General features: G+C 46.7%; 7 protein-coding genes and 1 non-coding gene across 18 annotated transcripts; 5 read left to right on the top strand and 3 right to left on the bottom strand.

Annotated features, from left to right (window-relative positions):
* The first annotated feature begins 4,911 nt into the window (after positions 1-4,911).
* FAM136A (family with sequence similarity 136 member A) lies at positions 4,912-7,024 on the top strand. Its single transcript, XM_032230025.1, has 4 exons — positions 4,912-5,056; positions 5,276-5,416; positions 5,944-6,156; positions 6,683-7,024. Exons 1-3 carry the CDS (start codon positions 4,970-4,972, stop codon positions 6,130-6,132), a joined length of 417 nt encoding a protein of 138 aa, XP_032085916.1. The 5' UTR covers positions 4,912-4,969; the 3' UTR covers positions 6,133-6,156; positions 6,683-7,024.
* A 3,097-nt stretch (positions 7,025-10,121) lies between these two features.
* SNRPG (small nuclear ribonucleoprotein polypeptide G) lies at positions 10,122-16,595 on the top strand. The gene is made up of 4 exons (XM_032229224.1): positions 10,122-10,246; positions 13,661-13,683; positions 13,947-14,071; positions 14,993-16,595. Exons 1-4 carry the CDS (start codon positions 10,215-10,217, stop codon positions 15,041-15,043), a joined length of 231 nt encoding a protein of 76 aa, XP_032085115.1. The 5' UTR covers positions 10,122-10,214; the 3' UTR covers positions 15,044-16,595.
* On the bottom strand, positions 16,315-23,319 carry PCYOX1 (prenylcysteine oxidase 1). The gene is made up of 6 exons (XM_032229223.1): positions 23,187-23,319; positions 22,693-22,899; positions 21,591-21,765; positions 19,527-19,738; positions 18,690-18,845; positions 16,315-17,912 (listed from the first exon to the last, which is right to left on the bottom strand). The coding sequence occupies exons 1-6, from the start codon at positions 23,290-23,292 to the stop codon at positions 17,272-17,274; spliced, it is 1,497 nt and encodes a 498-aa protein (XP_032085114.1). The 5' UTR covers positions 23,293-23,319; the 3' UTR covers positions 16,315-17,271.
* Positions 23,320-24,353: 1,034 nt separating this feature from the next.
* Positions 24,354-24,424, top strand: TRNAG-CCC. Its single transcript has one exon. It is a non-coding gene; the product is annotated as a tRNA-Gly (tRNA).
* Positions 24,425-24,717: 293 nt separating this feature from the next.
* TIA1 (TIA1 cytotoxic granule associated RNA binding protein) lies at positions 24,718-51,739 on the top strand. 9 transcript variants are annotated; one of them, XM_032229527.1, is made up of 13 exons: positions 24,729-24,941; positions 27,884-27,980; positions 29,372-29,473; positions 30,660-30,714; positions 30,888-30,920; positions 32,072-32,159; positions 37,480-37,555; positions 40,046-40,154; positions 40,796-40,891; positions 40,978-41,062; positions 47,348-47,471; positions 48,534-48,673; positions 49,258-51,739. In XM_032229527.1, the coding sequence occupies exons 1-13, from the start codon at positions 24,916-24,918 to the stop codon at positions 49,403-49,405; spliced, it is 1,179 nt and encodes a 392-aa protein (XP_032085418.1). In that variant the 5' UTR covers positions 24,729-24,915; the 3' UTR covers positions 49,406-51,739. The 9 variants fall into 9 exon arrangements, with proteins under 9 accessions (XP_032085426.1, XP_032085418.1, XP_032085419.1 ...); XM_032229528.1 differs by having other exon boundaries at positions 24,730-24,941; positions 29,375-29,473; XM_032229526.1 differs by having other exon boundaries at positions 24,730-24,941; positions 29,375-29,473; positions 48,531-48,673.
* A 149-nt stretch (positions 51,740-51,888) lies between these two features.
* On the top strand, positions 51,889-61,622 carry C13H2orf42 (chromosome 13 C2orf42 homolog). Its single transcript, XM_032229524.1, has 9 exons — positions 51,889-52,129; positions 56,113-56,947; positions 57,184-57,300; positions 57,420-57,521; positions 58,084-58,188; positions 58,752-58,859; positions 59,882-59,982; positions 60,280-60,442; positions 60,514-61,622. The coding sequence occupies exons 2-9, from the start codon at positions 56,125-56,127 to the stop codon at positions 60,705-60,707; spliced, it is 1,713 nt and encodes a 570-aa protein (XP_032085415.1). The 5' UTR covers positions 51,889-52,129; positions 56,113-56,124; the 3' UTR covers positions 60,708-61,622.
* Positions 61,623-98,515: 36,893 nt separating this feature from the next.
* On the bottom strand, positions 98,516-110,332 carry MXD1 (MAX dimerization protein 1). Its single transcript, XM_032229161.1, has 6 exons — positions 110,149-110,332; positions 109,777-109,876; positions 106,482-106,511; positions 103,225-103,339; positions 102,723-102,882; positions 98,516-102,538 (listed from the first exon to the last, which is right to left on the bottom strand). Exons 1-6 carry the CDS (start codon positions 110,225-110,227, stop codon positions 102,342-102,344), a joined length of 681 nt encoding a protein of 226 aa, XP_032085052.1. The 5' UTR covers positions 110,228-110,332; the 3' UTR covers positions 98,516-102,341.
* A 1,347-nt stretch (positions 110,333-111,679) lies between these two features.
* SNRNP27 (small nuclear ribonucleoprotein U4/U6.U5 subunit 27) lies at positions 111,680-121,451 on the bottom strand. Of its 3 annotated transcripts, XR_004256403.1 has the most exons (7): positions 121,345-121,451; positions 120,372-120,492; positions 119,018-119,121; positions 117,927-118,006; positions 116,445-116,509; positions 114,857-115,224; positions 111,680-112,895 (listed from the first exon to the last, which is right to left on the bottom strand). XR_004256403.1 is itself a non-coding variant. In XM_032229620.1 (6 exons), exons 1-6 carry the CDS (start codon positions 121,379-121,381, stop codon positions 112,841-112,843), a joined length of 462 nt encoding a protein of 153 aa, XP_032085511.1. In that variant the 5' UTR covers positions 121,382-121,451; the 3' UTR covers positions 111,680-112,840. The 3 variants fall into 3 exon arrangements, 2 of the variants coding, with proteins under 2 accessions (XP_032085511.1, XP_032085510.1); XM_032229620.1 differs by lacking the exon at positions 114,857-115,224; XM_032229619.1 differs by lacking the exon at positions 111,680-112,895 and having other exon boundaries at positions 114,304-115,224.
* Positions 121,452-124,332: the final 2,881 nt, after the last annotated feature.

The raw sequence follows: 124,332 nt of genomic DNA, 5'->3' as shown, positions 1-124,332 counted from the left end.
AAGTTTTGGACACACAGTGATCACCGATTAATATAAATAGCCCTTGGCTTACAAGCAGAATCGAGAATGAAACTTCCATTGCTAAGCGATGCAGTTCTTAAGTCAGTTGTACCTGCTTTTACAACCTTTTTGCCACAATGGTCAAGTGAACCCTGTGGTTGTTAGGCAAATCTGGCTTCCCTCGTGGATACAGCTTGTGAGAATCCAGAAGTCACAAATGCTGATCACATTTCCCAGAATGCTGCAGCCAATGTAACTGCCAGTTGCCAAGCGCCTGATTTTGATCATATGACCGCAGGGATGGTCATTAAAGAAATGGACGTAAATCAGTGATACAGCTACTGAATATGCAATGCATCCACAGGTATTATAAGTGGCAGTGGTCCCAGAGGCCCATTTCCGAGAGCCCCAGAGGCCCTCCCAGCCCACTCCCTCCAGGCTGAGTCCCAATACCCGGCCATATAAGGACTAGCAGCTAGCCAAAGTCTCCCAGCAGGAGCCCTGAAAGCACAGGGAATCTGCAGGATGCTCTTGCAATGACTTCATGGCCCTTAATTTTAGAGCATTGTCTAAAGACTCACGGAGGCCCACAGAGAAGACTGCGGGTAACCAGAACTGGGCCTCCGAGGGTCGGGCCTCCTCCTTTGGGTGAGGGGCTATTCGGCCGTTATTCTGGTAGCCTCTTCTCCCTTGCGTTTCAAAGCTATTTTCTTCCTCCATTCACTGCTGTCATTTATTATTGCACACATTCCTCACATGGGTGGTGGTGGTGGTCTTCCTACCCTAGTGGGGTGGGAGCGGGGGTGAAATTCAACAGGTTCTGACAGGTTCTGGAGAGCTGGTAGCGGAAATTTTGAGTAGCTTGGAGAACCGGCAAATGCCACCTCTGGCTGGCCCCAGAGTGGGAAGGGAATGGGGATTTTGCAATATCCTTCCCCTGCCATGCCCACCAAGCCATGCCCACAGAATCGGTAGTAAAAAAATTGAATTTCACCACTGGGTGGGAGAGAAAAATTATGCAGCAGCAGAAGAAATCCAAAAATCCAGAAGTGTACAATAAAGCACTCAAGAGGCAGAGACGTTTTAGTCTCCTTGGAACAGAGATTGAGGCCTGCTCGGATGATGGAACACGTAGTGGCTTTTTGCTGAGCCTTGAGTGGCTCCAGTCCTGCAGTCCTCTGCCCTCTGCCTTCCTTGGGAAGCCCCCGGGTGGCCCTGTGCCTGCCATCCTCCTGAAATGATTGTGACAAGATTATTTCAGTCAAGGCAAAACATTGGCCCTTGCTTTCCCAGAGGCTTGGATTTTATGGAGGCTCCCAACGGGGCAGCCTTCAGACTTAACAGAGCTTTGAAACCGCCTTCAGCTCTAGTCTTTGTATAGTGCATGTAAAAAGGGGAGGGGGCTCCGATAGTGTAGTTGCACCCACCATCTTGTCTTTTTTTGACCCTCCCTGTTCATTTCAGACATGGCAGCCAACAATGATTTTCTATCTAATCTGAACTTCCAAGGAGCATCACAGTTGGCCTTCCTGAGTTTCAAGCAGAACCTCTCACAGCCACGTCCACCTGCTATGTTCAGAAGAATCAAAATAGCAGATGGATGGTGTGATTGAAATTGCACATTACGACATAAAAAAATGAGCAGAGCTTCAGTTTCCATCTTGGCCTTCGTGACTGTGCTTTGGAGACCTCTTTGCCGTCTCCTTCCGGGTTCCTCCTTTGGGACAGACCACGGGGGAAGTCAGTGGGCTTCATGACTTCAGGGCCCCCTGGAGGCCTTTCAGTGGCCCCGGAGGTAACTGGTTGGAGACAAGAGACGGGCTCACAGCTGGCAGGCTTTTTCTGTGTTTTGGAAGAAAAGAGCCCAGGTGTTTTGGCTCCCATCATTCATTCCATGGGAAATAAAACCCTGAAGCTCTGGTCAAGCGCTGGTCAAGGACCTCAGAAGAAGTCGGACATCCAGAGCCACAGAAGGACTTGCTGGCAAAGAAACCAAGGAAGCTTCCAAAGTAAAACCAAAACATTGCAGCATACTTGAAGGGACAGATCCAAAATCCTTATTTCCGGGACAAAACCTTGTATGTGGCTCCCCCTGCTGAAACCCCTTGGTGATGGTTGGCCCCAATTCCTTCCCAGGAGAAAGGATCCTGTTCTCAGCCCCTGTGGAGCATCTTAGGTAAGTGGGTGAAGGCGACCTCAGAGGCCTTCCAGTTGTTTGCCACCCCCAGCAGAGCAGGTTGAGGTGGAGAGAAATCTGCAGAAATGCTTTTGGCTTCATGGTGGGAGGCTGGAGCTGAGAAAAGCAGCCGTCATCCTCCGTTTGTGCCAAGGGCAGAGCAGAAGGGCTCCCCCGCTCCGCCACTGCCGGCCCCACTCAGTCCCCTTTTCTTCGCTCCCCAAAGGAGGGAGCTTTTGCTGCTCAGGCATGCACGGCCATGAGGGCTCATGAGGCACCTGTGGAACAGTTGAAGCAGCTTTCTTCCTTCAGTTTAAGCTGAGGGAGGGGAGCCTGGCATCTGCTTCCAGTTGGGATTCCTGGTTGGAAATCTTTCCTCCCATTCCCATTGCAAGTAGGCAGCCTCCCTCCTGGAGACCCAGGGTCCATCACCCAGGACAGCTGCTTGCAGGGGACCCTGGGGAGAAGACCCTGATTTCCTTTCCAACCAGAGCTCTCTAGGAACCAATCAGAGACTGGCGTGTTTGCCCTGTCTTAATGTTACAGAAGTTAGAGATATACGTGATGTCTATGCGGTAGATATAATGCTCCCTCCTCCTGCTTTTCCCAACAACAACCCTGTAAGGTAGATTAGGGAGAGTGACTGTCTAGAGTCCTCTCGGGAGCTTCCATGGGTGAGGGGAGAATCTGGTCTTGGATCCCAGATCTGGTCTCCCCCAGCCCTAGTCCAACAGCTTCACAGCATCATGAACGAGCCCTTCACCATCTCAGCTGGAAACAACAGCAGTGTGCATCTACTTTTCAGAATTTCTCTCTCCAGCCTTTGGGGAGATCACCCATGGAGACAGATAAAACAAAGAAACACAATTATTTTCTTGACATGGTTCCATCAAGCTGGAGCTCACCTTGATCTATTTTCAGAAACTTGGAGATGATTGTCATTATTTTTCAGGAGCTGCGCTTCTTATTTAGGCTGCGAAAAGGCTACAAAGAGCCCTGATTCTATTTAGATTCTATTTAGAAGAAGGAAACACAGCAGTGAGTTTCAGATTTTCAGCAGGTAGCAGCTCCAGAAAGGCTTCACCTGGGCACTTTCCATAAGCCCGGTGCCCCACTGAGGACTGGCGTGGAGAGAGGCGCATTGGCTGTCACCCCAGGGATGCGGACTTCAGCGCTGGCCCTCTTGCCTGGACTGGAGCCCAACCTCCGGCCCTGAGTGGGGCCATTGTTCATTCAGGAGAAGTAAATGTGGCTGGGCAACCAGGCCAAGATCTTCAAAGAAAGTCCATCAATGGCTCTCTCAAACCAGAGCGAGATGTGGCCTCAGCTTCCTTCCAGGGTGTCATGTGCTCCGTCTATCTGGGCTTTCCTGAACCTCTTGACCCCTCGTTGCACATACTGGCTCAGTTGTGGGGACACTACCATCTATTCTGAACTCTTGGCTGCTGCAAATTGTATTTGGCCAGGATGGCAATTTTGCAAGAATTATAAATGAGTTAATGTCTGCAAGAGGCACTTTGAAGACATAATGTGTCTTTTCAGCAGCAACCATCCCTTAGTCTTGCAAGAAAGAGACTTCTCTTCCAGTTTAGGTTCCATCCTGTTAATTTAAGTTCTTTGACATAATACTTAGCATGTACTTCAGGTTTATAAAGTACTCCTGCTTGATTTAGGCAATCCTCACAACAGACCGGTTGGGTAGGCCAACTGTTGCAGATTTCAGCCTGAGGTTAAGGAAGGGGACAAACTTACAGGAAACCTCCCAAAGAGAGGCCTTTCCAGATTGTGCTTGCTTTACAATTGCCATTCCTTCCAAACAGCCTTCCCTTCAAGCACCAAATTGTTTGCTGAGCAGGATTTACTTGTAAGCAAATGGTACACAGGGGCTATGCATTGTGTAGCTCTTTATTTATTACACACACTCTGACTCAATGAAGAAAACTAGACATTTCAAAACAATCACTTAGGCAATCATCAACCAGCTAGTGCAATCTGAAACTCCATTGGAGGCCAAAGGAGAAATAAAACCAAGGTGGAAAACAGGCTACAAAGGGAAGGACAAAAAAGTCAAACTGTAGCTAAACTTCTGCACAAATAAAAGAGGGAACTCTTTGTTGGTGTGATTTGACTAATGACTGTTTCATGATTACATCCCATGAGATAATCATGAAATAATTGTGATGTAATCATGATATGATTACATTACAATACAAATCAGCATTAATTCATGATTATATTGCAATGCAAAAAAGACCCTCAAATCCTAAGAGTGCCAGAAAAGCAGCAAAGATGATTAGGGAGCTGTTGTGGGCTAAAACCTACTGAAGGACAGTTGCAGGAACTGGAAAAGTCTACTTTAATGAGAAGAACTGAGGGAGACATGATAGCAGCGCCAGCCCCACCCTCCCCTTGTGGTTTTTCTCCTGCCCTCCCCCACAGGTCAACGTCCGCTAATCGGAATGAGAAAGAGCTGGAGGGGACCTTAGAGGTCTTCTAGTCCAAACCCCCCTCAAACAGGCGACTCTATACCAGTCCAGACAAAAGGCGGAACAGCCCCCGTGACTGCTGGAGGGGGGCCGCCCACGGGACCTTCCCCCCCCCCCGCAAGCATCACCTGGCTCCTGCGGAAGGGGCGGGGCTTCCATTTGGGGCGGGGCCGACTCCCCCTTCCTCCCCCCAGCCGGGGCGGGGCTGGCGCGGGGGCCCCTCCCGTCCTCTGCAGCGGCGGCTCGGAGGGGGGGGGGAGGAGGGGGGGAGGAGGGCGGGGGGTCTCGGCTGCGCTCCCCGTCCGGCATGGCGGAGGCTCAGCAGCTGCGGGTGCAGGAGGCCATCGACGGCATGGTGCAGGGCCTGGAGCGGGAGCACATCCGAAAGATGCAGGTTGGCGGCGGGCGGGCGCGGCTCTTCCGGGGGGAGCGGGCGCCGGCCGAACCACGCGGCCGCCCCTCCGGCGCTGGAGCCGGGCGGGAGGCCTGGCCGGGGCCCCGCAGCGCTACCCTCCTTCGGTCTTGGCGGGGGTGGTGGTGGCGGCGGCTGCCCGTCCTTGCGAGGCCTGACAGGGGCGCCGCTGCCTCTCCTTCCCTCCTTCCCTGCCTGCAGGGCCTGATGTTCCGCTGCAGCGCCACGTGCTGCGAGAACCCGCGGGCCTCCATGCAGCAGGTGCACCAGTGCATCGAGCGCTGCCACGCGCCGCTGGCCCAGGCCCAGGCCCTGGTCACGCAGGAGCTGGAGCGCTTCCAGGTGAGCCCCTCTGGCCGCCACAGACCCCCCCCCCCCAGGCCTCGGGAAGGGATGGCCGCTCCCCCAAGGACCCCGGCTGGGCCTCGCCTCGGCTCTCCCCCGCCCCTGGGTCTCTGCGGGCCTCTTTGGCCGGAGCGCCCAAAGGCTGGTGGGCCCCTGGTGGTCAGTGGGGTCAAAGTTCGGGCGGGGGTGTTTGTGGGTGTCTGTCAGGCATAAAAAGAGGCAGAGGCTGGACTGGGCTGTCCCGGCCGCCCTCCTGCCTTGCTCTGCTTTCCCTGGGCGTCCTTCGGGGCCTTAGGAGCAGCCCTGCTGAATAAAGGGCTGGCAGCAGAGTCCTTGCATCATTGCCCCTTGGGGGGGGCTTGGGCCGCACCCCAAAGTTCCCCCAACCCTGAATTCCAAGGGAGCCTCTCCTTTCAGGGATCCGGAATCAGTCTATCTTCCTGTTGCGTGAGGACGAGAGACCCTTTGCAGGGAGCCTTCTGGCTGGGCTCCCCTGTGCCCACTTCTCTGTTTTCCACCCACAGAGCCGCCTCTCTCGCTGCACAATGCACTGCAACGACAAAGCCAAGGATGCCTTGGACTCGGGGAGCAAAGAATCACAGGTGAAGCTGCAGCTGGAGACCTGTGTGATGAAGTGTGTGGATGACCACGTTCACCTCATCCCCAGCATGACCAAGAAGATGAAGGAGAGCTTGGCTGGCATCGCTCAGTAATCCCACCCCTGTGCACAAACCCAGGTCTGGCTAGGAAGGGGGCCGTGAACTCAGTGAAACTAGGAAACAAGAGTGGGAATAGGTCGGGCGCTTTCTCCAGGGTCAGGTGGCCTAGGATGCGCCTGACCTCGTGGGAGAAAGGCCCCGAGCAAAGTTGTCAGTATGGGAAATGGGTGGTTGGGTTTTCCTTGGCTCAGAAGCCCAGGAAATTACCCTGACTTGTTTTGACCCACTCTCCCGACCCTTGTGCTGATCATGGAGAAGGAGAGGTGAGGAGGTGCTTTGTTATCAACCCTAAAGTTTATTCGCTTGTTGTCTTAGCAGGGCAGATTCATTTAGGCCGGTTCAAATTAATACCACAGGTGCTCTATAAAGACACAAAATGGCTATTCCTAAAATCCTGCTCAAAGAGAGAGGTTTGCTCTGGGTCTTGTGATGTAATTGAGTGACAGAAGATACAATATTAAACCTTTTGAATTCCCCAAAGCTGCTGGGAGCTTCTATTTGTGCTTTCATCCAAATCAGACAGGGTTTTTTTTTCTTTGTCTAGGCAGCAGATATGGATTTGTGCGTCTTAATACGTCCTGAGTAGGGGAACATGCACTTGTGTGCGTATCCAAGTCTGGGCGAGATCTAAGCAGGGTTTTGTCACTGGCGGCTGGCATGTTTTGCCACCCACTCAAGACGAGAGATTCAAGCAGGAAAGGAGCCATCGGAATCTGGAAAGCTGTACTGCTTAAGTTTGTCGAGTGAGTCAGAAATGAAGATTGTAAGGCGGTTTAAAAATGCCACATCAAAATGTGAACTTTGCTGTCAAAATCTGTGAGGCCTTTTTAGTCACTCCCAAACAAATGTTTATTAAATTTTTAAAATCTAGTGGAGTTTCACATTATTTGCCTTTGGTCTGTGTTCATTTCGATATGGAGAATTTGTATTTGTATTTTTGTATTTATTAGACATTTATAGGCCGCCCTTTTCTCTGAGGGGACTCAGGGCGGCTTACAGTCAAAAGGAAAGGGAGTGTAGGACAATACAAAAAGAAATGTGCACAAAAGTAATTTAAATAGTAAAACTCAACATTCACTCAACATTCGGGAGGGGCAAAAGTAAACTTATCCCCAGGCCTGACGGGCTAGCCAGTTCTTGAGGGCTGTGCGGAAGGCCTGGACGGTGGTGAGGGTACGAATCTCCACGGGGAGATTGTTCCATAGTGTCGGAGCCGCAACAGAAAAGGCTCTCCTCCGAGTAGTTGCCAGTCGGCACTGACTGGCGGATGGAATACGGAGGCCAACTCTATGCGATCTGATGGGACGCAGGGAGGTAATTGGCAGAAGGCGGTCTCTCAAATAGCCAGATCCACTACCATGGAGCGCTTTATAGGTGGTGAGTAGAACCTTGAAGTAGTGGAATTTCTGTATTTGGCCGAGTAACCTTATTGGCTATTCTCAGGGCACCGTTAGGGTTTCTTGCTTGGAAAAGTGAGCTGGAAAGAATGGTCCCCTCTCTTCATTGCTGGATGTGAGGGCAGAATAAATAGGGATAGTGCATATATGAGAGGAAAGGAAACGCTGGTGAGTGATTGACAAAAGTGATTATTCCACAGTTTAATGGAGCGAATTGTCATGGTGCTTAAGGCTTTGTGACCTAGAATAGTCCCACTGATTGTGAAGGGGCAGAAAAGTTAGGTGTGGAAATAGAGCTGCAATATTAACACAGGGAGCGGCATTTTCTGATCGGTTTCTCTCACCTAAGTCAATTTTCTGACACAGGGATGGTCATGGCACACACCTTAAGGCTCCAGCATTCCATTACTTGAGCTCTGCCTGTTACTACTCTGCGTTTAGTTCTTTGCTCCTGGCTGTAGAGTCAAGTGGTAGCTCAGCTCTGGCTGAATGGAAAAGAAACTTGGCTGGATTTGGGGAAGAAATTGAATTTCCTCCCCAGAGACTTCAAAAACCAGGGAATGCTGGTGACTCCACTAAACTTATAGTGATCTGTATTTCAGAAAGATAAAAATATGCCTAAATGCTTCACAGTCACAAAAGGTAAATGTTCTGTTTGTGCAGAACATGTTTATTTAATGCACATCCTATTTCTCTGGCCCCATTTATCTGCAGTGATCTCTGGAAAGTCAAGAGAATTCCCTGAGTCAGGGTTGCATTGCTTCTAAGTGTCTTAAGTACTGTGCAGATTGCCTAGACTTGGACAATTGTGCACTGCTCCAATCCACAGTGGATCCATAATCCACAGAACCTTTGGATATTGGGGTTGCTGCTTAGGAATCTTGTATCTTGTTAGTAAAATAGAAAATATTACATACGTTGGAAAAATATTGATCAGCAGCCAGCTTAAGATCCCAATGTTGATTTCAAGAAAAAATGGCCATCCCTGTTTTTTCCATCTCTTTGAATATTATTTTCTAAAGATGTGATTAAATACACTTTAAATGATTAAACCCTTGTTGCCTGAATTTTCTATGGGCTGCATTCTGATTTCAGCAATTTCTAGATTAATATAAAATGAATTCAATTGCCATGATGTTGGAAGACCTCACAGTGTCCAGTGAATTCCAAGTCATTCCCTTGCACAGCTGTTAGGGCAGGAAGTGACTTGCCACGGCTTCCAGGATATTTTTCAACCAGGGCTCTGCAGCCGCCTCCATTGAGGTACTAGCCTGGTCTGATCCTTTCTGGGGATCAGCCAGGATTGCCTAGATTGCCACCTCTTTTTAGTGGATCGTAACCTAGTGCTGAAGAAACTTCTTGAATATGTCTGAGATACATTTTTTTTTGTTAAAGCACTAATTATTTACTATGGTATTGGAGGTAGCCGAGGCTAGCCTAAAGAAGGGCTATTTATATACCGATAGGCTAATCACAACAGGCTTAGTACAGCAAACAGTTGAATGAATACATCATAATCTGATTGGGTATGTACATACATGTAAAATAAAAATATGAAACATTGAAAAATAAAAATACATCATTATTATAAAAAAGATGGATGGGTGAAGAACAAAGCAAGGGGATGGGAGTGGAATCTACCATCAATTCAGCAGCAACCTCCGTCCAACATGCAACTCCCCCATTGGGTCCTAAGTGTTTCAGTCCATTTCTTTTGCCACAATGTTGTTGTTTTTTGTCTGTCATTGTGTAGAGAAATAATTTATTTTGGATTTGTGGAAGGGGCAAGTGACCTGCCTGAATTGATGCCATTTTAGCTTAGTTCAGCAGCCTGAGTGAAGCCAGCCAATGTTTGTTCTTTCCTCCTAATGGGAGACCAGTCCTGTTTGGTTTTCCCATCCTGAATACCCTAGTGGAGGAGAGTCGCGGGCCTTTGCTTCTCAAAAGGGTAACTGGAGGTCCTTTCTGGCCCCTTCAAGAGGAGGGAAAGGTAGTCCTGCTTGGAAAAGGTCTCCAGGAAAGCCGCCTGGCTCTGCCTGCTCCCCTCTCCCCCAGAGGAGTCCAAGAGACATCAGGAGGGGAAACTGCCAGGGGAGCCTCTAGTGCTTGGAACTACACCAAGGATGTCCAAACTTGGGAACTTTAGGACTTGTGGATTTCAATTCCCAGAATTCCCCAGCCAGCTGGCTGAGGAATTCTGGGAATTGAAGCCCACAAGTCTTAAAAGTTTTCAAGTTGGGGGTGGGGGGGAGAAGGTCCAACATGCCGGGAGGGGCGTTGCAACCGGCCTCCCTCGCTGGCAGCGGCCCTTTTTCTCCCGGCAGCCTAGCAGAGAAACGGCAATCACCCAGCATCTGCCGAGGGCTGAGAGCGCCGCTGCGGAAGAATACGGGCGAGCAAAGAGGAATTCGCGGAGGCACGTGGCGCGGGAAACGCGAGCGCCAGTGTGCGACTTAAAAAGAAAGCGGAGAGCTTGGGGATTGGTGGCTAGGGCCGAATGGCCCCGCCTTTCGCGAGCCTTTGGGCGGACTCCGAGTTAGTCGGTTCGGCCGTCCTTTGCTGTTGCGCCTGCGCTCGAGGCGCCTGGTGATTGGGCAGTTAAGTGCGCGCCGTGGTGACGTCCCAGCGCAGCGGAGACCTGTAGACGCTTCGACAGGCGGTCGTCTTGGAAGAGGCAGGATGAGCAAAGCGCACCCGCCGGAGCTGAAGAAGTGAGTGCGCGCCGCGGGGTAGCGCCGGGCCGCGCCGTTCGGAGGCGCCGCGGGTCGGGGGCGCGGCGGCCAGAGAAGCGAGCGGAAGGACCTAACCGGCGGCGGGAGCACCCCCTCAGGCCCCTCTTCGGCCCGTCATGCATTGCGCGGCGTGTGGCCATAGAGCCACTTCGCTAGAAGTGCCTTCCTCGACCCACGTGCCCCTTCCCTTCTGGGCCTGCGGGAGGTCTGGCTCACCAACAGCCAAGCCCCACCCACCACAGTCCCCTCCCCATTCGCCTCAGTCCCACAAGCGCTGGAGCCTCTCGGCCTGGGAGGGGTAGGAAAGTGGGCATTCCCTCCCCCCTTCCTGGTGCAGAAAGGCCTCGCGGGGGGGTCTCCTGCTCTAGAGGGCGGTCTTGGCTGGGGCTGGGCGGCTTTCCTTGTCGGCCTTTTTAAACCTCTGTTCGTCAAGAGACGCTCCTTCCCCCAGTTGATGGATTCTTCAGAACAGCCGAGTTGGAAGAGTCCTTAGAGGTCTTCTAGTCCAGCCCCAATGCTCAAGCAGGAGACCCCATTCCGTTTCAGACAAGTGGCTGCCCAGTCTCTTAAAAGCCTTCAGTGATGGAACGCCCACAACTCCTGGTGGCAAGCAGTTCCCTGGTTCAGGAAGTTTTTTCTTAAGTCCAGGTTGCTTCTCTCCTTGATTGTTTTCCATCCGTTGCTTCTTATTCAGCCTTCAGGTGCTTTGGGGGATAGTTTGCTCCCTCTTCACTTTGACTGTCACACAATCATCTTCGTTGCTGTTCTCTGCACTCTTTCTAGAGAGATGCAACATCTTTTGTGCGTGGTAACCAGAAGTGGTCTCAGGGTCCCAAGTGTGGCCTCACTAAGAACTCACTCATAAAGCAATAGGATCACTTCATGTGATCTTGATTCAGCCCTGAACTGCACTCACGTTTTTGGCAGTTGCAGCACATGGCTGGCTCATATACAGTGGTTGCCCACTAGGACAGCAAGATCCTTCCACAGTTACTGCTCATTTTGAGCTCATTTTGTACCTGTGCATTAGGGTTTTCTTGCCTTAGTGTAGGACCTTGCTTTTCTCACCTCTGGATTGTATTTTGTTGGATAGGGTTCAGTGTTCAAATCTGGTTCTTGAGCCTATCTTCTAAGTGTCATTTGCAAATTTGATGAATTCCCCTAATATCCCCTCATCTAAATTGCTTATGAAGAGGTTGAAGAGTCCTGAGCCTAAGAAAGAACCTTGGGGTGCCTCACTGCATGTTTCCTTCTATGTCAATGTAGTTATGTTGAGAAATATGCATTGAGTGCAGTCAGTAAGCCATTTATGAATCCATCTGGTGGTGATGCTGTCTATCCCAAATTGTTGTCTCTTGCCATTTGTCAAATGCCTTACTGAAGTCCAGGTATTCTATGTTCACAGCTTATCCCTGATGCACTAATTTAATTACTTTGTCAACGAATGCAATGAGGTTTGTCTGGCATGATTTGTGCTTGATAAACCCATGTTGGCTTCCAATAATAGATTAGTATGTTTCTAGGTATTTGCAGATCCCTTACTTTATCTTTTTCAGGATCTTTGAAGATATTGATGGCAGGTTGATTGGTCTGTAATTTTCTGGGTCCCTTTTTCTCATTTTTAACCACATCTGCTCTTCTGCTATCCTCTTAGTTCCCTAGTGCTCCAGGATTTTTGAAAAATGTGGTTCAGAGGTTCTGAGATCACATCTGCCAATCCTTTGGAATCCTGGAATGAAATTCATCTGGTCCTCTTGATTTGATTTAATCTAATCTACCATAGATAGATGTTGTCTTACCATTATTTTCTTGTCTATTTTGACTTGTATTCTTAATCTGTCTTTTACAATATTGCTTTTGTTAGGTTGGATTAATTTTCCCTTTTATGTAAAAACAGATGCAAAGAATGAATTAAGCCATTCTGATTTCTCCCTCCTACCCATCGCTTGCATGCCATCTTCTCTCATTAGTGGAACAGTCATTTCCTTGACTTCTTGTTTTTTACATTTGGAAAAAACTTTTTTTGTTACTTTTGACATTTGTTGCAAGTTTTAGTTCATCCTGAGCCTCAGCTTTTCTGACTTCGTCTTTGCAGATTCAGGCTATTTGCTATTATTCTGCCTTAGTTTAGGTGTCCCTCTTTCTATTTTTTATACTGGTCCATAAACTATCCATCTTTTGTTCCTGATTGATTATGTGCCATCAAATAGTTTTTGAATGCTTGGGACCACATATATTTTTTCCACAACTGGACAACTTACAAACTTTATTAAACCAAATATAAATACAACAAAAAAGAACGATGTAATATAAAAATGAGGGAAAAACAATAGAAAACAATTGTTAAAAGCTCAAGGAAGTGGTGAATTAGTGAGATGGCTGTATTGCCTACAAAAACTAACTCTACTACTAGTAGTAATAATGTTCTTAACTGCTGATTATTTGTGATTTCTTTTTATTCACTGGTCAATCACACCCTGTATAAATAAATATGATTGATAGATAAGACTACAATTCAGTCCAACATAAAATATATAAATCTCCCAGCCAAATCCCACAAAACAACTCGTCTATATATCCATTGGTAAAACTCTTCTTCGGGGCCTTGAGTCTAAAAGAAGCTGCACATTTGTTCCTGTTCTTGGAAAGGGACAATCTTTCCTGAGAGGAACTTCCTGGTGTGTCTGTGCATTTACTTTTCTTGCACCTCCGTGCGCTCAAAACTTTGGAATTTCCCATTCCTCAGTCAGGAAATAGACATATACAAGGCCAGGTTGCGAAGAGAAATGACAGAAGCTTTGTAAAATTGTTTAATATGGTGTTTCATAAAGAGCGGTCCTAGGACAGCTTGGTGCCCTTCAAGACACTCTGAGGGGTACTAAGAAATCAAAATTATTTGCCAGTCTATTTTAAAATGTAATACAATATTAAAATTCCATCAAATAATTGTGAGAAGTGGTGGATCCATCAATTTTAATTTTTAATACAATAAATATTGATAAATATAATTCATGCAAACTTTTCAAAGTGGGATGGGGTCCTGTGAGAGAAGATGTTTAAGAAACACTGGTTTAAGAAAATGTGGTATGAGTGGACATGCAACCTTTCCCCGTTGACAATGAACCTCTTGATTTGTGTCTCATTGCTGCCCAACATGGAGAGAGGCTTTCAACTACATAATTAAAGCAGTGTGAAGTTGAAAGAGAAAAGTCATAGCCTTACCCCAAACAGCAGGTCAAAACAGCAGCCCTAAAACAGCCTTGTGAGGCTAGCAGGTGCATTATCTTTTTTAAAGGCTGTGAACCTGCCTTTATTGAGATAAAACCAGTTAATTTTTCTTTATTATGAACTTGACTTGCATGAGGCTTATTTCTTCTCTTTTGAATTTTTCAGGTTTATGGACAAGAAGCTATCATGTAAGTGAACTGATTATGTTAAAGATTCTGTTTTGCAAGGAAAAAACTGCAATTTATTTCTTGCCTGGTTACCTTGTGCAAATGAATTTCCTACAATGGGATCACTTTCCCTTATTTCCTCTGTTGAATCTGTTTCATCACTTGTCCAAATATTGGTCTTTTATGCTCTAAATGTTTCATTAATTTTGTATTGCTTTACATAATTCATTAATGGTTTAGTCTCCCTATATCCATTTTCCTGTATCTCTGTCTGTTCTTTGCAGTAAAACTAAATGGAGGTCGACATGTTCAAGGAATATTACGAGGTTTTGACCCATTCATGAATTTGGTGATAGATGAGTGTGTGGAAATGGCACCTGGTGGACAACAGAACAACATAGGGATGGTGGTAAGCAAAAATGAATTAAGTTATAAGAATTGTTGAAGCTGCTTTGCCAGGGAAGGGAATGTTAAGGCACTTCTGCATTCTGTTATGGCACAGCACAATATATATACTCTTCCATGTTCAAGAACTGAATAGAATTGCCATATAAATCAACTTGTGCTGATTCTAGTAGCAAGGAAGCAATTATTTATTATTAATCATTTGCATTTTGTGATTTAGGTCAAAACTTTCAAATTCTCCTTCAGGCACTTTTGACACTTAAGAACTAGTACCTTTGTCAATACTCTTAGATTGGGGACACCAGAAACAGTCAACAAATTGTCAGCACCTCTTCATTGGGTAATTAGGAAAGAAGACCACGAGACTCCATAGGTAGAAATCAAGTGTACTTTTACTAATTATAAATGATTAAAGGCATAGCGAAGCGAAGACTGATTATTTAGGCGCGAAAGTGATTGATATATAGAATAACCCATTCCCCACCCCTTGGCATCACAGTTACAGTCCAATCATAATTCTCCTAAGTGTCAGATGTGAGATAACTTCAAAAGGCATCATGAAGATGGAATGTCGGTGCCGTTAGTCTTGGCGGGAACCTCCTACGCATGCGTAGTCCGACAGGCAGCAGAGCTCCAGAATCTTCCTCCAGCACAATTAGTAAACCCCTCCCAAATACCATGCCCTCCCTCCCCGTTTCATGGCAGTCGAAGCAACAGCAAAGCAGAGGCTGACACAAATGCTATCCCAGTGGAGTAAAAATACTCCTATGAAAGACTAAACAATCTGTCATGGATCTTTCTGGATTGTAGTTGTAAAACAGTTCTCCATATCACCTGTCTTTAGCCATCTTGAAACTAGTTTGATTTTTTTTCTTGAAATTCATTCTTAGGTATGCTAATGATAATTATTTGTTCTGATTTCTAGGTAATACGAGGAAACAGCATCATTATGCTAGAAGCCCTGGAACGAGTATAAAAAATGAAGTACTTGCTGTTACTACAGTGTGCGGAAATTTTATTATTATTGGTTCTACAGGATCATTCCATGTTTACATTTTTTTTAAAAATAAATTCTTAAAAGTTGGTATAACTTGCTTCACAACTTCAAAAAATTAATTTGGGAATATATGAAATTTGAAAAAATGACTTTAAATCCATGTACATGAATGGAGATAGGATATTAGTGTTCCACATAACACTAATGGCTTAATAAACAAGTGAACAAAACAATTCCAAACAAGTTGAATGAGAAATGAACCTATGCTGGCAATAAGCCAGCGTCCTAAACATTCAAGATCCTCTTTTATGACTTTTGAGAAGTCCTTGACTTAGGACCAGTTGTTAATCATTTTGAAAGTACAACTGCTTGTAAAGGGGCTGTCATAAAATGTTTTGCTTTGGTCCTATGATTGTGATCTGGGTGTTGGCAACCTGGTCACACAACCGTTGCCAAGCACCCTGCAGTCATGTGATAGAAAGGGAGTGGGGGGAGACACACACACACACAAGTCCCTCATACAACCACAAGGCAGGCATATCCCTTCAACCTGCTCCCCCCCCAGCATTACAAAGTGTGTATATTGTTTAATAGACTGCTAAATTGGCCACGCCTACCCAGTCACGACCACCTAGCCACACACTTCCAGCCCCTCCCATCAGTTTGAGGAACCGTGAATTGGCCCCTTGTTTAAAAAGTTTGAGGTCACCTGACCTGTATAATCACTTAATGATTGCTGCTAATTAGAGCCAGGATTGCAGTCATTAAAGTGATCATGTGGTTGTCTTGCTTAATGACCACTTTGCTCAACAACTGAGAATTTGGTCCTCCAAATTGTAGCCGTAATTCAACTTGAACCTCCCATAATGTAATCCTCTGGTTGTATCGGTATGACACCTTTCTAAAATTGTCAATTGCAGATCCTTAGCCACGCATTTGGAAAAAAGACACAACACCACCGCAAGAATGTGTTTCCTTCACTTTTAATAAAGTTAGAAAGTATACCCAGTCTGTTACCTGTAAATTGCTGCTACCCAGTTCTCTGCCTAATGCAGTCATGAGTGGATGGCATGAGTAGTTCACAGAACCACACACCTGGCAGTAGAGGTATGTTTTTTCCTACTGCTTTTAGGTAAAAGAAAAGCTGCTTGCCAGTACAGTTTTCCTGACTGCCTGAATAAGCATCAAAAGGCACAAAGATAATTTTGATTAATTCTTCTCTCCATTTTATAAATACTTTATTTTCTCTGCTCTCAAGCTATATTTTTTAATATGAAGTTTGATCTAGTGGTGAAGGCACCAGGCCAGAAACTAGGGGACTGTTGAGTTCCAGTCCGGTCTTGGGCCCACAGGAAGGGGTTTAGGCAACAAGCCAGTATCAATTCCCATCACAGCCAAATGACTCAACACTCGGTTGGTGTGCTACTTCTGTGTGGAGTTTGTCAAAAGCCATCCAGAACATCCAATTTCCTTCCCCTTCAAAAAAAGAAGGGGCTTATTCAGACAGATATTTCATAATTTCAGTGTGCTGGAGCAGCTGAATTCTTATAAAATACAAATTTTAAAAGGCATCATTTCAGTTACTTGAACAGCCCAATTCAGATTCAAATTGAGCATATTCATTTTCTTGTGTCATTCCCCAAACTAATGGATTTCAGAATTGTAAAAATATCTTTCAATCAAAAGTAATGAATTGTTGGGAGTCATTATGAAACTAAGTACATGAAGTCTCTTGACAATTTTATCCAGTGGTTTTAAGAAAAATTGCTATGTAAAATACCTAAGTTGTGAGCCCGAAGGCTTTATTCAACGTTTTTCATATGCCCCCCAAATTACTTACAAGTGATTTGCAAAAGAAATCTAGAAGGTACAGTAGTTTTTAAAAGGCTGTTGCCAAGAATTCCCTTTAAGCCTGTTTTCTTGGAGTGCCAAAGTAGGATAAACAGCGATGGTTGCAAACAGAAGCTTGAAACATCATTTTCAAACCCTTTCTTACCTCACTAAATATATTTTGGCCCTTGTAGGAATGTTCTGAGCTTAAAAGTATCCTAGGTACTGCCAAGCGAAGACATGTGAAGCATAACATTTTGGGCTGCAAATGGAGCATTTCAAAGTTCAGACATATTGCGCACTGATACCCAACACCCAAGATACATTGCAAGTTTCCCACACCCTTCGATGCCTCCCCCAACCCTTGTCGCGCCACGTCAAAGCTCTGTCTTGAGTCTCTCATGCAAGTCCTCTTGATCAATCCTATCCATCTTCTTGTACCAGTGGTGGTGAGCCAAGAGGGCCGCGTTTTTGGCAGAGATTGCGCTCATCTCCATGGCGCTGGCTGCCCATTCTATGGCATTGACGTAATACATGTGATCGTGGAGAATGAAAGGTGGGCACTTCTGTGGGGGGCTGTAGTGTGGGTAGGCCAGCCATTTCCGTACCTCCACCAAGTCATAGGAGGAGAAAAGCAGCTTCAGTTGCTCATCCGTCAGCAGCTGACGGGAGAACACTTTCCAGACAGGAGAGCCCAGGTGGGTGTCCTTCACCGGGGAAACCACCCCAAGGCTGCTGACAAACAGGTGAGGATCTTCCATCGTGAAAATGGTCTGCAGGTTGAACTGAGAAGGATCCCGATAGCCAAAAAAGGAAGCATTGATGTGCCCATGGACAAATGTGGCCACCGTCTGGTGGTAGGGAGTAGAGAACTTGGGGATCGGTGGGTCAAAGTTGCGGAAAGTTATGTTGGCGATTTGGTGCTGCAAGGGAGTAGCGATGAGGAGGATGTCGTAGGCACCAGATGTTACTCCAGATGTAGCGTTGTAGGTAACCTCATATTTTTTTGTCAGACCACCTTTGAAACAACCAGAAAAAAATAAAGCAGTTTTGACGTTACTTGCAGTAACGATTGCAAGCTACTCTGTTTCCCCCTCCAGCCACACTCGGAGATAACTTTCTCCATGTCATGACCGCCGTCAGTATAATGGGTCCCAGAGCTCATTTCACTCTGAAGCCGTGACCCAATCAATTAACCTGTCTATGAAATTTCATCATCTCAAAAGTGACAGCAAAAGAGTGTTTGCTGTTCAACTATTTGATCTTTGATGATAATTCTTCCCAACAATCCAGGTGGTTTGAAAGGAAGGAGTGGAAGCCCCTCCAGGTTGTGTTTGGGGGACAGCAACCCCAGGCTGCTCTGTCTCAATCATCACACAGCTCCCTCTTCCCCACCCCTCTTCCACTCTGGGGCTGCCGCTTCTGAGGTTTTGCTCTGGGATGGAGCTTTCCATGATCACTCTGTTCATGGGGTCTCAGCTGATGTCCCACCCAACTTAAGTGGGTTTTAAAATGATTTCATTTTTAAAAATGGGGAGCTCGCCTGCAGCAAAGCCCTAACTTCCAGTGCTGCCTCTTTTCCCAGCAATGACATGGCACTCGCTTAACACTGCAGAGGCCCATCAACTCCAGCTCTTGTGGCCAAAGAGGAGGGATTGAGGAAGTGGCGGACCCAAAGTTGTGGAGAGCAAGAGATTTCCCATTTCTTTTTTCAATCATGCACAACTTCCATGCTTGATAAATGCATCTCATTTTGCAAATGTGAAATAAATAACTAAACGTGAGACAATCACACCTGCACGGCCCTTCAGCCTTGTTTTTGTTTCTATGGAGATAACAGGACCAGAAATCAGCTGGGCTTTGGAAGCATACAGGAGGCCTGTACACACCAATTTATTGCCTCCTTCTACCGACCAAAGTCCTCCACTTGCTCCAGCCAAAGATACAGCTCCTGCAAAGAAACGAAGCCCAGGAAAAATGGTCAAAGACACCTAAACAAGACAGTAGCTGAGACTAAAGTGATTCAGTGACAGGGTCAGAAATAAAACTAAGCCAAAAATTTAAAAACCGCATTATGGCTTTAGAAAATATGTGAACCCAGCCACTGGACACTTGTGTTGATGACTTATTAATGAACAAGCCACTATGGCTTACTGGGCAATGTGCAAAACCACCCATCCTATAATGCAAGAAGGGAAGTAAGTGTGATGTTCCATTTTCAACTGGCTCTCTTGTTTGCTACCTTTCAAAGATGTATGCAAAGTCCTGTTTCGGGGAGGGAGGGATTGGTTTTCCCCATTCATTTTTTTGTACAGGGACATCCAGAAACTGAAGTTCCCCAAAATGCATGCCTGAGGGTCTTGAACCCCCTGCGTGAGAGAGAATGCTGGCTAGGTAGGCTGAGTCAGGCTCTCTTCTTCTGTTCAGGTCAGCTTTATTTCAGTTTTAAAGCAAGGGTTTTTTTCTTCCTTCTGTTCAATCATGTCTGATTCTGAGAGACTATCTGGACAGGTCACTGCAGTTTTCTTGGCCAGGTTTTTCAAAAGTGGAGCAAGTTGTGCAAGAAGCACAAGTGGATGTTCAGTGGTACAACATTAAATTTGCTACTTAGGAAGGAACAAGCGCCTCTTACCTACAAAGCCATTGATGCTGGCACTCTGCCCATAGTTGACTCGCATGATAGGGGTGACCATCTCGTTAATGAATGCCTGAGAAAATCTGGCCTTTTGCAGGGACTCATCGATGGTGTGGTTCAACATGTGAAGGAAGTCCGCCCCTCCAAGGGCATGGAGCAGGTTCTCAGGGCTGCTGAAGGCGTAGTCGTGCGACTGGTACCGATAGATTCTGGACGGGGGGGGGGGAAGGGGGGGGAGGTGTGAACTAGCTAAGGATCTTGCAACGGTGCAAAATATATTAAGCAGTGGGGCAACATATGCTCTCAATAATGAATATCTGAACTATTTTGAGTTGAGGTTTTTGAAGAAAACAAAACCAGGGCTGCCATTTATTATCCTTTGATAGTATCAAGTAACATCCCCAAGCTGGTCTCCTATCATCCCCTAGATGATGAAGACAGTAGAAATCCACCATACTGGGGCTGTTGTATCGAAGAGAGTCCTGGTTGTGCCAAACCTCTTCCATTTGAGAAGTATGGAAGCCTCTGTGCTTTTAGGAACCTTCAGTGCAGCAGAGGTTTTATTGTAACTTTCCCCAGATCTGTACCTTGCAATAATCCTGTCTCTGAGCTCTGCAAGCAGTTCCTTTTGCTCTGCTACAGTATGCACCGTTAGCTATGAGGCCTTCTACAGAGAAATCCAAATCACCTCCAATCTATTTATTACAGGTCAACTCCAAGATGTAGGAACATATCAGCAACAGTTATGAGAAGTTGGAGACACCAGAGATATATTTCATGTATTGTTGCAAGGGCTCTGAATGCTTATGCCAATGTGATATTTCAGTTTTTTCTTTTTAATACATTTACAGACATTTCTAAAATTCTGTTTTTATTTTGTCATTATGCGGTACTGAGTGTAGATTAATGAAAAAAATGATTTTTTTTGTAGGCCATTCATTGCCAGTTTTACCTGCTGTTGGTCTTTCCCTTATCTGCAAATCTGGTTTTGTCTCCACCTCTTTTATTGAACATTCAGGGGCTTCATTGTTTGGTGCTCATACTAGAACCTCCTCTGAGCAACCACAGGCTGTGTTTGAGATTTCAAAAAGCAAAGAAGCCCCCGAGCTGAATTCAGCTCTTGGGGGCTTCGTAGCTTGGAAACTACAAAGGGGGTGGCCAGCTTCCTCTTTGGGGTGTTCTTTGTCTCGCCACTCTACCCTGTAGTCTCGGCCACCCATCCAAGTATGAACCAGCCTTGACTGTACTTACTTTTCAGAATTAGAGCAATTCATGAAGCTTTGGTTGATTAATTGATTTAAACCAAGCCATCCTGTGGCCCCCTTCACAATTATGATATGGTAAAACAACACAGCAATTTTAGCCAAGCAATTTCCTGGTCTTTTTCTTTCCATGGCAGACTGAAGCCTTGCTTCCCAAAAATAGAGGGGCCCAGGGAAAAGCAAAGTGCCTTTCATTCGAAAATAGTGAGCATTAAATCAATTGAACCTGGTAACAGGATCACACTCACCCATCTATCCCACTGATAAGAATTTGGGGGAGGGAAAAACTTTGGGGCAGAGGCTGTGCCAGAGGGTTCCACCACAAAACCGCGGACGACAAAATCGCGGTCGACGAAAGCGCGCATTTGACGTCATCACAGCGCGACAAAAACATCGCGCTGTGATAGAAAAATGTAAAAATAAAGCGAAAACCTTACCCTAACCCCCCCAAACCTAACCCTAAACCTAACCCTTAACCTAAGCCTAAATCTAACCCTAAACCTAACCCTTAACCTAACGCTAAACCTAACGCTAACCTTTAACGTAACGCTAAACGTAACCCTAACGCTCTAAACGTAACCCTAACCCTTAACCTAACCCTTACCTTTATGTGAATCGGCTTGCTTTAATTTTACTTTTATTTCAATTTTTAATTTTTTTTCGTCGCGCTGTGATGACGTCAAATGCGCGCTTTCGTTGATCGCGCTTTTGTGGACCGCGGTTTTGACGGGTCACGGTGCCAGAGAAGCCACAACACCTCCACCCCTCGTCCTGCAGTCCTTTGTTTTGTGCCGCTCACCTCATAAACTTCTCCAGGACTTCCTCCACCCACATGTAGATGCGCAGGGGGTTCAGTCCATAGCGCCACAAGAGCTTCAGGAGAGTCCAGACATACCAGCCGCTCTCCTCAAAGACAAATTCCTCCCCATTGTAAACGCCCATCAGCCCATTGTCGCTCTGAGGCACAGAAAGCCCTGCGGATCCAGAGGCAGAGAAGGCAACTTGAGAGGGAGAAGAGAGACCCGCCCAATGTCCCACCCAGCCTTCCGAGGTCCTCCCGGCAGCCCCTGGCCCTCCACAACCACAGGCACACAGACTAGCCAAAAGAGAAGCAGGACGCCTTCTTGGGTATTACTGGGACAAATACAGATTGTACATCATTTCAAAAGAATTACGCTAAGACATGGAATGAAATTACGGAGAACATATTCAGATGGGAGAAACTAAAATTCTCAAAAGTGGGAGGAAATTTCTGTGACAAAAATGATTGTTTTGCCTAAAATGATGTTTTTGTTTCAGATAATATCTGTTTTGACAACTGAAGTACAAGGCAAGCAAGGGCAAAAAGATATATCTAAATTTGCATGGAAAGGGGAAAAACCCTGTCAAATACAAAACGTTACAAGATGCAAAGGGAAGAGGACTGGATTTACTGGATTTGAAATACATTTTGCAGCTTGTTGGTTTGCTTTGGATGAAAGAATGCCTGTTGCTGAGAAATCAAACTCGTTTAGAAGGGCATCGAATGCCAGGGAATATTGAGGGTAGGATCATTGAAGTTAAAATGGACTTTAAAGACCACTTTTATTAGTTGTTCCAGAGGAAGAATATGGATGCAAAGTAAACCCAAGCTGGGCCCAAAAACCCTTTACAGAGAAGGAAGAGGCAAAGAGAAACTGCTGACATGGCAGGAATTATTGGAGAATCCCCAGGGGGAAGAAAGAGGCCATTAGATCGGGAGAGCAATTCAGGCAGTTGTCCCAAAGAGCCTGTCTCATCCCAGGCGCCGACCCCTTTGGAGAACCCGCCGAGCCCCCTTCCTCAGAGGGGGGGATTGGGTAAAGAGAGAGCCCCCCTTCCAACCAGGGGAGGGAAAGGCCCGGAGGGAGGGAGACACTCACCCAGCTCCTTCACGAAGTGCTTCAGGTGGAGGTTGAGCGGATGCAGGACGGCTCCCCCCGCCTCGTAGTCCCTCCCTTCCAGCTGGACGGTGGCCAGGCGGCCCCCCACCTCTCCCCGCTCGAAGACGTCGATCCGCACCTCCGGCCCGAACTTCTGGCGCAGGAAATAGGCTGCCGAGGAGCCCCCGATGCCGGCCCCGATCACCCCTGCAAGAGGCAGCCGCGTCGCTCCCTTCCCCAAAGCCCCCACCGGAGACCCCCACCCCACCCGCTGGACAAGGCCTTCCTCGCCCCCCCCTTCACAATCCCCCTGCGAGGTAGGGCTGTCCAAGTCCCCACTCGGCCCATCCCAGCCTCTTCGGCCGGCCCGTCAGCCCTCCTGGGGACTCCGTGCCCGGCGCCAGGCCGCGGGAGAAGCGGAGGCGTCCCCGGCGAGCGAGGACTGCGGGCCAGACCCCCCACCCCACCCCCGCCCGCCCCGCGCGCCTGTCTACCGATGCGGGAGGGCGGGTGGCGGAGCTCCGGCGGCCCCGAGGCCTCCCCGCCGCAGGAGAGGAGGAGGAGGAGCAGCAGCGGCGACAGGAGCGCCCGTGGAGCCATGGCCGAAGGAGCGCGGAGGGAGGCCCCGCCCCCTTCCCCCTTTGCCCCTTCCCCTCCCCCTGGAGTTGCCCTGGTGACCGATGGAGCCTCCTGGAGCACCCGCCTTTCATTGGGTTGGGAAAAAGGCAACGTTCAGAGTTTCCTGTGTAGAATATTCACTGATTTACAGTTTTTATACTCTACCTATTCCTGGGACTCTAGAGCAGAGGGCTTCAAACTTGGCCACTTTAAGACTCGGGGACTTCAACTCCCAGAATTCTCCAGCCTGGGAATTGAAGTCCCCGAGTCTTAAAGTGGCCACGTTTGGGGAGCCTTGCTCTAGAGGATTCTAAACTTAGAGAAGTAAGAAATGAGGTTTCCACTTATAAGTCAATTTGGAGGAATACTTTCTTTCTTTAAAAATAAGTGTCTTCTTTTCTTTGCAGAGCCTCAAAAGTATTCTTTTCTTGGAACAAGTAGACTAAAAAATGCACAAAATATGCAGGTCGTATGTGTAACTTTATGTCTTCTTGATTTACATTCATTTTTAATGTGATATGAACGTCTTTCACATTCAGACAAGGCATGTTTTTGACACAAAAAAACCCTTGTCAAACTGAGAATATTCATCCTTGTCTTTATATCAATTATGATGTCTGCAGTATAATTTGTTCTATTTTTAATAACTGCTATACCTTTTTAAATAACTGAAATATAATTGGACTAAGTTCAGGGATAAACATTTTTAATTAGTAAGCTATCTAAAAGATATGGACATTTTGTAAAGTATTTGGGAGTCTGTGCTTTGACTCTGGATTCAAGTGATATTTGGAGATGCTGGAAACTTTTTAGAACAGTATTTTACAAGGCAATTTGGTGCATGAATTTTTGTAAGAATTTTCTATTCAATTTAATATGTAAATTTAGTTCAATTTTTTCTATCAATTAATTGTTGCTTTCATTTTGGAAGAACTCATTTTAATAATACTGTATCTGAGGGTTTATATTCTTAAAGCCTTTATAGGCAGGTTGATCTTCAGGCTCTGCTTTCTAGACGATTCTTCCCAAGCAAATTTGCAAGAGCGCCGCTGGTGTAGTGGTATCATGCAAGATTCCCATTCTTGCGACCCGGGTTCGATTCCCGGGCGGCGCAATCTCCTTTTGCCGCTTCATTCAGCACCCCCTTTTTTAGCGCCCATCACCAAATTTGCCTACTTCCTCCACCAAATGATGACTTGAATCTATTTTTTCTTTTTCTTTTTTACAAGAAAGGAAACAAGCGGAGCTTGGTACAACAGCAGCGGAGATGCGATCTGTAAAACAGCAGTACCGCGCAGGCGTTCGGGAGAGGCCTCGCGAGATCCGCCGCCCGAAAGGACGCCTCCAGGGGAGGCAGGATTGGGTGAGCCGCTGCGAAGGCGGGGCTTCCTCGGGCGAGTGCACTGGCGGGAGACGTTGCGCGTGCGCGGAGGCGCCTTTCCGTCGGCCGGCCGGGCCTCTCCGCCCAGCAGCGCCATCTTGAGAGGACGGGCGGTGGGTTCGTTGTCCGTCGGGCCTACGTGAGGGCCGCCTCCTTGCCTCGCGGACTCTGCCCGCGGGTCGCCCACGCCTGACCGGTGCGGCCAAGGCGCCGCTGCCGCCGCTATGGAAGATGAGATGCCGAAGACCCTGTGAGTCTGGCGGGAGCCCCGCGCGCGCGGTGGGAGGACCCGGCCACGTTGTTCCCGCGCCTTCCCACCGCGAGCCTGACGGACAGGCCTCTGTTCCCGCTGCGGGTGGCCGCCTCCTTCAAGCGGTTCTTCGGCTTCTCAGGCCGGGTCGGGATGCCCACCGGGGAACGGGGCCGCGGCCTCCCGGGTGGTCCGGCGCCCCGAGACGCTGCTCCGGGCTCGCCTCTCCCGGCCGCGCGGGCTGGTTTGGAGCGGGGAGCCTGCGCTGGGCGGTCACAAGGGAGGATCCCCGGCCCATCTAGGAGGGAAGCGGGAGGCCGCGGGGCCTGCTGGGAAGCATGGGGCTCCGTCCGTGGGTGAACCAGGCTGGGCGGAAGAAGAGCGGGAATGGCGTTGAGGCGCATCTTCCCTTGTGGCCTTAAACCTTTCCAGGGGGAAGAGTCTAACTTTCCAGTCCCGCTTACCGGGTTCCGTTTCTTTTGTCCCCAGCTTTCCGTCTCCGTCTTCTCTTTCCTGGCCCCAGCCTCCCTCGTGACGGTCCCTCCCCAGGAAAGGGGGAAGTTGGGCTGCTCTGGTGGCCACGCACATGCCCGGCACTCCTGCTCTCCTCCGGGGGTGGGGGGAGTTTCAGAGAGGTCTCTGGCCGGACGGGGATCGCTTTCAGCCAGCTGGGTTGCCCTGCGTTTCGTTGGCGGCTTCGCAGAAATTGCAGAGAGCGCAGCCCCTCCTTTTTCCGAAGGAGATGCCAGGCGCTGAGCAAAAGGCAGACGACGACGCCACCTTTTCTGCCTTCTGTCGAGTTGGGTTACGTGTTGTAGCCAGTCTCCACCCCCTCCCCCCACAAAAAAGGTTCAGGAGTGTTAAACTGCGGTACTAAATGCCTTGGTTTAATTATGTCGATAATTCCTTAGCCTATCCTAGTTCCTAATCTAGGTTTTACTTCATACTACCTTCTGTTTGGTTGCTTTTTATGCTGATCCGTTATATATTCATATTTTGTTTTAAAGAAAAATGTTCAGCATTTTTACCCTATTTTGATACCCAGGAAACAGTTGGTGTCTATGAACATGAAGGGGCCCCTCATAGGCTCTCAGACAAAATATACATTTTGGTCTTTAACTTTCCTCATGTTGACATATTTTTATTGACCATTTGCATTTTAGTAGCTTATGCTTCTAATTAGTTTTCTCAATTACTTTCTTTCAAGCCCCACAGTTTCTCAGCCAGGATGGCCAATGATTACATTATCTGAGATTATGTGGATTGAAGCTGAGGCTATCTGGAATGACTGGATTCATAAGGATTGCTGTAGTTGAAAGATGAGGGGACTTTAACATATTGCTAGTCAAACCTATTAGCACTTTGACATTTTGTTTATTTCAGGAATAACTAAAAAATTAAAGTTCTAATAATGCAATCATTTAAAACAAATACCAAATATAAACTGGTGTTTAATCAATTATTGGACATAGAGCTTAGAACAACAACTAAAAAAAAGATCTATCTTTAAAGGACCTTTCCAGGTTCTTCATAAAACTTCACACCTATGAGCTTAGTTTTTACATATGATTATTATCCCTTCTTTTAGCATAGCCTCCGTGTTTCTTCTTTAGCAGGCAAGACTCATTTGAGAAGGAGGTATTAAGAATCCAGCCACAGGGCATTAAATCAGTATTGACTGTGTATGGAATCGTATCTGTAGCCTGTGGAGCAGCTTTTAAAACAGCTGGTACATTTTGTACTGAGTAGCTTTTCAAACCTCGTGCTGAATATATTTTGATGGAGTCATCTGCAGGTCACAAACCATGAAAAACAATAACTAATTCCCTGTCCTTGAATAGGATATGCCTTTATTGTACCAATGAAAGCTTGTAAGAAAAAGTATACCCTCAGAATCTCAATTGTAGCCTGGTCCTCTAAGACTGAAGCTGTTCCCAGCAGTACCAGTGTATGGGCAGCTTCATTCTTGGAATAATTTTGTATTTAATTCATAGATAAGTAGCAAATAAAGTGCAATAATTTCTTAAGACTTAAAAAATAAGGCAAACATTAATGTAAACTTGTGAAACCAAAAGTTAAATTTAAGAGGCTATCAAGTACAATTTTTCTATTGTCCTTTACTTGAAAAAAGTTTAAAATAGTTAAATAACAGGTCTTTGATGAAGAGTTAATACTTAGCAATTACAAATATAGAGCAAAAGAAATCCAAATTTTAAAAAGATAATATCTGAAAGATAAATACAGTATGGATACTTTGTAAAAATACTACTAATTTTGTGCATAATATAAGAAATAAAAGTCTTAGAAGTTTTCTACAGGTAGTCCTCGCCTTACAACCATTTGTTTAGTGACCTTTCGAAGTTATGACACAAAAAAGTGATGTATGACCATTTTTCACATGACTGCTGTAGCATCCCCATGGTCACATGATCAGATTTTGGATGCTTGGCAATTAGTTTATATTTATGATGGTTGCAGTGTCTCAGGGTTACATGATCATCTTTTTCAAACTTTTGACAAGCCAAGTGGGGAAACCAGATTCACTTAACACCAGCGTTATTCATCTAGCAACTTCGAGAAAGATCGTAAAGGACAAAATTCATTTAATTGTCATGCTTACTAGCAGAAATGTAGACCATAATTGTGGTTGTAAGTCTGTTAGTAAGTTTACTATCTGTAGCTCGAGCAGGAGACCAACAAATGGGTGGCCCAATCTCTTGTTTGTGCTTATTTGCACAGGCTTCATTACTGCTGTTAGATTTTAATTTTGGCTTTGATCAATACAGATTTTTAAATCAGAGTGTAGTTTTGTTCCTTAGCTCAGTCTTCTAAATACCTTCTTAGATATTTTAATAATTACTAAGCTGGAGGACAGTCTGGTGCTCCCTCTGCTACCCTTTTGTTATGTAAGATTTACAAGTTTCAATGTGTATATTTTACAGGTACGTGGGGAATCTGTCAAGAGATGTCACCGAGGCCCTAATTCTCCAGCTGTTCAGTCAGATTGGACCGTGCAAAAATTGCAAAATGATAATGGATGTAAGTTGATATCAGATAAGAATTTTTCATGTGCATAGAACTTTGTTATATATCGGTTAAAATTATAGTGTGTTTGTGTACTCATGCCTATGGACAGGAATATTCTTAATTAATAGTACCTGCTTGGTGTTAGATAACAGAATTCAAGGGAGGTTGGACTTTCTTCCCATAAATTCACATACTAAGAAAGAAAGAAAATGACCAGATAAATTGCTTTACTTAACCAATATGCCAGGTGTGCAGTCAAAGTCCCGTTTTATCCTAAGTCATGGTTATCCAACCTTTTGGCTCACTTAGCCTGCATTGAGTGAAGAGGAATTGTCGTGGACCACATGTAAAATATATAAAATAGTTAATCTCTATAATTAATAAGCTTCCTTTGGTTTTTTAATGTTTTTGATTAGCTAGCTATCCAGGACTGCATGTAGCCCATGGGCCACAAGTTAGACGTGCCTACCATAAACATACACTGCTAAATAAAACTAGAATCTTTAATCTAGAGAAGTCCTGGCAAGTTATGGTTTGGTTATGGTTTATTAAACTTGTATGCCACCCTATTCCCGGGGGGACTCAGGGCAGCTAACAAACTCATAGGGGAGGGGTAATACAAAAAACAAACAAGACAGAACAATTACAAAAAACAGATTAAAACTCCTCAACAGCCACAACAATTCGAGTGGGGCTGGGAACTCATCAGCCCCAGGCCTGCCGGAACAGCCAGGTCTTGAGGGTGGTGAGGGGTCCTAATCTCCACGGGGAGATCGTTCCAGAGGGCCGGAGCAGCCACAGAGAAGGCCCTCCCCCGGGGGGTCGACAATCGACACTGACTAGCTGATGGAATCCGGAGGAGGTCTAATCTGTGGGATCTAATTGGTCGTAGGGAGGTAATTGGCAGGAGACGGTCTCTCAAGTACCCAAGTCCAACTTCCTGTTGCCTGTATCTCATCAACTTTGCGGTACATGTAGGATACTGAATCACATTCAGAATAGTAAAACAAATGGATAATGTTACTGTTTTTATACTGTAAAGTTTAATATTAAATAATATTAAAAACTCATTCTAAAAATTACTTTCAAAGGTTCATGAAATGCTGTAATCCTGTTAAAGTAAAAATAAACTAAAATAAATAAGATTACAAAGTACAAAACATAAAAGGAATGTGTATCTATTCAAAAATATCTATCAGGTTTAGTGTTTCAGATAGAGATGTATAGGCTTGCACTTTCAGTTTGGCTGTTAAAAATAATACATCCATTTAAGAAGTCTAAAATAATTACTTTTGAATACTTTCTTGGGGGATAGAACGATCCTTTCTCTGTCAATATTTTGGTGTGCTTAACAAAGGATCTTCCTAGAGGGTAAGAATGACTTTTTGTCCTCTCTGTTTAAGCAGACAGCTGGAAATGATCCGTACTGTTTTGTGGAATTCTATGAGCATCGTCACGCAGCCGCAGCTTTAGCGGCAATGAATGGGCGGAAGATAATGGGTAAGGTAAGCTCTCAGGTCTAAAGGGGACGTGGAACAGGACTGTGGCTTTAAATAGATGGAGGAAATCATGTTTTAAAAAAGAAGAAAATCTAAAGGTAAACTTTTATCCTGTTTGAGCCCTGTGTATTGCAGAATTGAACTGAGTTCTTAAAAATATTTTGAGCTAAAACTGCATGATGACTTCACAAATGAAACTTGGAGAAAGTAGCATGGCAAAATAGAGCTTAACGTTATAAAAAGGAAAATTAAAGTTACTTGCTATTCAACTTCATTTGTGGAAGAGTCTGTTGTTTTTTTGAGAGACCGCCTTCCGCCAATTACCTCCCTGCGTCCCATCAGATCGCACAGGGTAGGCCTCCTCCGAATTCCATCCGCCAGTCAGTGCCGACTGGCGACTACTCGGAGGAGAGCCTTCTCAGTTGCAGCTCCGACGCTATGGAACAATCTCCCCGTGGAGATTCGCACCCTCACCACCGCCCAGGCCTTCCGCACAGCCCTCAAGAACTGGCTAGCCCGTCAGGCCTGGGGATGAAAAATCTTAGTTTGTCCCCTCCCGAATGATGAATGAATGTTGTGCTCTATTTTTAATATTATGTATTGTCTTATGTCTTTTGTCTTTGTACCCCCTTTCCCGTGTTTTGTAAGCCGCCCTGAGTCCCCTCAGGGAAAAGGGCGGCCTATAAATTATAATAAACATTCCAAACAAACATTCCAAACATTTTTTGATATACCACTTAATTGCTAAATACAGCAAAGTCATGTTTTAAATGCTGCAAAATCTCAATGTAACGAGATACCTGTTAGCAGCCTTTGGATTTCATGGATGATTTTTTTTGCCTGGATTTTTCCCAGAAGCAGTGGGCAAGTCTGTTACCTCTGAAGTAGATAAATCATCAGTCAAAATTTACGTCAGTTAAATTTATGTTAAGTAATATTAATTGCTGTGACTTATGTCATTTGTATTTGATGGTGTAGCCCACATGACAAATTGCCATGAACGATACAATTTGCAGTTCCCCTGACATTCAGGAACAATGCCTTCTGTCTTCTCCCCCCCCCCCCCCAAAAAAAAAAATCTGTTAATTCAAGGTTTCACTGTATAATATGTCAAAGCATTGAGAGGACTGCAGATTATATTAATGTTTGTTCTAACTTTCCTGGATATAATTCTAGTAAATATTATTTCTAGGAGGTCAAAGTGAACTGGGCCACAACCCCCAGCAGCCAGAAGAAAGATACCAGCAGTAAGTCCCTTCCTATCCTGAGTCATTACTCTTTATTTGCACAAAAGTGTTTTTAATGTTAAGCAATAAGCATCATGCAAATATTTGCCCTATTATTTTGATCATTATCCTAAGATATTATTTAATGTGTTTGTGTTAATAAACTTAAGAACAAATCTAATCTTTGTCATCAGGTAGTACCGTTGTCAACACACTGCGTTCACAAGGTAATTGTATCTTCTTAAACATAAAATGAAATCTCTCAGGGGTATCTATTCACTAACCGCCTGAAGCTATGGGGGGGGTGATTATGTTGTCGCAAGCTTTCTGCCTCCTCCTCCTCTCAGATGGATCAGGATGTGGACTGTTGCCGACTTGTAAGCCCTGTGACCCCAGTGGGCGTGTCCCCTCTGAGGGGAAGCTGCTGCCCACACTGCACCCTCACATTTCTTGTGAGGTACCAGTTGCTCCTCCAATTGGATCTTCCTTCCCTCCTGTTATGCGGCATCCCGGGGCTGCCTCTCTACTTGCCTGGCCTGAGAGCTCTGAGAACTTGGGGAGGATGTAAAGGGATTCTTGCCAGAGCGGTGCTGTTGCAGCACCAGGTGTGCCGTGAAACTTGTTAGAGGTGTGGAAAATTGAAGTGGGCTTTGTGTGACTATGAAGAACCTCCTTAGATATGACACCTGTGTTTCGCCAGTTCTTATGTAAATGGATCTAATCTAAATTATGAAGGGATTACTCTTTCCGTTCTGTTGCCTTCAGTCTTAGTTCACTTGCTCATGGATTTCACATACTTTGAATTCACATGGATTCACATGGTGTAAAGGCTGGGCAATCAAAACTCTTGGCTTTTCAGAAAACTGTCAAATACTTTAACATCAAACTGTTGCAATGCAAGGTATCTTTTTGACTGTTCTTCACAAAATATGAATTAAGTTTGAGCTATATGTAACTTAGGTTCTCTATAACTAGTTGGTGTAAATTTTACTCTCTTGCTCACGGAACCAGTAGATGTGGTAGCTTTTTTAATGCTAGTAACTACAAAACAAAGCTACAAATGCAGCATATTGTTTGCTCTGACTTTGAGCTACATGAGCATAGTTCTCATGGTAATATATTTTCTGCTATGATTACAGATAATATAAAAACAATAAATGTTAGTTTTATGTAAATTTTCTATACTTTTGTACTGCCATGTCTTCTGATGGATATATAATAAAACAATGTTGTATTTTGTTATCTGATAGGTTAATAAAATCTAGTTTTCATATAGTTTCTATTGTGTGGAAATCAGTACAAGATTTTTAAAATTACCATCACCTACACTTCTATGAACACTCTGCAAACTTGTACATTTTTCTCTTTTCTTGAAAAGACCACTTCCATGTCTTTGTTGGAGACCTCAGCCCAGAAATTACAACTGAAGATATAAAAGCAGCTTTTGCACCATTTGGAAGAATATCGTAAGTAACGTCTTATTGTCAGATATTGGGGGCAGTCAAGTATTCAGTTGAATGCTATGAATAGAGTGTTAGCAAGTTAATTTGTATTCTCTAAAGAGAAGCATCTGTTTTGTATTCAAATAATCCAGTTAGTTTTACTAATTGTGCTTAATATTTTAGAAGATACGTACATTTTACAATATTTGAAAGTCTGTGTTCTATGACTTATTTAGTTCACTTTCTAGAGTGGATTCTCATGATAAGTAAGGTCTCTCGAGTGTCTCCTGAGGTATCATATAGTCTCATTAAAGCAGCTTTCAAATTCATCGGGTTTCAGAGAAAATGTGGCCTACAAGACTTTGGCTTTTTGTGAAATGGGTGCTCTATTAAATAAAATAAACTAGAAATTGGTATCCAGTGTAGTGAATTGCTCCTGTTGCTACAGATGTCCATTGAAGCTAGAGTGACATGGTAACAATGTATCCTTTTACTTAATCTGATTTTAGGACTCCCCAAAGGTTGAATAACAATAGCTTGAAAAACTGATTTCCAAATGTAAAACGTCATGAAGTGATTCATTCGTTTTGTAACTTGTGCAGACTTCCTGAGAGCCAAGGGAGGTGACTGGGTCTTTTGTTTCTTCCTCTCGAAGACTGCTCTTCTTCTTATTCCTGACTGTTTTAAACCTCAATTCAACCACAATTAGCTATTTTCAGGACTGATAAAAGCCAAGAAAAAGTTGTCTCGTAGGCTGCTCACATTGCCTGGACCTGCGCAGTGCAGGGAAATGCTCTGGGCCACCAGCATGCCATCACAAAGGCTCTAGTCAACTGGGAGAAATCACCTCTCAGCTGCTACACAGTTGACTGGAAATCTTCCCTTTATTGCAGATTTTTTTTAAAAAATAAAAATCAGATTGCCCAATTGGTTAGTATTAGTATAGATGAAATTAGGGTGCAAGCTGCCCTTTTTACTCGTTTCTTCCTTTGTGGCATGGGCAATAATTAAAGTGGAGACCAAGGGGAGAGCATTCCTAAAGCAGCTGGTCTCTGCTGGCAGCAGGATGAGAGAGTTCGCTCTCTTGCACCGGTTTGCATGGTACAAATGACTTGAAGAGACCACTTGAGCCTCAAATAACTTAGATGCTGCTCTGAGCAAAAAAGCTGCCTGCTGAGTTCAGTTGTTCATATGATGCGCAACCCCCACGTCTAATTAGGGTTTCTCCATTTTGAATGGATGATAAGAGGCTGCCTGTTCTTGCCCACAAAGCTATGCGGAAGATCTAAGGAATACTTCCCTTTGCAAGGCCTCTTGCTAGTGCTTCCCTTCATGAAGTCCCATTAAAGAAAAATAGGATCTATGAGTGCTCCTGGGCCAGCAAAAGGAAGAATGGGGCTGTTTTTTCCCCATCCCTAGAGAGGTCTCTCTCTGTGCCCATGGCAGACTTGGGGCAGCCCTCTCTGCCTTGCGCCTAGCTGTCAGCAAACGCTACGGCAGGATTCCCTCGTCTTAAAGGCCCCCGTCTGTTTCTGGCTTTGGGGATGTTGGGAGTCCCTCAAAATAGCTGCTGTCATAAGCATGGCTACCCTTTTTTCAGACAGCAGATAGGTGACGTTCTTTCTCTGCCCCTTGTAAGCAATTCCCCTTCTGCCCCAAACAAGAGTTGATCCAGACAAGAGGCTTCAGCTACAGCCTGGATCCTGAAGCTTGTGCTCCTTTTCCTTCTATCATGAGAGCTTTTTAATTTACATATTTATTTAGCCACAGGTATTGTGACTGCCTAACTTCAACAAATAACAAACAATACTTAAGAAGCCATGTTAATGGAAAGCAAACTTAAACAATATGGAATTCCGTTAAGAATAACCATAATTCTCTTACAATACAGTATGTATTTAATAATTGAATTTGTATAGCCGCCCATCTCACAAAAAGCGACTATATTACTTATTCTGAAAAAAGCAGAGTATCTTATGTTGTAATTAGGCAGTAATCCTAGTGCGTGTCAAGGGATACTGTGTTGAAAATTAAAATACTCTGATATGTTTTGAGAAAAAGTTTTTCTCCTGGGGGAAAAGGAAGCCTTTGACCAAAGTTTATTCTTAGTGGTCTTTTTCCTAAAGAACTTTTGGTTAAAATATTTTGGCTGCTGGGATTCAGAAGCAAAAAGTATAATGTGTAAACATTCTTCTCAGATTTATACACTAAAAATCACTTCCATTTTTGTTTAAAGGATAAACTAGTTTGATGTAGTAGTTAAGACATCAAGCTAGAAACCAGGAAACTATGAGATCTAGTCCTGCCTTGGACATCAAGCCAGTCACTTCTCTCAGCCCTAGAAAGGAGGCAGTGGCAAACCACTTCTGACATATCTTAGCAAAACCCTGCAGCGACATATCCAGGCACACACTGAGAATTGGACACAATTGAATGGAAGTAAAAAGCAATCTTTAATATTTATGATGCATTGAATACCAGCATAAAATGTGTTGTTTGTCAGCTGCAGTTGAAGTATCTGATTCATGGGCCCTTTCAGGGACCAACCCCTAATGTCAGTGAAGGGCATGTGCGCTCCAGTCCCACCCCTCGGCCTCCATGAATGAGGGGGCAGAACTAACCATAGATAACTTGAGCTGCACTGGTTTGCCATTCTCACAAAGACAAATCTATTCAGTTGCATGTGGTTATAGTTCCTCTTTAGATCTTCCATATTCACATGGGAGCCTATGGGATGGAGGAGGGGAGGGCATTGGCTCCCCTCCCCCCTGCACTGCTACAGTTACACCTGTTGGTCTTTAAAGAATACAGTACTTTTGTGGAGATCTCTGTAGCCCTTAGGACTGCCGAAAGTGGTCTGTCCTCGTTTTGGAAATAGTGATTTTGATTCAGACAGACTGAGATAGAAAGAAGGTGATTCAGTGAATCTACAATTGCAGCCCTTAAGTTCTTCCTCATTCAAGTGTCCAGTCTATTTTTCTCCAGCATTCTGGACATCATTTTATTCTATTTTGAGACCTGAGATTTTCAGGATGCCAGAAACCAGGCTTCCTAACCCACAATGGCTCAATTTTCACAGCAGGATATATAGGATATATAAACACAAGATATATACAACTTGCTGATGGCTTGGTTTGTGGACTTGGCCAGTTGAAGGCCTAGAACATATTCCAGTTCAAAATTTGCCCATGTTTAGTATTTAAGTTTAAATTTCTGCAATCATAGCAACTCTGTTTTAAATATGATAAACTTGTAAACTTCAGGCAAGAGTTAACTTTTAAAGTTCTGCTAATGCTGTGATGTAAGTCTGCAGTTGACTCTTGAAGGGAAGGCCTGTGTGTTACCCACCCCAGCCAGCTTTGTTCTAAGTGATGCTCAACAGCTGCATCAATATTAGTGCCAGCCTAGATGTAGGAAGGGCAGAATAAAGACTCTACACATCCATCCTCGAAACCAAAAACTTCTGCCCCACTAGCTCGTGATCCAGAATGCTGGTGCTAATCCTAACACACACAGGGTTAGTGTGGCCAGTGTATTTATGTTACATTAGTAGCCCAAACTCTTGTTCCTTAACCTCTGAAGGAGATGTGACAAGGACAGAACATCATATTTAAAAATAAAAATATAATCAGCAGGTGGTCTTTCAAGTTTCCTTTATCTAATGCAGGAAGTAGAAGTAGAAGAATATGTACTCCATCTGTTATTTTTATAGCTGATTTGTAATGCTACATATTTAGTATACTGAAAACGTTAAAAACCTATTTTATTCTCTTGATGGGGTAGCTTTCAATTTTTGGGTGAAAATTTCTGATATTCTGATAGTTCCAGAAGTATTGATTTGAAACATTGAGTATTTATATAAACTTTAATATATACTTAGAACAAATTGATAATTGTACAAATGCATTTATTCTATCAGGGTTTGACTAGCATGTCTATGTGTTTGTGGTTTGGGTTCTTATTTTTAAAAATGGCAGTTAAGTGCTAAGTACAGAGACTCATCCATGTCATTATGAAATTAAATGTTCCCTGCTCTAACTCAGATAACTAAATGTTTAAGGCAAATATCCTTTTCTGCTGGATTATTCAGTTATTTTCTTTCTTATGGAGTAATATCTTTAATGATCTTGATAACTAGTTGGCTGTTTCAGTGATTTTCCAATTCCTTAGCTTCTTTCCTGTATCTTAAGTACCAGAAGGTAGATACTGAATGTCCATAGAAATTCTTTGGAGGACTGATTGGCATCACCTGAAGCCTCTTCCAGCTTGAGTGTATGGGACTGGGTCTTTTGGGCACCCTGCATGGCCTTCTCCCTGGCTTTACTCTGTGATTGTGTGTCTGTGCGTGTCGTGCCTAAATCGTGTGGGTTGGGGAGGGTAGAGATGGCTGCGTGTCTTCAGCCTTCTCGATAGTGCACCCTTCATGCATAAATTATCTGAGATGCCTTTAATTAATGAAAAATGGCATTTCTGCCAGTGGGGTTTAGCTATTGTAGCTGGGTCTTTGTCTTTTTTAACTCAATCTCAAATAATAGGGCTCTGGTTATTTTGCAGAATGTCTCTGAAGAATGGACAGCATTGCCATGGCTAACTGCAAGCTACAGTTCACAGTGGACAAACGTTGTAGTTTTTCTATTTACTTTTATAAATTTTTACTTTATATATTTTGTAGTTTTCAATCAGTCCTGTATGATTGTTAATTACGAATGCAGTTTTTAAAAATTATTTAATAGTGTATAGTTTAAAAAACATGTTAGTGTTTATTTTCTTCCATAATGCAACCATTTCTGAAAATGTCAATTTCTCAAAATTTACAGCTGCCCAAGTCCAAAAAGGGGGTAACGAATTGACCTGAGAAAATTAAAGAATTCAGTTAACAGGCGACGTATGCCTTTTAATTCCTATTTTTTCATTTTTTCTATTTTCTATTTCTAATAAGTAGGTAGAATGTGTTGGCCAATAGTAAGTTTATAAATTGCATGGTTCAAGAGAGCCTGTTGCTAATATGCTAGCCAACTACATGCCCTCAGTTATTCCTTTGAATAGCTGCTTTGACCATGCGTAGTGTTTTTAATAGTATATAAGAGCATTGAACTGTGAACCAACCACTGTAAAATAGTTGTTTTTAAAACTATTGATTTTGCATGTTTACAGAATTAAGTTTAATTTTTGCTATCATGATAAGACTTTAGTAAAAGGGAAAATTGCTTTGACTGTATATTGCTGGTGCATTTAAGAAGTTCATTTTATTAAAGGAAAACATGAGAAATGCGCTGCGTGTGAGACATTTTTGACTTGGATTCTGTTCAGTTGATGCTTAACTGGCTTTCTCTTTCCTTTCCAGGGATGCCCGAGTTGTTAAGGACATGGCAACAGGAAAATCAAAAGGATATGGCTTTGTTTCTTTCTTCAATAAATGGGTGAGTTCCTGCGTTTTGATTGATGGTTTTACACCCAATACACAACTGGTCAAACATATCTAGCAACTATTACGAAAGGCATCTTGGTGAAGCTGGTTGTGCAATAATGTGCAACAATGAAAATGCCGAAATAGTTAGATTTGCTCTATTTCAGACCTCTTGTGGCAGTAAACTACACCGTGTTACTAATAATCCAGAACCTGACAAGATGATTCACAATAATTAACAGTCCAGATGTACTAAGTGGTTTCTTAGCAGTAAAGGTCCGGCATCATAGCTTTCCACTTGCTCTAATTTTACAAGACTATAACATTTCATTGTCACCACCCTAATTCATTCACCCCCTGAAGCAGAAATGCAGATTCTCTTCTGATCTCACTCTAGTATAAACCTGAGCAAGATTTCAACTTAGTGTTTGTTTCTGCTCCATTTTGGGAATGGTGTTCTCAGTAAGGCTGAGACAGAGACTGCAGGAAACTCTGCATGTGGAGAACAGAGGAGATTTGGGGGAGATGTACGTAAAGCTTTACACCATTTATAAAGAAAAAGTAGGCATCTTCAGGCAAAAGGGATGTTTGCTTACAGTGTTCTAATGGCTCCTTCTTAGGCAGTTTCAGTTCTTGAACTGAGTTCCCCAAGAAAGAATAAAGGATGAAGGATATGGCTTGGGGCAAAATAAGCCAGGGAAGGGACTCAGAGTCATTTGCCCCTTGCCATGTATGTATGTGCATGAAAGGCCATTCCCCCCCACCTGTTTACCACCATTCTGACTGATGGGCTATTGGCAATGTGGCTTGAGCAAAGTGCTCCCTCAAAGCTGCTTTGGGAAGCGACATGACACTTCCCTTTGCAGCCCCTTGCCAGTTGCCCAAAATCCGGCTCTGGCTTTCGCAGGTGTCACTTGATTGGTGCAAATCTAAGTCACCTCAAGCAGGTCTAACATAAGTTTGCCCACGTTTGGTTAGACAATATTTGTTCATATGTTATGCCCTTTCCTGAATAGGGAGACTCCATCATTCATGCCTTTGTCATCCCGTTTGGGTCATTGCGATGCATTCTGAATGGAGCTACCCTTTAAGAGTATCCAGAAGCTTCTACAGGCACGCAATGTGGCCCCATAGGTAATTTTAGGGGCCCAAAGAAGGGTGTATGTAACACTCAGCTCTGTGAGCTGCACTGGGTGCCAGTTTGCTTCCGTGTCCAGTTCAAAGTGTTGGCTGGGTCCTATAAAGCCCTACATGGCTGGGGTGAGGTTACCTATGGAATCAGGTTCTCCCCATCACATTGGCTTGTCCCACCTGGTCAGGCAGGGGAGGCATGCTGCAGACCCCATCAGTCAAAGGATTCTGGGTCTAGGAAGAGGACATTCTCTGCCGCTGCCCACGCATTATGGGACCTCTGGCCCCAAGAGCTGAGGAAAGCCTTCAATCTCCTGGCCTTCCACAAAGGGGCTTTGGGGGGCACAGGAGACCACCCAACTGTCGGGCTGCCTGGCCCCAAGAGAAATAAACAACCCCCGACCCCACCCCCATATTAACTAATGCTAAATGTCCATCTTGAATTTTTTACCTTTTTGAAACGTTAGGTTTTTATAATTTTTAATCTTAAATTAATGTTAATGTTGATTTTATACATTGTTTGTGTATTGATTGTATTGATCATACCCAGAACACCTCTCTGGGGAAGATGGGCAGATTAGAAATAGGAAATATAAATCAAGCAAGCAAGCAAGCAAGCAGACCGAGCCCAAGTTACCTATCTTGCATGTTATCCCTCTTTCCCTTATTATTTTTTTAAATAGCCTTTAAAATTTATTTCAATTTATATAGTTGCCCGTCTCACTTACATAGATACCGGGCAGCATATGAGTTAAAACGAAAAAGACAAACCCCCATAATCAAAAGTAAATAATTAAAATAATTAACCAGAAATGCAACAGAATAAGAACTGTAACTGTGGGGCTGGCTGGGGTCTTGAAAGTCCTCCCTTTAATCTCTTGCCCCTCTTACAGTTTTTAGATTTTATATATACCTTTTTATAGATACGTGGGAGGGAGGGATGATCTGGATGCAAGAACAGCAGGGCAACTGCAACACTTACCTTTGTTGGGTTTTGGAATAATGATCAATCTTGTCTTCAACTAACACAATGAAAGTGAAATTGCCTGCAATTTGTGGAATTTCACTTCATAATGCTTGTACATGAACATTTCTTTCAAGATAGATACTGCTCTTTTCTGAAAAGAAGCATAATCTTTCAGTCTTCATTTGTTAATAAATGATTCTTTTAAGATACAATTCTTGAAATACATTGGAAATGTTGTAGACAAGTATGGTGAGCTACAAATAAGCCTTTTGTAAATCAGAGTGATTTTATTCCTTTTATTCCTTAGATGTGATACAATAATAAATGTTTATGACAAAGAATCTTCTATGATTTAGCATTCTTCGAAGGGTTTTTAAATATGTATATATTTCTGGACCTGGATAGGATGCAGAAAATGCAATTCAACAAATGGGGGGACAGTGGCTTGGTGGAAGACAAATCAGGACTAATTGGGCAACACGCAAACCTCCAGCTCCAAAGAGTACATACGAATGTGAGTAGCCTTCAAAATAAACCAGACATTTCCAGCTATAAGAAAGAAGCTTTTCTGAATCCAAAGGGACTTTCCTTCGCTAAGGATAATGGTATCTGATTAATGGGCTGTTGCTGGGGCTGAACAATTTAATTCTCTACATTTTCAGAATAGGCCTTGAATTCTTACCACTCTTAGATTGTGAACTAAATATTTCAGAGATTGAAATTAATGTCATTTACAGTTAATTATAAAAGGAAATCAAACCCCAACTGCTCTTTGGAAGGGCAGAGATTGAAGCTCAAATATTTTGACGACTAAATGAGAAGAGGGTACTCATTGGAAAAGACCTTGGGAGTGGGGGAGACTGAAGGCAAGGAGAGGAGGAGGGCAGAGGAGGAGAGGCTTAGAGAGGGGCATCGATGCAACAAACGCATATTTGTGCAAAGTGGGGTGGGGGGCTGGCATGCTGTGGTCCATGGAGTTGTGAAGAGTCGGACATGACTCAGCGACTGAACAGCAACAAAAAGAAAATCCTTATGATAGAAAGGGATAGTTTTGGAAAATAGTTTTCCAAATGTCATTTCTTGTGTTTCATTATAGCCAATATTTTAGACAATTTTTGTTTTATTGCAAAACACCTTTGTGGTTTTTTTATATAGCAAATGCCAAACAACTCTCCTACGATGATGTTGTAAATCAGTCCAGTCCAAGCAACTGCACTGTGTATTGCGGTGGCGTAACTTCAGGTCTGACAGGTAGGATATGCCATCAGTTTAGAGTGACCTTGTGGAAGACAGTTGAGGTGCACATTCTGAAATCTTTTTGATCTTCTTGTTTGCAGAACAGCTAATGCGCCAGACATTTTCTCCATTTGGGCAGATAATGGAAATTCGAGTCTTTCCAGATAAAGGGTACTCCTTTGTACGGTATGAAAACATTTCTCTTGCACACCCTATTTGTGTTTTCAGAAGTTTTATAAAACCTTCTCCAGCTAGACTTCAACTAATATGCAAATTCACATTCATAAGTGATTTGCAGAGAAACAGAGGTATATGTTCTGTGTGTAAAATATTTTTAGTACAAAGTTTCATTCACATTTGAAAAACGCAGCTGAGCGGAGGCTTTGGCAAGCACTATAAGCACTTTGACCAGTATGAAGGAGTTGGCTGGAAGGAGCCCTGGACCACAGCACGGCTGCCCAGATGGCTCCATCAAGGCAAATGCTGTGGTTCCCTTGTTTCAGCAAAAGGGGTGATGTTGCCTTTGGAAAAGCAGATCTCTTTCTTCACCCAGTCGTAGAAACAACTCTCTATTTTATTCTATTCTTACATCCAATTAAGTCACTTGGGTCACCAATTAAGCTTGGTCTACCACCTCCTTATTCTAGATTGATGTTTCACAACGTCAGTAACTTTATAACATGTGGACATCAGCTCCCAAACATCCCCATCCAGTATCTTGGATGTCCACAAATCTTAAAAGTTCTGAGGTTGAGGAACATCAATCTTGAATAGTTCCATCTTAGCCTATATCTGTCTACAAAACTACGAAGAGAAAGAAGAGGAAGGAAAGCAAACCCTGAAAAGGTTTGAGAAAGAAAAGGAGATATCTTGATACTGAGCTGGAAAAGTGAAGTGCAGACATTTTCTTCTTTCAGATAAAAAGGCTTTCCAAGAGTCCATATTAATCTAAAAGCTCACTGTGACACCAGATACTTGTTAAAATAAGTCTGCTGTATTTTCTACTTAAAGTACTGTTTCAGTATTTTAGAAGTCTCATAGAATAACAGAGATTAGGGAAACCTAGAGGTCTTCTAGTCCAACCCCCTGCTCAAGCAGGCGACCATATACCGTTACAGTCAAATAGCTGCCCAGGCCCTTCTTAAAAACCTCCAGTGATGGAGCACCCACACAAAACTGAAGGCGAGCTGTCCCAATGATGTCACTGTCTGGAAATTTCTGTCAAACATACTTTGCTCTTTCGAGACCACATGACCCCCTTGATAGGTTGTCCTGTCTACAAATTTCTGGTTCCATTCCTCTGAGTAGTGAGTCTTTTGCATTTGATCTAGATGTTATAGCTTGTAAAATCAGAGCATTGGAAGGATCAAATAAAGTAAAACAAGTATTTTTGTCATGATGTTGTGTGACTGAGTATTCTTCAGACTTACGTTCTGCCGGATTGGCCGAGCTCTCAGCGGCAGCTCCAAACGACATTTGCATGGCCAGGGAAGGATGGCCAGCGAGGACGGTGGCAGGCAAGCCTTTGTTGCCGATCCCGGCAGGCGGAGAGACCTGCGCGTGCATCTGGAGACGCTGGCCGGTTGGCTGCGGATGGTAGACCTGGAGAATGAGGTTCCTCCGCTTCCTCCAAGATACAGGTTCCCGGATTTGCTACTGGGAGATCAGGGAGGCAGAATGACGAGAGATGTTCCTTCTACAATTGTTTATTGTAACAATTGGCTACGCTGACTTAATGTCTCAAAAAGAAAGCAGATCTTATTGTTTTGATTCTTATACAAGTTTGGCAGGAAAAACCAAGACTCATTGACATTTAGAAAAATGCTGTCAGTTCCCAGGCAGAGACAAGCCGGGAAGAGAAGCCGGCCTGGACGGCTCTGAGAGTCCGGTCTCGCAGAACAAAATAGAGGGGATTCGGTGAGGCAGCTCATGGGGGACAATATTGCTTCTGGAAGAGCTGTTCTCAGAAAACGCTACCGATCCTGCAACTATCCCACCAGCTCCGGTCGCCATCTTACCGGCTCTAGTCGTCGCGACTGCCATTTGGGGCACCAACCTGGCTTTGTCGTGTCGCAGGAACCACCGGTTCATCGCTGTCCCATCTGTCGCTGTTCCATCTCTCTCCAGCCACCGTTCCATCTGCTTTGGTCTGTTTTGGTCATCGTAGCTGGCCCTGCTGCGCTGGGGCGGCTGCCAACCTGCCACCGCCCCGCCTGCTCCAGTCGCTGCAGCCGCCACTCTATTTGTTTGAGCCGCTGCTTCTTGGCCTGCAACTCGGCGGAGACTGCCGACCGATGTTTCATTCGCTCCAGCCGTCGACCTGCCCCTGCTGTCTTAGGGGGCAGCCAACTTGCCGCTGTTTTGCCCACCTGGCCACCGCAACTGCCGGCCCATCGTCGCCGGCCCGGCTTTGCCGCTTGGGGGGGGGGGCGCTGGATCATGCCACTGTGCCTGCCCTGCTGCCCATCGAGCCTTGGAGCTGCAGAAGCCTGCGTTGGTGTGACCTGGGGCTGGGCGGCTGGCCTTTCTGCTGCCGCCATTCCATCTTGGATGCAGCTCCCCCTCCCTCCCTCTTCTTCTTCACTGTGGCGTTGGTTTGGACATTGTTGCCACTGGTCGTTTCGATCAGCGTGCGCCCTTCTTTCGTCGCCGCCCCGGGAGGACAGGGTCGAAGAGACTGGGAACTTGCTCCTTTCAACCAGCACCAGCCTTTCCAGTCCCCTCAGACTTTACCATCTTTTCCCAGACAGCGTGGGGGAAGAGTGAGGAGTTCCCCCCCCCCAATTTGCGCTGACCTAAGAATCTGCGTTTTAACTTGTGTGTTGAGTGTATGATAGTATGATTGTGAGAATGAATGCGCCCACTTTTAAATTAATTAATTAATTATTATTTTTTGTTGTTCTGTATTTTAACGATTATTGTGGGGTGTGTTTGTGTGGAAATGCCTGTTGAGTGAAAGTGATGGGACTGGGGGTGCGACCTGGAGCCCCCTCCACTGAGTGCAGAAGCAGAAGTGGATGGGGGCCTGGATCCACCCCTCGCCCTAGAGTGAATGCTGTGTGTGGCCTGCCGGGAAGAATGGGGGCCATGGGAGGGGGGGTCTTCGGGTGGGGAAGAGGGTCGGAGCATTTCGGTCATGACTGGGAGGGGCAGATATGACGGGAGCCGTAGGGCTAGCCATTACCGGGGAAGAAGGACTCGCTACATTATAGCGATTCCTTGTTCCGGCCCTTCAGGTTCACCTCAAGAACCTGGTGGCAGAGGAGTTCAGGACCCTGGTCTCAGGTTGCTGTTGCTAAATGCCAGGTCTGTTGTGAATAAGGCTCCCCTTGTCCGGGACTTGATATTAGACGAGGGGGCAGACCTGCATGTATAACTGAAACCTGGCTGGACCAAGAGGGAGGAGTCCCCCTCTCAGAAATGTGCCCAGATGGGTTTTGGGTGCTTCACCAACCACGACACCAGGTAAGGGGTGGGGGAGTAGCAATGGTTGTCCGGGAGTCATTAGTTTCTCGCAGGATCCCTGTCCCGGAGATTGCGGGGTGTGAGTCCCTTCTCTTGAAGTTGGACCTAGGGGGTCAAGTGGGCTTGTTCTTGATGTACCTACCTCCCAGCTGCGTCACAACAGCCCTGCCTGCGCTGCTGGAGTCAGTAGCCAGGTTGGCAGTGGAGTTCCCCAGACTAATGGTGCTGGGGGACTTTAATCTACCGTCTCTTGGCGAACACTCTGAAGGAGCGCAGGAGTTCATGGTCTCCATGACAACCATGGACTTGACCCAAATAGTTCAGGGCCCAACTCATAGAGCGGGACACACACTCCACCTTGTATTTCTCTCGGGGCAGTGGAGACGTGATCTGGAATTAAGGGGAATAGAGATCTCGCCCTTGTCATGGTCAGATTACTCCTCGCTGAGGCTTGATTTCAGGACACTACTCCCCCACTGCAGGGAGGTGGAGCCGATTAAGTGGTTCTGCCCCAGGTGCCTGATGGACCCTATGGGATTTCAGAGGAAGCTTTGAGAGATACCTGACTCCCTTGCCCGCAACTCGACCGAATCCTTAGTCGCTGCTTGGAATGCTGCGGCGACTGAGGCATTAGATCGGATTGCGCCTTTGAGGCCTCTCCACAGCAGTGGATCCAGGAGGGCACCTTGGTTTACTGAGGAACTCCGGGAGATGAAGCACCAAAAGAGACGCCTAGAGCGACGCTAGAGGGCCAGTAACTCCAAATCTGACCGAACACAACTAAGAGCCTTTATTAGGACTTATTTAGTGGCAATACGGGTGGCCAAAGGTACTCATTTTTCCGCTCTTATTGCATTTGCGGAATCTCGCCCAGCCACCCTGTTCAGGGTGACCCGCTCCCTCCTGAAAGGCGAGGGGGTGGGGGAACTCCTGCAGGGAAGAGCTGAGGAATTTGTTCAGTTTCTGTCAGACAAAATCACTCAGTTTCGGACAGACCTAGACTCCGCTTGGGCAATACCTGCCGAGGTGCCGAGGGCAAGTCCAAGTCGGTTTTCCTGGGATGAGTTCGATTTTGTCACCCCTGAGAAAGTGGACAAGGCCATGGGAGCGATGAGCGCCTCCACCTGTTTACTGGACCCGTGCCCCTCGTGGCTGGTTTCGACCAGCAGGGAGGTGACACGCGGCTGGCTCCAGGCAATCACCAGCACTTCTTTGCAGGAGGGGTCTTTCCCGCAACCATTAAAGGAAGCGATGGTGAGGCCCCTCCTCAAGAAGCCTTCCCTGGATCCAGCCGTCCTGAAAAACTACCGTCCGGTCTCCAACCTCCTTTTTTTGGGGAAGGTTGTTGAGAAGGTGGTGGTGCTTCAGCTCCAACGGACCTTGAATGAAGCGGATTATCTGGATTCCTTTCAGTCTGGTTTCAGGCCTGGGTACAGCACAGAAACCGCTTTGGTCGCTCTGACCGATGATCTCTGGCGGGCTAGGGATATAGGGCACTCCTCCATTCTGGTGCTTCTTGACCTCTCAGCGGCTTTCGATACCATCGACCATGGTATCCTTCTGCGACGTCTGGAGGAGGTGGGAGTGAGAGGCACCATTCTACGGTGGTTCTCCTCCTACCTCTCTGGTAGGTTGCAGTCGGTGTTGGTTGGGGGACAGAGGTCGACCCCCAGGCCCCTCAATTGAGGGGTTCGGTCCTGTCCCCCCTCCTATTCAACATCTACATGAAACCGCTGGGTGAGATCATACGACGGTACGGGATAAAGTACCATCAATGCGCAGATGATACACAGCTGTATCTATCTGCCCTGTGCCAGCTCAGTGTAGCAGCAGACGTGATGTGCCGATGCCTGGGAGCTGCCAGGATCTGGATGGGGGTAAACAAACTCATACTCAATCCCGACAATACCAAGGGGCTATGGATGCTGCCCCCGAAGGACAGTTCAGACAGTCCATCCTTGATCCTGGGGGGTGAAAACTTACACCCCTCAGAGAGGGCCCGCAATTTGGGGGTCCTCCTGGATCCACAGCTGACACTGGAACACCACTTGTCGGCTGTGACCAGGGGGGCCTTTGCCCAGGTTCGCCTGGTACATCAATTGCGGCCCTACTTGGATCGGGGTGCACTTCAAACAGTCGCTCACGCCCTTGTCACCTCAAGGCTGGATTATTGCAATGCGCTCTACATGGGGCTACCCCCTGAAAAGCGTTCGGAGACTACAGCTAGTCCAGAATGCAGCCATGCGAGTGATATTGGGTGTACCAAGATACACCCATATTACACCTATCCTCCGCAAGCTGCACTGGCTGCCAATTGGTCTCCAAACGCAATTCAAGGTGTTGGTCATTACCTTTAAAACCCTACATGGCTCAGGACCAGCATATTTGCGAGACCGCCTACTGCCGCATACCTCCCAACGGCCGATAAGATCCCACAGGGTGGGCCTCCTTAGGACGCCGTCAGCCGGACAGTGTCGGCTGGCGGGACTTCGGAGGAGGGCCTTCTGTGTGGCCGCTCCGACCCTGTGGAATCAGCTACCCCCAGAGGTCCGGACCTCGCCCACCCTCATGGCCTTCAGAAAAGCTGTTAAAACCTGGCTGTTCTGGCTGTTGACCTTATTATGTAGGGTCCAGCCCCAATTTGAATGTATGCATGTTGGAGAATTTTAATCTTTATTTTTATTTTTATTTTGTTTGTTTTTCTTTTCTTGTTCTGTGTAAGCCGCCCGGAGTCCTCCGGGATTGGGCGGCCTATAAATCTAATAAATTAAATTAAATTGTGTCACTTAGGATGTCATCTGACCTCCAGCACAGGGTCAGCAAAGCATTTGGCTTTAGATTCTGTCTTTCAACTTGTCCTCAAAATGTGACTTTCCCAGCATTGTCCTCTTCCGTGTGGACAGCACGTGCATCTTCCTATTAATAGAGAATTGTTGCATCGTCTTTTATTTGCTGTCATTAATGAGGGTGATTATGTTCATTTTCTCCCTTGTACTTGCTTTACAGGTTCAATTCTCATGAAAGTGCTGCACATGCAATTGTTTCAGTCAATGGCACCACAATAGAAGGACATGTGGTGAAATGCTATTGGGGCAAAGAGACACCAGACATGATCAACCCGATTCAACAGGTAAGAGTCCTTTGCTGTTGCTACTTGTTCCGTTGAAAAGCATTCCCAAAATTACTATGCAGATATTTCCTCAAGATGGATTCCCCATCCCTTTTCTTTGCTGTTTTATTTATAGTCTGGTGATCATAGTTGGAAGGTGGGTAGAAATTAGCTATAATATGTGTCATAGTGAAGAAATCATCCAAGTTCCAATATGAAGTAAAATGATTTCCATGTACCATATTTTTCAGAAGATGCACCCTTTTTCCTCAAAAAAGGCTGAAAATCTGGGTGCGTCTTATACAGCATTTTTTGCCTCCCAAAGCCCTGCCCCTTTAACCAAAATGGCTGTGCATAGCCTTATGGAGGCTTTCAGAGAACTCCTGGGCACTGGGGAGGGCAGAAATGAGCAAAAAATGGGCTTTTTTGCCCCCCCAGCAGCACTCTATAAGCCTCCATAAGGCTATGCATGCAATTTTTTTTGACAAAAAAGGCCCATTTTTGTGAAAAACCAGTCGTTTTTTGCCCCCCTCCCCGAGCATTCTGCAAACCCCCCCAAGGCTATTCATGCCTTTTATTTGGGGAAAAAAGAGGCCGTTTTCAGAGGTTTGCAGAGTGCAAAAACTTTTTCCCCCTTTTGGAAAGCTCTTTAACTGATGAGAATTACATTGATCAAGTGCTGCCCCAGCAGAAACAAAGTCTTAAGTTTGTCAGCGATTTCCTTCTCCAGCACATGGATAAATACACGTGGAAATATCTACCTACCTACCTACTCTCTCCCTACTTACCTACTCTATTTCTCTCTCTCTCTATCCCTCTACCTACCTACCTACTCACTCTCTCCCTATCTACTGTATTTCTCTCTCTCTATCCCTCTACCTACCTACTGTATTTCTCTATCTCTCTATCTCTATTTCTCTCTCTCCCTATCCCTTTATCTACCTACCTACTTTTTTAAAAAATTGCTTCTTCAAAACCTTGGTGCGTCTTATACTCTGAAAAATACGGTACTTTATTAGGCATGAATTTGCAAAGCGATTTTGCCTTGGTGACATGCTAACTTTGGACCATCGTTTTCAGCAGAATCAAGTGGGCTATCCACCACCTTATGGGCAGTGGGGCCAGTGGTATGGAAACGCCCAGCAGATCGGCCAGTACATGCCTAATGGCTGGCAAGTCCCTGCATATGGAATGTATGGGCAGGCATGGAACCAGGGATTCGGGTAAGTGTTGGGAGTTTGCCAGGGCTTCCTGACAGCAATGAAAACGAAAGCACACACAGTTAGTTAGAGCACTATTTTTTTCATTTTTAACATGTTCATAGATTACTATTATGTGCTTGTTTGAAAAACAGCATTTGTGTCTTCACCAGTTCAATTATTTTTATATATTTGTAGGTTGCAGAAAAAGGGATAGCATACTAATTTAACCAGCATTAAAAGAAGCATACTACAAAATTAGACCATTAGTAAAGTTACAATTAGTAAAGTGAATCACAGTTGTACTTGGAATACCAAATAGTAATAAATTTTATTCACCAAAAGTTTGATTAAATAAACAGCTCTTAGAAGCTAGTAGCAGTGGAGCATTTGATGAACTGAGTTGCCTTCAAACATGTCCAGTTCATAGTTACAGTAGTCTGAAAATATGAACGGGTAGTTACTTAAGGCACTGGTTGATAAGAATGTTGTGATCCCAGGCTTCCGATGTTACGGAAAACATACAAGAAATACTCAACATGATTGCTTGCTTTTGTCTTCCTATTACAATGCAAGCTTTATCTAACCTCATTTCCTCTTCCATTCAGTCAGACACAGTCATCTGCAGCATGGATGGGTGCAAATTATGGTGTACCACCCCCTCCTCCGCCCCCCCCTCCACCACCCCAGGGGCAAAATGGAAGTGTTCTAACTAGTCAAACTGGATATCGGATGGCAGGTTTTGAAACACAGTGAGAGACAGAAGGACTCTGGAATAGAACACCTGTGGCTTTGAGGCTGTATGGAGCATTGTAAAATCCTTTGTTTACTTAAAAAAAATCTATCCAATCAAGTCAGTGCAAAAGTCAAACAGTATTTATTTTTAATCATGAAACTTTGTTGTTCACGCTTTTTTTTAAAAACACACAGGAGATACTAGATGCTGGATATCTGCCAACTTTTGCCTTCTTTTCCTCTTTTGAGATGTGTTTCTTAAGATCCATGTTTGAAACACAACTAATGCAGGGATTTCTGCCACTTTTAGTATAGTGGCAGGAAATTGCACAATATCAAACTTTTTTTTCCACTGAAGTAGTATGCAGTCTAGTTTGCATTCCTAATATGACTTAAATGTACATGAAAGAAGTTATACGAGAGAAAAAAGACACGCCAAAACTGTGTGAATTCTGGGGGTTTATTGAAATCTTCAGTTTGTGCACAATTCTGTTTTAAAGAGAGCCTGATGTATAAAGTGTCCATCTCCTTGCTTTTGTTATACTGGGATTTCAAATATAACTTATTCGTTTACATTATTTTGTATCTAAACATTTTTCGGAAAGTGGTTTTTGCCTTACTGTCACCATTCAATTATGAAGTAGGAGCCAGGATGCGGGCAAGTGCCTCGTGTTCACAGAACCCAGCTCTGCACTCTGCTCGGTGTCAGGAGGTGCCGGGGGTGTGTGTGTGTCCCTGTTCATTGACTGATGAACATAAGCTCAATTCAGATCTTATTAAAATGTGACACAATCTTAGGAGCCAGCTTTTTAAAACCTGTCCATTTTTACATTTACATGTATCCTTTATCATGTCAACTATTTTAGCAAATTAATATTTTCACAAAAGTTGCTCAGCTTTTGTATGTCTCCGTTGAAAGAGTAAGAGACAGAAAGACCTCTACATGACTTAATGGCTATAATTTAAGCTTTGACTTTTGCATGTGAATATTCTAATACACTGTTAGACTTTGAATAAACAGTCATGCTCTCATTTTTCAGAGATATAGATACATTGGTCTTAGCAGCTTTTTACTCACCTGGAGCAAGTCTGACTTGATTTAACATGTACAGATAGAGCTATTAAACTATATAGCATTGTGTGTATCAAGCCAGGAGTAAAAGGGGTGCTCCAACTAAAGCCTGAAGGACCAACTGGATAAAGCATTTTTGAATTCAGAGGCCAAATAATAATAATAAATAATAATAGCATTATCCTACCTCCTAGCTAGCTTTCAGAAGATGCAGAAAGAGCGCTATCCTGGGTGTAGTGATTATACCCCAATTAACATCTGGGCACATGGAGGTGTTTGCTTTCCGTTCTGCATTGGTTGTAGTGGAGCAACCAATTGAGAAGTTGCTGATATGCACAAGACAGTGAGCGGCCACCCTAATTTCATGGAACAAAAGGGGCCAGAACCAAAGTAGAGGGTTGGCTGCTGAGAAAACAAATTGTTGTCTTATAAACGGATCCTGGCCCTAACATTTTATAAATAAAGCATCCCCAAAAGATGCAACTTGTACATTAGTTTCACTTCATTAATTGTCTGCTTCCTTTAAAATTTGTATAGGCCTGTCTTCTTTCTGCTTACTATCTCTGCCTGCACAATTCTTTTAAAAGAGAAATGTGAATAGGTCTGAGGCGAGCCTGGTGCCATCTGGGAATTTTTCTTTGTATATACTTTCAACAGCAGAATTGAGTACAGATTTCCTTCACAGAAGCCAGCTAAGATCTCAGTCAGCAAACCAAGAAAGCTTTCAACATTTGGACAATATTTGTGGTCCTTGGAGTATCGTCCCTTGAGTTGACAGCAACTCAAGCTTTAATGCTTTCAACAATATGTAAATATTTGAAAGGGGAAGGCAAAAAAAAATATTACAGTATTTTTTAAAAGTTGATTACTGTTTTAGTTAGACAATACTAGAGAGCAGTGGAAGGGCCCTTCCCTTCTGAGCCTCTGTGAGCCAGAGCCCGTTTCTTAAGCACCCCTGTTGGCGTCTCCCTTGTTGCTGCAACCAGACTGGGGCTCTAAGGAAAAAGGATGGGACCCTTCCTTCTAGCTGCTGCCCCCTTTGCCCCCGTTTCTCCTCCAGGCATTAGCTTTGTTACTCTGGTGTGCAGAGATAAAGTGCTGCCTGGGAGTGTTGTTTTTTTCTAAGTAGCAGCATTTTGTTTTTGTTTTAATTTCTGTATGAATTTTGGAAGCTTCATTGAAACGAATGTGTTTTGATACTTATGTACAGAAGTTGAAGAACTTCACTCCAGAAGCCCTGACTTTGGAAAGCCATTCAGATGTTAATAAAAATGTGAGCTCGCGTTTACCTTGTTATATTTTAAATGGTTTGTTTTGTTTTTAGCTATTCCAAGCTTACTTTGGGGGAAGAGGCTGGCAGCCTTTGCGTGCTTTCATCGGCCTCCCCCAGAGATCGGGGCGGGTGGCTGCTCCGAGGCCAGAGCCATGGGGGGGGACACAACGGAGGAGCCCCCGCAGCTCCCGCGGGGCTAGAGGCGGCTGTTGAGTACCACGTGCCTCTTCCGGACCAGCGGGGCCTGGACTCGGTCTCCCGTGGTGCTCCGCGCTGCCCGCCCCGGCCAATGAGAGCCTTCGTTACAGAAGGATTTCGCGAGCCATTTGTAAGAAGCCATCGTGAAGGCCGCTCGCCGCTTTTCCTCACCGGCCGCCGGGCCGGGGAGGGGGACCGCCAGGTAAAGGCGACGCAGAGGGACCCGCGGGGGTGGGGAGCGAGGGCAGGAAATGACGACGCGCGCCCTGCCGGTCCCGGGTTGCCAGGGCGACGGGGAGGGTGAGCGGCGGTAGTGCGTGACGTCAGAGGCGGTCGGAGCAGTTTCCGGGTGTTTGTGGACTCCACCTCCCAGAAACCTCAGCAGGGGCGATGCTGACCAGGGCATTCTGGGAGTTGAAGTCCACCCATTTTATAATAGCCAGTTTGATATCAACCAGGGAGTCGCGGCTCCTGGGAAGCGTTCCGGCTTGGTTGGGCCTTTCTCGCTCAACACGAGGGAGGCCGCTCGGCCGGGAGAGGCTTCCCGGAGGTCTTGGTGTGAGGCGAGGCCGCCTTCCCATTGCCTGGGCCCGAACTTCCCAGGGCGGGAAACTCCACCTCCCAGAATCCTCTCCGGTGGCCGCGCTGGCTGTGGGATTGTGGGAGAGGAAGTCCACCCAGTTGGAGCCGAGGCGAGCTAGCGATCCTCTCCCCCGGGCCCCGTTCAGGCGCAGGGAAGGGATCCTTCCTCCCGAGCAGAATTTCATCGAGCATAAAAATCGTAGGGCCGGCGGGGAGCCCAGAGGTCCTCTAGTCCAACCCTCTGCCCCAGGCAGGAGGCCGCAGGGCGTCGCAGTCGAAGGCCCGGCCGTTCTCCTCTGGGAAGCTCTCGGCCCGGTGGAAATGCTTCCCGTCTGGCGCTGCTGGCTCCGAGGGAGAGAGGGAAGGGGCCGCTGCCGCCTCCCTTCCGCCCCCGAGAGAGACGGGCCTTGTTGCTCCCGGTGGGGCTACCTGGGCCGGGGAAGGGAAGAGGCTGCTTCACCTCCTCCCCCTCAGAAAGAAGTCCATGACGTAGGCCTCTTCTCCTGCTTGAGGAGGGGGCTGGACTAGAGGACCTCCAAGGCCCCTTCCGGCTCCTTCCTTCTGTGTGTTCTAATTGCCTCCCTGCAGAGCCTCTTTGGGGTGGCCAGATTGGAAGCTTTGCGGATCCTTCACTCCTCAGACTTTGGCCCCTTTTCCACCTGGGCCTCCCCTCAGCCAGCCCCTCTGCAGCCCTGGCTCTTGGGAACAGCGGGCGACCCTTCTCCCAATTCTGCCTTTCCTGCATTGGGGACTCGCTGAAGGCAAAGCATGGAGAGCCCAGCGGTTTGTGCCTGTGGGCGGTTCCATAACAAAACCGCGTTCGACTAAACCGCGCTCGACTAAACCGTGTAGCTGACGTCATCAACAGGGCGACAACAGCGCGGGGACAGAAGCACGCTATAAACGCTAAACCTAAAATTAACCCCTAAACCTAACCCCCCTAAACCTAACCCTAAACCTAACCCTTAACCTAACCCTAAATCTAATCCTAACCCTTAACCTAACCCTAAACCTAACCTAACCCTTAACCTAACCCTAAACCTAACCCTAACTCTTAACCTAACCCTAAGCCTAACCCTTACCTTAAGTTGAATCGGCTTGCTTTCAAAGCGCTATTTAAAGCGCCCTTCTTTCTCCGCGCTCGCTGTTGTCGCCCTGTTGACGTCAGCGACGCGGTTTAATCGGGCATGACTTAGTCGAGCGCGGTTTTGTCGTGCCACAGATGGAAACCTCACCCCTATTTTATTTGCCCCTTGCAAATAAATGTTGCATGTACAAAGGATCACACTAACATGGCCTTTATTGTGGCATACAAACACACACACATACACACCACCCTGGATAGCCATAATCTTGCACCAAAACTAGTCTAGATCCTTCCTTGATAAAAGTCTGCTCAGCTTTTGGCCCTGAATCCTCTTAATGCTCTAAAGGAGAGGCGCCTTCCTCCAGGGGCAAGGGGTGGGGGGCATCCTGCTGGTTTGAGAAGCATGGAGAGTGGAGGGAGACCTCCCCACCTGAGGCTTCATTGTGACACCAGCAGAATCCTGAGGGGGATGCCTGGCATTCCGCCCTTTCCCGTCCCCTGCAGGGCTAGGAGTAGCTCGGAGCGGCTGCCCCCAGGCTCTCTGCTCAGGGCTGGACCACTCGGTGAATCCCACCCCATCTCCTGGCAATGGTGGGCCACCAGATGATGGGGAAGGGGGAGGGGTGGGGAGGGGTATGTTTTCAGCTTCTCCCTGTTGCTTTTTAGGTCTTGGGTTTCTTTTCCTGCAGCTTAGGTCAGCTGCGAAGTACTCTCCTCCGTTCCATTTTAGGAGATGGCACACTAAGGAAGTGATTGGATTTGGCCAACCAGGAGCTTTTTTTCCTGACTTCCTGAGTTTTGTTGTTCTTCTGGTGACCAGGTGGATGGAGGCAGGCTGTGCAGAGTCTGCTGGGGCCAGTTTTGTAAACCAGCTAAGCTGGGTAGGGAGCTCTGCTGTTGGGGCCAGAAGGCTCAGTCCTGGCAGCCAAGGGGTGGGGAGTCCAAGGGGTTTCTTTGCATCTTGGAGGCAAACTTTCTGTTCCTCCATTGGAGAGGCCAGATGCCTGCGTAAGGTAGGCCATCTCAGGTGCTGTGTGTGGCAATTACATCTGGCTGATGGCTGATAGATCTCTCTAGGAAATTCTCCTCTGCAAACCATGGTAAATTGAAGTAGTGGAAAAGGTCTTTTAAAATAAGCTCTGTTCTGTCACTATCTTTAGGATAATTCCCCAGTTGGAGGTGCTTTTTTAAAATTGGCTTACAGTCCTCTGAAATATCCCACCTTTGGTACTAGGATTGTTCTCTGCATTCCATAGAATGACAGAAATAATAGAGTTGGGAGGGACCTTGGAGGTCTTCTAGTCCAAGCCCCTGCACAAGCAGGAAACCCTACCGTTCCAGACAAGTGGCTGCCCAGTCTCTCCCTGAAAACCTCCAGTGATGCAACCTCTGGAGGCAAGCTGTTCCACTAATAGTTTTCACCATTAGAGAATTTGTCCTTAGTTCTAGATTGCTTCTCTCCTTGGTTAGTTTCCATCCATTGTTTCTTGTTTTGCCTTCTGGTGCTTTAGAAAATAGTTTGATCTCCACGTCTTTGTAGGAGCCCTCAAATCTTGGAACACTGTTATCATGTCGCCTCTACTACTCCTTTTCACTAGAATAGACCTGCTCAAATCCTGCAATCCTCCTGTGTATGTTTTAGCTCCCCCCCCAACCATTCATGCTACTTTTCTTTGCACTCTTTCCAGAGTCTCAACATCTTTTTTCATTGTGGTGACCAGAACTGGATGCATTACTAAGGCTTTGTAAAGCAGTACTAACATTTTCACATGATCTTGTCCCTGTATTAATGCAGCCTAGGATTGCATCGGCTTTTTGTGCTGCTGCCATAGACTTTTAGCTCATATTTAAGTGACTGTCCATTAGAACGCCAAGATCCCTCTCACAATTACTTGTTTTAAGCCAAGTTTCATCTCGTCTGTACCTATACATTTGGTTTTTCTTACCTAAGCGTAGGTAAGAAAAACCAAATGTATCTATGTTGAATTTCATTTTGTTAAATAAGGCTCAGTGTTCAACTCTGTTAAGATCTTTTTGGATCTTGAACTGGTCTTGTGGACTGTTGGCTATTCCTGCCTGCTTTCATGAGTTGCCCTTCAAGTCCCTAATTTAGATCGTTTATGAAGATAATGGTATTTGGCCTAAAACAGAACCTTGGGGTATGTTTACTTCTCTCCAGGTGGATGGAGTTCCATTAAGGGCTACATGTTGAATACTATTTGTCAACCAGTTACAAACCTGTCCAGTGGTAGTGCTGTTTATCCCACATTTTTTCTAGCTTGCCAAGAAGTAAGTTGTGGTCTACTTTATCCAAATGTTTTGCTGAGAAGTATATTCCGTCCACAGCATTTTGCGGATCCACTAATTTTTCCAGTCCATTTCTGGTGCTTTTCTTAGATGGCAAATGTTCCCGGGAAAACAGTTTAAATCCATCCCAAAAGGGGACACCCCCCCCCCCAAGAACTCAGGCAGGGATTTTCTGCTGATTCCACCTTTCCCACCCCTCCTTGGCCCAGGTTCCCTGAAGGATGGAATCTGGCTCCCTGAGGAGTAAAGTCCCAGCCTTCTTATCCGACCTGGGCAAGGCGACCTTGAGAGGCATCAGGAAATGCCCCCGGTGCGGCACCTACAACGGTACTCGTGGGCTGAGCTGCAAAAACAAGACCTGTGGCACCGTCTTCCGCTATGGCTCCCGGAAGCCGGCAGGCGTTGACGCCGTCAAGATTATCACCGGCTCAGACCTGCAGGTGTACTCGGTGCGGCAGAGGGACAGGGGCCCCGAATACCGGTGCTTCGTGGAGCTGGGCATCTCAGAGACCACCGTCCAGACCGTGGATGGGACCATCCTCACCCAGCTCAGCTCCGGCCGCTGCTACCTCCCGGCGTGTCTGAAGGCAGCCGCCCAAGGGGTGGGGGAGAACCAGTGCCAGCACCTGAAACTGGCCATGGGCTGCCAGGCAGAGGCCACCCCCTTGACCCTGAAAAGCTCCGTCCTGAATGCCATGCAGTCCTCAGCCCAGACCAAGCAGGCCCTCTGGGAGCTGGCCACCCAGCCCACGGGGCCCCTGGTCCAGAGGGTCACCAAGAACGTGCTGGTGGTCAAGGGCAAGGCCGGCCCTAAGCACAGCCTAGGCTACCTCCACATCACCGTTGCTCCCAGGTCTGCCCACACACACCTGGCAGGGCCCCGCTTCTTCTGCCCCTGCCAGTCCTCGAGGGCCAGCAAGGCCTCCCCGCCTGCCCAGGAGGGCAGCCAGAAGTGCCTCCATTTCTTTGCCTGCCTCTGTGCCTTCGCCAGCGACGAGGCTTTGGCCCAGGAGTTTGGGGACTTCCTCAGTGATGAGCCTGATGGTAGGTATTCCGGGGGGCTGGGCGGCCCCTGGGTGGGGAGGGGACACTCTAGCCCCCTTCAGCCTCCTCAGCTCAGCACTGATTAGTGGGCAAGAGAAGAGCCCAGGCAGGCCTGGCTTTTGGGGGACCGCTGGGCCGAAGGTTACTGGCACACAGGGCTGTGGTGCTGCAGCCGCTTGCCAGGTTCTCCCAAGGAATTCCGGGGAGGCTCCTGGGCAGCCCTTGTGCTTTCCCAGCTGCAGGTTTGAAATCCCCGGCAAGAGCTCCGCCTGCTTGCCAGCCAGACTCCCCTTTGCCCTCGGGAGACCCCGCAGCCTCCAAAGCGAAGCGCAAGAAGAAAGACGATGGCCTGGGTGAGGAGGCCCCCCCCCCCGGTTCCCTCGTGCCCTGGGTGGGTCCGGGTTCCACCCTGGGAAAGAGGCCGGGAGAAGCTGGGAGGGATGTCCTGAGGGTTTTCCCTTTGGCCTTTCAGGCTTGCAGGCCAGCAGCCCCCTCTTGTCCCCAGAGGTGGCCAGCAGCTCCTTGCAGAAGAACGGACTGAAGAGGGCGCCTGTCACGTCCCTGAAGAGGCAAAGTGAGTCCATTCGCATCTAGACTGCAAAGGCCCCCCTCCCCCCTGCGCCAGCTCAGGCCAGGCTCTCTGGAAGGCTGTTCAGGGCCTGAGCATGGCTGAGGCAAGGGAGGCTCTCGGCTGGGAAGTGTGAAGGAGCCACAGGCCCATTTCCCTTGAAAGCCTCCCAGGTGGCAAAGAAGAAAAGCCTGAGGGAAACCTCTTTTGAGAGCCTCTCTGCACCAGGTTTTCCCTCAAATAGGCGCCTGCATGTTGAAGGGTGCAAGGGGGTGGGCCTGCCCCGCTCCCTTGGGGGCCCTGCGACAGAGGAGAAGAGCGTCAGGAGCTGGTCGAGGATCCCCCCTTCTTTGGCATGGAGTTTTCGGTTACCTGGCAATGCAGGGGACTGGAGCTTGTGAAGGGACTCTACCTTCGCTTGACCAGAAATAAAGAGCTGGGATAAAAATCTCATCAATCACTGCTTCAAATGCAGCCCTCCCACCAAGAACATGTCAATCTCAGAAAGGAGAGGGTGGGAGGGGGAGCCAGGTGTGCAGCCGTCCATTCTTGCCTCCCTTTCGCTCAGCTGGCATCCAGGGGCTGGAGGAGTCGCAGGTAGCATTGTCCTTCCTGGAGTGGCTGGCCAGCGTCACGGAGAGGCTCCACCAAGCCATGCACTACCAGTTTGACGGTGAGTCCTCCCCCCCCCGGCCCCCAGGAAGGCCCCTCAGCAGAGGGGGAGAGTGGGAGGCAGAGGGAAAGCAGGGCTGGAGGTTAGGGAAGCCCTTTGGACCTTCCAAAAAGTGCTCAGGCCCTGGATCCTCCCCCAGGGGGCCCCAGGGGAAGCTGGAGCTTTGGGCTCTAACCATTGAATGGTTTTGTATGGGAGCGTCTCAGGTTGACTCAAGATGAGAGGCTACAAAAGCATTTTCAACAGGTCAATTCAGTACGTTTCCTGAACTGCCTGTGGGGGAGCCTAGGTGGGAATCTTAAGAAAAGCCCACCACCCAAAGGCAATTTCTGGTGACCAAAGGGAACATTGGGGCCCCCCTGACTCAAGGCACCCTTTGCCTGCTCACTGCCTGCACTCACACCCTGCAGCATAAACCTTCACAGCAAGGTTGGGGGGGGGGGGCGGAATTGCACCGTCCCCTCCAGGGGTTCTGTCTGAATCCTGAGACTTTCCAGCCTTTCCGCATTCTGAGAGGCCCTCAGTCACCCCAGGCTCCTCCTGTCTTTGCGTGTTTCCCCCAGGCAAGCCGGAGCCCCTCGTCTTCCACATCCCGCAGGCCTTCTTCGAGGCTCTCCAGCAGAGGATTGGCCTTGGGAGCGTCAAGATGCGGCTTCCCAATTCAACGACAGGTGCTGGCCTTCAGGGCGTCCCCCCCTCGCTTCCCCTCCTCACACCCCCCCACCCTCTCCTGGGGCTACACACAGGCTCAGCCGGTCAAAGCCCTCTGTGGCCGGTGGCATTTGTGCAGAGGACATGGATCAATTTAGTTGCCTCTGCTTCCTTGCCCCTCCCTGAGTCTGACCACCAAGGCAAGGCTGCGATTGGCTCAGTCCCAGGGTGGGGAGCCACCGTCCTTGCTTGACTGACACAGAGTTGGATGCTGATGTGCACCCTCAATAGGGCTGCCTTTTCTGGGCAGTCCCAACCCCAAGATCTCTGGGGACGCTGTGCCACAGAGGATGGCGCTCGTTTGAACCCGTGTTCCCCAATGGCTGGCTTTAAGACAGGTGCGGTATGTTGGCTGGCCACTATTTGGGGCTGATGGAAGAGGCTGCTTTGGCCTCCTTCTGCAGAGAACAGCGGGCGCTTGGCTGGTGGGAAGAAAGCCCCTGGGGGAAATGGTTGCTGGAAGAGCCCAAGCCTTGGCTGCAGAGGGCAGGGCGTGGGGGCTTCCTTCCTATCCTACAGAGGTACAAGCAGGCCTACTCTCCATTGCTGCTGCTGCTTCTGAGTGGACGTCTCAGCTGCAGGATCTCCCAGGGCCCCTCTCCTTCCCTTCTCAGCATCCTGACTGGTCAACATGAGCCGGAGAAAAAGGGATGCTGGAGCCTCCCCCTCATGCAACGTGTGCAGCCTTTTCCCCAAGAAGGGGGTGGGGAGGCTGCCTATTGCAACTCCTTTCTTCCACCCATACAAGAGGGCTCTCTCTCTCCTCTTTCCTCTTGGCCAAAGGATGCTCCGTTTTGTTTGATGGTCCCGTCTGATTTGGGTGCAACTTTATGATGGCTGGACAGCCGTTTTTATTTGGGTGGTTTCGAACAGCTTTGCCCTGCTTTTATTTAATATGTTACTATATTTTTAATCTTACGAGCACAAAATGCACAGAAACATAGATACAATTATACCTCACCGATCAATTTTTTGTTTCCAGCTTTTGTCCGCAAAGATGCCTTACCACTGGGCACCTTTTCCAAGTATACGTGGCACATCACCAACATCTTGCAGGTCAAGCAGATCTTTGACACCGTTGAGGTGAGGCCCGTCTCCCCTTCCACCTCCCCCCTTGCAAGCTCTGCATCTCCCAGCAGAGAAAGAGGAACCTGGCCTTTTTGTGGAGAGACGAAGAATGGAAGGGAGTCTCTCAGCCACCTCCCGTGGCTTTAGACCAGGAGACGAGAAAAGCCACCTTCTCTCACTTGCTCCAAACTTTCTGGAGTTGCTCTGTTCATGTCCCAGAACCAACGCTTCCTCCCGCCATGAGGTGGGGGGTGGGGCGGGGGTGGGCTTTCGGGGGACCTCCGCTCTTCTGCTCATCTCCTCTCTTTCCAGATGCCTCTAGAAATAACGCGCAGCTTCATCCAGAACCGGGATGGGACCTATGAGCCTTTCAAGTGCCCCAAAGTGGAGGTGGAGAGCATTGCCGAGACCTACGGACGCCTGGAGAAGCAGCCAGTCCTTCGCCCCCTGGAACTGAAAACTTTCTTGAAAGTTGGTAAGTGTGCCCAGAGCTGGCTTCCCCTAGTGTGACCTGGGAAGTGGCTCTTCTCATTTTCTTCCCCTCAGGTAACACTTCCCCGGATCAAAAGGAACCAACGCCTTTCATCATTGAGTGGATCCCAGACATCCTCCCCCAGTCCAAAATTGGCGAACTGAGGATCAAATTTGAGTACGGCCACTACCGGAATGGCCATCCAGCCAACTACCAGGAGCAGCGTCCCTCCCTGGAGCAGGCCCTGGAGATCATCACCTTCCCTTGAGCTCCTCGCCTGCCTCTTTGAATGTGCAGCCGCCCAGGGCCCCTTTCCTAGCCGGCTGCACTTCCCTGCTCCCTACCAGCCACTGACCGGAAGAGCTGCCATTTCGTGTGACTTTGCCACCCACGTTCTGTTGTCAAGGAGCTTCTCGCTCGGGCCTTTCTCGCAAACAAACAGCCACCTTCCAGCCTTGCCAGATAGTGGAATTGGCCCTTCCTGAGTGCCCAGGCTGGCTGCCAGCTCCAACCAACCCAGAGCGCCTCAGCTGTCTTCTGCACTTCCTCCCTCCCTGAGGTGTGGCTGTCATCCCAGTAGCTCAAAGGGCTGGGGGGCCGAATGCTACAATCTGGCATATTTTACAATATATTTTTAAAATAAATTAAATTAAGGCCATGGCAATGTTGTGAGATTAGTCCTGCGTATAAAAGAAAGTGAATCCATTCCCTTGGCAGCTGCTAGAAGTTCAACAGGTGATGCCACGTGTATGTTTACCTTCTCCAACGACTGGTAAGGCTCCTCCCCCGAAGGAAGCCACCTTCAGTCCCTCAAACAACAGGGCCTACATGACAGAGCACGTCCGCTGGGTAGGAGCATGTTCCCAGAGCAAGGTCCAGGGTCTCAAGTCCAGTCCACTTGGCTAAGCCACTCCACCAGGCAAACTAGCCAACAAGACCCAGGCAAGGCAGAAGGCAGGAGTCAAAGCCGGCTGAGCATAAGCCAAAACAAATCATTGTTCCTGACAAAGACTAACACCCCACGGCTTCTCCTGAAGTCAGCCCACTCCTGGTGGTCCTGATGAGCAGGAGGGGGCGGCCTCCTCCCCAGTCACCTTGCCTGCCTTGGATGGACTAGGGGAGGCAGCTGTTCCTGCTCAGAAGGGATTCACTGCCTATCAGCAGCCGATTCTCTCCAGCAGACTGGCTGCTCCAACCGACTCAGAGCTCTTCAGCTGTCTTCTGTCCCCTGTGAGGGGATTCTCTCCCCTCACAGACCAAGAATCAGCAGACGATTCTGGGTCTGTGAGGGCAGACAGGTTGACCCCCTCCCCCAATGCCTGAGGGTCCTGGGACAGCATTGTGCTCAGCCCCTGGCCCCTCCAGACACGCCAAGGGAGACGTGTCACGCCTCCCCCCCCCTCCTCCTCTGAAGTGGGCTCCAACAGGGCCATGACAGGTAAGAAGGGCTTCAGGAGGCCGGAGATGCCCAGAGCTCAAGACAAGGAGCCTCAGTTGGCGGGAACCTTCCTGGCGCCTGTCTGGAGAGGCTGTGGTGAGAAGCGTCTAGCCAGGGTAGACTGCTCCATCACATGGATGAGCAGCGTCTGACTTTCAGCCAACTTTGCTGCAGTCCAGATGTTTCATTGGGGGGTCCCTGCAGCTGCTTCCACTAACCTAACTTGCTGGGGGAAGGCCCATTTGCTCTAAGGGAGTGAAATGTCTTCGGGTTACCTGGAACAAACGGGGAAGGCTGCTTCTGCCTTTCATCGCTCCCCAACTGAGAGAGTGAAGCCCACTTCCTTACAGTCACTGGTCTCTACAGGGAGGACGGCGGGAGGATCCAAAGCCACATGCGGCTTCCAGGATCTTCTCATCAAGATCCACAGGTGCCTTTTTTGCTGCTTATGCTAACAAAGAGGAGGGAAATAATTACGTGCAAGTATATTCGTGCACATCCAGGATGGGACAAAGAAGAAATTGAAATAAATATAAGCTAAGATGAAGAGGTGGTTCATTGGTGAGCAAATGTTTTGAAATGTCTTCATGGAATGTTTTCAATCTAAGGCACAAAGAGACAAAAGAATCTCGTTCCCCTGAAACTGGAGCTCTGCTTGCTGGAGCTCTCTGTTCGGCAGCCGGCAGCAGCCTCCCATTTTCCCTGCTCTGCTCAACTGCCCAGTAGGGGGCGCTCTAAGCCACTTTTTCAAGCTGAGTGGCAGCGGTGGGTGGTGGTGGCTCTTCCTTCCGACCAAGAGACCAGGGTAGAGTTGATTTCCAAAAGAAAATAGCAGCTCTTCCTAAGAGGCAGGAAGTCATCTTGACGGAAGATTTTATTCACGGCCAAGAAAACCTTTGCGCAACTTCAGGTTGTGCGCCAGTTGTGGCCTTTCTTCAGTCAACAGCCCTGGTCATCTCAGGGCTGGACTGGTGCTCTACATGGGGCTACCTTTGAAGGCCCTTGGAGCTGCAGCTGGTGCAGAGCGGCAGGGCAGGCGGTTCTCAGGGTCCCAAGGTGGCCCCTGTAACACTGCTGCTCCACCAGCTGACCCTCTCACCCTAGTGGGACTGTCCCCCCACACGTGCCAGCAATGTGAGCCCCCTTGGCCAGGGGGTTCCTCTGCCCTTCTTTGCCCCCCCAGAGTGAGGTTGGCTCCAGACCTCCAGAGCTTCTGCATGAGCTGAAAGAGCTGGCTCTGGTGGTTGGCCTGGGGCTTCAATGGGGGGCATCCCCTCCCCTCATCTTTTTAGCTTGGTTGATTTTTATAGTATTGGTATTTATATTATTATGGGGCACGGTGGCTCAGTGGTTAAAGACACAGAGATTGCCAGCTGGAGTTCAAGTCATGAGCTCTGCACAATGGGGTGAGCACCCTTACTAGCCCAGCTGCTGCCTACCTAGTAGTTCAAAAGCCTACAAATGCAAGTAGATTAACAGATATCATTTCAGTGGGCAGGTATGGCATGCTGGCCACGTGGCTACGGAAATTGTCTTCAAACCACCTGGTTTCCTCGGCCAAGAAACACAGATGAGTCCCATGCCCTGGATGACTGACAGGGACCCTTTATTAAGCTTTATATAGTTTTATGCTTTTATATTGTAAGCCTCCCAGAGTTGCCCTGTGGTAAATATAATAAATAAATCAATTTAATGAATAATAAATAAATAACTGCCCCAACATCTGTTGAGAGAGACGCTCTGCCTGGGATGCCCTTCCTAGAAATGATTGACTTGCTCTGCCAACCATCCCGTCAAGCCCAAAGAAAGTCCAAAATGGCATAGGATCTCCTGCTAGGGCAGAGGGGGTTGGACTAGAAGGCCTCCAAGATCCCTTCCAACCCGATTATTCTAACTGTCCCCTTCCAAGGGTGGAGACATGAGGGGATCTGCTTGCTCAGGTCGATCCCACAACTGGATTGAGGAAAGACAAGAGGAGGGGAAAGGAAACTGCCAACGGGATAGGAGCAACAGAAAAGAGTGTTCTCCTGTGTGCTGCTTGGGGAATCCAAGCATGGGTTAACTTTGTCCATTAGCCTAGAGACTGAGTTATGCAAATTGGTGACCACGCCTCCTCTGACTGGATGGGTCAGTTTTTTAACTCAGTCCAGCCAGACGAGACGTATACCAATTTTCTCCAGACTAATGAGACAAATTTAGGCTTCTGATTGGATTCTACAAGTGGATGATCGTGATTGTGTTTGATTCGTTATGGAAAGATAAAGGAGAGGCGGCAGTTCGCTGCCTGCCCAGTCTTCCCATCCCTTATTTCTTGGTGGCAGGTAAATTACTGGCTTTTACAGCTGCTGCGTTTGGGCTTGGAGGCAGGCTCTTGGAGCTGTTGGATTTGGGCTTGGCGCCAGGCTCTCGAGACCATTGTTTGGGGCTTGATGAGTGGAACTTCTGCAACAAGGTTTTTTTGCCGCTAGCTCCGCTGCTGCACCTAAAGCCTTCCAGCCGCATCGGATGCTCGGGAGACACCTGCCGTTTGCGGCGCGTTTATCCGGAAACAGCTGCGTACCACCCGTCGTTCGCGGCACAGTTTATCCAGCTCCTTGGTCACTGAGCGCGAGGGAGTGCGCCGCCAGCGCCGCCGAATCGCTCCACGTTGTGGAGTCTCAGGGCGGTTTGCTAGCTGAAGGGCAAGTTTGAATTTGGTGCCCGAGTTGCGGTCGCCATTTTGGGGGCCGTTTTTAGCACATGCGCCCTAGGCAGCTAAGATCGAGGCGTTGTATTTCTTCACGCCCGAAAGGCTGCTGAGTCATCGCCCCTCCCACTTCCCTCACTTCGGTCCTGGTCGCCCTGGTGAGAGGATCGTGCTACCGCTGCCTTTGCTGACCACGCGGCCCGCCATTCTTGCATAGTAAAACCTGTGCTTTTTGTGCTCTTTGAGTCTTTTCACTTCTAAAGTTACAATGGCTGACCAATCCACCTCAGGAGGTATTGTAGAGCCCTCTACCAATGATGCCCAGCATTCTGCCCAAGCGGGGGTTAGCTCGAGGCCTGGCAGAGCCGCCTCTACAGCCACTAGTCAGAGGCCCAGGGAGGCCTCCGGGGCTCCGGATAAGGCCCATAAGAAAAAGGATAAATCCAAGACGGCATCTAAGGCTTCTGGGGAGGGTAGGAATTCTCCTCCCACGCTATTTCCTCAGCATGTTTCACCAGCTCCTATTCCGCAGCCAGCAGGACACCAGGCCTGATCTCCTGATCGCCCCTTGCCTGTTATTTCTGAGGCTGGGGTGGGGGGGTTGGGGATCCAACTACCCCCCAGTCATTACTGAGGTCCATGCGGTCCCGGCCTACTCGCTGCCACGTGCTGGGCCTTCTGCCACCTTTACTCCTACTGCTGCAGGCCTGAGGAAGGCCATGATCAGGGACTTTCTCCAGACCTTTACCAGATGATCTCTGCAGCTATTTCCAGGGGGGTGGATGCTGAATTGCTCCGTAGAAATCAGGGCCCTGTGGTTGCCAGCGCCCAAGGGGGACCTACTCTCCAGGCTCCACAAATAGATCTCCCCGATCTTCCAGCTGGGCCTTCTTCGCCTCTTCCTTCTACTTACAGCGAGGATTCAGCTTTGGTGGAGGAAGGGGAAGTGATAGATAGAGATTTCTCTGATGATGAGGGCTTGATATTTGATCAGCCTAATTCTTCTGGCTTGTTTCGCCCCATGCTATTCAAGTCCCTATTATATAAAGCTAAGGCCACTACCCATATGGGGGAGATGGCCCCCAAGGACAGTTCTGCTGTAGGCCTTGATATTACTGAGCGCCTTTTTGCTGAACCAGTCTCACTGCAGGAGGTTATTCCTTCTCCAAAGCTATTTATGGATCTAATCCAAAAACAATGGGACCAACCGACTGCGGTTGCCCCACCCAGCAATGGGGACAGGAAATTATACACTTCCACTCCTGACTTGGAAGGTATTTTGCAATTCCCAACTGTGGATCAGCCAGTAGCTGCCCTGGTCTCCCAGGCTCTAATTCCATCAGAAATTTCCGAAGGCCTGAAGGCAGAGGATCGCAAGGCTGAGACGGTCATTCGTAAGACCCACCAGGCTGCAGCCTGGGCCTTGCGCGCTGCTACTGCGGCATCGTTCTTTAATAGAACTTCCGTACTTTGGCTCAAACAGTTGCAGGAGAGACTAGCCCCTGATGAGGTGCGTCTTCACCAAGACGTCACCAAGATTATGGCTGCCCTGGAATTCTTGGCGGATGCCACTCTTAATGCGGCCAAGTTTGCTTCCCGAGCTGTGGTGTCCAATGTGGCGTCTAGACATCTGTTGTGGCTCCGCCATTGGCAGGCGATATTAAGTCTAAATGGCGCCTGGCGTCCACACCCTTCAAGGGCGGGGCATTATTTGGATCTGTGCTTGATCCCATACTCATAGAGACTAGGGACAAATGCAAGATTCTTCCCTCCACTGGGGGGCGCAATAACAGGAGGCAGCAGCCATATAACAGGTGACAGTCCTTTCAGGGCGGTTACTCTGGATACACAGCAGCTCCCTTTGTTCCCCATTACAACAGGGCTTTCCACCAGCCACAGGACCACGGCCAGGACCATGCGGGGGCCAGGGATAGGGGGCGCCAGCAACATCAGGCGCAATCCCACAATAGGAGGTCCTTTCGTGGATCTGGGAACCGATCCTTTCGGAGGTACCGGTGACTCCCACAGGGAGGAGCCGGTGGGCGGGTGTCTCCTGGTCTTCGCTCATAAGTGGGCGGAGACCACGTCTGATGCCTGGGCCCTTCAGGTGGTGAGGCTGGGCCTCACCCTAGAGTTTCTCTCCATCCCCCCGAGACGGTTCATCAGGTGCCCCGTCCCCAGATGCTCAGTGAAGCGGCGTCTCATGGAGGCCGAAATACATCATCTCATCTCCATCAACGCCATAGAACAGGTTCCCAGAGGGCAGGAAGGCCTAGGATTTTATTCAATCTTATTCCTGGTACCCAAGAACTCAGGGAGATGGCGGGCCATTCTAGATCTGAAAAGACTCAATTGGTACATCAAGTATCAGAAGTTCAAGATGCAGTCCTTAAAGAGCATCTTGGCATCCATCCGCCAGGGCAACATTATGACATCAGTCGACATCAAGGAGGCATATCTCCATGTGCCCATCCATCCGGCACATTGGAGGTTTCTTCGCTTCCATTTTGTGGGCCATCATTTCCAATACCGGGCCTTGCCTTTTGGACTTTTATCAGCCCCCCGCACCTTTACCAAGCTCCTAGCGGTGGTGGCGGCCTCGCTTCGCTCAGTCCCGGTGGGAGTGAATTGTTACCTAGACGACATCTTGGTCCTGTCGCCGTCTTGGGAACCGGCCCTATGGGATCTGCAAGTAACGATGGCCTCCCTGCGGAGGCACGGCTTCGTACTGAACCTTCCCAAGGGCCATCTGCAGCCAACTACATCGCTGCTTCACTTAGGGACCATCATCAACTCCGCCACATGCGAGGTCTTCCTGTCCCTGGAAAGGCGACAGAGCATCCAACGATTGGCAACCCAGGTGTCAACTCTGCGACTTGTGCCCTTGGCCCTACTCTCTCTCAGCTGTTAGGGAAGATGATTTCTTGTATCAACATCGTTCCCTGGGCCAGATTTCATGCACGTCCACTGCAATGGTTCCTGCTCCCCTATCAGAGGTCCCACACCAGCCATTCACAACTCAAGGTTCGACTTCTGCCCAAGCCTCTCAGATCCCTTCGGTGGTGGGCATCCTCCAAGCTCCTCAAAGGGTGCCCATTCAAGGAGCCGGACCGCATCCAAGTTATGATGGATGCCAGCCTCTTCGGATGGGGCGGCCATGCCCTGAATCGGGTGGCACAGGGTCGTTGGTTGCATCAGGAGCTGACCAACAGCATCAATTGGCTAGAGCTCCGGGCCATCCGACTGGCCTTACGAGAATTCCGGGACATTGTGATTCACAACCACGTACTGATCCTAATCGACAATGTGGCCTCCAAGGCACATGTCAATCGCCAAGGGGGCATGCACTCCAGGGCCCTCATGTTGGAGGCGGAGAAGTTGCATTATTGGGTGGAGTCCAGACTCCTTCGGGCGGAATACATATCGGGCGACTCCAACGTCCAGGCAGATTGACTGAGCAGAGCCACGGTGGATCATGCAGAGTGGCAACTCCACCCCAACCTCTTCCAACAACACTCTCGCTGGTTCGGCCGTCCGGAAGTGGACTTGCTCGCGCAGCCCCACAATGCGCAACTGCCCTGTTTTTACTCCAGGTACGAGACTCCCGGGGCGGAGAGAGTGGATGCCTTGCGCAGCCCGTGGCCGGCCGGCCTTCTTTATGCCTTCCCGCCACTACCGATTCTTCCGGCGGTCATCCAGAAAATACTGACGGAGCAAGCGGAGATCCTCTTAGTGGCCCCAATGTGGTCCCGGCGCCCCTGGTACGCCGACCTTGTGCATCTGTCGATCTCGCGCCTGTGGAGGATTCCAGACGACCAGATCCAGCTGAACCAGGGGGCCCTCATACATCTTAACCACCAGTTGCTGCAGTTAGCCGTGTAGCACGTGAGCGGGCTATTTTGACCGCCCTCCACTATTCCAGCGAGGTCATTGACACAGTCCAAGCGGCCCATCGTCCCTCCACCACTCGAATTTACGAGGCCACCTGGCAGGCCTTCTGCAGGTGGCGCCGCCGTGCCGGGGCAGACCCCATCCAGGATTCAGTGCCCCGAGTCTTAGACTTTCTGCAATCTGGACTTAACAAGGGCTTGGCGCCCAACACACTTCGCAGGCAGGTCACGGCCCTCGCCACGGTAATTGGGGGTGGTCAGGGACGTTTCTTGTCTCAACATTCACAGGTCAAAGCCTTCCTGAAGGGGACGGCCAACATCCGGCCTCAGACCGTGCACCGTTACCCTACGTGGGACTTGACATTGGTACTCAGAACGCTTATGACCTCTCTATTCGAACCTATTAATCCATCAGTCTTCGACTACTGACCCTTAAGACCGTGTTTTTGGTGGCTATTACATCAGCCAGGCGGGTCTCCGAATTGGCAGTGCTGTCAGTTCGGGCGGATCTCTGCATATTCCATCCCAACAGAGTTGTCCTCCGTTTGGACCCGGCCTTTCTACCAAAAGTCAACACGTTATTCCACAGGGCTCAGGAGCTCATCCTTCCGGGCTTTTGCCCCAACCCTTCTCACCCGCAGGAACGCCAGTGGCATCATCTGGATGTGCGCAGGATTCTTCATCGCTATGTGAAATGCACAGCATCCTTCAGGCGATCGGAAGCACTTTTTGTGTCCTTTCAGCCATCATCCATGGGACAGAAGGTGTCTTCCCATACCATAGGCCGATGGTTGAAGGCGTGCATCGCTCTTGCTTATGACAGCCAATCTCGATCGGTTCCCAGGCGCATCACTCCTCACTCTACCAGAAGTGCGACCACCACGGCGGCCTGGGCCACGCAAGCCTCGGTGGAGGAAATCTGTAGAGCGGCTACCTGGTCTATGCCATCGCCGTTCATCCGGCACTACAAGGTTGACATGTATGCCTCGGCTGAGGCTTCCTTTGGGCGGCGAGTTTAGCAACGGGTGCTTCCCTCCACGGGGGACCCTGACCAGCCTGGCTCCCGCTCTGAATCTTAATTGCTTTGGCATGTTCCATGCTTGGATTCCCCAAGCAACACAGAGGAGAACGACTGTTGACTTACCTGAATGTTCCTTCTATGTGTGCTGCGAGGGGAATCCAAATCCGCCTGCAGCGCCGGCTGGCCAGGGCTGTCATGACATTAACTATGGCGGATTCCTATCTGACTACTGACATTGACTATGTCTGACTCTTACCTGACTTATGACTTGTATTATTCTGATGTGACTTTTCAACTATTGGGCTATGGCCATCATTGACATTGTTATACATCATTAACCGGCTGACTTCGTACAAAACTGACACATCCAGTCAGAGGAGGCGTGGTCACCAATTTGCATAACTCAGTCTCTAGGCTAATGGGCAAAGTTAACCCATGCTTGGATTCCCCTCGCAGCACACATAGAAGGACCGTTCAGGTAAGTCAATGGTCGATTTCCAAATCATGGGAAATAATACTTCTGTTCTGTTCTGTCCAGGTGAGATCCACCTCAGCTATCCGGTCACCAGGGCAGGTGACCGGGGGGCTCTAGAACAACAGCAGAAAAGGGGAAACCGAGGCCCCATCTGGCCTCGGAGAAAGGCAACCTCAGGCAGAACCTGAGTAGATTCCAACCACCTGAATGGAATAATGCCTTTAATGACAGGGAGGCAGGTTCCAGGGAAAGGCTAAGGGAAGACGTGGCCAGGACGAATGAGGGCGGGTCTGAGGCCAAGCTACTGCCTCCTAAGGGCGCTTTAAGGGGGGTTGCAGTCTGCACAGGTAATGGCCACGGATGGCCCAGAAGGGGCCCGCTCTGGGACTCTCTGACTCAAGGAGGCCTCTGCGCCTTGAGGAACAAAGCGAGGTTACACTTGCTTCACTCTGACACGGAAGTAGAAGAGGGGTCCTATTAGGACAGTCGTGGCCCTCCAGAGGTGGCAAATGCTGAGGGAGCTACTTTCTGCCACGGCTGGTGGTAGGGGCCACCCACGTGCTCCTTTGGGTGAGGCCACCTTAAAAGCTGTGGAAGTTTCAGCATAAAGCCGAAAGGGGTGTTTTAATCATTGGTTGCAAGCTCCAAGTGGATAAGCCGGTTGTGCTGCCTACCCCCAAATAACTACATGGTTCAATCTGACAGGGCAGACCTTAAAGATTGTCGGTCATCCAATTAAACCCAGAGATAAAAAGATAATGCACTCTGCAATTGTGTAGGTGTACTGCCTTTCTGCTCAGGTAATTGAGTTTGTTTAGACCCAGAATTATATATAAAAAATGTATGCAGAAGTGGAGGCTGTAGGTTGATTAACTATTCCACAATGGTAAATATATGTCCCAGTAGGTTTCTAAAATCCTCCACCAAGGCTTGGTTGCTGAATTCCTTGGGAAAGTTTTGCATCGGTTAAAAATATTACTCAGTTTTTCCTTGCACAGAGTATGATGCAACACCCTTTATGGTCAAAAGGAAGGAAATGAGTTAAACAAAAGCAAAACATTTTTTGCAATGGCTATGATGTCACAAGACGGCCCCAGGAGAACTTCCTCTGTCCTTTACCATTTTGATATCTGGAATCTGCTTTCCTGTAACTGCAATCTGTTTGAAGGATCTTCTTTGGGCCTTGCTGGTTTCAATTGTGCAAAAGAAATTAATGCAATTTATGCCATTTGTTAATCCATCACAGGAAAAAGTATATACATGCATGGAGAAAGACAGGCGCAGCCTGAAGCGGGAGGAGAAAATTAATTGAAACAATGCATTAAGTAATTGGGACGTTCCTTCAAGGGCATTTCACAGGTAAACCTGCCTTAATCTCTTTGGATTGGACCACAGGGAGCGATTTCATCCTTTGTTTACAGATATTCCTTTAACTTGTGCAAAACAGGTAAGATCAGCAAGAAGGATTAAAACCAGTCTAATTGCAACCTGGAGGAGTTCTGGTCATGTTCTAGTCAGCCCACCAGTTCTAGACTGCACTTTTTCAACCTTAGCAACTACAAGATCCTGGCTGAGGAATTCTGGGATTAAAAATTCACACATCTTAAATCATACTGGCAGGGGCGGGATTCTAACATTGCCAAGACTGAGAAACGCTGCTTGCTCTAAGCCAACATCCACCCCCCCCTTCTTCTTTCTCCCCTTCCCCAATAGGAAGTCAACATTCTACAGCTAGGGGAGGGGCAGGGAAGGGGAAAGTGATGTCATTTGTGCAGTGATGTCACAATGCAGGTAACAGCACTCTGTGTTTATTAAAGATCCCACAATTCTTCCTTTCCCCCAGCTCTTCCCCTCTGCTTCTCCTTTCTTGTGTGATGGGGGGCTCAGGTGGTGCCCCGAGTGTCATTCTCCAGTGTGCAATTAACTTTTTGGAGAGCTCCAGTGTAACCTACTACTAATTTACAAACAACTAACTAACAAACAAACAAATAAAGTAACCTGCCATAAATCACCCCCAGCAAATGGGGCTGCAGCTCACTCAGCAGGAGGTGAAGAATCCCCCTTTGCAATGTGCATCATCCGAAGACCCTCAGCTTCTATCCCTCCAATGCAAAGGTGGCCTCTTTGCTCTCTCGCCTGTCCCCAGCATCCTCTCAAACATGCCAATAATACTAAAGGAACCCTGATGAAAAAAGTCCTGATACTGAAGCTGCTAACTGCCCGGTCTTCATGGGGGTTTCTCCCCCTGCCCCAGTTCATCTTCTACTGCCTCAGCTGCTGGCCTTGCCTCTTCACTCCTCCTGGAAATTTATAAAACACATCCTGGTTGAATCAGAGCAGCAGACAAGGGTCTCAAGCACTCCCAGCACCTTGGGCAGGACAGATGGTTGGGGGTGAAAGGAGCATTTCCTTCTGGGGAAAAGGGTTTGGTTGGTTCAGTAGCCCTTTGAGTTGCAGGAGGGCAAAAGGCTCTCTCTGAAACCAGAGAATCCCCAGATCTTCATGTTGGCAAAGCCCAACTCTTTCCAAGAGGGAAGTGAACTGGCTTCAACAGGCAACAGAACAACAGAAGAGCCCAAATAGTGTTTTTACAGCTTTGCTTTCCAAGATCCAAACTGCTCAGTTTTTCAGCCTTCCAGTTCCAGGGCCCCCTTTGCAGACTGGCCAGGGAAGAGAAGTCCAAAAGGGCATAACTTCACTTAAGCAAATTAGACTACTAGATGTTGTTGTTCCTCCCTTGTAAATTTGCAGAGAAGACTTCTTTTTAAGTATCTGTTTGATACACAAATTCTGCATATTGGAAACTTTGCCCAAGGAGGTAAAATGGAAGCTGTTAGATATTCCCCCCCCCCACTGATAGAACAGAGGTCGAATTCCATTGGTCAAGAGGTCTGACAGATCCCTTTAAAAGGGGATGCTGTCCGACCCGTCTCCAGCCGGATGTTTACTCGACTTGCAATAAAGAGCTGTTGTTACTGGAGCCTTTGTGTGCCTTCCTTTACCCGATCTAACAATGGCCATGAGGATGGAATCGGAAGGCAACTAGGCGAACAAAAAGAGCAACCAGAATCTTGCAAGTACATCCAGCCCAGAGTATCCTGTGTGGCATTGAGCAAAACACCTTTGAAGACGAAATTAAATCAGGATGGCTATACACGCCCCATCAACTCCATATGATCCAGCCACCAAGCACTGGGAATCGTACGTTACGATTCAAGTGTTTCCTCGAAGCGAACGATCTCACAGGCATTCCAGAAGCCCATAAGAAGAACATGTTTTTGGGTTACTGTCGCCGGGAAGTGTTCGAAATGGCGAAAAACCTCTCGGAACCAACTCCGCTCCAAACAGTGTCCTGGTCTGCACTGCAACAAATGCTGAAGACTCACTAAGCACCCAAGCCGTCCAAATAGATTCACCGGCACGAATTTAACATCCGGAACCAGATGGAGGGCGAATCTAACAATGAGTATGTAGCAGCACTCTGAAAAGCCGCAGCCTACTATGAGTTCCGAGACCTGGATGGGCTGATTCTGGACCACATAATTTGCACTGTGTGAGACATTACTCTGCAGAGGAGGCTACTCACTAAGTCTAACCTCTCTCTGCAGATCGCACTAGATGAGGCTAGGGCATCCGAATCAGCTGCCAAATTGACAGAAACCCTACAGTGCCAAGAGCGTACCTCAAGACGCGCGGAGAGTATCCACATACATCGCAAGACTACTGAATCTGAGAGTTCCGAAAGTGGGGTGGGACGACAGCTATCGCATGCACAGTAGCCCCACCAAGCCAGCATGAAAATTCAACTCGCAAGCTCCATCCTGTGCCAGCTGTGGAGGAGACCATGCCCAAGCATCCTGCCATTTTCGTGAAGCAACTTCCCAGCGATGCAAGCAGAAGGGGCACATCACCAAGGTGTGCTGCAGCAACTTCCCTACTGCCACTAGACAGCCCAAGGGTTCACAAAGCCACCAACAGCAGTCCAAACCAGGGGCTTGGCAGAAGTACCCACGACAGTCAGATCTCCAACCACATGTCTGTCACACAAATCCGCTCCGGGTGCCTAAGAAAGCTGAATATCACTGTGCCAGTTAGACAAATCCGCACCAGGCGCCCCAAAGAGCTGAAAGTCACTGTCCTCATCGAGGACTCTCCATGCGAAATGGAGATCGACACTGGATTGTCACTGACCATAATTCCATGGTCAGTCCTCAAGCAAGCGATCCCAAAGCTACAGAAGCGTCACCTCCAAAATCCCGACGTCCACCTGCGTGACCTACCAGGGGAACCAGGTCCCCATCATGGGTCAAGGCACCTTCCGCATGAACTACAAACGATTCAGCAGTAATCTCCCCATGACAGTGGTCAGCGGAAATCTTCAAAGCCTCCTGGGGCTTAATTGGTTCCAAGCTTTGGGGATGGAAGTGACTGGAATCAACTCGGTGAGGGACAAAGGTGCTGAAGCCATCTTTAAAGAGTTCGAGGACGTTTTCAGCACTGGCACTGAACCTATATTTAAGGAGTTCAAGGATGTTTTCGGCACCGGTCTGGGTAAGTACAAAGAAACCCTAATTTCCTTTAGCTTGGATCCCACAATAGCCCCAATTAGGCTAAAACCCAGGAGAGTACCTTTCGCTCTCCATCCTAAAATAGACAAAGAAATTGACAAGCTTGTGAGCCAGGGCATCTTAGAACCAGTCGATCATGCATGCTGGGAGACGCCAATTGTGACACCTGTCAAGCCTGATGGGTCTCTCTGCATCTCTGCGGACTATAAGTGCACAATTAATAAAGCATTACAACAAAGCGCATATCCTGTACCCATTGTACAGCACCTTCTACATTCGCTCAGCCCAGGAAAAATATTTGCAAAATTGGACATGGCGCAGGCATACCAACAATTGCCAGTAGATGGCACTACCAGGGAGGCCCAAACCATTGTGATGCACAGGGGTGCATTCAAATGCCAGCTTTCCGGCTGGCCCTGTCATCTGAAGAAGCTGCTTTCCTTTAGCAGCTCCAGTCCCGAGATTGCGTTACCTGGACAGCATTCATCAGCTGTTTGACAGATTGATTACCTCTTCTTTGGGCGAAGAAGAAGGGGTTGAGCAGCTGGGCTTGGGAAGAGCTCCATTAACCCCCCCCCCAGGAGATAATTCTGGGGTGTGGAAGGTGTGAGCCCCCTTGCAACTCAGTGAACTCCACACCCGGGATTCATTCTGCTTCTCTGCAGAAACTAAGGCACACGTTCACCCCTTGCTCAACGTTTGATTTATACTTGAATCCAAAACAGGCAGAGCAATACCGGAGAACTTACAACTGTATGTATAAACAAACTTTAACTCAGTTTTTCTAAAAATTCCTTCTATTAAACTAACGTGACAGAAGATAAAATGGCGCCAAAGAGTCCTGAAGGCGGGGTTGTGCTGTAATGTTAAAAACTACCACAGAGCTTAAAATCACTTAAAAATCACTAAATCAGCAGTGATTTATTAGCAAGCTACAGAGTAATAATTGGAACAAGCGGTTTGTCTGGACTTATTAATTGGGTGGAAGATAAGATTAACTGAGGAAATGGCTTCAAAGCAAACTAAAACAACAATGGCTTCCAAAAGTGTGGGGAGTTCCCCCACCCCGACAAGTAAATTACAGTCATTGCTACCCCCGCAACCCCCCGTCCTCCTGCTGGAGAACCTTTAACTCAAGAAGTATTACAAAGAGTCTTAAATTATGCTTTAAAAGACCATGCAGCCGCGTTAGAAATTAAAATACAGGAGAAGGTTTCTGCTGCTTTTAAGGAGATCTTGGAAGAGGTTAAGGGGCTAGTTCAGATTCGTAACAAAGAAATTAGAGAAGATATTTTAGAAGCTTTTAAATGCTTATCTGGCTATGTATCTGTATTGGAGGAAAAAGTGGAAGAAGCTAATGAGTCCAATATTAATCTGGTAACTAAAATGGATGCGGTCCAAGGCAAGGTTTACGATGCAGAAAATGAAATCACAATGCTGCAGTACAGACAGATGGAATTTGCTCTGAGAATAAGGGGTCTTAAAGAGAAAAATCAAGAAAACCTGAAGGAGATTTTTTTAGAAGCCTTTGATCAATTGGTGGACCGGTCAAGAGGGGACTTTGACTGGCAAATAAACAAGTTATATTGTGTTAACTCATGGATTGCTAGACAGAAACAACTCCCAAGAGACATTGTAGTGTATTTTGCCACAAGAAATTTGATACTACAAGACTCTTACAAAACCATGTTGCAGATTGTGGGCCAGGAGGTGATAGTTTTGAAGGAAATCCCACCCAAAATGTTGAGATCTAGAAAAGACTATGCATTCCTAGTGGATGAACTCAAAAACTGTCAGTTACAGTTCAGATGGGAAGCTCCAGCCGGATTAGTGGTTAACTACCTGGGACAAAGATATCGTCTTAACTCAGTTTGGAAGGCTAGAGATTTTTACAGCAAGGTACTAAAGGCTGGACAACCCTGCCTCCAGGACCCAGAGAAAGGGAGCAAGAAGGACAGACCATACAGCAAGTTACTCAAGGATCATTGCAGGTGGACCAAGTTCGGACCCCTCTGGTGGAATTAGAAGGAGCCAAGGAGCAAAGACAAACCCGAGTAGTCACCAGACGTATGGAACAAGAACTAAAGAAGCAACAAGCTCTGCAACAAACTCACGCAATGGCTAAAGAAGCCATAGATTCTAGCTCAGAAGCAGTGGGAGGAGCCAGGCTGAAAACCAAACTACAGGATTTCCAGATGGCTCTTAAAAAGCTTCAGGGAGCTAAAGATGATAACTAAATTCTTAACTTGGAACGTCAATGGCTTAAATTCACCACAGAAAATAAACCATTATTTGAAACAGTTCAAGAATGATATAATTTGCCTGCAAGAAACACATATTAGAATAAATGACCAGAAATATTTGATGAATGCAAGACTTGGACAACATTTTGTAGCCTCCGCCTCAGAGAAGAAAAATGGTATAGTTATATACCTACAAAAGGATATGAAAGCTGAACTAATTGAAGCAGACTCTCAAGGAAGATATATTGCAATAGAACTATTATTAGAAGGGAAAAAGATACTCTTAATGGGAGTATACGCCCCCAATCAACAAGACAAATTCTACAAGATGCTCCATACCAAGTTAATACAATGGGACTATAGATCCTGCATATTAATGGGTGACTGGAACAGATTTCGGATACTAAGAAAGACAAAAAGGGTCTTTTGCAAAATATCCAAACGCATGCGAAATTATCTAAGTCTTTCTTCGATATGATGGATGATCTGGAGCTAAGAGATATCTGGTGAGAAAGAAATGCTAAAGAACAGGACTTTACATTCTCTTCTGATAGACATCAATCTTTTTCTAGGATTGATTTCATATTAACTACAAATGATTTACTTTCCAAGGTAAAGAAGACAAAGATATGTTCCACAGCCTTAACAGATCATAACCCAGTTTGGATGGAATTGGAATATGGGAAGGAATCTAGAAGGTGTTGGAGGTTAAATGAAAATTTATTTAGATATGAGAAAAATGTCAATGAATGTAAAACATTGTTGAGAGAATATTTTGTTTTTAATATGCACAAGGGCACATCTATGGAAATGGTTTGGGATGCAAGCAAAGTGTACATGAGAGGAGTCCTAATAAATTTAAATAAGTTACATAGACGTAGACAGGGGAAAAAAAGAAAGGAACTAGAGGAAGAGATTAAGAAGAAAGAGCAGGAGTTAATATCAAACCCAGGAGATAAGAAGATTAAAGAGGCAATTGCCCTATTACGAGTGCAATTTTATATGCTGATGTCAGACCAGGTGGCTACTAATTTGTTATATGCTAAACATAATATTTTCTGCAATGCAAAAAAATCAGGTAGATGGTTAGCATATATGACCAGGAAGAAACAAAAATCTCGTAATATACAAAAAATATATTATAAAAGAAAAGAAGTTTATCAACAGGATATGATTCAAAAGGCCTTCCTTGAATTTTTTACAGGATTGTACACGGGTGATAAAATACAAGGCTTAGAAACAGATAGATACCAGGACAAAGAAAAATACTATAGTTAAGGATGAGCAAAGGGAGAGATTGAATCAACCAATAACTTCGGGGGAAATCCTCCAGGTAATTAAACAGTTAAAGGCTGGGAAAGCACCGAGCACAGATGGTTTGACAGCGGTTTACTATAAAAATTTACAATTAGAAATGGTAGATTCCCTTAAGGAATTATTTAACAAAATCCAAATGGAAGGAAAGGTACCTCCATCTTGGAGAACAGCTTTCATATCCTTGATACCCAAAGAAGATCAAGATCTTAGTCAACCAAAAAATTATAGGCCTATATCATTACTCAATACAGATTATAAAATTTTTATCAAAATACTAGCGAATAGGTTGATGTTGGTTATTCAGCAACTAATTCATAATGATCAAACTGGTTTTATACAAGAGAGACAAATGAGAAGTAATGTAAGACAAATTGTTAATATATTGGAGTATTTGGAAAAGAATAACCAAATTCCCGCAGCGCTTATATTTCTAGACGTCGAGAAAGCATTTGATCGAGTGTATTGGCAATTTTTAATGAAAACAATGCAAAAGATGCAAATTGGAGAGTATTTTCTACAATCAATCAATGCAATATATCAGGAACAAACAGCACAAATTATAGTCAATGGAAGTTTAACAGAATCTTTTAAAATCGAGAAATGTACAAGACAGGGTTGCCCCCTATCGCTGTTATTGTTTATTATACCCCTGGAGTTATTGCTGAATAAAATACAAGGGTCAGATGATTTACAGGGAATTAAGATTAGGCACCAAGAATATAGATTACGAGCATTTGTGGATGACTTGGTTATAACTTTTAACCCAATTACCTCCCAAAGATCCATTAGATCACACAGGGTTGGCCTCCTCCGGGTTCCGTCTACCAGCCAATGCCACCTGGCTACTACCTGGGGGAGGGCCTTCTCTGTGGCAGCTCCGGCCCTCTGGAATGAACTCCCCACAGGGATTCGGACCCTCACCTCTCTCCAGGCCTTCCGAAAAGCCACCAAAACCTGGCTTTGCCAGCAGGCCTGGGGTTGATGAGTTCCCCTCCCCTCTCGACTTGTATGGTTGTGTGATTCTTGGTTATTTTAATTACTTGTATTCTGTTTTATGTTCCCCTTTTCCCCTTTTGAGTTGTTCGCCGCCCTGAGTCCCTCCCGGAGAAGGGCGGCATACAAATAATAAAATTCAATTCAATTCAATTCAATCTACCAAGGTTTAATGAATATGATTAATCAATATGGCCAAGTATCTGGGTTTAAAATAAATCTAGGGAAAACAAAGATGTTAGTTAAAAATATGAACACTAATCAAAGGGAAGAATTAGAAAAAATAACAGAAGTGGTTGGGTATTTCAGCAAAGCAACGCAATTGAAACACAGACCAGCTAAGAAGCACAGGAAAGTAACAGTGTTGAATGTCTTCAAAATTCAGATGGGAGATTTAGAAAAAATAACAGGATGTGAAATAGTTAAAAAGGTTAAATATCTAGGAGTTTACATCTTAACCTCAAACGGGAAACTATATAAGTATAATTATGAGCCACTATGGCATAGTATACAGGCAGAGATGAAAAACTGGGAAAAATTACAATTATCTATGCTGGGAAGAATAGCAGCAGTGAAAATGAACGTCTTGCCTAAATTTCTATTTCTTTTTCAAATGATACCAATACTTAAAAAATATGCAAATTTGCTTGAATGGCAGAAGGGTATTAACAAATTTGTATGGGCGGGGAAAAAGCCGAGAATAAAACTTAAAATAATGCAAGATGTACGTGAGAAAGGAGGCTTGAAAATGCCAAATTTAAAACTATACTACGAAGCAGTAGTTTTATCAATAATCAGTGACTGGATCAATTCAACAGAGGATAGAATACTTAATATCGAAGGGCATGATTTGGTATATGGTTGGCATGCTTATCTGATATATGACGAAGGTGGATAAGAATTTTAGAAGTCATATTTTAAGGAGTGCTCTATTGTGTGTCTGGAAAAAATATCAACACAAACTAAACGATAAGATACCTATGTGGGCAATTCCCAGACATGCAACAGAGAACATAAGTATAGCACAAAAACAGGATGTAACCACATATGGAAAACTTCTTACTATAGAAAAAGGTGTATTACAGTTAAAACCCTTGAATGTACTAAAAGAGGAAAAGGCAATTCAAACATGGTTTCAGTATGGACAGTTACAGGCCAGATGGAAAAAAGATCAGAAAATTGGTGTTATGCAAAATGAGGACAATCTAATAAAACAAATTAGGGATCAAAGGCAAATGCATATAAAAAGGTTATATAATGTATTAATAGAAATGGATTCTGAAATAAAATTAGTTAAAGACTGTATGATAAAGTGGGCACAAAATTTTGAAGAACCACTAATGCTGGATACATGGGAAAAGTTATGAGTAAGAAATGTAAAATTCACGCAAGCCCAAAATCTGAGAGAGAATTTTTATAAGATGTTTTATAGATGGCATTTAGAGCCTAAAAACTGGCTTGCATTTATCCGAATATACAACCTAAATGCTGGAGATGTGATTGTGTTAATGCTACATATTACCATATATGGTGGACTTGTAAAAAGGTTAAAGCATTCTGGGTAAAAATTTGGTGGATTATGCAAAATATTTTTTGAAAGAGGATAAAGTTTACCCCTCAGTTATTCCTCTTAGGTATAACTACTGATTATACTGTTATAGAGACTAATTTGATTTTGAACCTAACAACGGCAGCAAAACTGTTGGCGCAATACTGGAAGAAGGAAGATTTGCCTACTATTCAAGAATGGACATTAAAAGTAACAAACTTAGCAGAGATGGCTAAAATATCAGCATATCTTAAGAATCATTCAGATGAGAAATATAAACTGGAGTGGAGAAGATGGATTGATTATATTCAAAATAAATACGTGACTAAGAAATTCCAGATAGCTTATGACTGAAAAATCAAGGAATCACATAATTTGTTTAGAGTTAGCTTAACAAAAGAGGAGTTAAAACACAAATGAAAGATGATGCTAAGTTTCTTTTACTTTATTTTAGAATATGATTGTTAAAGATTTATACCCTGTATTTGCTCTGGGAAGTCAGGGGGGGTGCGGTTGGGGGGGATATGGGTTCGGGTGGGGAGGGTGGGGAAGGGGAGGTAAATATTTGTAAAAGCTTTTTAAAATTTTCAATAAAAAAATATGAAAAATAAAAATGCCACCACCTGTAATTTGGTGTTAGTATCGCCCCTGGGCTGTTCCAAAGCGTCATGGAATGACTTTTGCAGGGGATTCCGGGAGTCACCCCTATTTCGACGACATCTTGGTATCGGCCGCAAATGAAGCGCAACTTTTAAAATGTGTATGAACAGTTTTGACCAGCATTAGAGACAAGGGTCTCCACCTCAAAAAAGAAAAATGTCAAATTAATGTACCAAAAGTCAAATTCCTTGGGTACCTGATCTCTGGAATCCACTGACCTCACAAAAAATTAAAGCTATTAAGGACGCCCCCACACCTCGCAATCAGACCGAACTGCAGGCGTTCCTCGGGCTCCTTAATTCCTACAGCATCTTTCTCAAACAGAAAGCCACCGTTGCTGAACCATTACATCACCTCCTAGCCAAGAACACGAAATGGTCCTGAGGCAAAGCCGAGATCACCACATTTACCACAGTAAAATGACTTCTGTCAGCAGATTATTTCCTTGTACAATACAGCCAGACCCTGCCATTAGTGTTGACATGTGACGCCTCTCCTTTTGGTGTCGGCACTGTCCTCAGCCACTGCATGCCCAACGGAACTGAAGCCCCCATTGCTTTTTATTCCAGGACATTGTCCGCCGCAAAGCAGAACTAAAGCCAATTGGACCACGAGGCTTTGGCTGCACTGGCCGGAGTTAAAAGGTTTCATGAATACCTCTACAGCCAGGATTTTGAATTAGTTACAGACCATAAGCCTTTGTTGCGGTTACTGGCTGGGGATCGCTCCACCCTGGTATCATTATCCCCTTGAATGACCAGGTGGACTATTTTCCTGGCTGCCTATTCCTACCGCCTAATTCACCGACCCGGCTCCACTTTAGGGCACGCGTATGCCTTGAGCTGCTGCCCCTTGCCCGAAGTTCTCGCTGACCCCACCCCCAAAACGATGGTCCTCCTCATTGACTGCCTGGAAAACGGACCCGTCTCCTCTAGTGACGTTGCACGCCACTCTGAAAAGGACCCACAAATAAAGCAAATTTTGAACTGGGTGTGGAGGGGGTGGCCCAAGGGGCCTGTCGACGATGATTTTGCCAAATGTGATGAATTGACAGTTATTAACAGGTGTTTGTTGTGGGGGGGGGACCAAGTAATTATTCCCAACAAACTGTGCATTGCAGTACTAGAAGCATTACATGTAGGGCACCCTGGGATAGTCAGGATGAAGTCTCTGGCAAGGAGTTATGTTTGTTCGCCTAACATGGACAGGGGAATCGAGGAATGGGTGGCCACATGCACACCCTGTCAGGAATCCAGACCAGCCCCTCCAGAAGCGCCCGCTAAAGAGTGGGAGCGACTACAAGCACCATGGTCCAGGGTGCACATTGATTTTGCTGGACCAGTACATGGCCAAACATTCTTCATAATTGTGGACACTTACTCAAAATGGTTAGAAGTAGCCCTAATGACTTCTACTACAGTGGAAGCAATAATCAAAGTACTATGGAGACTTTTCTCCACGCATGGGTTTCCTGATGTCTTGGTCTATGACAACGGGCCCCAATTCACGGCCTTCGAGACCTTCCTAGCATCTCTGGGAATCAGGCATGCCCTGGTCACGCCATTCCATCCGGCCTCCAATGGTCAGGCGGAGAGAATGGTGAGATCTGCAAAGGAGGCCCTTGCTAGGATGGACCCAGGCGATTGGCAGACACGAATCGATCACTACCTATTGATCCAACACATCACACCCAGTGCTATCACTGGGAGAAGCCCCTCTGAGCTTCTCATGGGCTGCTGCCTAAGGTCTCACCTGGACCGGCTACATCCAAATTATTCCACCACATCACCCCTCGACTCCACAAGCAAGGTTCAATCCTTCTCCATAGGTGATTTGGTATATGCACAACTACACAGAGGGAACGTTGTGGATTCCTGCCACGGTAATCGGAATTACTGGTCCTCGATCGTACACAGTAGAGCTTGAGGACGGTAGAAATTGGAGAAGGCACATTGACCAACTCCGTAGCCGGATTTCCAATTCCAAACTTAGGCAACCAACAGTAACTCCTGCACAAGATAGTCAAAGCCACATGAAACAAAATAACAACCCTTCCATGTCCAACTCAAGCCCGAGAATCTCGGAAGACTTATCTAACTTCGATACAGGCCCGCAGCAAGCTCCGAGTGAGTTAACTCCAGAAGCTCCAGCCATGGCCTGTGGAAAGTTCCAGGAGTTTCCATCAGGCAGAACCGCAGAGCAAACAAGTCCGTCTGACTTGTCTGAAGGAACCACTCGTACTGAACTGTGCAGGTCAGGCAGAGCTCCGCAAAAGCCCGCCTACCTGCATGACTATGTCTCCAGCTGGGTTCATCTATCCTAGAGGGGAGGGGTGTTAGATATCCCCCCCCCACTGATAGAGGTTTCCACCAAGGTCCTCTGTTCCGGCGGGAACAGAGTTCGAATTCCATTGGTGAAGAGGTCTGACAGATCCCTTTAAAAGGGGATGCTGTCCGACCTGTCTCCAGCCGGATGTTTACTCGACTTGCAATAAAGAACTGTCATTACTGGAGCCTTTGTGTGCCTTCCTTTACCCGATCTAACAGAAGCTTTGGGGCCTTTTCAGAGAGAAGGCAAACTAAGGTAGATGGGATAGGCAAGTCATACGTAGATTAAAAGAGCTCCTCTCAGATAAGTTTTTTCTCCCTTTCCTGGGAAGTTAAAATCAAGGCCCATAGAATCGTACATTTGGGAAGGTCTCTCAGATACACATCCAGCCTGGGTGAAGAGGGAAACTGCCCCATTTCTTGGGTCAGCCAGTTTACCGGAAGGAGAGCTTAAACAATCAGGAGCTGTCACTGAGAACCTCGCTTGGCACCGGAAGGACGTTGACAAAGTGGCGCCTGTTGAGAGGAGAGGAGAGAAGAGAAGGCCACTGCAGTCCTGTTGCTGCATTAACAGATGGATACTATCAAGATCAAAAGGTGGCTCAGTAGCTAAAACACTGAGCTTGTTGATCAGCAGTTCAGCGGTTCGAATAATCCCTAGCGCCGTGTAATGGAGTGAGCTCCCATCACTTGTCCCAGCTTCTGCCAACCTAGCAATTTGAAAGTTCCTAACGTACCTACCTCCCAACTGCGTTACAACAGCCCTGCCTGCACTCCTGGAGTCGGTAGCCGGACTGGCGGTTGAGTTCCCCAGACTGATAGTACTGGGGGACTTCAACCTGCCATCTCTTGGCGAACGCTCTGATGGGGCGCAGGAGTTCATGGCTTCCATTACAGCCATGGACTTGACCCAGGTAATTCAGGGTCCGACTCATACAGCGGGACACACACTCAACCTTGTGTTTCTCTCAGGGCAGTGGAAACATGATCTGGAACTGAAAGGCATAGAGACCACGCCCTTGTCATGGTCAGATCACTTCCTTCTGAGGCTCGATTTTCGGAAACTACTCCCCCACTGCAGGGAGGTGGAGCCGATTAAATGGTTCCGCCCCAGGCACCTGATGGACCCTGTGGGATTTCAGACGGCGCTTGGGGAGATACCTGACTCCCTTGCCCACAATCCAACAGAGTCCTTGGTCGCTGCTTGGAACAGAGCGGCGGCTGGGGCTCTTGATCGGATTGCGCCTTTGCGGCCTCTCCGCGGCAGTGGATCCAGGAGGGCCCCTTGGTTTACCGAGGAACTCTGGGAGATGAAGCGCCAAAAGAGACGCCTAGAGCGACGCTAGAGGGCCAGTAACTCCAAATCTGACCGAACACAACTAAGAGCCTTTATTAGGACTTATTTAGTGGCAATACGGGCGGCCAAAGGTACTCATTTTTCCGCTCTTATTGCATTTGCGGAATCTCGCCCAGCCACCCTGTTCAGGGTGACCCGCTCCCTCCTGAAAGGCGAGGGGGTGGGGGAACCCTTGCAGGGAAGAGCTGAGGAATTTGTTCAGTTTCTGTCAGACAAAGTCGCTCAGATTTGGACGGACCTGGACTCCACTTGGGCAGTACCTGCAGAGATGCCGAGAGTGGGCCTTGATTGGATTTCTTGGAGCGAGTTCCAGCTTGTCACTCCTGAGGAAGTGGACAAGGCTGTGAGTGTCTCTACCTGCCTACTGGACCCGTGCCCCTCCTGGCTGGTTTCGACCAGCAGGGAGGTAACATGTGGCTGGCTCCAGAGGATTGTTAATATCTCTCTGCAGGAGGGATCTTTCCTGCTTTCTTTAAAGACCCCTCCTTAAGAAGCCTTCTCTGGATCCAGCTATCCTTAAAAATTACCGTCCAGTCTCCAACCTCCCTTTTGTATGGAAGGTTGTTGAGAAGGTGGTAGCCTTTCAGCTCCAACGGACCTTGGATGAAGCAGATTATCTAGATCCCTTTCAGTCGGGTTTCAGGCCTGGTTACTCCACCGAAACTGCTTTGGTCGCACTGACCGATGATCTCTGGCGGGCCAGGGATAGAGGACATTCCTCTATCCTGGTGCTTCTTGACCTCTCAGCAGCCTTCGATACCATCGACCATGGTATCCTTCTGCGACGACTGGGGGAGGTGGGAGTGGGAGGCACCGTTCTATGGTGGTTCTCCTCTTACCTCTCGGGTAGGTCGCAGTCGGTGTTGGTTGGAGGACAGAGGTCGACCCCTAGGCCCCTAAAGTATGGGGTGCCTCAGGGCTCGGTCCTGTCCCCTTTCCTATTTAACATCTACATGAAGCCTCTGGGTGAGATCATTCGCCGGCACGGGATCAAATACCACCAATATGCGGACGATACCCAGTTGTATCTGTCCACCCCGTGCCAACTCAATGAAGTGGTAGAAGTGATGCGCCAGTGCCTGGAGGCTGTCAGGGTCTGGATGGGAGTAAACAAGCTGGCACTCAATCCAGACAAGACCGAGTGGCTATTGATGTTGCCCCCCAAGGACGGTCCAGATATTCCATCTCTCAGCCTGGAGGGTGAAACTCTACACCCCTCAGAGAGGGTCAGCAACTTGGGTGTCCTCCTGGATTCACGGCTGACATTAGAACATCACTTGTCGGCTGTGACCAGGGGGGCTTTTGCCCAGGTTTGCCTGGTGCACCAGTTGCGGCCCTACCTGGACCAGGAGGCGCTTCAAATGGTCACTCATGCTCTTATCACCTCTAGGCTTGATTACTGCAATGCACTTTACATGGGGCTGCCCTTGAAGAGTGTTCGGAGACTACAGTTGGTCCAGAATGCGGCTGCACGAGTGATATCGGGTGTACCTAGATACACCCATGTTACACCTATCCTCCGCGAGCTGCACTGGCTTCCCATCGGTCTCCGGATGTGCTTCAAGGTGCTGGTCATGACCTTTAAAGCCCTACATGGCTTGGGACCTGAATATCTGCGGGACCGCCTCCTGCCACATACCTCCCAACGACCCATAAGATCTCACAGGCTGGGCCTCCTCCGGGTGCCATCGACGGGGCAATGCCGGTTGACGACCACTCGGGGGAGGGCTTTCTCTGTACCTGCTCCGGCCCTGTGGAATGATCTCCCCGCAGAGATCCGGACCCTTCCCACTCTCTCGGCCTTCTGAAAAGCCACTAAAACCTGGCTGTTCCGGCAGGCCTGGGGCTGTTGACCCCAAAATACGGTCCAGCCCCATCTAGAACTGAGTGCATGGTGTGTTGTTTTTAAATCTATCTTTTCTTTTTCTTATATTTCTGTTTTGATTTTATTCTGCATTGTAAGCCGCCTGGAGTCCTACGGGATAGGGTGGCATATAAATGTTATTAAATTCAAATTCAAATTCAATACGTAAAAAAATGCAAGTAGAAAAAATAAGAACAACCTTTGTTGGGAAGATAACAGCGCTCCATGCACCATCAGCATTTAGTCATGCCGGCCACATGACCATGGAGACCTCTTCAGACAGCACTGGCTCTTTGACTTTGAAGTGGAGATGAGCACCGCTTCCTAGAGTTGGGAATGACTAGCACATATGTGTGAGGGGAATCTTTACTTTTACCTAGTATCAAGATGACATGAAGTGTTCAAGTGGCTTTATACAGCCTTGATAAGACCACACTTGGAATACTGCATCCAGTTTTGGTTACCATGATACAAAAGAGATGTTAAGAGTGCAGAGAAGAAGAACAAAGATGATTGAGGGGCTGGGGGACAAAACAGTCACAGAGAATAGGGGGTCAACCTACTCTCCAAAGCACCTGAAGGCAGGACAAGAAGTAATGGATGGAACTAATCAAGGAGAGAAGCAACCTGGAATTAAGGAGAAATTCCTGACAATTAGAACAATCAATCAGTGGAACAGCTTGCCTCCAGAAGTCGTAGGTGCTTCATCACTGGAGGTTTTCAAGAAGAGTCTGGAGAACCATTTGTCTAGAATGGTATCAGGTCTCCTGCCTAAGCAGTGGATTGGACTAGAAGACCTTCAAGGTCCCTTCCAACTCTGTTATTTTGTATTCTGTATTTGTATTATTCTGTTTTCTCTGTTTGCTTTTTTTCAGAAAAAAAAGCAGGAAAGAGGGGGGAAGGAGAAAAAAATTAAACTTTTTATAAGAAGACATCCCCTGTGCAGGACGAAGAAGCTGAAGCTTGACCATCTGATTGGGACAGGCTGGCCAAATGGCCCCAGATTGGGAACGTCTAGATTAGGGTGAGTTGATGAACTCAAAGATTTTGTCCTAGTCAATCAGCAAAAATCAGGGGAGTGATAGCACCTTCTCTAACCAACAAATTCCGTCCAATATGTTAAAGTTGCCATTAGATTCTTCCTGGAAGTGTTCAGAGTGGAAGAAGGTTTAATCAGCTGGTTTTTACACCCATCTCAACCCTGAGATCACACTTTTCTTGTGATCACAAAACTGTTGAGTCACCCGTCTGGAATTCCCTTGAAACGTGACTCTCTGGCTGCCTGCATTGGCTTCCTCCAGCTTCCTCGAAGTTGGCTGAAGGCTGGGGAAGCAGTGTTTCCAGAGCAGAGTTTCACAACTTGGCAACTTTAAAATGTGTGGTTTTTGAGTCCCAGACCCTGCAGCAAGCAGGCCAATCTGAAAGTTGCCAACTTTGAGTAACACTATGTTGGAGGTTTAAGATAGTTTGTACATCTCGGCCTCCACTTAGAATCATGGAATCGCAGGGCTGGAAGGGACCTTGGAGGTCTTCCAGCCCAACCCCCTGTTCAAGGCAGGCGACCTTATGACATCCTGGACAAATGTTGTCCAATCTTTTCTTTAAAATCTCCAGTGATGGAGCACCCACAATGCTGGGAGGCAAACCTTTCCACCATTAATTGTTTTCACTGTCAGGAAATTACTCCTTAATTCTAGCTTGGATCTCTGTTTAATAATCTTCTACATGTTATTTTTTGTCCTGCCCTCAGGTGCTTTGGAACATAAGTTAATCCCTTCTTCTCTGTGATAGCCCTTCAAATATTAGGAGAGAGCTATGGGGTCACCCCTAATCCTTCTCTTTGGCTAAGCACGTCTAGTTCCTTTCACCATTCATCATATGGTTTAGACTCCAGTATCAGCCTTGTTCTTCTCTGCACAATTTCTGGGGCTGCAGCATCTTTTTAATATCATATATCATTCTCCTCTTCCTCATATTTCCGCAATGGCTCTTACGTTGACCTCCTCCTAGCCCCACACTTGGCCTCCAGCCAGTATACTTCCGATGTGCTGGACTACACCTTCCGTCCTACACCCTCAGGATGATGGTTGGAGGGATGGAGCTGACTGGCCCGGAGGGCATCCTAATTGAGAAGCCAATCTACCTTCCCAGGTTACTCTCCCACACATGGCCAGCCAAAGGGGAGATGTGCGATGCTCGCTCCCTTCTTGGCACCGGAAGAAGCCCCTGCCGCTTCTCCTGTGAGGCAGGCAGGGGAGCCCATGCCTGGGAAGGGGCTATTCTGGGCTCCTCTTCCCATAATTTTGCCCAGCCCTGGATAGTTCTGCTCTGCTTGCTCAAAGGCTGGAGTTTCAGGCTAAGTGTGGGGCAGGTGTCAGGACAAAGGGCGGGGCCCCAGGGACACGGAAGATGCAGCCACAGCCCCACCCCTGCCCAGGGCACAGGGCGCCTCCGATCAAGTCTCCCTGGGGATCAGACAGTGAGTCAGGCGGTTGCAATGATCAAAACAGAAAGACAATGCAAGGCAGACTGAAGCAACCCCCTCCCCTTCCCCCCAAAAGAGGGTGAGGCCGGGACAGGAGCCCTACGGCATCTTGGCAAAAAGAATCAGAAGGAGGCCTCGAGTCCCAAGGAGGGTCAGGAGGAGACATGGAGGGCGATGGAGATAACAGGAGTCGGCTGGAACCAGCCCTTTGTGGGCAGGGGGGAGCTGGGGAGGGGAGGGGCACGGTGAGGACTCTTTGTGCTTGGGGCCGGTTCAGGACAGGCATGTTTAGCCTCCCGTCTCCTCCAGAGTTGGGCTGGCGGACTGAATGAGCACGGCCAGGCTGCCATTCAGTGGCAGGAGATGGGGAAGCAGCAGGTATTGAGCCCTCCACCCCCAGGCACGAATCTCCCTTGTCCAAAGGGGGCTGTGCCAGGGGGGCCTGGAGCGCCAGGGCCCTTCAGCCACCTCCTGCTCTTCCATGAGCCCCACACAAGGGTTGTCAGGGCTGGGTGGGAAGCCGGTGGAGGGCAGGGGGCTCCAGGAGATGCAAAGAAGGCAAGAGGCCATGCCTGGCGTTTTCTGCCTGGGCCTCCTGGGTGGGCCCTTGCTGTGCTTTTGCCAGGCTGATCCTATTAGGGGGGTTCTTGCTTCAAGGTGGTGGGAGCTGTCTGCCCAACTTGTAGTGGTTGTAGAGGTCTGGGGTTCCAGGGGCTGCACACAAAGAACACAGAGGCCCCATCGTGACCTGGGCTGCTGGCTCTCCATCCCGGCTTCAAGGGGCGTCTGTGGGGTGTGCAGTCAAAAAGAGTCAAGGTGGCTTTTTCCTCATTAAAGAGAGAAAGCAAGGATTTGATTGTGCGGATGTGGCCATCATCTTGACTATGTTCGGCCTCCAGCCCTGGGGCAAAATTATCCCAGTTGTGACTTTAGTGACCAGGCTATGAAAATGGTGCTGGGGAACTTCGCTGGCAACTGAAGTCTATCCACCTTCCACCTGCCCACCTGAATCCAGTCCAAGGACCAGCCAGGTCAGGGAGAGAGTGCTTGGTTTTTCAAGACCATCCGCGATGCTGCATCACCCTGGGGATGATCAGTCGGCTGTCGTCCAGAACAGACTCCGGTAAAAGTTCAGAGCAATCATCTCGCGGAAGAACTTTCAGGGCTCCCATGCGGCAGATGGCCTGGCATCACAGGGCAAGGGCCAGGCCACGAAAAGCATCGAAGCCGAACAGTTTCATTTAGGGGGGTTTCTACTGCCCGGGCTGGAGGTTCCCCTGAAAGACGAGGTACAACTGTCAAGGTACCCCGGCAGCTGTCAGCTGTAAGGGCCCCACAGAGCTTCCTGTCTGCCTCCAGTCAGGGACCAAGAGCATGGCTTGAGCCTCTTTGGGAGGGCTGGCCTTTCCCTCTCCAGCCGATGAAGGCAGCCGGAGCCCCAGCATGGAGGGGGAGGAGGGATGATCTCACTCTCTCCCAACTTTAGACGGCCGGCCACCCATCTTGAAAGTGACTTTGGTGGCACATAACAAAGAGAGCTGCAGTTGTGTAAGTGGCCAAATCTTGCAAGTGAGGAGATGGCTCCGGAGACTTTTTCCTTCCAGGGATTACACAATAGTAACATTAGTCGTGACTGTAGTAATGGTGGTAATTCTCAAGGCCCCTTAATCTCAGAGGGTTGTGGGGGAAGACCATGGTATGGCTCTGATGTGGAGCAAGCGCCTCTTTGTAAGAGAGCCTTGATGGGGAGAGATGCTGGGGACTCCTCATTTCCTCTTGGGAAACACCTCACATTCCCCCCCCCAAAGGAGCTCAGGAGCCCAGGGCCATTTCCTGCCTGTGTTCGTTCGTGTTGGCTCACCAGGGAAGGAGAGCCACGTCACCAGTGGGCTGATCTGGCAGGAGGGACGTGGGTCAAGACTTATAAATAAAGGCAGGAAACCAAAACTCGCTAGCTCGTGTGTCATTATCCCTTCAAAAGGAAACACCTTCGTGAGTCATGGTTAGCTCAGGGCCTCACGGGTGCTCCTCTCAAGACAGAAGGGGAAACAGCCACACGCCAGGCGATGAGAAGAGAGGCCAGGCTGCTCCTCAGCACAACTGGCCAAACCAGCTGCCCCAGCTCTCACAAATATTGACACCCACCTGACAGGCAAGAGAAACACCATCTCCACTAAAGGCTGAAGCTGGGAATTTGGTTCCTTTCCTACAAGCTCCCTGGAAGCTCCAAGATGACAGGCCAACTGTGCCCATCTCTGCTCCTGCCAGGGAACATGGCTGTGTCATTCACGGAGCTGATGGCTTGACCGTTGCTATTGTCTGATCCCTGAGTTTGGCATTTTAGGCAATGAAATGCTTGCTTACGTGTCAACTCCCCCTTCCTTTATCCGGATCTTTGGCCACCCTCAACTGTTAAAGCTTGTCCACAGAGCCTGTCCTCACTTCCTGCTGAGCCTGGTTCACACACACCCCTACCCGGAGTGGCCTTGTTTACAGAGACTCCTGGAGCAGAGAAGGACGGCTATGGACTGTGGTGCCTTTTTTGTTGTTGATCATTTCACAAGGAAAGCAAAATAGAAATCATCCTACCAGCCAAGGATACTGACAAAATGTAACTACCAGATAGTTCCTGCTTAGCTCAGGTGTATGAGGGGAGGGTGCTTGGAAACCTTTTGGAAGAATATGCGCCGCCCCCTCCCCACCAGGAGGAAAACCCACCGAAGTAGCTGAAATGGTCAAGTGCATCTTCCAGGCATTAAAATGATGTTGTGACCTAAACTGCTAAGGGTCGTTTCAGACTTTGGGGTTTCCCAGACACCCAGTTTGGGTGGGGGGAGGAATCATCTGTAGACTTCAGAATCAGCTCACAGGGCAGGTACACACAGGTAGTATCACCTGGATACACTTCCTGCCTGAGATTAAAGTCTCACACACACACACACACCCCTTTGAGGCCATCTCAGCCATGTGATTTTGGAACGTGACACCTGGCTGCTACACAAACAGGCATCACAACAGTGCGACTCACTTCCGGAACACCTCTTGCTGGAAGGCTTCATAGCATCACAGAGCCAGAGTTGCTGCCTCCTTCCCTCCCCAGGCATGGCACAGCTGCAGAGGAGGCTCAGATATTTCCTCTTCATCTCACCCAGTCCACCCAGTTCTTTCTCTCTCTTCATAGTCACAACTACAAACTCAACACACTCAGGGTCTCATCCTCCATGGAAGGATGCCTACATGCAAGGCAGCATGCAGGAGGACTACAGAGGGTTCTGTCCTGGGCCCAGGACTCTTCCCTATCTCCATAAATGATCTAGATGAGGGGTAGAAGGGAAACTCATCAAATGTACTGACACCACCACTCTGAGGGAGAATAGCCAGCATCCCACACGATCGGCTCAAGATCCACAGCATAGGAGCCCTGGTCCCCCCCAACAAAACCCAGTTCAGTGGAGAGAAAAGTAAGACCTCCCCCTCTTAGGCAGACAAAAACGCAAATGCTCAGCCTGGCCTGGCCTGCACTTGAGCTGGCAACGCTGTGGGGTCAGCCGAGGGCAGCCCCTGCTCGCCTTGCCTCAGGGTCAGGAGGCTGCAACTGAACTGCTCAGGCGGCTGACCTGAGGCTTCCCCCTCCCTTGAGGGGAGAGAGTTACCTGGGTGAGGAGCCCATTCGGAGCAGCGACATCAGCACCCCGATAAAGGATGGGACCTTCTTCAAAGCATCTGAAGGACGCTGATCTCTGCCAATAATCCTTGACCAGCCCAGGGGACCCAGGGGACATGGAGGTCCCAGAGTGCATGGCCTCATTTTCATCCCTCCCGCAACCCGAGGATGTGTGGGACCTGATACTGGTGGGACCCTCATGCCCTGCAGGAAATGAGGATGAGGTCCGGGGGTGGGGTGGGGGTCTGCAAATGCATGGAAATAGCAATAGTAGCAATAGCAGTAGACTTATATACCGCTTCATAGGCCTTTCAGGCCTCTCTAAGCGGTTTACAGAGAGTCAGCATATTGCCCCCAACAATCTGGGTCCTCATTTTACCCACCTCGGAAGGATGGAAGGCTGAGTCAACCCTGAGCCGGTGAGATTTGAACCGCTGACCTGCTGATCTAGCAGTAGCCTGCAGTGCTGCATTTAACCACTGCGCCACCTTGGCTCCTAGAGAGCCAGCATTCGGGGTAGCCGGGGGCACTGCAGGTTTTCTTCTTGCTGGCACCTTCAATTTGAGTCCTGCCTTGATGAAGCCACTGGAAGGCCTTCTGCCCAGCAGGAAAGGGACTCCATCTTGCAGAGTTTCAGGGATGAGGCACCTGCAGGTTTCCCGCTCCTGCTAGCCACACTGCTCCTTGCTGTTTCCAGAGAAGTGTCTGCAATGCCCTGCAGGAGGGCTCCAATTCCCCACCACTCAGCTGTGGCCAGTGGCTGGAACAAAACGATTCCTGTGGTTTGCAGTGGCTGCTCCTTCCTGCACCTTCTCTGGATCAGGGAGAAGAGTACAGCTCCAAAGGTGGGCTCTTACTCCAAGGGAAGCCCAGAACTCCTGGTACAAACAGGTGCTCTGAATCTGGGGGGGGGGGTGTTTGCTCCCACTTCTGCCATAGAAAAAGGGCTGGCTTGCCAATGTGCAAGATTCTGGACAAGGGTTCAAGTCTCACAACTGCCTCTGGAAGAGAACACCTGGAAGGGGAGGCCGGCCGAGGCTGCAGCCGTGGAATCAGCTGTGGGTTGCCTAAGTGGAGGGAGAGCAGTAAAACCAGGCGCTGGCTCTCCCCATCTTCAGGACAGAAAGGTGTCCGCCACCCAATGCCAGCTGCCCTTGCCAAGTACCAGGGCTTGCTCCCCGGCCCAAACCTCTGTGCTCAGGGCTGGGTCAGTATAAAACCCATCTGGAACAAAAGCCTCCTGACTTATCGTTCTCCAAGGATCCCTGGAGGATCATGGCTCAAAGTTGGGCGGCATATAAATTTAATACATTCCTAGAAGCCCAGGGAGGCTTTCTGGGAGCCTTGAAGGACAAAGACAGACACCCCCCCCTCTTCAGAAGTCGTGTGAAGGGGAGGGAGGGTAACATTTGGGGCAGGATTCAGCTTCGGTGGAGAAGGGGCTAAATCAGCCACTCCTCCTCCTGGGTCCTCATCCTGCACCATCAGGCATTCCCCTGGAGCAGACCCCCGCTCCCTCAGAGTGCCCCAGCCCCTGCTTGCTGCCTCCTGGCTCAGTGTCCTCCTCTTTTGAGAGGTCTTTTGAGAGACCTTTCCCTGCCCATGCAAGAAAAGGAGGCAAAGGAGGAGCAGAGGAGCGGAGGGGAGGGGAGACTCTCTTGTACTCAATCCAGACAAGACCGAGTGGCTGTTGTGTTTTCCTCCCAAAAACTTGGTCAATATTCCATCACTCAGGCTGGGGGGTGAAAACCTACGCCCCTCAGACAGGGCTCGCAACTTGGGGATCCTCCTGGATCCACAGCTGACTTTAGAACACCATTTGTCGGCTGGGACCAGGGGGGCATTTGCCCAGGTTCGCCTGGTGCACCAGTTGCGTCCCTACCTGGACCGGGAGGCACTCGCAAGAGTCACTCACGCTCTTGTGACCTCAAGACTGGACTACTGCAATGCACTCTACATGGGGCAGCCCTTGAAGAGTATTCGGAGACTTCAACTCGTCCAGAACGCAGCTGCGTGAGCGATTGTGGGTGCACCTCGGTACACCCACGTTACACCTGTCCTCCGTGAGCTGCACTGGTTACCGATCAGTCTCCGGATACGCTTCAAGGTGCTAGTCGTAACTTATAAAGCCCTTCATGGTATTGGATCTGGGTACTTGAGAGACCGCCTGCTGCCAATTACCTCCCACAGACCCATTAGATCTCACAGGGTTGGCCTCCTCCGGGTGCCATCTACCAGCCAATGCCACCTGGCTATTACCCAGGGGAGGGCCTTTTCTGTGGCAGCTCCGGCCCTCTGGAATGAACTCCCCACAGGGATTCGGACCCTCACCTCTCTCCAGGCCTTCCGAAAAGCCGTCAAAACCTGGCTTTGCCGGCAGGCCTGGGGGTGATGAGTTCCCTCCCCTCTCGACATGTATGGTTGTGCGACTGTTGTCTACTTTTATTATTTGTATTTTGTCTTTTATGTTCCCTTTTTTCCCCCCCTTGAATTGTTCACCGCCCTGACTCCTCCCGGAGAAGGGCGGCATACAAATAATAAAAAATCTAAAAGAAAAAAAAAACTCTCTCTCCTGGCTCATCCGACTGGCCAGCTGGGCAGGCTAGGCTGCATTTCCTGCCCACAGTAAGCTGCTGGCTCGGAGTCGCCCCTTGGACTCCGACCAGCCTTCCCTGGGTGTGTCTCCGCTTCCCTGCATACTGAGCAGGAGGCTGGGATGGTTTGGGTTGGGCAGCACTGGGGGCCATCAGCTGGCGGGACCCGATCATTTCACCCACGGGCAACACAGGACGCCACACCAAACCAAGCAAGCATCCAACATTAATTTTTAATTACTGTGCAAGCATCTCAGATTTCTAGGAGGTCGGACCAAATTATATTTATCTAGTGCCACCCAGGCGTATTCACACCTAAGAACAGGTTTGTCAGCTTTCTTCCCTAAGGGGCTTACAGTCTCAAAATAGAGCAGGAAAACTAAAATATACTCAAACTATCAACCTGGGAACAGATCCCTAGTGGGGTCCCACTATAAATTTAGGGCTTATCTGCAATGCTTCATTCCCACCTTCAGTGCTATCTATCATGAAAACCAAGCCTGTTTTGGTGAGGATTCTGCGCTGTGGGCATCGGGGCTCTGGTTGGAGATCAGGGGGCTTCCTCTCACCCAAGACAGGCAAAGGCAACTGGGGTAGGAAGGGAGGCCCGAGTCAGGGGACTGGAAGGAGGGAGTGAGTTTCACCCAGATAGGAGAACTCTCAGATATGGAGTTGAGCATCAAGTGAAGCATAAATCAAGTTCAGGTGTAAGTACGCTGAGCATGGTTAATTTTAACTTTGGTGTTTTTTAATGGCTTAGCATACTGTGCAAATGCAAGAATTTTTTAATAGCATTGTAGAAAAGCAGAAAAAGGGTTTATGCAATATTGCAGTCTGCTGCACAAACCCGAGCTCAAAAACGTTTCCCTGGGCATCAAGCATTGGCACCCAGAGCCCTTTTGTTGATCTGGGCACTCTGGCTATGCCAGCCACAGTGTCCAAGATCTCCTCCTGGACAGAATGGAAGGTGGGCTTGAATTTGGCACTAAGCTTCTTTAAGACCTGATTTGGCATTAAGCTTCCTTAGGACCACGGCCGTCTACAGTAGCCGTGCTTGTGGTGATGATTTCATGCTCCCCAGAAGACCTTCCAAAGTGATCCATCAACTCTCCTCTGGGGTCGTGAAAGAGCCATTTCTCTCCTTGGAGCCATTGGGGGCATCTTGGATAATGGCCCAGTGGGAAGCTGAAAGATGCCTTGGTGACACCTTGGCTGCCTTTCTTCACACTCTTGATAATGATCACTAACCAACACAAGGCTGAATGATAAATGAATCGAACGGACCAGGGTGGCACAACCCACTAATTTACAAAAAACTAGTTAAACTTAGTCATCCAGATGCATAAAGTATGACTTTAATTGACCAAGTTGAATAAAATAATAGCATTGGAAGGGACCATGAAGGTCTTCTAGTCCAACCCCTTGCTTGAGGAGACCCTGTACCATTCCAGACAAATATCTGTTTGTTCCATCTCTTCTTGAAAACCTCCAGTGTTGGAGCTCTCACAACTTCCAGAAGCCGTCTGTTCCCATGATTGTTTCCACTCAGAAAACGCATCCTTAGTTCTTACTCAGATCTCTCTTTAATCATCTTTCTCTCATTACTTCTAGTCCTCCCCTTAGTTGCCTTGGAGAATAGGTTGGCCCCTCTCCTCATTGTGACAGCCTCTCAGGCATTGGAAGATTGACATCATCTAATCCTGTCTTCCTCTTCATTAAACTAGAGATGCCTAGTCCTCCCAGCTGTTCATTGCCCAGTTTAGTCTCCAGACCCTTCTTGATCTTGCTTGCTCTTCTCTGCACTTTCTAGGGTCTCAGAATCTTCCTTGCATCATGCCGACCAGAACTGGACTCAGTATTTCAAGTGTGGTCCAAGTGCAACACGACGTGGTACTATCACTACCTGTGATCTTGATGCTGTTCCTGTTGATGCAGCTTAGGATCGCATTGACTTTCTTGGCAGCTGCAGGACACAGCTGGCTCCTACTTAAGTGGCTGCCCACTAGTAGAACTAGATCCCTCTCATAGTTACCCAGCCTCCCGAGAGGAGGGGGACCCCTCACCCATGCCCCCCCTCAGGAATGCAAGCAGGGACTCCCAGGGAGGGCTGGGCCAGAGCCTCTGCCCCGCCCAGGGTCCCCCCCAGCAGTGCAGGCCCTTCTTGCCTCATCATTTCTGCAGGCATGGGCTCAGCTCCTGAGCGCCTCCCTTCTGCAAGGACTTTGTTCACACAGACTGCCCTGCCTACTGGGAGTGGGGAAGTCTTGCAGGAACTGGGCGGAATGGGCTTCCCTATCAAACAGATGCTGCTCTGTAAGGATCAGGCCTGTGACTTGCTCCAGACAAACTGTAAATATTACTCTGAGAGTTTAATAACTGGAATAATTTCAAAATAAATGAGTAAAACCATTTTTCAAGCAAAACATCAACAGTTGAACAATTTTAATAATGAAATAATTTATTTTCTAACAATTGAACAATACAGAAGTATACATATACACAGCAAGATTGACTAAAACATGTAATTTCTAAAAATGCATGTGCTAACTGTAATAAAAAGCACCATTATATGGTCTTGACATGGGATTTGTAATGATGTGGTATTTACATTTGGAAACTGAATCCTCCCTCCCTCCCCCCCCCTTCGCTGCTCCCTGCTTAGGCTGTGTTACAATTTGGAAGACTCCAAAACCAAATTCAAAAGTTCACAATTGCAAGTGATGTTCAGAGCACCTACTTGTTGATGTGGGAAACAACAGCACAATACTAAAGCCAGAGGTGCCCCAGGCAGGTCGAATTTGGGGGCATGGCAGGAAGGAAGAGCAGATGGGAAGAGGAGACTTTTAAGTGTCCTTCAACAGGGCAATAACACTTAAAATAATAAAGAGGTTTGCTAAAATAATCTTTATACATACATTTTGTAGCATAAAAAGAAATTTCTTCTGCTTAATAATTTGGGATAGCTCTTCTTTGAAACAAACGCATCATTGATTCATAGTTGTACAATGAAGTTCAGGTAATCATAAAAGGGAAAAAAGCCACTTGTGTTAACAGGAAGGGGAGAAAAAAAACCAAAGGATGCAACTTACTATTTGTAATGGGGGAGCAAGTGCATAACTAGATATGTAAAAGCAGCATTCGTCCCAATACAGTTAAGTGTCAAAACCTGAATTTGTGACCAAGGGGGCAAAAGGACTCTATGAGCCCCATTATATTGCTGTACATCAGATGCCAAAATTTAATTAGGCAGTGAGCACAAAAAATACCCCCCCTTCACACACACCCCAGAGAACACAACAGGGCTCTCTCTTCCGGGCGGTGTTTGTAAACATCATGGCAGAAAACGGTGTTCTAAAGGGAAGCCAGAGAGATTCTGGGGACCTGGGAAGAGAGAAGGGCCCATTGGGGGAACAAAGTGCTAAAATGGCAGTTGGCAGTGCACACCCTGCTAATGCCCAGAGCTCTGCAACCTTTTTTGTGGCACCTAATTACACATTTCAAATAAGTGCTTTGAATTTGAATCAAAAACAGGTATTCACACAAACCCTGGAAAAAAAGTTCACAAGATGTGTCTATCAGCACCTTGAAAGCTCTGCTTTATTAGAAAAATACACAGTAATAAAATTTCTGGGTGTTCAACACCCAGGAAAAGATTCACCAGGTAAAGACAATACTTTTGGGATATTTCAGATTGTCACCCTGACAGCCATGTTTATTTTTGATGAATAAGAGCACAAATTCTCAACTTCCATTTCCAATTAAGTATCCTCTGGATTTACTGTCTGCAAAAAAGTTGCTCAGTGCCGCAGCGTTTAGTGGTCTTTTAAATGCACCCATGCACACGCACACCCACACAAACTTCCAGTTGTAAACACAGATACAGAAACGCAGCTCCCCATTAAGGATCTACAAAATTAATTTTCTGCAGCTTATTACATAATAATGCTGGTGGATCAGTGAATACGGCAGAAAGGCTGGCCACACCAGAATGTCACATTTAGAGAGCCCAGTCCACACGCTAACAGACCACGTGGTCCCTGCTGCCTCCACAATCGTTCAAGGGCACCCTGGCAGACTAGGAAACTTCGGCTTCTCTCCCTCAACAAGGCAACTGGTGTGGCCGTTCACCCACAGCTACACCTCTATTGAAAAACATGGCACAGTGCTACACAACCCTCCCGAATGCTTGGGCAAGGTTCAGACATTACGGAGCCTGCTTGCAATGGGGCAACTGTCTCAGGGAGGGACCGACCAAAGGCCCCCAGATGCATGGAGCAGCCAAGACCAGTCCTAACCAAGACACTGGGAGGGGCCCTAAAGGCCTCTAGGAGGATTCATCTATTCATTTAGATGTTTTTGAAACATCACAGATTGCTTTAGTCTAGCTTCTGAAATTAGTGCATCCTTTATGGAGTTATAATTATTTTCTGTACCACCCACATTTTGAAAGGAGCACATCCAGAAAGTGCAAAGCTCAATTACTGGCTCTCAAGAAGGACAACAAAACAAAACTTCAAAGTACTTTACTAAAGAACAGAATGTTTGCACCCTCCAAAATCTATTTTCTCAAGTGCACTATGGATATATCTGCAGCTTCCATTTATTCAGAGGGGGAGTCCTCCTGGCCAGGAGGAGTCTGAAGTAAACTGTGCCCAGTAATTCACAAAAGGCACAACAACAACAACATCAATAAAAAACCCACAGTAAGTGTTGTTACTTATAAAGAAAAACATACTAATTTTACCCTATCAAGTGCCTTCCAAATCAAAGGCTACTTTGAACTTTAAGATGACAACATGGAATTGAATGTGAGGGGCAATTTTATGCTACTCCTTAACAAAGAGAGAAACTCAAAGGCCTCTAGCAAGAAACCTATCCAAATCAAGGGGGTGCAAACTGCAGACTGGGAGCTCAGTCTCTGAAGGGTTTTCAGCAGGGACTCCTAGATGCCAGTCAGCTGCTAGTGTGATGCAGGAAAGTCTCCAGCAAGGAAGAGACCACGGAGAATTCCAGCTCTTCTTCCTACTATCTTGTCTTGACTCAAGACCATGCCAAGAAATTGATATGGAGATCTTTAGCCATTCACTAGCCCCACTTCCCATCTCAAAAACTGACTTTCTTAAAGCAAATCTATTTTCATAGTATTTGCTTGGGTATCTGCTAGTGGATATAAGCAAACCTGGGATATGTAGTAAAGCACACTTGCCACATAGCCCTTTGAGAGTAAAGTGGCAGGAAGTTGCTTGACTGTCACTCTGACAGTCTGTAAGTGCTGGGCAAGAACTAGCTGCATACAAAGAATCCTTGTTAAAAGTCACTGGCAGCCAATAAAGTGGGCAGTTCAAAGCAAAAAGAAGGGGAAAAAGAAGGTTCATTAGACTTTGACATACAAAGTTTCCTAATCATCTATAAAAGCACAAAATCATAAGAATAGTACATTAGGTTGATATAAAAATGAATAAATACTATTTATAGACCACATTATGTACATTTGCATGTGTTCTACTTAGCTTAAATGAGAAACGCTGCAGATGTCAGGAGTGCGAAAAGGGGGCCAAGAAGTCGTCCAACATCCAAACCAAAACCACACACGGCACATTGGGATTCTTCTCCCAAAGAATTCCACCTGGTAAAAGAAGTGCTAGAATGCCAAGAGGGCAACCGTGGAATAATTACTCTGAGGCCATCTCCTCAGTCATTAATTGAAAGCTAGCGCAGCTAACTTTGTCACTCAGTTATTGCTGAATTTTTAAGGAAACAGGTCGGACTGGTTGGTACCAAGTATGCAAACGAGGCATCCTACTTCATTTGTGCTAAAGGGGTTGAGATCAGCTTTGTTCATCTCTCTGAGGTAGAAATAATTGTCCCAGAGACAAAAAGCAAAAACACTCGGCAGCCCAAAGAGCTGCTAGCAATAAAAAGAACGTGCAGCTGTCAATGCAAAGATGATATAATCAAGATTGCACAAGTGTCGTATTTGGTCATCTGACGTGAAACTATGGAGATCCTACAGGGCCAGGCAGCTCAAAGAGAAAACCATCCCCAACTCCCATTCAGAGCCTCCGGGACAATTCCACCAGGCCGGCTCTCATTCTGCCAAACTTAGTTCAGCCTTTTAGTTACCCTTCTCAATCCTATTCCCAACCTCTGGGTTGGCTACTTTATTACTATAATGACTTGGAACATTTCAGAATTTTTTTTTAACAGTGACTGGAAAGATTCACTGCACAATTCCCTAACAAGCTTATGTTCTTTCAAGCCTGTCGTGTCGTTTTCAACTTCTGCCTGCCGCTGTGATGCCATGAAGGTCAAAAAAAGGAGGGTCTCTTTTACAATGGCTGCCCCTGGAGGTTCGTCTGGCTTTGGTTTCCAAACAGCACCTATCCCCTTCAGCCCTGCTGCCTCTGGGTGAAGATCTTCACCCAGAACATTAAGCAGCTGCAGCCCAGGCCCAACACACCCAGTGGCTGTTCCTGCAACACTATTGCAGGGGCTAAGAATCCCGCCTGGAATGTTCGGTCCCCCAGAGATGAAGGTACAGAGAGGAAAGAGGCTAGCAGATGCCACCAGAGGCGTGCGCCAGGGAGGAACTTGTAACCCACAACACTATGCACTGTTTTCAGACTTAGGCAAAGCAGGTTTTGGTAACGTTAATGGTGCAAGAAGTTTACGTGCAAGAGAATTGTGGAGCGGTCCAACAACATACTACCTAGCGAAATCCAAGGAGGAAAGAGCAGTGGATGGGGCGAGGGAGGGGGCGCTACCGGCTCCTTATAGGCTAAGGCAGGCCTTCAGGTGGTTCTGCGGCTTTATTCTCTTAATGCCGGCACTGGAATAGCCCTCGTCGCTGCAGGCGCTCTGCAAGCTGCCCCTCTCGTCGGAATCGCTGGGGGGGCTGCTGCTGCTGCTGCTCCAATCCAGGTCCCCGACGAGATAGTCTGTGCTCTCCACGTCCACCTCCATTTCTTCTGCAAGAGAAAACAGCCAGTCAGCCAGCCCAGGGGCCTCTGGGAAGGAAGCAGAGGGGCGGCTGAGAAACCTTAAATATAAGCAAGGGAGCAAACAAACTCAGAGGAACGTTTTGACCCAGCAATTCATGTTGGAACCTGAGAGCGTGCACACGCACACGGCTGCTGACTAGCGCCTCCTCACCTCTGTCCGAATCTGACCGTTCGGAAGAAACTGTCGAGCCTATACTGTCCATTCGTATGCGCTCAATGCCCAGTTTCTCCAGCTGCCTTTTCAGATGCCGCTGTTCTCGCTGCAACTGATCTATTTGGTGTATTGCTTTCCTGTCGTAATCTTCAAGTTTCTGGGGAAGAAAAGAGGCAACGATGGGTCCCTGAAGGTGAAAGGTGGGTCCCTGAAGGTGGAACGTTCCGTGCTGCTTTCTTTCATCAGAGGATGGAACCGGTTTGAGGGCAGCTAACTAGTTTTAGCCGTTATCCCTGCCTCTCTTTCCATTTTACCTACTGTTGTTTTCACATCTGTTTTGAAGTACACTGTAAGGTGTAATCTTTTGCATTAGCTTGTCATGATTACTTAAAAATGTACTCCAAGGCTTAAAGTCACGTGCAATATTAATTTTAACAGAAAAGTCAAACAAAACATTTTATTTTCCTTCTCCATTATAAGCAAGATAGCTTTAACTCACCTTTATGTGCAATTTAGCTTTTGTTAGTAAACTCAGTGTAGTATGTCTACTGGATTCTGGCCCAAGAGGCACCAGCCCTTTCAGCTTCTCCAGACACAATCGCAGATGAGCGCGCCTGTTAATCAAAATGATGAATGTTAATATTGTCAGAAAGATAAAGGTACTTACGTATTTTCTTAATACATTATCTACGATGGACAAAATCCAGTTACAGATGTAGTTATTTCATCCCATTCCAAGTTTTGAACAAGGACAATAAATTCAGGCATATAAACTGTTCAGATGTACTCTGACATAAGTAAAGCCACAAATTCAATCTTAAGACTTTCCATACATCAAGGGACCGTAACCAATGTTCTACTGTAACTACAGACCAGGACATAAATTCACATTTTAATTAATGTCCCTAAACCTCAGGTCTATCTCATCCAATCATGCAGGGGATAACCAGTGCATGCATTTGAATTAGAGCAAGTAAAGACTAAAGATATACATCTGCATAGAGATTGTTGCATGTAGCAGAGAAGCTCACTTGAAATTATCTGTTTAATACCCAGAATACTATCTGTTAAATAAAGCCAAAGTTTAGTTTGCAATTAAAGGTGGAAAGATTTCTTTTAAAAAATATCCTGCACATTTTTGATGGAGGTAACCTAATATAAACTATCCACATGTTGCTGTCCACCTCACTGTATATGTTACTGCAGAAGGATATATAGTTTTACAAATGCATTTAAACATTTTCTCAAATTGTTATTTTAAATCTATTTTAGTAAAATTATTGAGTGTTTGCAATGAAAACAATCAGGAAAAAAGCTATTCCCTCAGCAATTCCAACGAGCCACTGCTACTTTCCAACATGTCAAGTGAGACTCTCCCTCTGTGTCTTTGATTATCTGATATTTTCTTAACTAAAGATGCAAAAGATTGACCATGTGGTCTCTTTATGGGAGCCGTAAGTCCCTCCTTTGAATGGCTGCTTTCTTTACTTGAAATAAATAATATCCACATCTTAATGCAAATGTTGTTACTAAATTGAAAAGGAAAAAGGCCTTGTGGTAATCAATGCAAAGAGTTAACTCAGACTGTGGGGAGACTTAAAGGGAAAATGGTCCCTCATGAAATATAACCTGGTGCAGAAGAGGACTGGATGTTTCTGGGTGCGATCACCCTCCTTATGAGAGAGGGGGGGGTTTCACAGTTAGTATTAAAAGCGAGAAGACGGGTGTGTGTGGTGAAGAAGGTATGCTACACAGCTACTTCTTTAGTTTGGAGAAGAGAGGGGTAGGAAAATGAGAAAGAAGAGCATTACAGATAGTCCTCGATTTACAATCAGGATACAAAAAGGGACTTATAACCGGTTTCTGCACTTACAACGGTTGCGTTGCAGCATCTCTGCAATTGTGGGATCAGAATCTGGAAGCTGAGCAACTGGCATGTATTTATTATGATGGTTGCAATGTCCCTGGGTGACGCAATTACTCCTTGAAACCTTCTGGCAAACAAACTCAACAGGAAGCCAGATCCGCTTAAAACCATGTTACTAACTTAACAAGCACATTCATTGACAACTATGGCAAGAAAGGTTGTAAAATGGGGCAAATCTCACTTAGCAGTGGAGAGTTTGGGCTCAATTGTGGCCATAGGTTGTGTATTTTATATGTTTTTAAAGGCATTTAATATATTCAAGAAAAAACCGCCAGCACAATATACTACTAACAAAGGTATCTTGCTGCCTGATTGACATCTACAAAAGCTTATGTTACACATTGTATTCACTGAGAAGGGAGGAGGAGGAGGAGGAGGAGGAAAATAAGATCCTATGTAGCATCTATGAAGGGAAGCCACAGGGAAAGAGATGGGACCATAAAGATCATACAAGTGGAACCACCAGACGGAGCTGCTTTCAAGATGCACAGGGGAGCCAGGTTGCAATTAGGAGCAGGCACAGTCTGCAACCAGATACAAAGTTGCCCATTTATCAAATTGCTGCTACTATCAGATGCAGCAGAATGACACTTAGTAGCTGAAATATTTGTCACTGATAACCTGTTTTCATTTATTCAGCAATACTGAATTAGGTAAAATGAGAACCCAGATTGTTGGGATGCAATGTGCTGACTCTGTAAACCGCTGAAAGCTATTGCTAACACAAGCTCTGCTTCAGAATCTCGGTTCTCTAAGATTAAATGTGACAATGCTTAAACATTGAACCACTTTTAACATTTGGAAAGTTGAAGTTAAAAGTGGTTCAATGTTTAAGCATGCTTTCTAGAAATTTATTTATTTATTAAACTTATATGCCGTCCATCTTCCCTAGAGATTGACTCTAAACAGCTTGCAATCAATAAAAGCACAATATGAATGAAAACAATAAATAGCAACATTAAAATTGGTTAAAAATCGACAAAGATGGGAAGGAAGGGAACAAGCTGCACACAGGGAAGAGGTGGGGGTCTTGTCTTTCTCCACTGTGGACTTTTCTTTACCATCTCATTCCATTTACCGTAGTATTATTCAAATCAGCTTTGCCTCTAAGCAAGCTAACTAGTAGTAGTTTATCCAAGCTGTTATAATGGCCTAAGCCACTTCATAATTCCACCTAAGTATTTATTTATAAAATTTGTATGCTGTTCATCTCACTATAAAGAGACACTGGGTTCTACAACATCAAGACGCAGCAATTTTAAATTCTAAATATTAAAAGACAAGAGGGAAGCGTAAATTCTTTCATGTCAAAAGTTATTTTACTTAAACACTAACAGCCATACAAGGTTTCAAACCTAAATAGCCCATCATTGTTTTGAACGTCACTTTCTTTGAGTAACAAGAATAGTCAAACCACAAACTCTTTCCTATAGTGAGGGATGTAATACGTCAACTGGAAGCGCATACTGAAATTCTCAAAATGTCACTTTAGCATCGAATACTATTCATCAGATCAAGGCTAGCATTAATTGCTACTAGCTCCTTCTCTTCTCTTAATACTGCCAGAATAGTGAAAACTGAAAGAGTTTGGTTCCACTATTTCGATTTCCAGTTACAGAACACGCAGCATAAATGGCCCCTTTAAAAAGAAGTAACAATCAATATTCCAAAGGATTATGGCACCAGAGATAAACATTTGTCAATTCTACTTAATGGAGATCATCAGCCAGAAAAACTAGATTTGCACTGTTGTAATTTGCTTCAACACGGTATGCTATAATTTCAGGATGCTTCTAGAATTTAAATATAAACTGTTTCTGAACACTTACCTATTCTTCTCCATTTCATTATGTGTTGATCTTAAAGACAAAAAAAGCATCAATTAGTTAGCAACTATGGAATAAACATGCATTGATAAAAATTAAATATACACAACAATTTCTACTAAATTGTCACCGCTAATATTTATTTATAACTTGACTTTTGATCAGGAGCTGATGATGGCCCTTTTCTCTCCCTCATCTCCCTAAAAGAATCACTAGATAAGGAAGATGGGCTGAGGGAGAGAGACCCACTGATCCACTGAAAGAGAGGATCACACTGGGGCTAGTCCCATTTCTTAAGATTATATCACAGTGGTCTTATTGCTCCTGCAAAATCTTATAACTGTGAAGGATCACATTGGGTACTCCAGCTATATTACCACTAACACCACCCCATTTAATTGCAATCCCATATTACTTGATTTAGTACTTGTACAAAAAGGATAAACGTAGCAAGAGTTGTAGTTTCCGAATTTACAATATTTCAAATAACAAATTAAGTGCACTTTTCTTGCTATCTTAAATTGTCAGTCGGACTGAACCAATCTATAGCCTCCCAATATTAATTGAAAATCCATCTCATGAACACTTAAACCATTTTTCCTTAAATAACTTTTGCTAATTATTATTATGAATAAAGATATGCTACTAACATATCACTGGAGCATACTGCAGAAATTACCTCACTATACTAAATGCCTCTGAAGATTTTATCTGTGCTGCTGCTGAATGGTGACTGGGTAATTATGTAGAAAAACATTTTTTCAAGGCCAGCTGAAGAACTCCCTGAATTTCCTAAAGTCTCTCAGGAATAGAAGCAACCTGTTCTCCATAATGCTAGGTCATTGGCTGTGCTGGTTGGTTGGAATTTTGAAAAAAATCCAATAGTTTATCAAAGGATTCCAGGACTAGGACATATTAGTCCCGGCCCATACATCTTCACACATAAAATAGAGGGATGCACTTCTTTGAAAAACTGTGTCTGAAACATGTTTCAAGTAAGAGTGAGATAAGGGGAAAGAGAAACAGAAGACAGAGGGTTAACCCTGAAATTTCATTCTTCACTTCTGGGGCCATTCTCAAATGACAGAAAACATTATGTATTCATCTTGAAGCCACTAACCACTGACATCAAGGATGACTAAAGATAAGTTACTTTGCCATTCTTTAGCTATGTTACAAAACAGAGGCAGCCTGAATGAAGCTTATCCTCAGTATTTCAAATGGTACTAAAATACCAAAACTAGCTTTAACTGTTAGTTTGTGATCTCTAAAAGACAACAAACCCTCAACCAAACCTAAATGTGCTTCTTAGTTTACTGAACTGATTTGAAGTAATTAAACTTTAGCCTTTTGCTCTGCTTAAAAAAATTCCAGAGATTTGCAGTTGCCTCAAAACATTAACTCTAAGCCAATAAGCATCAAGAGCTGTGGTGGCGCAGTGGTTAGAAGGCAATATTGCAGGCTAATTCTGCTGACTGCCAGCAGTTCAAATCTCATCAGCTCAAAGTTAACTCAGCCATCCAAGGTCAGTAAAACGAGAGCCCAGATTGTTGGGGGCAATATGCTGACTCTGTAAACGGCTTAGAGGGTGGTAAAGATCTGTGAATCAGTATATAAGTCTATGTGCTATTGCTAACATCTAGGGAGAATGTTGCATAAGGCTTTTAAACAGGACAGGCGACTGATTAGCATGGAGTCATTAGTACCAAAAAAGGTTTTGTTACTTTGTATTGTAATGATTAACTGTAGTATTATGTACCTCACCCAGAATCCATGTACTGAATATCATGCCTGGGCCAGCCACTTAGTAGATGGAAGGGAACAATTAAATAATTTAATTCTGTGCTGTCTCTAGTAAGTGTCCATATTTCTGCAGTTGATACATGGCAGCCCTATTTAGAGTACTTTGAGGACTTAAAACAAAAAGTACAGGATACAAATGTATCTTGCAAGCTATGAACATGAGTTATAAGAATTCTCAGTCTTTTTATTAGAAGCCTTGTCTCTCATGGGTGGTACCACAAAAACTGATGTCATCCTTGATCATTATTTGTTAATGGATTTTATTAATAAGGAAAAAGCCATCTCAGGAATGACTGAAAGTGGAAGTTAAAATCTTTTCTAGCAAGATCACAGTTACTCAGTTGCTTCCTTCCTGCTTAGCAGATGGCTGACTAGTTGGAAAACAGACAAGTAGGAATAACTCTGAAGGCAAATAAGGTCACTGAACTACATCATCCTAGCACTAAATTAGATGGCAACATTGGTTTACATGACACTAAATTAGGCCATGTATTGGTCGAGTGATTTGGAGTTTAGCATCTCACACAAACTCTGTCCTTTGTACTAATGGGTGTATCACAGTGAGGCTCTAATATACTTCAATTTGTTTGAGCATGGCATGTTACATTAGAACAATTGGGTTTTGTTACCCTGAATTTAATGTGTTGTTAAAATTCACTCAAGTAGTACGAGGCACAGGATAGAAGATACCAAAGATATACTACAATCCCAAGCATTTCCCCCCCCAAAGTAAATCTTCCTTTTTTCAATGTCTTAATAAATTCAGAATTGACTAGAAAGGAGGGTCCAAGTACTTGGTAAAACAAGACTTTCGAGAAGCTAAATATTAAACAATGTGTGTAATGATGTTTTATTTCCAACAAACACCTGTGACCGACCATTCAAGACTTTTCTGGAATGTCTCTCAAGAAGCCCCACAGGGGACCCCCGCCTCAGCCTACTCAAAGCACCGCAGGGAGGAGGAGGAGGAGGAAGTCAGGCTCTGCGGGGATCCACTTTTCTCAGCCCATCCGCCCATCCCTGGCGAAGAGGCAGCGGAGAGGAAAGGGAAAGAGAAAGAGGCCTCGGCCCTCCCATCGCCCGCACAGAGGTTGGCCTTCAGTTGAAGCTTTCATAGCGGCTCTGATCTCGGGGACTCCCCGGAGTAGAGAGCGGAAGAAGGAGCCCGGCTACAACCAGCACAGCGCGGCTTCCAGGCCTCTTGAAGGCAGGCAGGCAGGCAGGCAGGGAAGACAGCTGGGCCAGGCCCAGGGAGGAGGAAGCTTCGGAAACGCTGCCGGGGAAACGGCGGGGACTCGTCCACGTAGCCACCCCCAGTCAGAGCCCAGTCACAGCCAGCCTGGAGCGGGGCTTAGAGGCCGATTATCGCCCCGCCTCGGGCCCCTAGCCAGCCGGGCGACTCTGGGCCGGCCTTTCTCCCTCTGCCCCGGGGGTTGGGGGGGTAGGTTCACCTCACGGGAACGCAGCAACCCGACCGGCCCTCCGCCTCCTTTACCTGCTGCCGCCGCCGCCTTTCTTGGGCCTGCTCCTCCTCTTCAGGGCCTCCCTCTCCTTGGCGCTGTAGGGCAGCATGGAAGCGTAGCCGTGCTCGGCTTCTGCGGGGGGAAAACGGCACTTAGGCAGGCCCGCCCGCCCCTCGCCTCGCCTTTGTCTCGGGGCCTCGCGTGCGGCAGAGCTGCCGTTGCGCCTGGGCCCAGCCAGCCAGCCAGCCGCGAAGGGGCCGATCGGGGCCGTCGGGGTGCCCGGGCGAGGGGAGCAGCGGTGTGACCCCCCCCGTGTCCCCGTGGGGAGAAGGGCCACTCGAAGGTCTCCCTGCCGGAGGCGCTTTGTTGCCGGGGGGCGGGGGGGGGGCTCCGGGTCGGCCTACCTCGCTCGCGGCGCTCCAGGAACTCGGCCGCCTCCAGCAGCATCTGGATGTTCTCACACACCTGCGCGGCGGCCGCCATTTTGCCGGGCTGCCCGGCTCGTCCTTTCGCTTCCCCGCAAGGCCGCCACCGCTGCCCGACCGCCGGTCTGTGTTTACCCCACCTCAGCCTGACAGACTCGGCGCAGCCAAGCCCGCCCCTTGCGACCGCAGCCCAACCCGCTACCCGCCCAGCGCGGCCGCGATTGGCCGACAGGCGCTGCTTCCGCTCCTCCGTCCCTCTGATTGGCCCTTCGTGGAACAGAAAACACCAACCAGCTCCGCCCCCTCATTGGGTCCAGGAATTGGCTCGGGAGCTGGGAGGCCCTTCGCCACGATAGTCGTAGTGGTTGATTGGGCGAGCCCCAGGATGACGTTTCCTTCGACGGTTCCGTCGCTAGTCTGCTATGCTTGAAAGGGAGGCCTCATTGGTCAGCCTCGGCGGAGCGACATTCTGTGACGGCTCTCATAGGTCCGCACGGTTCCTGTAACTCCATTCGGCTTCGCATTGGCCAACTCCCCCGGGCGCACCGCCCTGTTTATTGTGTTGGTTTCTGTGCTCGGCCCCGCCCCCGGCCACGCGTTTGTTCTATGGTCCCGCCCAACCAGAAGGCAGTCAACATCGAGCCAGAGGGGAGCATGCGCATTGCTCACCTCTTCCACCTGCAGGGCGAATGGCCTGCAAAGCCCGGGTGCTTCTTGCGGTTGGTTCCCGGGCCTCGAGGCAACAAGAGAGCCCCCGGTGCGATCCAGTTGCAGGACTTCAACTCCCACAATCCCCAAGTCACACATATTAAAACGCAGGAATTCTGGCAGTTTTAATCCACACACCTTAAATTTGTCAACCCTTGTCCTAAAACAGCCCAGAAGCGCCATTCTCATCCCAGGGAAGCCTTTTCAGCAGAATATCTCTACCCTGCCTGCTTGGTAGGAAAGTAGGCCCGCTGGAGGCGCACAGGCCACACTGTGTGCAAGCCTGAAAGAAGGGTGCCTGGATGGGCCTGGGCCTGGGGGGGCTCCCCTCCCCCCAAAAGGAGGGAACCAATCTGCGATTGAGGCCACCACTGCTAAAGGCAGAATGTAAAACCCCAAAACAATATATTGAGAAAGTGCATCATATTTACATCGATGTATCATTCATATATTATAAATATATAACTCCATGGGTGTTAAGATAATTACACAACTGGAAGTTCCAGTTTATCGGTTCCCAGGTTTTCTCAAGGTGGTTTCACTGCAAGCTCATCTCATTTTAAAATGTGATTCTCACCTCTCTGCTTTATTTTTAGGACACAACACAAGGTAAGAACAAAACTAAAAGGTTTTAATTTAAACAAAAGGATCTGTACAAAATACCCTTTAGTAACATTTCACATTCCAGTAACCGAAACAGCACCCTGAACGTCTTATGTCTGTTCATAACCCTTACATCTGTTGGCTTCTAGGTTTGTCTGAACTTAATTTTGGGTGGAATAAATCCCATTACCATTCTAGGTCAAAGGAAGCTAAGCATTTTATTTTAATCTGGATTATACCTCTGCTGAATTAATTAGTGAAGCAAACATACTATTCAATAACAGCACAACAAAGAAACCCCATTTCTACCCAGAGTTCTAACCTGTTCCATACTCCCTACTGAGTATGCTTGCAACTGCAGCATCAAGGATAAATTTTGATTATGCCTTTGAAGAAAAAAATACATCCATATTCTCTTGTCAACAACACACCCAGATCCCTCACCATGACACAAGCACTGGGAAGTTCTTCTGCATAGCTTCTGTCTGGATTGAAATATAGTGGTATGCACTACACCCGGAGTCCATAATCTGCAAATCAGCTGGTGTAAGCTACTTTGCCCCATGTGGTGCACCAAGGACTACATTGTGTGTCTAGCAGGTGTGGATTTCCCTGATATTGTATACCATAAGCTAAATAGTGGTTTGCAAATCACCCCAGCCCATTCCCACCCCAGTTACAAACCTTTCAGGGTAACAGCAGTGCTGCTGGATTTTGATAATTGTTCTTAAATTCTGCACTGAGCACACAGGTGATGTAATTATGCAAATCAAATATCCCAAACAATGCCAGTGAATCTGGAAGAATTCAAGGGTATAATGCAAGCAAACAAAGGAACCATTTTGCTGGTTTAAGTGCCCCCTGCTGGACAGAGAGCAGGGATTTAAAATACATTATGTGGCTGAAGCAGCAAAGGAATAAGGGAATTAAATCCCATTGTGCTAAGAACCAATTGTCTTCTGGGTACAGTTTAAAAAGGAATTCAGCAATGGAAAAATAAAGTTATGTAAACAACATATTTCAGGAACCAAGCATTACCAATCAATTTTTGATTCTGTCTTTTGGAAAAGTTGGTCTACTCTAGTTCAATTTTACTCAAGGAAACAAGATGTTTCTTTTTAATTTAATTGACAATATTTAAAAGAGGAAACCTATAAACGTGGAATAACAACATCAGAAAAACCACTCTGTGCAAAAGATACATTTGAGAGGGGGGAAAATACCATTTCAACCTAGGAAATGTAACTTCAAAGAATTATTCACAAAGACCCTAACTCTTTTTGGGTGAGAAGATAGAACCTCTTAGCCAGACAGATGAGACTTCGGTGGAGTTTTTTTATCGGTAACAGCTGCAGACACATCAGGCAATAAAGTCCAGGGGCCTATTGAATCCACCTTTTCTGTTCATGTACTGCCTGCAACAAGGGAAATAAATGTGAGCAAAATTTTCCACAATATCTCTCCCATATTTCTAAAATCTCAATAGGCACTGCTAATATATTACCATAGTAAAGCATGCATTTTTAAATGTCTATGTCAATATATCCAGATAGAAATAAAATAGGTATATTAAGCCTGATATACTTACTTATTGTACTTAAAAAAAAACCCTAAACCACAAAAAGCTAGCTATCTTGTCTGTCTATCTCTCTCATATACACACTAAGCAAAATCTGAAACAGCACCACAGTGTATGGGACAAGTATACCTGTAGGTTTGGGTAAATATTAAATTGGAGGAAACATAAAAATAGATCAAGGAGACAACTCCACTTCCAAGTAACCAGGTAAAGACTCCAAGGTGGCTAGTGGCCGTATTAACTATTCACCCATCGGATGGAAAACCGAGAACAGGGAAGCATGAATGGAAGAAATTCTGGTGGGTCTTCTGCATGCTCCCAGTCATCACAATACAGAAGTATCTGTGGGATGGAAGGCTTTCTCATCAAAAGGACAAAAAACAGCATTGTGCTACTGTAACACAAACTCTGTCCCTTTTGTACATGTGTATGCAGGGTCTGATAAAAAAAAAGTAAGAAGTCTCCTCAAACCTCGGCTTATTTTTTACATATATCTTATATAGAAGTAAAGCTTCAAACACATTGTCATGGCAACTCTCTTGACTTTTTGACCATACCCTGCGGACACCCAGGTGTGATGTTATGATGCACTTACAGAAGAGGCACAGCTCACACCACAGTGCGGCTGTCCTTCTGTTTGTGGATGCTTCTGCCAGAAGTGCAAGCCACAGATCTAATGTACCAAATAAAAGGGAGCCATGGATTGAGGCAGGTCGACAAAAGGCTGGCTAAAGGAGCTTGGAGGATTTTCTGTGCTTAAGAGCCAAAACATCTTGATTATCCTGAGATATTAGAGACTTTGACCAAGTAGGACACAGACTGTCCAGACACAGGAAGACATATAAATGATTCCATAAAAATGGTGCCAGGCTTTGAACTATCATGCCAGCGATGGACAATCCTGAATAGGACTTGCAGCTCACACGGCGTCTGCCAGGACACTCTGTATAGCATGGCATAGAATCCTTCCCTCAGTGTGACTTTGGGGGCCCTCGTCAAACTGTAGCTCACATCGTGACGGGGCTGTAAGCTGAGGGCAGATATCAGGCCAGGATCTGATTTTCTTTATATAAATGATGCTGCGCTTCAATGGTTAGATGGCCTTGACACTGATTTTTTGAACATAGGACTTTTTAATATTTACATTTTATGGCCTTTTACTAATCTAGGTGAAATGCTTGTGTGTATATACAGTACTGTGCAAAAGGTGTAAGCAGGCGTGAAAAAATGCTGTAAACAAAGAATGCTTTCAGACATATAAATAATGATCGTTTATTTGTGTCAATTTTCAAAATGCAAAGTGAGCAAACAAAAGAAAAATCTAAATCAAATCAATATTTGGTGTGACCACCCTTTGCTGTCAAAACAGCATCAATTCTCATAGGTACACTTGCACAAAGTCAGGGATTTTGCAGGATTAGCCAGGTGTATGATCAACTAATTATACCAAACAGGTGCTAATGATCACCAATGTCACACGGTTGAAACCCAGTCATGAACTGAAACAGAAACAGCTATGTAGGAGGCTTAAAACTGGGAGAGGAACAGCCAAACTCTGCTACCAAGATGAGGTTGTGAAAGACATGTCATGGCAAGATTGAGCACAGCAACAAGACACAAGGTAGTTATACTTTGTCTCTCCCAGACAAAGATTTCAAAGCAGACTGGGGTTTCAAGATGTGCTGTTCAAGCTCTTTTGAAGAAGCACAAAGAAACGGGCAACTTTGAGGATCGTAGCCGCAGTGGTCGGCCAAGAAAACTTAGTGCAGCAGATGAAAGACACATCAAGCTTATTACCCTTCAAAATTGGAAGATGTCCAGCAGTGCCATCAGCTCAGAACTGGCAGAAACCAGTGGGACCCAGGTACACCCATCTACTGGAGAAGTCTGGCTAGAAGTGGTCTTCATGGAAGAGTTGCAGTCAAAAAGCCATACCTCTGACGTGGGAACAAGGCCAAGTGACTAAAATATGCACGAAAACATAGGAACTGAGGTGCAGAAAAATGGCAGCAGGTGCTCTGGACTGAGGAGTCAAAATTTGAAATATTTGGCTGTAGCAGAAGGCAGTTTGTTCATCAAAGGGCTGGAGAGCAGTACAATAATGAGTGTCTTGCAGGCAGCAGTGAAGCATGGTGGAGGTTCCTTGAACGTTTGGGGCTGCATTTCTGCAAATGGAGTTGGAGATTTGGTCAGAATCAATGCTGAGAAATACAGGCAGATACTTGTCCATCATGCAGTGCCATCAGGGAGGTGTATAATTGGCCCCAAATTTATTCTGCAGCAGGACAACGACCCCAAGCATACAGCCAAAGTCATTAAGAACTATCTTCAGCGTAAAGGAGAACAAGAAGTACTGGAAGTGATGGCATGGCCCCCACAGAGCCCTAATCTCAACATCATCGAGTGTGTTTGGGATTACATGAAGAGACAGAAGGATGTGAGAAAGCCTACATCACAGAAGATCTGTGGTTAGTTCTCCAAGATGTTTGGAACAACCTACCAGCCGAGTTCCTTCAAAAACTGTGTGCAAGTGTACCTAGAAGAATTGCTGCTGTTTTGAAGGCAATTTGATTTGATTTAAATTTTTCTTTTGTTCACTCACTTTGCATTTTGAAAATTGACAAAAATAAGCAATCATTATTTATATTTCTGAAGGTTTACAGCATTTTTTCACGCCTGCCTACAACTTTTGTACAGTACTCTGTGTGTGTGTGTGTGTGTGTGTAGGTATTTGTTTTTGTAGATTTTCACGGGTGTAGGTATGCTGCTCTTGTTGTATTCGGGTCTATTCCTGTGCAAAATCTTACATGGGAAAAGACCCAAATACAACAAGACCAGCACACACACACACACAGCTAGTCCATACATGATATGCCACAGGCTGAATAAACTTTGATTTGGGGAAAGGAATTTTCCCCTGTCTTATCTTCACAAAGGGGTTTGGGCCTGCTTTACAGATTAATTTTCATTATGGAATATTTTTTCCAGAATCTAGGGAAGATGGGTTAAATCAACTAAGCAGATACATTTATTGGACTCTAATTCAGGTACTGGAGGCAGCACACCAAGTGTTTCTTCCCACAATAACAGTCCTGTAAGGCAAGTTTGGGTGGAATGCAATGACCATCTCAAGCCCTCTAGGGAGCCTCAGTAACTGAGCAAAGACAAGATTCTGGGTCTCCAACACCTTAACGATTGCCCCATGCTAAGTAAACGAATAAGGAATTCTCTCTCATAAAGCCAGGTATTTTTTGCTTCTAAAAAGTTAGGAAGGAACCCAAAGCAAGTTTTGCAAAGGTTGTGTTGATCAAGTGATGCTGAGCACAGAAGGTCCCGGCAGCTCCTACGCTCAAGGGCCAATCTCTTCAAGGGAATAAATGCCAACCTGTATTTCCGTTTCTGGGACACGTTGACAGCATAAGCGTTTACAGACCCATCCACTTTCTTGCCCTGCAAAACAAAGGAAAAAAGCCATCACTTTCAAACAACTGAAAGGATGGCAATGGTCCTCTCACCAATTTCCTCCTCCACTGCCAGTCCAACATGTTTCATTCTGCATTATTCCCAGACTCAGCAGAAAGTTTGCCGACTACCCAGAAATCGCAGAAATCCCATCTGCTATGTATTTACTGCTTGTGCCAACACAAGTGCAGCTACCTTGGGAGCCCTTTGGCGTGGTTCACCTGGCACACTTCACTTTACAACCAGCAAATGTGTCCACTCCACTTGGCTCATGTGCCCCTGTGGCAGGGATGCTCCCTCTGCTCGAGTCATGGGTTCGTCTTTCTTGCTCTTTCAATTGCTCAAGGTCTTTGGAAAAGTCAGCTGTTAAGGACTTCCCAAGAACAGTGGGAGTTAGCCCTCATCTTGGGAGGTTTACTAAAGAAATGGCTTTCTCAAAATAATTTAACCGGATGGTCTCATACATGTTCAGAAGAAGTAACGGCTGGAAGCTTATCAAAGAGAGTTGCAACTTAGAACTAAGGAGAAATAATCAGTGGAACGCTTTGTCTCCCGAGATTTTTTGTGCTCCTTCACGGGAGGTTTTCAAAGAGATTGGATAACCATTTGTTTGGAATAGTGTAATGTCTCCTGCTTTGAACTGGGTTTGGCCCTTCAGGGTCCCTTCCAGCCCTGTTCTATTTAAATGGAAAGACACACATTAATCATAGGAGGCTCATTTTACTTCATGCCTAAGGGAAAACCGTAAGCTGCACAAAAGAAGCCATTCTCTACATTAGTTAGGTCTAGATTAAAGAAGATCTCTGTTAAGGAACTTCAGGTTCTATCCATAGGGAAAATGCAGATATGGTAAGAAGAGTTTCTTTTCCTTTGTTGTGTTTCTTGGTCCTCCTGTCTTTACATTTTGCACATTAATTTCAGGGTGTGTGGTACTGCCTTTAACTACATGGAAGTGTACTCCCCAGACCTTTTGGCTTGTGATGTCTGAACAGAACAGAACAACAGAGTTGGAAAGGACCTTGGAGTTCTTCTAATCCAACCCCCTGCTCAGGCAGGAAATCCTATACCATTTCAGACAAGTGGAAGTCCAATCTCTTCTTAAAGACTTCCAGTGTTGGAGCATTCACAACTTCTGGAGGCAAGCTGTTCTAACTGTCAGGAAATTTCTCCTTAGTTCTAGGTTGCTTCTCTCCCTGACTAACTTTCACCTGGTGCTGCTTCTTCTGCCCTTAGGTGCCCTCTCTCATAGCAGAGTTTCTCAAAAGTTGGATTCAGCACTCACCAGTTTTGTAACTTTTCTTTACAATGCAGACATCCTTCCACATCCTGCTTGCAGCTTGCCACCTTAACAGCAGATGTAGCTTACATACACATTTTAACGTTTAAGGGAAAAAAATCTGCTTGCCTTTGTGGTGTCAAATGAGCCAAATCCCATCATTTTCATCATTTCAATTTCTTCTTCTGTTTTGCCTTCCAGGTCTTCTTCTGCGTAAGAAAACAAGGCATGACAGGGAGATAAAATATCTCATTCCCAACCTGAGCATTATCTAATATCAAGTGTAACAAATGATCCTGGAGCATTAACACAACAGCAAATTCCTTGACTCAGAAATCAGGGAAACCAAAGCGTTTCCTGTATTGTAGCTGGGCATGAAATAGATCTAAGCTCCAAGTATACGTACAGCTGGAAGGCCACCAGCTCACCGTGGCCTTCTCCATGAAAGGGATCTACGAGCAGTTGGGCCTGAACCTCACAATCGATGGGAAGTCTTATTTTAAAAAAATCACACCCTCATCTTATTCAAGGATGGGGAAGAAGGCCTCATTTGAAAGGTGCTGCCCATTTCCTGGGTCTTTCAACACCACTGTGGGAAAGGTCTAGAAAAACATTTGTTGGCCTCATCCCAAGCACATTTTCCTTTTCCTCAAGAAACTGATCCCCAGATAGAGACCCCATAAACTTAAAAGTCATTGCATTAAGTCCAATGTGTTTTATTGCTATTTTGTTTCTCATTTTATTAATTTGTATTTTTTCTGTTGCAATTTTTTTACCCTATATAGAGAAGTCCTGCAATTTTGAACACAATATTGTCAGAAGTGCTCAAAAAATAGACCAACCCACAACTGTAATCAGGGAGGACTATGCATTGGAAACAGGCACCATTTTATTAGAAATGATCAATAATGATGTGGAAAGTTTTTAAGGTTTAAATACAGGACATTAAGAGAGTGGGCATCAAAATTTCATTTTTTAATGTGTGCCAGTGTGTTCACAGAAGAAAGTGACAACAAAGCTTATCTTTATCTTATCTTGTCTTATCGTAAAAGTTAGCTCTCAATAAAGGGGTGGGGAGGCTTTGTCCTCTCCAAGACCAGGAAATGACCAAACAGTCCAGTGCTGATTGTTCAAAGGCTTCCCATTAAACGTTGTCCAATGCACAAAGCAAAGAGTGGAAACCAGAACCTCACAGCAAGGTGTGCCACCTGGGTTGCTACCTGTGATTTGATGCTCTTTGTCTTTGCTGTCCTTCTTCTCATCCTCTCGCCTTTCTTTCTGCCGGGAAGGGGAAGCAGAATTGGATCTATGCCGCCGAGGAGATCTAGAATGTCAAACCAGCGCAGGTTTCACTTTAACAGCAAAAAAAATTATGTATTTGTATTATGAGACAAAATGAAGGGGGTTTTGTATTATTTTCAAATAACTAGAACAGGAGCATTAAAGCAGAAACAAAGGATGCATCCCAGAAGCATAACTGCATCATCAGACAATCATCACTGTTTTGTTTTCCTTTAATCTACATTAAAGTGGCAGAAAAAAGAACAGAGCTAGATCAGTCTGCCTACCACAGGAATGGAGTCCTTTTTGGGGAGTGTTATGTACAATCATTCCAGTATTGACAGCGTAGCCTAATAGCTAAAGCAAAATACATAAAATTTGAATTGATAACACAGAGCTATACATTTGTTGTGTTCTTCAGCTTTATATGAAATTATATTTCTAACACTAGGCAAATGTAGTATATTTATGTATAAAATGATATGAAAAAATAACTAGCGAGAATATAACATCCTTGTAGAGCTGTATGTTATTAATATTAAAATGATCGTCTAGATGTAAATTATCTAATTCTTTTGTTTTGGTTATCAGGCATAAATTATTTATTTGGATACAATTATAAATATCAGTTAGCTATGCCTGTAGGATTAACAAAAACCCTTATAATCAACAGTCCAATAAATTTGTAGCCATGACACTGAGCAATAACTTCAATTTGATTATAGTTTAAAGAATGAACAGATATTAGAAAAACATTTTTCTTTTTGAAATAACTAATTTGTGAAAGAATTTGAGTGGGACTCCACAATTCCTAAAGTCTCTTTAGTGTTTATTTAGAAAACAGTTTTGATGTTTCCAAATTTATATTAGATGAAGGAAATAATTCTGCTCCATTAGAATAGAATAGAATAGTGTGATTGGCCACACAATGGCCAACTGTGATTGGCCACACAATGGTCAAGTGTGATTGGCCACACAAGGAATTTGTCTTTGGTGTCTATGCTCTCAGTGTACATAAAAAGACAAGATACATTCATCAAGAATCATAAGGTACAGCACTTAATGATAGTCACAGCGTACAAATAAGCAATCAGGAAACAATATCCGTATAAATTGTAAGGATACAAGCAACAAAGTTACAGTTCTGCAGTCATTAGTGGGAGGAGATGCGTGATAATTTCCCACAACAATGGCAGTTGGCAGGTCTATTCTTATTTAAACTGACTACTCTTTATGGAATAGGTTACTGTTAGCGGAAGAGTTAGTTGATACCACATATTGTTACTTTCTCACCTAGATCTTCGTCTGTGTGGAGAACGAGAACGACTTCTCCTTCTGTCTCTCTCTCGAGATCTTGATCGCTCCCGTCTCCTCCTCTCTCTTTCACGTGAGGTGGATCTGGAACGCCGGCGTTCTTTTTTTACAAAATAAAACAACAGAGGCAGTAAGTTCCCTCGATCGAAGAGGAATATGTGTCCTAAACTAATACATCACACCTGAAATATTGTCACAACTTCAGCAAATTTGGTCCTCCAGGCACAGATGCTTTACAGACTGCTCCAATGTTAAATAATACTTTGAGGGATCCTCAGTGTTTTCTTGCAGACATTTCAACAATATTGTTTTTTTAATTGCGTTCTATGCTTTTATTCAACTCTTCTTCCATGAAACTTACAATATCATATAGAGTTAATTCCAATTTCTCCTGGCTTACAATAAGCAAGATACTCAAATGAAAAACACAAAAAGTATTTTGCCATCAATTATCACGTATCATTTAAACCACCATTCTACATCCTGCCATGTTTCCTTAAAAATGAAGGATTATAGAACTGGAGGATACTGGAGAAAAGATATTGCCCTCCAGGGATTAGTCTAAAAAGGAAAGCAGCGCAGAACGCCTTCTCTTTCTTCAAGACATTTCAACCAGGCTTAAACATTTAATCTTCAATCAAGGGTGAGGAAAGGGGAAGGAAGGAAAAGGCCACGTACCCCCCCCCACCCCCTCCCTGCAATCGGAAGCCCCGAGAGGCCGGCCGTTCCTCCTCTCTCTTCCCGGGGGGCCTTCCGAGGGGGCTCTGCGCTACGGCACAAGGCAGCCGCCGCCCGCTAAAGGCGCTCCGAGCTCCACGGCTAGAGGAAAAGGGGGAAAGGCTTCCGAGGGGCTGCCTGCCTTAAGCAGAACGGCCTGGGCGGAGGGAAGGTGGCCGGGAAGTCAAAGACCTCGAGGGCAGCCGGAGCAATCGGGACCCGCCACCTCGCTCACCCCTCCGCGGAGGCGACCGGGAGCGGCTGCGGCCCATCGCGCGCGACTCCTTCCCGACGCCCGGCCGAGTCGAAAGGCGCTTCCGGCGTTTGCTCCCCGGAACGTCCGGTGAGACAACGGCCCGCGCACCCCTGCCTTGCACCTCCGGGCAGAAACGGTTTCCGCGCCAGAAGTTCCGCTGAAGGAATCGGGCGGCGCCGACTGGGGAGGCATCGCGCGTGGCTTTGGGCTGGTCTGGGTGGGCCTGAGGTCCCCGGAGGGCGCCGTTTTTGGATGGCTGATACTCCATCCTCCTTAGGATTACATCCCGAGTTTTAAACGTATAACTGCAGTGGCCACGTGTCCTTTATTATCAAGGCAGTCCTTTATTTCAGAAAATCTATTAGAATGTGCGGTTTTTGTGACGTTTATCTTAGTTTTGATATTTAATTTTCATTTGAAAATAAAAGTTTATAACAGATGCACTTTTTTATTCTTTTGAAACTCTTTCACGTTTGCCTCATTTTTCAGGTTTGTTTTTAATCTTTCCCAATAAAATATGGTCTCTGTATTATAAAGCAATGAAGATGGCTAATATTCTTGCCTCCTCTTCCCCCCCCCCCACAACCCTATGAGGTGGATTTGGCTGAGAGACAAGCAGGCGCCCCAAGTCCTGCGGCAACTCTCGTCCTTAAAGAGGCCTAGAACACTACCAGCTCCTGGTTTCAGCTGACAACTAGTTTGTTTTACAGAACTGCTGCTCCCTTTCTGCTTGCTCCCATTAAAGGATCAAAGGTAAGGTGACCAGATTTTCAGATTGGTAAAGAGGGACACCATTGACCGGGGAGGGGGGGAGGAGGAAGCTAGGCCGCGGCGATTAGTGCCAGCCCGCGGCCTTGCTAGGGACGTCTGGTCACCTTAATTATACATATCCTCTCTCTCTCTATCCATCCATCGGTCTGTCTATCTGCCTGCCTATCTGTCTATCTAGTTATGGTATCTCTCTGTCTCTCTCCTTCTGTCTGTCTATCTGCCTGTCTATCTGTCTATCTAGTTATGGTATCCCTCTCCCTCTCTCTCTCTCTCCGTCCGTCTATCTGCCTGCCTATCTGTCTATCTAGTTATGGTATCTCTCTTTCTCTCTCTCTCTCTCCCTCCCTCATCTCATTATCATCTATCTCAGTGTTTCTCCACCTTGAAGACTTGAAAGTGTGTGGACTTCAACTCCCAGAATTCTGGGAGTTGAAGTCCACACCCTTTCAAGTCTCCAAGGTGGAGAAACACTGATCTATCTAATTAATATAATTATTTCTCCCTCTCTTTTTCACTCTCTCTCTCTCTCCCACGCACAGACGCAAATGCATAGGGCAGCCCACCTCACACAGGTAACGCCGGGCGGCTTACAACATTATGATGCACACCCAAAGCGAATAGAGTCAGGTGCCTGTGATCCCAACCCTCCTTTCCCGAGGGGGGAGGGCCGTGGAACACTGCAAAACTCTTCTTGGTGGCATCACTCTCTGGGGCTTTCACTTTCGCTTGCCCCCCCCCCCCAACCTTTCCAAAGCCAAGCTTCATCCGATTCTAACCAATCCCAGCGCCTCTCGCATCTCTCCTTTGCAAGCATCACCCTGTGCAGAGGGCTGGGATGGGAGCTGGAGTCCGATGCCACTGGCGATCTGGGGCTGCTGTAAGCAGGCGCGGGGCTTCGGGGGAGGGGGATGCACAAAGCCCCCTTCCCTAATGCTTCCGGCTCTTCTAAAGAAGAGGATGGGGAGGGGGCTTGTGCAGAAAGGAATCTCTCCTCTCCTCCCTGCACGCACCCCACTGATGCCCGCATCAGAGCTCGGGCGGGATTCAGGTGAAGGAAAGGACTTTTCTTTCGCTGGCATCAGAGCTCAGGCGAGCGAAAGCAAGTATTTTAATCAGTGGGCTGCGCACAGGGACAAATATCTTCTCTCCTCCCTGCACGCATCCCACTGATTAAAGTGCTTTCTCTGGCCCGCCCGATCTCTGCTGCGGGCGAAAGGGAGCTGGGAGGAGAGATTCCTCCCTGCACGCATCCCACTGAAAGCGCTTTAATCAGTGGGGTGCGTGCTGGGAGGAATCTCTCCTCCTCCCTGCCTAAAGTGCCTCCCTGCCTAAAGCGCTTTCTCTGGCCCGCCCGATCTCTGCTGCGGGCAAAAGGGAGCTGGGAGGAGAGGAGAGATTCCTCCCAGCATGCACCCCACTGAAAGCGCTTTAATCAGTGGGGTGCACGCTGGGAGGAATCTCTCCTCTCCTCCTGGCACGCACCTCCCTGCCTAAAGCGCTTCCTCTCGCCCGCCCGATCTCTGCTGCGGGCGAAAGAGAGCAGTTTAATCAGTGGTGTGCGTGCTGGGAGGGCAGGAGAGATTCCTCTCAGCATGCACCCCACTGAAAGCGTGTGGATGGGCGGGGGAGCAAGCAACAGCTGATGGGCTGGGGAGCGGGACTTTTTGAAAACTGCGCGGGGTGCAGGACAAATTGTACAAAAGTGTGCCTGTCACGCTGAAAGTGGGACGTCTGGTCACCTTAATCAAAGGATGTCCTGGGAGGAGAACTGTAGCATTCATGTTGCAGAAAATGGCAGACTTAGACTTCTCAGGATACAGGAAAAGTTTATTTGGCAGCCAGGTTCAGAACACTAGTCCATGGCTAGTATTGCAAGTTCTGAACAACCTTCATTATCGAAGCACATGTTCTTAAACATTCTCAAAAGCGGCACACAGAAACACTTAACTCATTTCTTATTGGTTACCTTGAGGAAAAAACCTTATAAGTAGATAGGGTCTTCCTTCTCCTTTTGTCTTGGGCCATAGGTACTGACTACGTGTCTTTATGCGAACTTCAGCTTGTGGTTTTGGGCTTTTGACATTTACTGGAACATTTACTGGACTTCTGTGAAGGCTGACATTTCCCCGTCTTCTTACAAGCAAGCTTTTTACCTCTCTTATGCCATGTCTTGTTTTTATATTTTAATTTACATTT

This window comes from Thamnophis elegans, chromosome 13 (assembly GCF_009769535.1).
Source record: "Thamnophis elegans isolate rThaEle1 chromosome 13, rThaEle1.pri, whole genome shotgun sequence".
NCBI classification, from domain to species: Eukaryota; Metazoa; Chordata; class Lepidosauria; order Squamata; family Colubridae; genus Thamnophis; species Thamnophis elegans.
This window is presented reverse-complemented; position numbering and strand designations above follow the sequence as displayed.

Excerpts from the sequence above, each read along its gene's own strand:
- SNRPG (XM_032229224.1), top strand. The coding sequence starts at position 10,215 with ATGAGCAAAGCGCACCCGCCGGAGCTGAAGAA. Across the intron at positions 10,247-13,660 it reads CACCCGCCGGAGCTGAAGAA|GTTTATGGACAAGAAGCTAT; the intron begins GTGAGTGCGCGC and ends TGAATTTTTCAG. Across the intron at positions 13,684-13,946 it reads TATGGACAAGAAGCTATCAT|TAAAACTAAATGGAGGTCGA; the intron begins GTAAGTGAACTG and ends TGTTCTTTGCAG.
- FAM136A (XM_032230025.1), top strand. The coding sequence starts at position 4,970 with ATGGCGGAGGCTCAGCAGCTGCGGGTGCAGGAGGCCATCGACGGCATG. Across the intron at positions 5,057-5,275 it reads AGCACATCCGAAAGATGCAG|GGCCTGATGTTCCGCTGCAG; the intron begins GTTGGCGGCGGG and ends CCCTGCCTGCAG. Across the intron at positions 5,417-5,943 it reads AGGAGCTGGAGCGCTTCCAG|AGCCGCCTCTCTCGCTGCAC; the intron begins GTGAGCCCCTCT and ends TTCCACCCACAG.
- C13H2orf42 (XM_032229524.1), top strand. The coding sequence starts at position 56,125 with ATGGAATCTGGCTCCCTGAGGAGTAAAGTCCCAGCCTTCTTATCCGAC. Across the intron at positions 56,948-57,183 it reads CCTCAGTGATGAGCCTGATG|CTGCAGGTTTGAAATCCCCG; the intron begins GTAGGTATTCCG and ends GTGCTTTCCCAG. Across the intron at positions 58,860-59,881 it reads GCTTCCCAATTCAACGACAG|CTTTTGTCCGCAAAGATGCC; the intron begins GTGCTGGCCTTC and ends TTTTGTTTCCAG.
- SNRNP27 (XM_032229619.1), bottom strand. The coding sequence starts at position 121,381 with ATGGGCCGCAGCCGCTCCCGGTCGCCTCCGCGGAGGG. Across the intron at positions 120,493-121,344 it reads CCGGTCGCCTCCGCGGAGGG|AACGCCGGCGTTCCAGATCC; the intron begins GTGAGCGAGGTG and ends TTGTAAAAAAAG. Across the intron at positions 118,007-119,017 it reads CAAAGAGCATCAAATCACAG|AAGAAGACCTGGAAGGCAAA; the intron begins GTAGCAACCCAG and ends TTTCTTACGCAG.
- PCYOX1 (XM_032229223.1), bottom strand. The coding sequence starts at position 23,292 with ATGGCTCCACGGGCGCTCCTGTCGCCGCTGCTGCTCCTCCTCCTCCTC. Across the intron at positions 21,766-22,692 it reads GCACTTCGTGAAGGAGCTGG|GGCTTTCTGTGCCTCAGAGC; the intron begins GTGAGTGTCTCC and ends CTGGATCCGCAG. Across the intron at positions 19,739-21,590 it reads GTCCTGGAGAAGTTTATGAG|AATCTATCGGTACCAGTCGC; the intron begins GTGAGCGGCACA and ends CCCCCCGTCCAG.
- TIA1 (XM_032229525.1), top strand. The coding sequence starts at position 24,916 with ATGGAAGATGAGATGCCGAAGACCCT. Across the intron at positions 24,942-27,883 it reads GATGAGATGCCGAAGACCCT|GTACGTGGGGAATCTGTCAA; the intron begins GTGAGTCTGGCG and ends TATATTTTACAG. Across the intron at positions 27,981-29,371 it reads ATTGCAAAATGATAATGGAT|CAGACAGCTGGAAATGATCC; the intron begins GTAAGTTGATAT and ends TCTCTGTTTAAG.
- MXD1 (XM_032229161.1), bottom strand. The coding sequence starts at position 110,227 with ATGGCGGCCGCCGCGCAGGTGTGTGAGAACATCCAGATGCTGCTGGAG. Across the intron at positions 103,340-106,481 it reads AATGAAATGGAGAAGAATAG|GCGCGCTCATCTGCGATTGT; the intron begins GTAAGTGTTCAG and ends TTTGATTAACAG. Across the intron at positions 102,883-103,224 it reads AAGCTAAATTGCACATAAAG|AAACTTGAAGATTACGACAG; the intron begins GTGAGTTAAAGC and ends TTTCTTCCCCAG.